At 37.7% G+C, this 133,327-nt stretch overlaps 6 protein-coding genes across 6 annotated transcripts in view; 2 read left to right on the forward strand and 4 right to left on the reverse strand.

Moving 5' to 3' along the window:
- Positions 1-10,971, forward strand: part of LOC139142163 (probable E3 ubiquitin-protein ligase HECTD2) — a 23,004-nt gene extending 12,033 nt beyond the window's left edge. The window contains exons 10-21 of the mRNA XM_070712016.1: positions 392-588; positions 934-1,062; positions 1,502-1,625; positions 2,263-2,340; positions 2,950-3,156; positions 3,886-4,003; positions 4,729-4,964; positions 5,718-5,795; positions 6,684-6,752; positions 7,110-7,258; positions 10,077-10,173; positions 10,591-10,971. Coding sequence (XP_070568117.1) covers positions 392-588; positions 934-1,062; positions 1,502-1,625; positions 2,263-2,340; positions 2,950-3,156; positions 3,886-4,003; positions 4,729-4,964; positions 5,718-5,795; positions 6,684-6,752; positions 7,110-7,258; positions 10,077-10,173; positions 10,591-10,776 — 1,668 coding nt within the window. The 3' untranslated portion in view covers positions 10,777-10,971. The remainder of the gene's footprint in view (positions 1-391; positions 589-933; positions 1,063-1,501; positions 1,626-2,262; positions 2,341-2,949; positions 3,157-3,885; positions 4,004-4,728; positions 4,965-5,717; positions 5,796-6,683; positions 6,753-7,109; positions 7,259-10,076; positions 10,174-10,590) is intronic.
- A 3,683-nt stretch (positions 10,972-14,654) lies between these two features.
- On the forward strand, positions 14,655-40,474 carry LOC139142164 (DNA helicase B-like). The gene is made up of 8 exons (XM_070712018.1): positions 14,655-14,923; positions 29,929-30,288; positions 30,694-30,863; positions 32,539-33,739; positions 34,311-34,398; positions 35,179-35,368; positions 38,646-38,792; positions 39,691-40,474. The coding sequence occupies exons 1-8, from the start codon at positions 14,722-14,724 to the stop codon at positions 40,123-40,125; spliced, it is 2,793 nt and encodes a 930-aa protein (XP_070568119.1). The 5' UTR covers positions 14,655-14,721; the 3' UTR covers positions 40,126-40,474.
- A 7,044-nt stretch (positions 40,475-47,518) lies between these two features.
- Positions 47,519-50,248, reverse strand: LOC139142165 (complement C1q subcomponent subunit C-like). The gene is made up of 2 exons (XM_070712019.1): positions 50,189-50,248; positions 47,519-49,268 (listed from the first exon to the last, which is right to left on the reverse strand). Exon 2 carries the CDS (start codon positions 49,259-49,261, stop codon positions 48,302-48,304), a length of 960 nt encoding a protein of 319 aa, XP_070568120.1. The 5' UTR covers positions 49,262-49,268; positions 50,189-50,248; the 3' UTR covers positions 47,519-48,301.
- Positions 50,249-58,162: 7,914 nt separating this feature from the next.
- LOC139142166 (complement C1q subcomponent subunit B-like) lies at positions 58,163-61,253 on the reverse strand. The gene is made up of 3 exons (XM_070712020.1): positions 61,198-61,253; positions 58,953-60,517; positions 58,163-58,260 (listed from the first exon to the last, which is right to left on the reverse strand). Exon 2 carries the CDS (start codon positions 60,508-60,510, stop codon positions 59,560-59,562), a length of 951 nt encoding a protein of 316 aa, XP_070568121.1. The 5' UTR covers positions 60,511-60,517; positions 61,198-61,253; the 3' UTR covers positions 58,163-58,260; positions 58,953-59,559.
- A 9,518-nt stretch (positions 61,254-70,771) lies between these two features.
- On the reverse strand, positions 70,772-73,397 carry LOC139142167 (complement C1q subcomponent subunit C-like). The gene is made up of 2 exons (XM_070712021.1): positions 73,291-73,397; positions 70,772-72,831 (listed from the first exon to the last, which is right to left on the reverse strand). The coding sequence occupies exon 2, from the start codon at positions 72,822-72,824 to the stop codon at positions 71,838-71,840; it is 987 nt and encodes a 328-aa protein (XP_070568122.1). The 5' UTR covers positions 72,825-72,831; positions 73,291-73,397; the 3' UTR covers positions 70,772-71,837.
- A 968-nt stretch (positions 73,398-74,365) lies between these two features.
- On the reverse strand, positions 74,366-77,389 carry LOC139141439 (complement C1q subcomponent subunit B-like). Its single transcript, XM_070711057.1, has 2 exons — positions 77,342-77,389; positions 74,366-75,839 (listed from the first exon to the last, which is right to left on the reverse strand). Exon 2 carries the CDS (start codon positions 75,827-75,829, stop codon positions 74,897-74,899), a length of 933 nt encoding a protein of 310 aa, XP_070567158.1. The 5' UTR covers positions 75,830-75,839; positions 77,342-77,389; the 3' UTR covers positions 74,366-74,896.
- Positions 77,390-133,327: the final 55,938 nt, after the last annotated feature.

Here is a 133,327-nt window from a genome sequence, read left to right on the forward strand (position 1 = left end):
GCTTGTCCATTGGTTCAAAAAGATATATTTCCTTCCAGACAAGTAATAGCTTGTTGAACACCTGTTTTCTGTTTTAGGCACATGAATAGATGTTATAAATTCAAGATGAAAACCACACACAATATAAGTGTAGTTTGATATTTCAGAACTAACCATCTGCATTCAGACTAACTAGTAGGCATTGAATGGAATCAATTTAAATTTGGATGAGACAGTTTGACTTTAAGTTGATTATGTAGCTGATTATGAACTAAAATTTGAATAGGTGCCGGCAGCTGTTACCACCAGCAATAGTTACCACTTGAGGAAAAGAAGATAAAATTCACTTTCAATAGAGTGAGCAACAGCCAACATTTTCACAATAAAAGTGTTTCTATGTTTTCACATACAGCTGATCATCCTCCTGGAAAACCCACTTGTACAAAGCAACAGTAAGTTGCTGCAGAAACTTTGCCGAGTGCTTGCCCAGCTGACAGACAGTAAGAAGGTACTCGTGAAAATACTTGCCGAATACAGTACTGATGATTTTGAGAAACTGGTCAGGGTGTTTGTGAGACATTTGAGTACAGCTCTCAAACCAAAACAAGGGTAAGTTTCCTAATAAAATCATAACAATTCCTACAGGGCTTCCACACTGGTAATTATGCAGTGCATATTGTGTATTGGCTAGATCATTTTTCTGTGCAGTACACTTTGTATTCTCTGTGGCTTAAACACAAATCAGCCGAAGGAAAAACATATTTTTGTCTGTTTGTCAACATCTTCAAATACATTTTGCAGTCCACATTGCAACATTCTTGATATCTAAATTCTAATGTAAGAAAATAAAACCAAACAAGTAAACAAAAAATAAACCAAGGAACACAAATAAGTTCTGAACATGTGAATATTTATGGTTATAATTACTCAACCAACTTCCTGTCTTTCTTCTAGGACTCAACCAAATCTGATGGACGTTTGCAGAGCACTTTCTGTTTTACATGAAGCCAACAACCATGCATATCTTCAGAGAGGTGAAGGGATTGTGCCAATGGAAGAATTCTATTCCAAAGATTTATCAAGGTACTTATGTATGTTAGTACATACAAGGTACTTATGTGTGTATGTTAGCTCTGTATATTGGTACAGTGGTGATGACACTTGTACAGTGTTCAACAAAAGGTGATATTCTGTTTCAACCCTTTCACAACCATGGTTTGATCCAAACACAGTCAGTGATGTTGAGTGTGGGTGGATCTATTTACAGGCAAATAGGGGTGAATAGCTTTTACATGTACATGTAACCCCGCATCTCCAGACTTTGGTACATTCCTAATGTTTGCAATTGGGCAGGTGAGCCAACGTGGAGGGCAGTTGTGGTTTGAACTTAAATTACAGAAATACATTTCATGGATGTTCTTGAAAATAACCTCACCAATATAGACAGCAGTTAGGGTTGGTGAGTTAAATAATACAAATATGCTGCATGCATGTACTTGAACTTTGAACTCTGATTTTGCAGGAGATTAGACTACAGAGCAGAGTTTGAAATATGGCGGGAGAAGGAAACCACTCCATCACTTCAAAATGGACACAAGGAACGTAACACATCACTTTTGGAATTCCCATTCCTTCTTGACCCAGCAGTAAGTAGACATTTGTCATCACAAGACTGGTCACGGTTCTGTGTCAGTGAAGTGGAGAATGAAAAAATAATATACAGAATAATTTAGTAATTATTATTTGAAATTGATATGTGTGAAATTATACAAAAGACCATCCATTTATTTCCTTAGGATATAGTACATGTACATACAATTTTTTGCAGGAATTGCAAAAAAAAAGTTAAATTGAAAAAATCAATTCCCAATGCTCTTGATGAGGAATTTGCTCTGTTTTCCATGAGACATCCAATTTAACATCATCAGCAGGTTAGTCTTGTTCACACAAGAGAGATTATGCTTTAACAAGAATTTTCCATTTAAATAATCAACTTTGGTTAACAATTTTATTATGTAAAGTTAGCATACTAAACCAAAACAGGATCAACCTTACCTAAGGTTGTACACTGTGTTACTGAATGTTATACATTTCAGAAAAAAAGTGAAAGTACTCCTGTATGATTTAACACCATAATATTATATTGGATTATGTGAAAGATCTAAAGGAAAAGTAAAACAAGTTTTGTTCTTCATCAAGAATTCTTTCTCTTTGATCACAATGAAAGAGGGTCAGATTTGCTTTGAAATAATATGATAAAATTTCACTTCTTTCTGCTTTCAGTCAAAAGTTCACATTTTGCATCTTGAGTCAGTGGTCCAGATGAGACAAGAATATCAAGACGCCATTCTACACCAAGCAGTGAGTGTTACTTCAATCTATCTTACCCTGTAGCACAAGGGATATCCCATTGAGGAGACGGAAAGAGCGCCCTCAAGAACTGAATCTTACAGTCAACTCTCCATTAATACGGGCTCCAAATAGATATTTTTCTGGCTTGTTGCCAATACATAGTGCATGTTGTGTTTTATGTCATTGTGCAGCAGCTTCCTGATACATGCACATTGACAGAGACACAGTTTATCAAGATATAGTTTATCAGTAACATATTCCTTGTCATCTCCCTCAAACATCCCATGCAATTTTATCATTTCCCATTCTTGAACAATATGGCTTTAATTTTGGTCTGCTCTTTGTATTACCATCTCGGCTTAGCTTTACTTGCAGAGCTGTAGCTAGCTTCACACATATATCCAACTTCCGCGGTTTGGACTTCATATCGTCAGTAAATTTAAGTGACGTTTCACAATATACTTAAAATATTCAATAATATACTTAAAATGTGAGTTGAAAAGACCAAAAGTATGACCTGTTTGCATATTCAGGTAAAGATCAGAATTGATATGAAATGCAGGTAATTTTTGCTTTTGGAGCATTTGAAAATTTGCTGTTCCTCTTATTGTTTGATAGAGAGTAAACCAAGCACAGAAATACTACAGAGAAGCCCTGGACAAGAGTGCTGACCTGGAAGATGCCATCAAGTCTGCCATGTGTCCATTCTTGGTGTTTGAGGTAACCAGGGAAGATCTGATTAAAGACACCCTAGCCCAGATCAGATTAAAACAATCTGATCTGAAGAAACCACTGAAGATTAAATTTGTTGGTGGTGGTGAACAGGTGAGCGATGACGTACTGGCAGATTTTCATTACAGTATTTTCTTCTTTTGTTTAATCCAATGGGGAAATGCCCATTGACAGTGTGCGGTACCCATAACCTACAACCCAATCAAGAGATGTGGAGTAAAGTGCCTTACTCAAGGGCACAGCACTGTGCAAACTCACCATCTTCAGTCTCAGTCTGGTACCCTAACCATTGCTGCACTGTGCTTCCTTGAGTGTTACAGTGTATATAGTTGACAGAGACCCATCCACCTTAGAAATGTTACTTTCATGCATGAAAACTTTATATTTCACATTGTATTGTTATGGGGATAAAGCAAAGAAATCTGCGGAAAGTCCTAATTCACAAGAATTGTGAAATGTAGTAAGTCAGAGGGTGGATGATGTAAGTGTTGCAAGCCCATTAATAATATGATCTGAACTTGATCTTAAAGTGAAATATCAAGCCAAAAATTGGAAGTTTAGCTCACAAAAATTAAAAAATCTTGACCCAGTTGTACATGCATAGTATCAAAAATTTGAACTGCTCAATGACACCTGTTATCTATTGTTTGCCTTTGTCCGACCTTCACTTTTGTCTTGCATTTGTATGAATCAGGATGCAAGAACACATTCACTAGAGTTCACTTGCAAAATGTCAGTATGTTGACTTCAAGACTTTATTTCCTTCTCCATAGGTGCCAGTACTGTAATGACTTATTCATCTGTCATCTGTTCTGTCCATAGGGTCTGGATCTTGGTGGTCTACAGAAGGAATTCTTTCAGCTAATCACGGAATCTATCTTTGATCCCAACTATGGAATGTTCACATACCTTGAAGAAAGCAGGATGTTATGGATCAATGGTATGGCATCCTTTCCTTGGCGTCCTTTCCTTCCCAATGCACTTTACTCCTTACAAAAGTATCTGTAGGATTCCTACAGGATTTCATAGTAGAATTGAAAACTAACACAGTATGTGATTTCTACAAGACAAGAAGATACATGATGAACCAAGTTCTCCACACTTCCAAGAGGAATTCCAGTGGATTCTTGATGGACAGGCTGTTCTTAGGAAGTCCTTCATTGTTGACCATCAACGTATTCTATAGTGACTCCACTTTTATTCGCAGTTTACTGCTTTCAATCCCTAATCACACCTAATCATATTTACCAGCAGTAAAACAGAGTCTGGAAATTGCTGAATGTAGTATGTATGCATCAGGACTCACACTGCACAAGAGATACTGCTGTACTGCTGTTAATTAGAATTACATAACTTTCAAAAATAGAACACTTTGAATCTAAAAAGCATTACATTTTTTAAAACTAAATCTCACAAAGGAGTGATATTATCGGACTCATACTATTCAAATAATCACACAGACTTATGTTGTGTGCCAAGGTTTATGAATTCATAACAGTCTTTAGTCAATTTAATCAGAAATTCAAAATCAAACACAAGTTGAAAGTTGAAAAGATATTGATATCATTACTTGTACATGAAATTCAACTTACACCCTTAACTGTGATTCTCCTTTTGCAAGATATTGAAATTTTTCAAACGGTCACAAATTTCTTTCTTTTTCAGGTGCTTCTTTTGAAAGCCAAGAAGAGTTTGAACTCGTAGGCATTATCCTAGGATTGGCAATTTACAATGGCATTATATTGGACATTCATTTTCCGACTACAATTTACAAGAAACTACAAGGAGAAGACCTTGACCTTCAGGACTTAATGGAGTTCCAACCATCGCTGGGAAGGGGACTCAAGGAACTGCTGGAGTATGAAGATGAGGTGGAATTCACATTCTGCCAAACTTTTCAGGTTAGTGATAGATGTCACCCCTTTTACTGCCTGTCTGTGGTATAGCCCCCATGTTTTCAGTGGTTAATGGATGGACTTAATATTTTGAAATAGGGATAACAGGGTTTTGGTATGCAGTTTTGATGCTTGAGAGATAGTACAAAGGTGTGGTTAAAAAATTTAAGCAAGATTGATCATTGAACAGGCAGTTCATCCCTTTTGACAAAATAACAACGTGCAAGCAGACGGATTTTAGAAACTGCATTTTTGTCAACACATGGTATGTCAGTTCCAAGATGTCCTTGCATTGTTTGACAATTATCCTGCATCAGCGTCATCAACAATAGACATGCAACCAGTTTATAATATTGTCAACTTTCTCACAGATATCCGAATTTCTGATACATGTATTTGTATGTCTTTGCATAGAATCGACAATAGTGGTACATGGTCTTTTTGAGATTGAGCTTCGCAAGTATTTTCAATCAAGATATTTTAGTTTACAGATGGCATTAACATTCAGACATTTCTTTCCTCAAATTTACAAAACACGCTGAGTAAAACAGGTTGTTTAATTCCCTGATGAAGCATATTAAACATTTCAAAAGATCAGGGGAACAATTAACTTATTAAACATAGCTTGATCGCTACAAGAAAAAATAACTACAGCCAAGGCAATTGATGTCTTTCACTGGGAATTAAAATACACTATAGTAGACTACATGTACATACCGGTATGTTTAGTAAAGATTGATTTTTTTCCATGTTTATTAGATTTCTTACCAATCCATGGGTGAGATGGTTACAGTTGATCTTGTACCCAATGGATCAGAAGTCCCTGTCACTAACCAGGCAAGTATCTGGGAAACTATAGATCTGTCTCTATCATGATTCACCGTATCACAATAGTGATAAAGTCTTGTCATTCTGGTCATGTTCTGAAAGCCCCCTATATTAACTTTTTTTATGTACTTTCATCTAATTTGTTCTATTTGTGAAATACCGTAAATACGGTGACTTGTTCCACTCCTGAAATCTTTTCAAATGCCTAAGAGTTCAACATAAAAACCCAGCCTGTATTTGAGCAGTGTTCAACGTTGTTGACCATTGAATCTTATTCTGGATAAGAATTCATGTATTGGCAATCACACTGCAAATTGTACTCAATGTTTTATGTTTACAAGGCCACGGACAGTTCTGCCCCACTGTCTATGACATGGCTAAAACTTTGAATTTCAATGTACTTAAGGAGAAAGAAGAAAATGTGTATGTTTTTCTGTTACAAAGCTGATGAAATGTTGTCAAAAATTACGTTATATTTTCCATTGAATTGTTCAAAGTTTATTCTCTCAGTCCGTACGCTCCTTGAAAGTGCTTGAAAGGTCCTTAAAATTCTTTCAAAGTCTCATCGAAAGTCCTGGAAAAGCCCTAAAAAATGAAACTGAGTTCTGTGGAACATTCAGGAAGATTGGAAATCCAGCCATAATATAAAAAAATGACAAGATGATCAGTTGAACTATCATAAAAATGATATATAAAATGATATATAAAATGATATATAAAAATGACATATTGTATAAACTATACCTAAAAATGGTATTTTGTACCTCTAAAGTCCTGGAAAATTGCTGAAAAGTCCTTGAATTTTAAGTGATTTTGTTTGGTCCCTGTTAACACTTCACATTTAACAAATCACTATTGTAATTACCATATGACTAATTCGTTGAATTTCTCTTTCAGAATCGTACACACTTTGTTGATCTGTATCTGAAACATTTACTTGAAGACAATATTGCAACCCAGTTTGAGGTAAGTTGTTTTTATCAATTTAAAGTTTTTCAATTTTCTGGATTATTTGAGATTTGTGTCAGACTTGAGTAATAATGTGTGGTGAAATAGAAAAAGTTTTTGCCATAATTAAGGATCGTTTTGGTTGTAATAAGTGGGAATATTTGAGAAAAAAAAACTTTCTATCATAGACTGTGTATCATGAAACAAGGCATGCTGACACATGATGTGAGATGCAAAAAAAAACAAAAGATTTAAGTTCTTTCAATGTAGAGGGCACACATAGGTGCTCTTCAGGTGATGAAGAAAGTAATGAACTGTTCTCAGATTGAAAGATATGCATTAATTTCGATTTTCATCTTTCTGTTTCAAATACAGGCCTTTGCAAGAGGATTCCATCTTGTCTGCGGCGGTGAAGCCTTGAAACTGTTCTGTGGACAAGAAATTGAGTTACTGATCTGTGGTAGTCCAGATTTAGACTTCAAAGCATTGGAATTATCAACAACTTACGATGATGGCTTCACAAAGTGAGTCTCTTCCAAATGAATTGTCTCTTTTCCTGACCCACACATGACTTGACATCCTGCCTCACATGTTTGATAGTATTCAAACATTTGCACCAAAAAATGCTAATTTTTACCTGAAAATGAGTTGGAATAGCAGTTCAGTAAAGAATAAATTTGATTATTTAGTCATACCAGTGAAAATGCCAGGATATAAAGTTAATAAAGGTGTTGTGAAAATGGCCAATCATTGATCCAAAGGCTGTGACCCTTTAACTTACTTGTTTCATTCTATGTTACACAGTACAATTACTCAGAGTTTCCTCCATTTAAATTATCAATCATTGCGTGGCTCAAGTTTAAAACATAACATTAGCCAGAGAGCACTGTCATGTTGTTTACAAAGCAATTCCATTCCGTTAAAACAGTCTGAGTCAAATTTGCCGCTCAATGTATTCAATGGATAGTTTACATCAGCATGTAACAGAAGATGCTGTATCAGTATTTACAAGTGTTTCAGCATACTATCCTTTTATCCAGGTCTAACAACATCACATGAGACAATGGAATTAAAACTAGACAGTGTTTTTTTTAATTTTTTTTTTATTTCCATAAGAAACAAAGCAACAAAAGAAAAAACAAGAGAGTGCACACGAATCTAGTGAAGCTTACTTAATTTACAAGAAGTGAGAATCTTTACATATCAATCAATGGGTTTAAGCTATCCCATTTTCTGTAGTGAAAATTGAGTTTGTTTTTCTTTTCAGCAATATAGAGCTCTATCTGCCGGTTTTGTTTTACATAGAACTTCATACCGGCAAAGGAGGGTTGTTTATTCTGAACCTTACATATGTAGATATATCGTTTAAATAGCAAAATCAAATGATTCAGTGGCTGATTACAATTATCTAAAAAGCCAATAATGATATTTTTCTCGTTACATGGTACGTCTTTAAGGAGGTACGCTACCATTCAAAAAAATGTTGGGACATTCTTGAAGTTGACTTTTCTGAAATAATCTTTATGTGTACATTGCAAAGATATGAAAAAAATATGGGGTACCCATGCAAAATTTTTGAAAAAACACATGCCAAAATTGACAGAAAACCACTAAATCTCCCATTTTGCGAAATTTGCACTAACCATCAGAATCTTTATTTTATCGCAAACGATTAACAGATCCCAGTGTGCATACCACATTTTTGCATTGCCAGGACAGCTGAATTAGGACAATCAACTAAAATTTGTGATGTCTTGTCTTAAAAATTAAATATTAGACCCTAAATTTATCATTTAACTGTAAAATTAGTCTTTTTTAAAAATATAAACTTCATATAAATGCACAAAATAATTTTCAAAATGTTAAAAAGTACAGCAATATCTATCAAACAGACAGTGTTCTTTGATTTAGAAGCAAAAAAAGTTGGGGTCACCACGCAAATTTTCTTACTAAACAGCAAAAAGTGACGAAAAAAGGTGAATTTTGTTAGACCTGAGATTTGACCCTCTAGCTTACTGATATTATGTCAGAGCTACAATTGTTAATTATTCTCTACTGATCTTTCAAAATAAAAATAACTGTCGATTTTTCAGTGCAAAAACATAATTTCGGTTCTTTTGATTCATAAAAACTTCTGAAAGAAATATTATGAGGTCACTAGCATGATTTTTTACCATTTTGTCCTGTTATTCACGCTCACCAGGTTAGGTAGTCTAAAAGGAACATGTACATCTTCTGGACAAAAGAGGGCGCTCTCCTATATAGAATGGTAGCGTACTACCTTAAATAGCTCGCAGTGAGTTTGCAGACTTGTCCAAATATCCTGAGCCTTCACACAATAACGAAAAGATGAGAAATTGTCTCTTCGTGCTCGCCACAAAAGGAACAATTTGGGGAATCTGCTATTTTCCACTTGAAGAGTTTGTCATTTGTGGCCAAATAGTTGTGGAGGATTTTAAACTGGAAAGCACGCAGATCTGAAGAGAGTGAACATCTAAAGGCCAATGAATAGACCAATTTGCAGTCTTCCTCTGTCAAATTATATTTAGCCATAATTTTGGGTTTGGAAGAAGGTGGCCGAGATATTTTATTGACAAGCCTGCAGTACAATTTTTTAGACGTTAAAGAATCCAGAGACACACTTGTGTTATCTATATATACCTTGTCCCTCTCTAACTTCTCAAAATCCCCAGTATTTAGCATTGAACGCCAAGATAAAGGGATAGCGCTAATAATTCCATAAATCTTGAAGATTTGTAAACTTGTTAAATCTTTGTTTTTCCAGTAATCCCAAGTATGGAAATTTCCTTGGTTATCTAATAAATCTATAACTCTGTGAATTCCTTTGTCAACAAGTGCTTTACAGTATATGGGTTTTTGACCAATAAGAATGTGCCGGTTGTTCCAAATAACCTGGTTGGCAATTTGATCAGGAGACTGCTCAGCATTGGTGAGATTTGACCATTGTAGAAAGATCTCCCTGTAAAAAGGGTGTATCTTAAGAGTATTGATACAACACGCATCAAAATTACAATACATTAGGTAATTCCCTCCTACTTCACTCATAAAATGTGACAATATCTCCTTCCAACCGGAAGTTTGAATAGAGCAAAATCTTTTGATCCATTTGAATTTCTGGGCCAAAATAAATGACTCAATGTGGATCATATTTAGTCCACCACTGTCTATGTCTAAGATGAGAGCATCCCGTTTAACCCTATCTTTACCTTTCCAAATAAAATTAAATACAATCTCTTTTATTTCTAGACAGTGTTGATGAAAAGTCTGACTATCATGTACGGCTTTCACTTGACATTTTCTGTATGTCTTTGCATTTGACAGGCAACACCCAACCATCAAAGCATTTTGGTCAGTTATTCATTCACTGGATGAAGACCAGAAGAAGAAACTACTCAATTTTATCACTGGAAGTGACAGAGTAAGTATATGAACTTGTAAAGTTGTGTCATTCAAACCAAACTCTTTAATTCTATATTGGTAACCTGTTTTAGAAGACTTTAAAAGCCAAATATCCCCAGTTACCAAGTTATTTGAAGGGCAATTTAACATAGCTTTTAGATTTTATTTTCACATCTGGTTGAGTGCAAACTTCATACAGATGCTCAATGAAGCAGATATATATACATAGATACATCTGATTCAACACTCATGCAAGATATACTGTTCCTGTAGACGTGGTTAGAAATAAATGCCCATGTATCAAAGATCTTTTTAGTTTTTATAGTCATATAGACACGGCATACAAAATATAACACGCATACTTCAACTTATGTATAACATACAAAAAATGCTATAAGTAGGGACTAACAGCAGAATCATTATGCTCTTCTTGCAGGTACCCCTGAAAGGTTTATCCAGCCTCCCAGTTGTCATCCAGAGAAATGGACCAGACTCCGACCGTTTACCAACTGCCATGACTTGCTTCAACAGACTTCTCCTACCCTCCTATGCAACAAGAGACAAACTGAAAGAAAGACTTCTGACTGCCATAGAGAATGGAAAAGGATTTGGACTCACATGATTGTCACATGACACTCACATGACACCTTCCTGATACTCACATGTGGCCTTATGTTTTATGAGATATAATAGTAAATATATTCAGTCACAGTTTAAAAAACTGTTAAAGTGAAAGGGCATGCTGCTCACATTCCTGTCACATGACATCCATTTGTACTTGCCATTAATGTCATGATTACCCATGTGAAGATCACATGTCAGCATTCAATCAAAACGGCATTGCAAATAACCATTAAAACAATGTCATTAAACATGGCACAAGATCAAATAAAGAACGATTGCAGTATATTTATTATGGCAACATTCACAGCCAATGAAATTAAATATGCAAATTGTATGGTACTTTTCCATTCACAAATTAGTCAGAGCTCAGTTGCTATTTCTTAATTTCACAATACCGACAAACTTCACGGTACGAACCGTTTCTACCGAATAATTTATTTTTTTGCTATTGATTGGATAAACCCTGACCAACCAGGCAGCTGCAAATATATCAGGGTAGTATAGCTGTGAGTGACTCACATCTTTGTAAAGATACCATAGGTACTAAACTTGTTTAAATCACTTCATCATGTGTCAACCTTCAGTCAAACAGCATTTGTGACATAACCCCATTCACTCAAGGCATTGACCTAGTGACCTCAAACCAAACATATCCATAACTGCCACCCATTTGCACATTTGACCCAAAGCATAGAAACCAAGTTATTGACTTCAAATTTTCAGAGATGTTTCATAATATTTTTCAATAGATGATAAGAAGCAGTGTCAAACTACCGGTACTTCAACATTGCTTGTCTTTCCACATACAAGTTACAGGACTCTTGCCACGCCAACTTTCATTACACTAGTTATTGTGCTGTGTATGACAGGTGTCACCGGTGTAAAGTAACTTTAATTCAAGTGAACTGTCTTCCACAATTGTTTTCCAAAAAGACAGTACTGCAATGAAATTTAACAGTATTCCTGGTTGTTATGCTTAAGTTTACTTTACTAAACATGTTTGCACTGCTAGTAGAAGTATAGACAGGAGGGTTCATCTTATGGTGATTTTCCCGCACTGATACAGAGGACGGGGATGTGGAAGCGCCCTCTTGAGATGGACCTTCTGGTCTACTGTAGCTGATGTATTACTGGTAGCTTGGATCCTAAATAATGTCTGTGTACCATTGAAACCAAAAACCTTGTTCGTATATGTCTACATGGTTTCATTGTCTACTATGTGCATGATAGACTGGAAGATCCGTTGCTCCAGGGCGCTCTCCACGCTCCCCCCCCCCAAACCTTTACGAGTAAGAGGAGGGGAGCATAGGGAGCGTCCTCCAGCGACGGATCTTTCAGTCCAGATGCATGACTCCTTGATGACTCTTTGTGAATTTCTGTCAGTTTATGCAATCAGATCCAGGTTAGACAAACTACTGTCAAGACCACACATTGCTTATGCACAGGAAATGACACATACATTTCGACATCTTCATTGGTTTAGACTCAGCACATCACAAGAATTCTTTATACAACCTTTTATGCATAATTAATGCAAATGTTTGAAGACAGCTACCAGCGAACGTGGTGCTATGTATTTATTTGTATATTTATCAAAAAATATATTTCCCCCTATGAATTTATAGTCTATAACAGTTACTTCACAAAAATTGTAATTTATGAAATCTCATTTCTGGATTACTTTTACTTGTAGTAGTTGTACTTGCATTACCTATTTATTTCTTTATGGCCCAGTTAGTTGTCCATCACTTTGCATAGAGACGATGGTGAAAGAAGGATGTAGCCTGAGTATTGCTCCCAGTACTATTAACCCTTTGAGCGCCAAAGTCAGTTTTTGTCGCATTTATGAAATGTGCACCAGTCGATTTTTTGAGAGTTTTGCCAATATTTTGATAGAAGACTGTAGGCAATGAAATTTGATGTCCATTTGGTCCAAAATTATCAAATAATTTACAAAAGAATTTTAAAAAATTGATAAAATGTTGAACTGAACTTTTGGTGGGAAAAATTACAGCATTCAAAGCGTTACACATAAATTGTGTTTCTCACTTTGACTACAGTGGTCAGGAATATTCCATGATAGACCATTACTGTGCCTTACAAACGTAGTACTGAGAATTGGTCAATACTTAAAAACTTTGCTGAACGCTGCACTGCTTACTTGCCATTTCACGAGCAAATATTGATTAATGGTAGTTTTCTAGGCAGCTTTACTTAGATTTTCTTTTCAATGGTAAGTTCTCGTGTTGTATAAAATACCCATGTTTATTTAAAAGGAATCTTTTCTCATTATAAAGTTTCTAATGAGTAGGTAGCACTATTTTTCAGCACTATTGTTATTTCAAACAGCTTTCTTCAGGGAGTTAAGGTGCCATTTTTGAAGGATGAACAGCTACTCTGGCTGAAACTATGTCCTTTGTAAATGCTAGGAATTCATCTGTTTCTTTTGAAAATACTGTAAGGCCTGATGGGATAGTTTTAAGGATGTTTGGACAAGTTATGCAGGTATAATTTTGTACCAGGATGTGCAAATAGAATAAGGGATGAGGAAGCTACCTTTTTGCAAGTGATGCTTTTCAAAGTCAGCCATAATTTTCATCCAATATCACAGTACTACTTGCTAACAGTCATAATTAGATATTTGGCTTTATTCCTTAGCATTTATGTACTAGTGTGTTCAAAAAGAAGCATGTGCATTTACATGTGAAAGACATCCTGCAGGATATGCACCTCAAGATTTTGTAAAATATCCAGCAAGTAGCTTGCAAATCCACAGACATCTGATCCTCCCAACAGGACATATAATATCATAGTCATCACATATAAACACAGTGCAAAGGATTTCTGAATCTAGGAGTATGACATCATTAAAATTGGGATCAATCAGTACTGTATGTGTTTGTACTTTTTACTCAAAATTGTTAGCACTCATTTGTGAATACATATTCATTTCCTCTTCAGCTTGCCTGCTTCCATTGTAAAGTTATACAATCCTATGGATACAGAGTTTTAATAGATTTATATTCTAAAGCAGATATCTTTCTTTCCATTGGCAAACCTTCCGTATCACTTGCAAACTAGATTTGAATTGTTAGGCAAATGTACTTTATGACAATGTAATGGCTATTTTGAGTTATTGCTATTGAATCACAGACATTTTGTACAATATTATAGTCTTGAAAATCTTTCATATGTAATTATTACAATGAGGTTTGTAACAATGTAACTACTTTTAGAAATTTTGTAACAATGTAATTACTGTCAGAAATTTGATCAATTGATATTGATTTATTTATTTGTATGTGAAAAGAGCACCAAGACTTTTCTGTATATTTTTGAGACTTAAATTTCTAATTATATTGAATAAACCAGTGACACCATTACCTTTTCATTCTCTTGTTTACTTGAACTATGTTGAAGCAGGCAATGAACACACGTCAATTTGTTGCATTCCTACGGTGGAGGGGACGGAATGCGAGTTGTACAGAAGACAAAAGGACCACATCGTTTCACAATTGTGTTAGACAACTTTTACTCCATGTTTGTATGTGAGAAATTGAGAAATAAAATTGCCAACCTTTAAGTTGATGAAGTCTAAGCTTAGCTATTTTTCACAGTCGCTTGTGAACCGATCTATTAGTGCAATATTGGGGCATATTAATATTAATTCATGCAAAGTATGTTAATGGACATTGTTTGGGTATTGACATTTTATGCTAGTGATTCTTTATCAACATAGAATAGCCATGTGCCCCGAATTGTGCAATTTATACCGCAACCCATTGTGCTATTATTTGTATCGGAGATCGATTGGCAGCAGTCGCATGGAGTTTAGTATAGAGGGCGCTTTTCTTAAAGACTGTGACGTCATGGCCTGACGTAGCAGAAGGGTTTTCCCGGGGCACTTTTGCCTCGCAGTTTGAATCAGTCGTTCAGTTCCACAATGTCGAGAGGCAAGGGAAGCTCATACGAAACCATAACCGGACGGTTAATCCTTAACCCTCAAGCCAAAGACGATGAGGATTTCGATGAGGATGAAGACGACGAAGGAGATGACGAAATCCAGTGGTTGGACAGTCGTGAAATGGAAGGTTTAGCCCGGGGAGCGTCTTTGATCAAGGCATCTGGCCTTCCAACGAAAAACGGTAAGCAGTCCACTTGGTGCAGTCCTGCACACTGATGAATGAAATTTTGCTTGGGTTGCACACTGTCTCATTACACAGGTATATTTTACGGAAATTGCCTTGAAAAACTGCATATGCCCGTGTGATGTGTGCCTCGACGATTTATATACAAGTAAATGTATGGAGGTAGAAAGACATCTTTCCTTTCTACTACCTCCACACATTAGTACAATTATGTACATGTACAAGCTTATTATTCGAGTCTTTGATTTGCTCCAAGTTTGTGGGCATATAGCTTATTTAAATGTTAAAACAGAGTAAGTGAAGGAATAAAGTCACAGGTCCAGTAGGCATAATTTGTGATGATTTTTTCCTATTATTATCATAAAAAATAATTATGAATATTAATAAATTATTAATAAGCTTATGAATGTTACAGAATATTAAAACTTTTATACACACAATGTCGTATACTTTGTGTAAATGCCACCTGGAAACTCCATTGTTTTGATAATTATGATTATTAATAAATTATGATTATGATAATTAAAGTCATATTTTACACATTGTAATGTGCTTATGTGAACAACCCTCTTGAAACCCTCATACAGTTTCACAATCTATGCCAAAATATACAAGTGACACCATTGCCCAGGTTCAGTCTCCGGCGAGAGTTACCATTGCCCAGGTTCAGTCTACGGCGAGAGTTACTACACAGTGTGTTTAAAGCCATCGCTTGCGATCCCTGGTTCCGGGAGTGGCAATGAATAATGAAGGAAAACCCATGTTGACTTCGTGTTTAATCCATTATTGGGTTAGATAAGAACCCACTTCTTCGGAAATCCTAATCCAGACAGTTTTGTTTGAATACAAATACTATAAGCTAACATAACAGACGATGTTACAAAAACGGTAGTTAGTTTTTGCTGTCTATTCCTTATACGCTCAGTATTCATGTACAATACCGAGTGAAGCAAGAAAAACCGAGTACATAGCTCTGCGTACGATGCTGAGTGTTCCCGGCGTTATACGGCCTCCCACCACAGTGACTGCATGCCACAGACAAAGCCGGCCACTGCGGTCCCAATTTGGACCGCGCACGAAACACTACTTTCGGTCGAAATCAACTCAATTCCGATCTATGCCTACCTGACTCACTCAACCGCTCACAGACTGGAAAAAATCATGTTAAAAGTTTCTGTCTTTTGTCTTTCATATAAATACAGTTGGAATTTTGCAGCCCAGGCCAGGTTTTCCTAGCAATTGAATGCGTTACCTTTGTGTCTATTCAGTAGTGGGTTAGTTTCTGCCGTGGTTCCGGAAAAAACTCACCTGTATCACGTACATCCGACCTCAATCGCGTACACCCCACTCATCAAGTTCACCCAACTCTAACATTCACAAATCACATACTTGAACCAAGTATTGGGACAAGATTTTTTTATGAGAATAAAACGTCTCCTTGATACGTAATTGGTTTTCATGTGGCACTATTATTTCCCGATTTTTTGCTGTCGTTAGGTAATTGTCAAAAGAGAGCATAGTGAGTATCGTTGTCTAAAGCAATTCACACCTATCGTGGGAATCAATCGAGAAGACGTTCACAATGTGACAACATATGGAAGTAGACAATACGTTCATACAAGCATGCGGGTAGTAAACACCTGTGTTCTAAAATTCCATGATTAGGATGATTGGCGACAGGACTCCACGTAGAACAGATTCATTTTCACCTCGACTACCGTGGTTTCAGTGACATGGGTCTTGTGCAATGATTGGAACGCTTACGCGATCGATATTCCGAAACTTTTCCAAGACTAATGCTAACACTGTAATATCATTGAGGTAGAAGGAGAGAAGCCTTCTCTCCTTCTACCTCCGTGGTAATATTGTCCCACAAACCGTAAAAGCAACAACAATCCGTCGAAATTCTTCATTACTGCTCCTTCGTATCGTAAAGAGGAAACAAATTCTTCCCTAGCATAAGGCCATGGCATAGAATATGTACATGAAATTAATTACGGCACCCAACAAGTAACCCAGAAAGCGAGGCCACGTTTTTTTTTCAGTATTCATATTTTTGGGACAATAATATGTAAGCGGAACAAGTTATACAACTGAACATAAGACGAAAGGTGACGTTGACGTAAAACGACTCGAAATAAAACACTGAGGATCAAGTGGGTTAGTTTCTGCCGTGGTTCCGGAAGAAACTCCCCTGTATCACGTACATCCGACTCATCGCGTACACCCCACTCATCAAGTTCACCCCACTCTAACATTCGCAAATCACAGACTTGAACCAAGTACTGGGACAAGATTTTTTTACAACAGTAAAACGTCTCTTTGATACGTAATTGGTTTTTCATGTGGCACTATTATTTCCCGATTTTTTTTGCTGTCGTTAGGTAATTGTCAAAACAGAGCATAGTGAGTATCGTTGTCTAAAGCAATTCACACCTATCGTGGGAATCAATCGAGAAGACGTTCACCGTGACAACATATGGAAATAGACAACACCTTCATACAAGCATGCGGGTAGTAAACACCTGTGTGCTAAAATTCCATGATTAGGATGATTGGCGACAGGACTTCACGTAGAACAGATTTATTTTCACCTTGACTACCGTGGTTTCAGTGACATGGGTCTTTTGCAATGATTGGAACGCTTACGCAATCGATAGTCCGAAACCTTTCCAAGACTAATGCACGGTCCCGTGACTAATGCTAACACTGTAATATTGTCCCACAAACCGTAAAAGCAACATCAATATGTCGAAATTCTTCGTTACTGCTCCTTCATATCGTAAGGAGGAAACAAATTCTTCCATGGAATCGAATATGTACATGAAATTAATTACGGTACCAACAAGTAACCCAGAAAGCGAGGCCACGTTTTTTTTTCAGTATTCATATTTTTGCGACAATAATATGTTAGCGGAACAAGCTTTTTTTTTTTTTTAACGTTTTTATTGGAGTTATCAAAAATTTTCAAATTGTCAACTGAACATAAGACGAAAGGTGACGTTGACGTAAAACGACTCGAAACTAAAACGCTGAGGATCAACACGTGAGACAAAATAACGATACAAAACGGGCAGGGTGGGGTGGGGTGGGGTGGTCACAAGTGTAAATCATAAGTCATTTTTACCATTCCGTAATTGGTATGTATGATAGGTGCATTCAGCGATTGAAAACATAGCATATTTAATAAATATAAAAGACACATTGAAATTGATAAAGTGGAAGCAACATATATTTTTAGTATTATTAGATATTAAAAATAACTTTTGTCAATTGTTTCAAATATATATCGAACCGAATAAAATTGCCATTAATAATTACTTTTTTCTGTATGTTGATAATGTTAGGATTTTGTCAAAAGTTTTGGGTAAATGTAAATGATATCTTTTTAGGGTCACGTGGTTTCCTTACAAAAACCAACCAGCTTATTGGTCGATAACCAAAGGTAAGCGTCATCAACACTTATGTATTTGCATATTTAGTGACGCATCAAATGATCTCGTGACAGTAATTTTCACATCATTACAGTTCGCGAACAGACATGAGTAGGCAATTGTCTCTCTCTCTCTGAATCACGAGCAAGAGGCTGTCATACGTGGCATTATAACCCATTTTGGATGGGAGATCGATCTGGAAGAAACGCATTGACGTCGAAGAGAAGCGGAGGTAGATTCTATGCCCCAGGAAAACCGAAGACTGTCCACCGATATCCATATGCAGAGAGATCAGAATGCAGAAGAATGTCGGCACTGCTTTTGTCAGCCCTGTGTAACAACAGTACGGCAGAAATGGTTGGGAACTGGACTGCATGAGGCATGTGACCTGAACACTGGCATCAGAAGAAATTTGTACAGAAATACTGGACTCTTCTGTGCAGGAGAGGTACCTGGCTAGATGCCAGGTACATTGATCGCAAGGCACGTCTGGTGCGGGCCGAAGGGGCAGTTGTCACAAAGAGGGAAATTATGACCGATTGTGTTTTGCAGCTCAAACGGTCCCTGTACCCAAATCCTCCGAATCGCTCGTAAATTGGTCACCGTTGGCAATAAGTCGTGTCTTCGACACAAACCAAACGGCCCTTTTGAGGGCACCAACACATCTTCCAAAAGAGAACTACCATAAATACTACACTGGCTTTTGCCGTACACACATACCTAAAATATGCGCATTGTCACAAGCAAAGTCTTATGAAATATTGAATGAAAACGTTCTTAGCTAAACTGCGGCAGTATGTCTTCGGCCGATTTCGGGATTTTATTGATTGAATGCTATTTATTTGGGGATTTTTTCATTGTGTATTTCGTAAGTGATCCGGTGTACACAGCAAATGTTTGATCGTTAGCACGTTCTGCGCGTCACTTCGTGATTGACAGCCGTTTGAAATGGTCAACGGCTATGTTGTCGACGCCACTGACCGTGTACTATGGTGTCCAATCCATGCCAAAATTACTACTTTGATTTTACAACACAACATGCCATTCCGAATTCTATTTTACAATTCAACATGCTATTTCACAACACATCATGCCATTCCAAATCCTATTTTACAACTCAACATGCTCTTGCCAATTTCATTTGACAACACATCATGCACTTCCAAATCCTATTTTACAACTCAACATGCTCTTGCCAATTTCATTTGACAACACATCATGCACTTACAAATCCTATTTTACAACTCAACATGCTCTTGCCAATTTCATTTGACAACACATCATGCACTTACAAATCCTATTTTACAACTCAACATGCTCTTGCCAATTTCATTTGACAACACATCATGCACTTACAAATCCTATTTTACAACTCAACATGCTCTTGCCAATTTCATTTGACAACACATCATGCACTTCCAAATCCTATTTTACAACTCAACATGCTCTTGCCAATTTCATTTGACAACACATCATGCACTTACAAATCCTATTTTACAACTCAACATGCTCTTGCCAATTTCATTTGACAACACATCATGCACTTACAAATCCTATTTTACAACTCAACATGCTCTTGCCAATTTCATTTGACAACACATCATGCACTTACAAATCCTATTTTACAACTCAACATGCTCTTGCCAATTTCATTTGACAACACATCATGCACTTACAAATCCTATTTCACAATTCAACATCCCATTCTAAAGCTAGCTCTGCGGAGCAGGGCAGTGTTACTGGCTATCGAACAAGATTCAAAATGGCGGACGCGAAATGGTCCCCTCGCACAAAGAGAGAAATGCGAACTTTGCACAAGTCTAAAACGCAGCTTAGCACATTGTGTATCTAAACAAGATGAGCGTGCTCGAAAACTAGGATCGATCACGATTTTAAATTAAAAATTGGCTGTTTTTGGAAAAGAAACTGCGCGTTAAAATCAGCAGTTTTGTCTATTGTGCACCGTGGGAGGCTTTTCGTGTGCGCGGCTCATGTGAAAGACCGGGCAAGATTCACCCTCAATCATTAAAGTATCCGCTGACCTCCCTTCGAGCTCAGACATTATCTCCGTTCTGTGACGGAGCAGGTCGTACAATTTTCATAGTTCATTGCGCATGCTAAGTAGACATTGCCAATATAATCTACAAGATTTTTTCGCTTTACCTTGTAAAAGAACCTTGTTTTACGGGGTACCAGTCAACTCGCACTTTTTCCAACCCGCCCAGAACCAATTCGCCCGATTCCAACTCGCCCGATACCAACTCGCCCGATTCCAACTCGCCCGATACCAACTCGCCCGATATTATTTTGCAATTTTATGAGTACCTGGTACGCTAGGTCTGCATGGCAGGGCTACTGGTACGCTTGCTGCGAATCGGTAGCCTTTGCCACTCGGGTAGCTTGGTCATTGGAGTGGAAGAACATATCAAAGAGTGGCAGGGCTCGTTTTCGCAGCAACTGGTACGCATAAAACGTTTTATTTCTAACAACAAATATTTCTAACATAGAGAACCACAGGTGCGGCTTGAAATATGTGCCAACACGGAAAACTTTTTATTTGCGAATTTCACGTTTTGCAAATCTCTTGAAAGAATAAATTTCGTTCGGCTTCTTTACGTATAGGGATAGTTACTGCGAACTGGCTCACTTCTTTAGGAACAGCAGGACCGTCTTTCACGAGTTACTGGCCTGGCATGACATGAAAATAGCTGGCCTCGGGCCATCGGGTTAGCGTACATGGAATCTACAAAACCCTATCTCAAAACAACGGGCGAGTTGGTATCGGGCGAGTTTGAATCGGCGAGTTGGTTCTGGGCGGGTTGGAAAAAGTGCGAGTTGACTGTAATTCTGTTTTACTTTACCAACCCTTGGAAGCTGAGGAAAAACCCTGTCGCCAAATAGAAAACTTTCCCTGAAAGGAATTTATTTAATTTCCTACCTTAACCAAATACCTAATCAGTGATATTTTAAAAGTTGTACGTTACAGTCAAAAAGCAGAGAGGAAATTCTTCCGTACTGATTTCCTGCATTATTATTATTATTATTATTTTGTGGTTTCCAAAGCTTACATAAAACGAAAAAGACTAACATTTTGACAGGACGGAAACGCCAGCTGAAAGCCATATAAAAGGTGTTGCTAAACACATATTTTCCGCTGCAAAAAGTTTTAATATTTTATTAAAGCTCGGCAGACAGACACTTTATGAAGTTCACAAGCTTAATTTTCAATTTTGATAAGGGGGTCAAAATTATCTCAATGGCAATTAAGCAAATATTTACAACGAAAACATCACGAGATTTCTAAAAGTTAACAGTATTTGCCAATAGAGGTCAATTTCGCAATTTCAAAGTTATTTTGTGAACACTTGTCAAGGAAGTGTTCGAAGATTAAAGAAAACTCCTCCACGGCTTTCATTTCATTCTCTCCATTGTACAACATACATTGTGATGCAAATAGATACCAACTTTTCGATGCTGCTCGTCGAATTATGACATAAAAAAGTTGACACAAGAATACCTTGAAAAGATTACAGTAGCGTGTAGTTGTGACACGAAATTAGTTTGCAGCAATCTGTACTATCTGACCGCACCAGCTATGCGTGTAACAAAATTATTTAATTATCTCAGAACTGAGTAACCTGCACTATAGCGTTAAACTCCTATTTTGTTAAGAAACGACGAAATCATCTCAATTCCAAGCATTCTTCAATATGCTCACGGCTATCTATTGTCTTCAGTTTCACTTTGCTGCAATCTGCATAGCTGTGATATCGCAGCGGTACTTGTGGAGTGTATCGAACGCGCTCGGGTCATTGAGGTCATCGCAACTGTGGCGATGACCTCAATGACCCGAGCGCGTTCGATACACGCCATACCGCTGCGATATCACAGCTATACAATCTGCAATATCCGACAATCTATGACTCGGCTCCGAGTAAGCTTAACCTTCACTAACGTTAAAACTCCGTCTAGGCTAAAAAAATTACCAATCCGTCTCAGTCTGCAGCATCCTCCAATACACTCAGGACTCTATGAAAGTCCACACATAAGAAAAGTCAATCACTTTGCAGCTATCTGCAAAGGTACAAAAATTATTAGTCTCAGCTCGGAGCAAACTGCACTGACGTTAAACTCCGTCAAGGATGAGAAATTACTGATCTATCTCAGGCCGTAGCATTCTCCAATACACTTAGGACTCTGGGATCAAAGTCCACAGATATGAAAAGTCAATCACTTTGCAGCCATCTGCAATATCTGACAAGCTTTGTATAGTACAAAATAAAATAATGTCTCAGCTCAGAGCAAACTGCACCAAGGTTAAAACTCCGACAATGAAAACAAATTTCAAATCGCAGTCTGTTGCATCTACGATACTCTCAAAACTGTATCTACAGTCCATACATACGAAAATTCAATAGTTTGAAGCCATCTGCAATATCTGACACGCTATGTATAGTACAGAAATTATAAAATGTCTCAGCTCGGAGCAAACCGCACCAAGGTAACAATCCCGACCATGTAAAGAAATTTCAAATCTATGTCAGTCCGTTGCATCAACAATAAACTCAGAACTCTATCAGTGACGTCTGGCGGTTCGCCTGCAATGAGTCGAGAGCCTGTGGGCAAAACCACTGGTTGCAACGCGGTTACTCCACCGAAAACAATCGTTTTTTTTTCACCCAAAATTGTGATCGATCTCCTATTTTGAGCACGCTCAACTTGTCTAGATGCACGATGAGCTAAGCTGTGCTTTTGAACTTACACAAAGCCCACTTTCATCTCTCTATGCGATGGGACCATATCCGTATCAGATGCGCCATATAGTAAATCTCGGTCTTTCACGATAAGGGGTGGACCATTTGATATCCTGGGGGGGCTTGGAAGATTGGTGGAGAGCCATTATTTTTTTTCCACGTGCTTCACCATGAATTATTTTTTTTTACAGGGCATATGCTGGGAACTTTTTTTTTCACTTTCCTTTTTCGAGATATATTTTTTTTTTACCAAATTTCGGTGCAATGTTTGTTTGCTTGGTTTTTCACACCCAGTAACAAGATGCTGTTCTATCGCACATAGACTATATTCAAGAAACTAAATAAAGATATGTAAATACATGTACATTTTGATTCACTTTACAAAAACGTATATTGTAAAATCATGTACATTTATGGTATTTACTTGTCAGTGTTGTCCTTACATTGAAAGTAGCTGGGTAATTTAAGAAAGTAGACGGGTGGACTGCGAGGGAGCGAAGCGACTGAGTGGCGAGTGAGCGTAGCGAACGAGGGGGGGAGAGTGCGAGAGGGGGGGGTCCCCCCTCTCGTCCCCCCTCTCGCAAGGCGAAAAATGAAATTTTGGAGTGGAAATGGTTTTCTCTGGTGGCATCTGAGGTGACAATTACGGACTGAAACAGTACTTTTGTTGTGTGTCTTAGACGTGGCTCACATACAACAAAACAAACAAACATGATTTTGTTTTGTTTGTATTATTTATGACACACTTATGGTTTTATTTGCAGTGAAGATGTAACATTTAATCTTAAATCACCTGCTGTCTGCTCATTTCATTGCCCATTTCCCATTCTTCATTACCACATAGTAGTTTCCCCAAAACCATCAAACTCATTCAATTCTAATCAAAACACATTCGCTTTTGTTAAGAAAAACATTGGTAAGATAATTCACTATAACAGTGTTCGCATTTACGAATAAAACATGCGTATATAGAAAACTCATAACAATGAAAAAATGTGTAGAGAGTCGATCCAATGCGTAGTAATATTACGCATTGGATTGAGTCTCTACGCATTTTTCATTGTTATGAGTTTTCTATACGCAAACGATAATAGTAAAATGTTTGCAGGCTGTCTCTCTTCTTGTGGTATTTTGACAAAATCCATACATTCAGATTTACACATTTCTGGAAAACACTGGTGAGCAATTTCAATTTCAGCATACTTCCTCTAATCAGAAGGTCATGTATACTGTACAATTGTTCATATTCAGTTATTGTTCCTCAAGCTTGAAATGGTTTATGCTTTATAAAACTCCAGAGCTACTGCTTGATTTTTATTGATGCTGCAGTGTGCATCGAACAATTGCCAAGATTTTTTTTTCCGAGTCGCAACGGTCCATAATTGTTTTTCCATCAGCCACCTAAAGCCAGATTTTTTTTTCGAGCAACTCCACCTGGCATCTTTTTTTTTCCCCAAATCTTCCAAGCCCCCCAGGATATCAAATGGTCCACCCCTAAGCCTCCCACGGAGCACAATAGACAAAACTGCTGATTTTAACGCGCAGTTTCTTTTCCAAAAACAGCCAATTTTTAATTTAAAATCGTGATCGATCCTAGTTTTCGAGCACGCTCATCTTGTTTAGATACACAATGTGCTAAGCTGCGTTTTTAGACTTGTGCAAAGTTCGCATTTCTCTCTTTGTGCGAGGGGACCATTTCGCGTCCGCCATTTTGAATCTTGTTCGATAGCCAGTAACACTGCCCTGCTCCGCAGAGCTAGCTTTAGAATGGGATGTTGAATTGTGAAATAGGATTTGTAAGTGCATGATGTGTTGTCAAATGAAATTGGCAAGAGCATGTTGAGTTGTAAAATAGGATTTGTAAGTGCATGATGTGTTGTCAAATGAAATTGGCAAGAGCATGTTGAGTTGTAAAATAGGATTTGTAAGTGCATGATGTGTTGTCAAATGAAATTGGCAAGAGCATGTTGAGTTGTAAAATAGGATTTGGAATGGCATGTTGTGTTGTGAAATAGCATGTTGAATTGTAATTGGAAGTGCATGATGTGTTGTCAAATGAAATTGGGAAGAGCATGTTGAGTCGTAAAATAGGATTTGAAATGGCATGTTGTGTTGTGAAATAGCATGTTGAATTGTAAAATAGAATTCGGAATGGCATGTTGTGTTGTGAAATAGCATGTTGAATTGTAAAATAGAATTCGGAAAGGCATGTTGTGTTGTAAAATCAAAGTAGTAATTTTGGCATGGATTGGACACCATAAACGTGCGCAGAAATAGATTTTTCATCAATAAGCCGCTTGAAACTGTAAAACAGACAGTATTTGGCTCACAACCTTATGTCAAAAGTATTCACAAAAGGTACTATGGTGGCACAGCGCTATATTTATCTCCGTGGATAAGATTTTTGCCAGTTTTCTGGAGCAGTTGCTCGCGTTGCTTCCATGTGTCAGTCATTCGAAACAATGAACCCACTGAAGTTAAGCTGCCTTTTATACCCAAGTAAGGCTTTAAAGAGAAGGTAGCCAGCTCCACTCGACAGTAAACTGACATACCCATGAATTACCTCCGTTTTCTTCACTTCTGCATGTTGATTCTCAAAATTTCTCCCGGTGTTGGCAAGTCCATAAATCAGCCATCAAATCTACCCAGTTTTGACCACTTAGACGGAAAATTTGTGAAGTTTGGGGCTGCGAGAAGGTGTATATCGCCAACGAAATGATGCTGTCTTAGCGGAATCGACAGCATCCGGGATCTTTTAGGGCCGTTTGCGAAATTTGAATGTAGCCGCCAAGCGGGGCCGAGGGCGGAGCCATGATTTAACGTTATTAGATATGCTGACATAATTGATCGTACGGCCAATGAACGCTCATAACCTCTTTTACACATGAAAGTTACACTTACACTGTACGATTACTTCATGGTCTGTCCTAGCCCTGCGTACGATGCTGTGTGTTCCGCTACAGCTAATCGCCCTGCTCACCACAATTGACCGGGCGATTAGCTGTAGCGGAACACAGAGCATCGTACGCAGGGCTAGGTCTGTCCAAGGATGGAGGTGCCTCAAGTCAACGGTCCAAGCTATGTATGTGTGATTACAAACGGATGACGGGTTGCAGATGCGTTTGTTTATGATAGATACCCGGTTGACATTGTGAAAATATGTCAAGTTCAGCGACTTGGCGAGGAGACCTCAAAACAGCGTACGGACGTACAAACACGCAGTCACCTTCCAATTGAACTTGTGATTTTCACAGATTTATAATGAAAATACAGGCAGCATTGACTGTCGTCTATTTTGCTGCCCAACAAAATATTAAAAACGCAGTCACGGACGTGTTTTACAGACAAAGCACAGACAATGTACCTTGAAATCGATATCTTTTTATTGAAAAGGCGTACGCGTGCTAGCGTTACGAGGACCTGTTACTTTTTTATGAATATATCCATGTCTTGCAAAAAATACTGAGAAAAAGTTAAATTTTAATAATATTATCAATAGTTTTATTACAGAGCTTCCGTTAACGCAAAATCCTGCGTATTTCAAGCATGTTATTACTTTGAAGTACGCAAAGTAAAATGACGTCTGCGTAATCCGATACGCATTAAAAAGCGCAGTCTCTGTAACAAAGACATGAGCACACGTAGTTTCCCTCCAATGTGAAGTTCATCCAGGACTAAAAATACATTGTTTGCTGATAAAAATGTTCATAATTTAGCGATATTTTGTCCTACATCCTGTCAATCACGTTTTCCTTCAAGTCTGTACCAATAAAAATGTAACAAGTTCAATAGAGTTCGTCGTTATTGCAAAAAAATGTTTTTTTTCCGCTGCGCCCAATGCATACTTGTAAACCCTGAAGATCTCCTGGTCGAATATCAAGTTTAAGTTAATGCTACGCGGACTTAAAAATAATAGTTTTATGCCGGTCTGCAAACTTATTCCAGAATATTGCAAAATTGGCCATAATTGCAGCCGTGATTCCAGTCTCATCTGTCCCGTGTGAGCGCGTGGGTTCAGTACCCAAAATAGGATTACAACATCGAAACGTAGCTGTCTGAGTGACGATGCCATAAATGATCTGATGGTGATAACCATGGAAGGCCCGAGACTAAGTGAATTTGACTTCAGAGCAGCGATGATAGGTCAGGCAGCGAAGGCAATAGTGGGAAGTTGTAGTCTAAATAATTAGTAAGAAATGAAAATCGTCGACAGAAAATAGAACAGAACAAATTAATATCAAAGAAAAAACATTGTCACTGATGTTGTTTATTGAACACTTTAGGCCTATTCATTGACTTTTGAACCGGTTTTCGATATCGCGTAGACAGCTGTTATATATAGGTACTTATACATGTAGTCATGTTGTACGCATTTTTGTACATTTTACGCAAATAGAAAAACAATTTGCGAACAGCCTTACGCAGATTTGGAAATCCTAACCGAAGCTCTGCAGTTTTATCACACTCAGAAACTGAAGCGAGGACTTTCTGTCTTTTGGGAAAAACAATTGACGCTACACACGGATGCAGTAGGGTCTATGGGAAAAACACACTAAAATTTTGAAACGAGAACGGGCAAGAAAATGTGAGCACGTTAAAGTAAGCCTGGAAGTGCTAGTCGTGTTCCTTGCTATTCAAGGTATTTGTGGGTACGATGTGAACATGGCGGAGGTTCTTCGGGAATAGGTGGATACCGTGGAAATCTAGCTGTGATATCGCAGCGGCGAACGCGTTCAAATCAAAGGTCACCGCCACGGCGAAATATCACAGCTAGTGGAAACATTCATTGCTACGGATTAGTCGCTGATATGTTTGGCGGAGGAGGGGCAGAGGAGTCGGTCACAGTCGATGACGGTGTGCTCACTGTCGTCGGAATTTCATCTGGACGTTTGTAATGGACGTACGTGATGACGGTGTCATCGAATAATATGGATAAGGTGTATAATGCTGGCAAACACGATCGCAGTAATCTATATGAGCTGCCTGCCGTTTGTTCAGTTGATGCTTCGCTGAAGCTACACCTCCATTGATCGCATTGAAGCTGCTTTGGAGCAACCTTACAACTGCTATAAAGTTCGAAAAATACATCGTCCAACTAGAGAAATGAAACTCATTCCACGTTTTGATGTTGATCAGAGACATGTACATTCGCATGATTTGGGTAAACTGATGAGAGGTCTTATCAAAGGTCACGAGCGTTCATTGGCCGTACGATCAATTATGTCAGCATATCTAATAACGTTAAATCATGGCTCCGCCCTCGGCCCCGCTTGGCGGCTACATTCAAATTTCGCAAACGGCCCTAAAAGATCCCGGATGCTGTCGATTCCGCTAAGACAGCATCATTTCGTTGGCGATATACACCTTCTCGCAGCCCCAAACTTCACAAATTTTCGTCTAAGTGGTAAAACTGGGTAGATTTGATGGCTGATTTATGGACTTGCCAACACCGGGAGAAATTTTGAGAATCAACATGCAGAAGTGAAGAAAACGGAGGTAATTCATGGGTATGTCAGTTTACTGTCGAGTGGAGCTGGCTACCTTCTCTTTATATACACTGTGTAGTAACTCTCGCCGTAGACTGAACCTGGGCAATGGTAACTCTCGCCGTAGACTGAACCTGGGCAATTGTGTCACTTGTATAATTTGGCATACATTGTGAAACTATATAAGGGTTTCCAGAGGGTTGTTCACATAAGCACATTACAATGTGTAAAATATGATTTATTAACCATAATCATAATTTATTAATAATCATAATTATCAAAACAATGGAGTTTCCAGACGGTATTTACACAAAGTAGACGACATGGTTTGTAAAAAAAGTTTTAATATTCTGTAACATTCATATTAATAATTTATTAATATTCATAATTATTTTTTATGATAATAATAGGAAAAAATCATCACAAATATAATGCCTAATCGACCTGTGTAAAGTTCAGCAGACTGTCGCGTTTCGTGGTAGGCTGCGGACTGTTGCGTTGATCGATGGCCAAACTGCTGCAGGAAAAGCCAAGCGACGGGGAGCCAGTGTATTTGAATCTCTTCTTAGCTATTGTTTTTATGAATTCAGCCCGTCTACGGTACCTCCATGCAAGACTTGAACTGTTACATTCACAAGACTATCATGAGATGTGAGATGATCGCATGATTTCTTCAAAAGAAAGAGTATCTTTTATAATGAAATATTGCACCAGCTGTTCGATAAACATATGAGATGCTACTCGCCATGTGTGGCATGTCTATATTTTGCTTCAATTTTAAATCACGGTATTGTGAATCCATTGATTGGCAATCATTTGTAGTGTTATTCCTAGCCGGGGTATATTTGCCTTCGGAAGAGGTAAAACTCTCTGAAGGCAAAAGTACTGCGGCTAGGGAATTACTAAAGGGAATTACTAAAGTCATTTGTAGATTAAGATAAATTCAATCTATGGTGAAAGGAAACGACAGTGCTTCTCGACCCCCGACTGCAATAATTTCCTGGCTGGTGATTGATCTCCATTCTACTACGCCGCCATATAAAAAACTAGGATGAAAATATAATCTGAGATAGTCAAGTTCATTATGCTGTCAATGGTTGGGGCTAATAAATGTGAATTATCTCTGCAGGATTTATCTCAGACAGTAAGATGAGAACACCAAGTTTTTATAATTCTTCCCTTTTCACTATTATCTCCAATATGATTGTTCAATTTTAAGATAATGTCAGTATTTTACTATCACAAAGTCACCCGTATCATGGAGGTAGCTACTTTCCTACCTTCTTGCCCACATTAACAGAATCATGGATTATTTTGTTGCTTTGCAGTGTCAGTAAAACCACATGGAACAGACCGGAAAGTTACTGTACAGGGAAGATTTCCCCTCTGTGGTCCATGGTGGGAGGCAGAAATCAAAGTCAGCAAGACTAAGGGGCCTGTCAGGTTCATGGTGAAACTTCCATTTTACAAGCTGTGTCAGGATTCAGATGTCAGCACAGTGTCCCTGTTTCTCACCCAGGGATGCGACATTGACAATATCAATGTGAAGACGTTCATCGATACAATGTACCAGAATGGGGTAAAATTGAATTTCAGAAATCTGGAGGATGCTCTTGATCAGTATGGAGGACTGAAGGAGGAGTATCAAGAATCAGCTCAAGAAATCAAAAGCAGAATACACAAAACTGGTAAGGTTATTATCAAAAGATTTATGTTAGAAATTTCTATGTCAGCACAGTGTAAGACAATTCTAGCATATTAACACCAATGTTGTATGAAAGTCTTGTCCATATTTTTTTGGCCAATGATGAATGGTAAAGTTCAGCTTCAAGTGTTTCTTGCCGGTACATTTAAAATCACTGACAAGCTCTTCTACAAGCTTTTGCCATCTTTGCTGACAAATACAGGTATTATAGGGTGAACATTTGTCGAGCTGTGTGAGGACTGTAAAAATTAGCCCTCCCAAAGCCTAGTGTGTTATCTAACCAAGACAAGATGATATCACTTTGTAAAAATGCATGAATGTCATCAGTGATTCAGAGAAGTATGAATGTTATGTGCAATGCTGTAACTTCTGTCTTCACATACCGTAGGTGAGGGGAGATGTATGTTGAGAGCTCTGAAATTCCCCAACCTGGTATGGTACTTGCCAAATTTACTACCAAAGAAGGCATACAACTTACTTACTGGACTCAAAGATGAAAAGTTGGAGTTATTAGAAGAGGCTATTAGAGAAACACCATGGGTGTTTGGATTCAGCCCGGTAAGTGAAATATGAACACTACAATAAAGCGCTTTAAATAAAATTGTTTGTTTGCCATCTGCATGCTGATAGTTTTGCAGAGAAAATTAAGAAAACAAACACAGTGTTAACACTATTACAAATATAAAATATTTCCAAAGGAAACCAATTAAAAAATTAGCTGACGTTACATGTAATTACGTTTTTGTCTGTGTTTATTGTTTTCCCCGGCTGGCTGGTAGGTTTTTCAAAAATTCAAGGATGGCAAACAAAGAATTTTCTTTAAATGGCCTAAGATGGAAAACACATGCAAGTGGATATGTGAATTGTAAGAATATTTGAACCTTTGGTAAAAACTTGCTTTTGTTACCATAGATAATATTTGTTGAAGACAAATCATAGATAGAAGTTTTCTATATCAAAGCATAGTGTATTAAAGCATAGCCTCGACTACATGTAATGTTGTGGGTAAAAGTTTGTGTTAGCCCTAATTTTCCATGTAAAGGTCCAACTTTACAATAGAAAAAAAATGACGTTAGGCCAAACCATAGTGGTGAAAAGGCAAAATCAGCGAATACATAGAAGTTTGCTTTATAGCGTGAACATCTTCTATGCCAATTTGGCCATTTCAGATCACTGTGAGTGGCTTCAAATTAACTCAACATTTAAATCATACCATGCATCCATTTATAATGATGAAATTTCTGGTGTATAGAAATTACATGAAAAATTTTGCCTGTTGGGTAATTCAACATACTACATGTATCAGAATATAGGATGCCAGAAAAGATTACTGACCAGTTATAATGTTTAGTCAGCAGTGTAAAATGAATTTTCTTGTTTAACTCTTTCATTACAAGCTTTTGGTACATCTCCATTGTTTTCAATAGGTTGGTTTTTAGCTATGTACAGGGGAATAAAAAGGAATAAATATGTCAAAAAGTTATCATTGATTTCAGAAATATTGTGCTTTTGACTCCCATTGTTGTGGACAGGTGCAATTACAGGCTTGAACATAATGTCTATGTGAATGTGTGCATGTATGTAAAAATATACCCGGTAGATCTGTCCCTCCGCTGCAAAAAGCCGAGAACCACTGCATGCATCACTTTGGTATTTGGTGCGTGGATATACCCATGTTACTTTCTTCAAATAAAAGTTTCAGCTCAAAAAATATGCAAGTGAGATTAAAGCTCCATAAGCTGTATCTTTTGGCGATTTTTTCAGAACTTTTGTTTTGTGGTTTCACTACACTTTCTGCATTGAATCCCTAAACTGTAATTTAATGCCAAGTATTTAGCATATCAACACAACCTATATAAGTATAATCTCCATTGTTATTGTTGAAAATTGTATTCAAGTCCGGACTACCGTAGAATTCATTTGTAAACAATAAACAATGATCACTACACACATAAAGCTGTGTTGACAAAAAGAATACTCAAAATTTCAGCATGACAAACGGATTACGGTCAGACACGGTTACGGGTAGTTGATATACAGAAGCAGAATACTGAAAAACTTAATTGCCACAAGTTACAGCTTATATCCCTTTAAAAAGTGCAAATAATTTTCCAAACAAACCTCATAAACTGGTCTCTGATTTTTAACTTGTAGTTACCGTATGTTGAATTAGGTTAACGCTAATCATGTCATGATATTATGGTCTATTTTATGTTTTATCTTTGCTGTATAGACTCTATGGTGGGAGTATAATCTGGTTGGATGTGAGGCGTCTGTTGATGCACTGAACTACTGTAACCTGCTCAGTAAAATGCCTTCCTACATTCAAGATGCTCTCTACATCTATCATGTAATGAAATCCGACTGTCGACGTTTCGGCCACACATTCCTGTATGAGAATTCCATGAAGAAGAGTCAAGCATTCCAGGGATACCATGTCAAGGAATGGGAAGAGGCCTATAAGTTCCTGGAAGAGAAGTACATCATTGTCAGAGACAGGGGGAATAGAATTTACTTGCGAAAGTACTGGAAATATGAACAACAGATCACTGACAACTTGGCAAGTCTTCAATCTCTGGAAGGTTGGAGGATCAACTTTGATTGGCAGAATCATCCAGACTTTAAAAGTGACGCAGCGCAAAAGGAAGCCGCAAGAATGATATGTGAAAATCCAATCACGGTTATTTCTGGCAAAGGAGGCTGCGGCAAAACACATGTTGTCAGTACAGTGTTTGAAGAAGCAGCTAAGGAGTTTCTTCACATTAAGAATGATGCAGAACAAAAGGGTGAAGGTAACGATGGACTTGATGGTGATGAAGAAGCTGGACAGGGCAGCGGTGAAGGAGATAAAAAAAAGAATAAGAAGAAAGGGACAATTTTGTCAAAGCCATATATTCTACTCACCGCCCCCACTGGTAAGGCGGCATCATTACTTGGCAGACGTTCAAGGTTACCATCTTTCACCTTGCATCAAGTTATGTTCAGCTTCTATAGCTACATTCGCAGGAAAAATGACCCAACTTTCACAGAGGAATGGAAATTCAAGGTAGTTCGTGCTTTGATAGTTGATGAATGCAGCTTGGTGTCCATAGAGGTGTTCACTTCTGTGCTTGACATTCTGATGAGAGAATCAGAACTCTGCAAGATTGTTTTCCTCGGCGACATCAAACAGCTGCCGTCCATCGATCCTGGCAACTTTCTCTCTGATCTATACAGATCCTACAGTACTATTGGATGGAGCATTTCCCTCCTCACCAATCACAGAGCAGAGTCTGCCTTGATCGTTGACAACGCCACAAGGATTGCCAAGCAACAGCAGCCTCACTTTGATTCTGCCAGTGGGTTCCATGATGTGAGAATCAGGGGTTGTGATATGGATGAAACTTATGATGCAACTGTCCTGTCAACCACTTTAGAGGAAGAGGAATCATTCGGTACGTTTTGCTGCAACTGTGTTTTATCTAGAAATTCCTGCATGAGTGGATAGATATTAAAAAACCATCCCCAAATTGAAAATAACTTTTTTTGTAATAATTATATTTCATTGGACACACTTATTGTTCAAGTCCGAACAAGTACATCTATCATCCTAGGTGTGGAATATTTCTTTTTAATGGAGTGTTTTGACAATGATTGTGTGTTTTAACCTTTTTCCATAAAAACCGGCCCGGATGTACAATTTTATTAGAGATTGGGCAAATTTTTCTTGTAAGCTGTTGATAATGTTTTTCATAAGTAATATAGTCCATAAATTGCTTCAGTTATCTATGTACCCATGTCTTTCTATGTAGGGGCCGCTCTTCATTAGTAAAGAATTGCAGTGGGTCTGATCATTGAAGTGAAATATTTTTTTTAAAGAAATTTTCTTGTGTACCAGTAAATGTCTCAGAAAATTTTAAACTATTTAGGAAGGCAAGTAGTTTTTGCAGTATCTAAGAAACTTTACCACTTGAATGCAGCAGTTCATTCATACAAGACTGAAATCCATTCATATTGTTTTTGCAGAAGTTGATGATGCCATCAGAGCATTACTGAAGCAAGAAGACCCAAGTCTCAAAGATCACGAAAGGTCACAGTTCATAGCTTTCAAGAGGTAAGCACATGATATTTCTTGCACTATACCATTTTTAGGGATTTATTTTACCCATAACAATTCTGTTTACATACTTTTCAAATTAATTCTATTTTAATATACTATAAATTCTATCAACATACCATCAGAATTTTGATCATTTTGTGGCAAAACATGTATCTCAATTCAATGGCTAATCAGTTTCCTGGTGCCATGCTGAAATACATGCGCCTTGGTATATAATACCATTATTCAATTTGTGTCCTGTTGACATATGTCATTTGATAACCTAATTCACAATTTGTATTGGAGATAAAATTATTTGAAGGGATAGCAACACAATTTAATACAATTTAACATTCCTTTAGGGGGTATGTTTGTGTTTATTCACGGTCATAGGTACCCTCAGACAATCATTGATTTCAAATACACAGTAGACATGGCCTATTGTAAAACCCAGTACTTGATTTCTCACCACTGCTAGTGTCAGTATGGCGGTGTGTTTTCTATAGTTCCCAGTTGAATCATTTATCTTTATTTTCTGACCATGCTATCTCCAAAATTGGTACAAATTCTAGTGTTTGACAAGAAGATATAGTGACTAATTTTGGTATCTGATAATAAACATCAGCATTTAGACTGTTTATGATAGGCAGTAAACAGATTATGCATTCAGGCAAATTCAACAAAACCTGATAACACAATTGTCAATTTAACCCCTGGGGAAGTAAGGATTATCCAAATACGAGCAATATTGTTGTTTGGATAACTATCACTTGATTAATTTTTTTAATGTTCCAGGAAAGATTGTGAAAGAATTAATGAAATTTGTTGTATGCATTACTCTGGACATCCAACAAGAAACAGCAAGAAGAGACTTGATTTCCGGAAGGGAGATAAAGTCTGTATGACACGGAATGCTGAAGTGTTTAATATGATCATAAAAAAGGACGTCAGACTCTGCAATGGGGAGATATTCTTTATTGAAGATGTAAGCAATTAGTTTATACTCTCATATGTCTCTGTTAAGTATGCCTTAGGGACAGATAATTTTTGTAAAAGTTTGCTGACTTTGCTCGCTCTCATTTTGAAGTCTTTGGAGGAAATCAGTTTTCACTTTGTTGCTTTTGTAGCAGCCATTTTGAATTTCACATATAAGTAAGGTATATGTAATTTGTTTCTCTGTCACCAAAAGCTGCAAGGTGACCTCTTATTTTAAAAGAGAATGGTATGTTTCATCAGCAGTCTAAATTTTTGTATGAAAGTTTTCAACATAAATTATATACAGAATGTCATTGTAGATTGCATCTACATGTAGTGTGTACTTAAATTATTATTATTATTAGCTCCCATAGCCATATGTATATATGGCAATGGAAGCTATTCTTATAGGCTAGGGAAATGTCTGTATGTATGTATGTCTGTATGTCTGTATGTCTGTGTGTCTGTATGTCTGTATGTCTGTATGTCTGTATGTCTGTCCGTCAACATCAAAAACTCCAAAACCGCTGTACATTTCATCTTGATATTTGGTGTGTACATGGATGATGGGCTGTAGATGAGATTTTGTTCAAATGAAGTTGTCATTGCCAAAAATATGCAAATTAAGTGAAAAAATGTAAAAACAGTCAAAATTGAAAAAACTCAATAACCACTGAGCAGATTACATGAAAAATTAGCATGTAAGTACTTTGGGCTGACATGAAATGATTGTGCACATCTTGGGTCAGTATCTTGGACTTGCTATTTTTCATGAATTTTTTTTGTAATTTTCTCCCATTTTTGGTCAAAAAATCTCCTGCTCTGAAACCACAAGTCCGATTGATTTGAAACTTGGTATGGAAGTGCATAGGAGTGACCTTTCCCAAATTTGGACAAATCGTGGTGAAATTTGCATATTTTTAGTTTACACGTCCATAGACTCCCATGTATAAGGCAGATCTCCATAGACTCCCATGTATAAGGCCACGAAAAATAAAATTTAGTTTCTCATCGTATTCATATTGCAAAACGGATGCAGTGACACAATTTTTGTCCCCACGGCTGAAGTCCAGTGAGCTTATAGATTGGGTCATGTCCATCTGTTCGTCCATCCGTGAGTCCATCCCTTCACGCATATATCTCGGATATTTTGACAAAATGTCATGTGACCTTGATGACCTTTGATCTCAAATATACATATTTGTCCATACTCAGTAACCACAAGTGCTACAGCCTTCATGTATGGTATGATGGGACACCTTATGACGCCACATATTGTACCTCATTAATTATGCACATATCTAATTTGAGCGAGCCAATAGAGCTAGAGGTCTGATTTTTGGTATATAGGGATAACTTAGCAAAACAATTTTTTTGACAAAATGTCATGTGACCTCGGTGACCTTTGACCTCAAATATACATATTTGTCCATAACTCAGTAACCACAAGTGCTACAGCCTTCATGTATGTTATGATGGGACAGCTTATGACGCCACATATTGTACCTCATTAATTATGTGCATATCTAATTTTGAGCGAGCCAATAGAGCTAGAGGTCTGATTTTTGGTATATAGGGATAACTTAGCAATACAATTTTTTTGACAAAATGTCACGTGACCTCGGTGACCTTTGACCTCAAATATACATATTTGTCCATAACTCAGTAACCACAAGTGCTACAGCCTTCATGTATGGTATGATGAAACACCTTATGACGCCACATATTGTACCTCATTAATTATGTGCATATCTAATTTTGAGCCAGCCAATAGAGCTAGAGGTCTGATTTTGGTATATAGGGATAACTTAGCAATACAATTTTTTTGACAAAATGTCACGTGACCTCGGTGACCTTTGACCTCAAATATACATATTTTCCATAACTCAGTAACCACAAGTGCTACACCCTTCATGTTTGGTATGATGGGACACCTTATGACGCCACATACTGTACCTCAATAATTATGCGCATATCTCAGTCTGAGCGAGCCAATAGAGCTGGATGTCTGATTTTTGGTATATAGGGATAACTATAGGAGAGAAATTTTTTGACCAAATGTCATGTGACCTCGATGACCTTTTACCTAAAATATATGTTTATGTCAATAAATAAGTAACCACAAGTGCTATGTCCTTTGTATTTAGTAGGATGGGAGACCTTATGACAACACACGCTTTACCTCATTAATTATGTACACATCTAATTCTGGGCAAGCGAATAGAGCTAGAGATCTGATTTTTTGGCATATAGGGATTCATTAGGAATATAATTTTTTTTTTCAAAATGTCATGTGACCTGATGACCTTTGACCTTGATTATACATATATATGCATATTTCAGTAACCACAAGTTCTATACCCTCCAATTTTGATAGGATATTAGACCTTAAGATGTCACATCTTGTACCTCATTTATAATGCGCATATGTATTTCTTGGCTGGCCAATACTGCTAGAGGTCTGATCTTTTTTCCCGATTTAGAACCGTAACTTAGACATGCCTCATGTGTTTCAAATTGGGAACAACGACATAGACCTATGTGCCCATAGATCTCAACATATACACTCCAGTGATACTTCTTAATGACCACATTTTCCTGCCTCATCAAGACTAGTACTCCTATTACAAGTGGGGACTATGTCATTGTAAATGACTTGTTGAGTTAATGGTTGTATCACAGTATTCGATATATCTAATTCTGTATTTTTTCCATTTTATATTCTGAATAATTACATTAAACATATTTCACTGTCTCCAGTACATTTTATTTAAGTATTTTCACATCATGCACTTTATCCCTTTCACATATGTTCAAATATCTGACCAGAGAACAAACACTAAATAGTCCAGGATGGGAGCTACAGTGTCATTGACGCTATTTTTATTTATGGGTTAATGTTAGTCTTGACATATATTTGCACGTTGTCTAGCGCATGGGCTGTGATGTCAGGATAAATGGATTTCTCTGGTAATATGGTGAAAAAGACCAAATCATTTACAATTGCAGCTACTGCACCCTAACCTGATCACCCCCATGTCCCTGTATATAGATCCACCTATTCTAATTGAAACTACAGGGATGTACTAAAGTCTGGTGATGGAAAGGTAAAGCAGAAGTGTTAGATTTCTACTCACCATTGGAATGAAACCTGTTCACCCCTAACTCCCTGTAAACAAGTCCACACTGGCCATTGGTAAGACTGGGTGCTGGGTTAAACCATGGTGATTTTAGGGTTTGCCCCGGTTCAGTGCATGTTCTAATCAAACTTTTCTCTCTTTTCTCAGTATGTTGACAAGATAAATGAAAGAAACCAAAAGACAGCTGAGGTGACACTAAGGGAAGGTGAACGAACTTTGCGTGTGGATTTCCGAGAGGTTCGTAAGAAGTGTAAAGTGAAACACTCGTGGGCAAGAACCATACACACATACCAGGTGAGTATATCATACATACAATTGAAAACCAACCTTTACCTTCATACCTCTAATTCCAATTATATAGGTTTGACAATAAGCATAACAGCAATCATAATATTGACCACTGCAGACAGAAATTTGTTGTAGCTTTTAGTGTCAAGTTTGGGGAACATTGGAAAATGATTTGGGAGCATCCATAACATTTTTGCTGTCCCGTAATTCGAAATTAAAATTCATACAGGCTATCAGATAGGCAATTATGGCACTTATAAGTTTATGAACTGCACTTCAGTGCATATGCCATTATCAGTGTCTGTGTCTGTTTGTATGTTAATCTGTTCATCTATGAGCATTCACAGAAAATTGTGCAGTGTATAATTCAAAAGCAACTGTCAGTTTGTCACAAAATTTCAGATGTATAATGGTATGGCTGTTATCATTTGAGGGTTTTAAACTTTGCAAATAGTACTAACAGTTCAAAAATGCAGCATAAATTAGCCTAAAATGTTTTTGTTGATTTATAACTCTATCTCCTGCTGATTTGGTAAATACACTTTCAACAATGGAAAGAAATGCGGTGCGGAAAGGTGTTCATATCAGAACTGCTGTGAGTGGATGAAATTCCAATTTTAGTGGGGAGAAATGTCATTGTAGTCTGTCTGAATTGTCTTTACATTTTTCATTATCTTTGAATAAGAGACATTTTCTGTTGCAATGTTACTGGAAGCAAGCTATTTGAGTTGCATTGTTTGGTACAAAATTTCACTGAAAATGAAAGTTGAATCAATTTAATAATCATTTCAGTAACTTTAAATTTCATTCTAAACATACAATGCTGTGTTCATCCAGGAAGAAAAGTCATCAAGGTATTTTCTCTAACTTTAAAGGATTTACATCTTGTGCTATCGTATTTCAGGGTTCAGAATCGGAAACGGTTGTCTACGTGGTTGGACGTTCCATTCTCCAAAACTGGCAGCATGTCTACACAGCAGTCACGAGGGGTAAAAACCAGGTGTACATCGTGAGTTCTCCATGGCAACTGAGCAAAGCCATTGATAAGAAACCCCACATGAGGAACACTAGACTCTATGAACTCTTGGCTGCAAAATTACGAGGAAGAGGCGGTGTCAAAGTGTCAAGAGGTCAGAGTTCAAGTGATGTGATCAAAGGTCATAGTTCAATGCTTGTGCAATCTGCTATGCCTCAGAATGGTACAAGTAGCTATGGCAAGCCGTATTTCACTGACAATGGTGAGAGATCTGACACAAATAACAAAGCTATATGTAAGAACACATTGGTCAGAAGATTGGTGCAAAGATTCATCATTTGGGTCAAGTCAGGTCAAAGGTGAAGTACCACGCATTGGTCAAGATGGTGCGAGTATAACACAGGATATCACTGAGGGAGAGAGTCAGAAATCTCAAGAAGATTGGGATGAGTGGGACGATAGTTTCATTGCAGAAGTTTTCAGACTTGAGGATGAAATTCATGCTTCAAATAAGAAGGAGTGCAGGGACACAGTACATCTCCAAGGTGACAACTCGCTGACCGATCAAAACAGAGATCCAAACTCTGTGTTACCCAATGTCCATCAAGTACAGCCAGCTGGACATTGTCAGCCAAACAGAAATGAACATTTCAAACACGCAAGTCCCAGTAAGTCTGTCTCAAAAGTCCTATTTGATGGTGTATCGAATAACGGAATAAACATGTCTTCCAAGTCGGATTTGCCATCATCATCAAATGCAGCACGTCAGGAACTCTTACCCTTAATTTCAGACTCAGAATCAGAGTCAGAAGATGTTGTCTCAGAGAATGACCTGTCAACTTTGACCTCACCAATGGGATTGGTTGGACGTGACAAAGGTGAAAGTTCACCAGGATCTCACCAGCATGGTTTGTCTCCAATTGATCAGCTACAGTCTCAGCTATCAGAGACTAAGATTGTCTCTCCTTCAAGAACACCAAAGCGGTCCTGCAGTGACTCTGCGATGTCATCACCCTGCAAACTGAAAAAAACATGAATTTCAGAAAATTATTAAAGGGCCAGTTAAATGCTAATTTTGATGATTTTTTCCACTATTTTTATAATGTCAACAGAAATTTCTTATCCTTGTCCTTAAAGCATGTTGAGATACACAGTATTCGGCTTGTCAACTCAGTGTGTACGTGCGTAGACTGCACTGTTATTGTTGACAAGTGAATTCTGGTCTGGAGTAGAATTCAAATTTAAACAATAGCAGTGCAATCTACCCACATAGATGCCATGTTGACAAACTGAATAGTGGGTGTTTCAACATTGTTTTTGGAGTAAAATAAGAATGTGCAATTGACATACAAAATAAAAATAATGAAAAAATCAACAAAAAATAGCATTAATGGCCCTTTAACGAGGGTAATAAGGGCAATCAAATTAGCTGTCATAACAAATGTCTGTTGCACAGCTGTGATCTGCAATTTGTCCCTTGATTTATAGCTGCAGAAATTCAAATCACTGCCATGATTCACAGCATTGTTATGATCTATATCAGTGCCATGATTTATTTCACTTCCATAATTCGTATCATTGCCATGATTCATATTGCCGTGAATCATATCATTGCCATGATTCAGATCACTTCCATGATTTATATCACTGCCATGATTCATATCACTGCCATGATTCGCATCATGGTCACGTATATAATTCTGTAGTATAGCAGAGATAATAAAACAATGACATTTTGATCTTTACATTCTATATTGAACAGGTTTTGTATTGTAATAACAGCTGGTATTTTTTTACAATTTATTATGACCACAGTAGTAAGAATTGTAATTGAATGGAATAAACAAGCTAGTATAGGACTTTGAAAAGATTTTAAGCGTGTTTCTATTTTTGTGATCATTTACATACTGCTGCTTGTCTTTTTCCATATCAAGTATCTATTCAGACCCCTAACTGCAAGACTGTACCGTACATGTACATCGATTTTAATGGCCAAACTGTCATGTTTCGTCTATCCTATACCTGGGGACAGGGAGATTTTGCCCCACTCCGTACCACAGGCAAGGTATCTAGGATATCGATATATATCTTACAGGGTATCCTAGGGTGAAATGATTAAGTCAGGTGACCAACTGTCAGTTTTAGTGTTTCATACATCATGCTGTTACTAACTGTGTCTGTCTTCTTGCGTTGTGAATACCGGTACATGGGAATCAGGCTTCGGTTTTGTCAATACAGTAATCTCATCTCATAACATGCTATTTTTCAAAGGTACCAATATACGACCAAAGATGCCTTTTTTGCAGCAATTTTGATGTAACTGTTTACCCTTCTGTCTGTAATGTTTTCAAGCAAGACAGAAACAACTTATAGCGCAATGAATTTACAAAAAAATATTTACAACATTAGACTGTCAAATTAGAAAATAAGTATCGGCTACCAAACTTAATATTTTTATAACAATTAAGACATAAGTGCCCATATTTTCATGGAAAAGGCAGTGTAGTTTTTGACGCTTTTGGTTTTTTTTACTATGACATGTACATGGGTAGTACAGTGAACTTGAACCCCTAAAGACAGATCTTTTAATACTGTCACATTGCTCATGTTAAAGAGTTAAGTGAGTTAAAGCTGATGTTATACTGCACGTACTCCTGTATAGAAGATTTACTACAGTTATTTTATATATTTGATTTGGCAAATAAATCCTTTCACAATGTATATGTGTTGACGATTGTCTTTTTTTAGTTGAGTTGCACATTATAATGTTCGTCAAAATACCAACACTGCAGTATTTGGTAACTTGGGCAGCTGCCGGTAGGCTCAATCTCAAGTGCTTACATGTAAGAATAAGTTGAAACCACTGTACACTTTCCTTTATATTTAGAATTCTAAAAAAAATAGTATGACTCACCAAATGGCTCTAATCGCTACTCTTTGAAGATATACATGTAGAGAAGTAAAATATTTGCAGTTTTATTACAACAAAAATGAAAGACCTAACAGAATTTTCAAGGTCACAGAAATTACGGTATACTGCCCTCTTTAGAGCAGAATCGGACAAGTGAGACATGTTCACATACGTGTAAGAGTAGTGCGCCGTGAACGTCAAAAGCTGAATATCATTTAAAAATTTTTAGGATCATTGAAAGATGGCATACAAGACCGTCACCGTAAAGAAGAATGATGGATTTACACTGAGATTATTAAACAGTAAGTTTTACTTTAGTGATATTGGCTAAAAGGAAAAAAATCTCGAATCAGGATTCAACCAAAACAATTCGTATATTGCATAAAGTGACATCTTTTTCCTAAACCGATATTAAGTTCAATAAAACACAGGGCTGAATCCACATCTCGTGAAGGGTGGCTACGCGTATTTTGTCGGCTGAATACACAGAGTCTATGCAGTGCGATTGTGCAAATATTTCACATTAACATACATCCTGATCAGAGTCCCCTACAAGCGGCTTTCGTGCTCCTATCTCAAAGAAAATCCATAGACATACCGAGCATGTAATCGTTTTCACCGTCTACATCGGACAAAATCGCGGCATGTCTGATTATGTACAGATTTTGACTTTCGAAAATATTTCTCGGATATCATGAAACATTCTCGCTGCCTTTGTTTTTCTTCCAAAGAACATGTACATATCTGTTAATTTTCTCTGTGACCGTCAAAGAAAATTTGAATCTAGTCCTACCTTTGATGGTTCAAGAATCCTGGGATGACATCATTCTCGTGCTCAAACTGGCATGTGAAGAAACATGGGGATTTATGTTGGTGTAGCTAATGTGACTCTACTAGCGAAGAATTTTTCCAAAGTAAATTGTACAGTATAGAACGCTAAAATTGCAAATCCCATGAACTTCAGATATAAGGTTTTTCCCACTTCGAATGCAAACGAGACATTCTTGCTTTCATAAGTTCTTCATGATGGCACCATGCACACACTATGCATATGTCAACGATGCAGGTATTCAAGTGTTGATGTTAACAGTCCGAGTTAACCAGTTTCTAGCTCTAGCTATCCACGCCTTTTGCATTAGCTAAAATTTTGTCAAATAGTTAAAACTTTGCACGCAATCATTTTAATAATTAAAATCACTGGTTTTCCTCACGATGAATATTTCACTGAATTTTCTCCTTAGGTTTAAAACCAAGCCAAAAGACACCACTATTTATAAACCAAGTAGACACTTTGTACCGGTCACAGACACGGTCTTGATTGTCCGACGTAGAGTATGAGAAATAGTATAGCCAACATCGAAATCTACTCCGTTACACTGAGTGACAAAAGGACAGGTAAGTGACCGACACTTAATGCATGAGGAATCCGTATTTTTTAACCTCAAAAATGGAAACAATGGAAAACAATGTTCGCGAAGTAAAGTTCAACTATTGAAGTATACCATCATTGCTTGGACCAATTTACTTGATTGACAATTCCAAAATAAAACCTCAAGCTGGTAACAAGGCGGCAGATATTATCATTTCTCAAATTGTAGGTGGATAAAACTGAATTTTTGATTGTCCGTCGGGGGGGGGGGGGACGGTTAAAATGTTCGTTCGCGCGACAACATTCAACTCAATATCGATCAAAGGTTGCAGATGTGACGATTTTTTGCGTGGTTGATTCTGCCATCGACTTCAAAAGGCGAAAATAAAAACATTGAAGAATGCATATTTACTCCTTGCGTAAATTGTACGTCCGGCTAAAAAGAGAGCTCCTTTGTTTCAAGCTATTGTTATCTCTCAGTTACTTCCAGATACGATGCCGAGCATTCAATTTGTAACTCTGGTTCTGTGTTCCCTGTGCGCTGTGCATGGCGCAATACGGTCTGCAGACGGGGGTCAACGCCAAAAATCTGAGTTCCCCGGCAGATTGGCGCTCCATGGCGATAACAGTCACGAAGAGCTGGCCCCTATTCAAACGCATGTTCCTGAAGTGGAGGGTGGCAGGGGATACAAACACGAGAAGCTTATAAACTATGCGAAGGATGAAACCGTTGACAAACAGTTACGTCACAGAGACAAGATTGAAAATGACGACAAGGGTGTCGGCGATAGAAAAAATCCAATTGTAGGTGAGGTGGAGTGGGATGAAGTCTTAATTTCCCCCAGTAACAGTGTGGAGAAAGAAGATCTGAAGAGCAAGACTGCAAAGATACAATCACATCCCGATAACAGGAAACTACAGAGTGACGGACCCCAGCCGAGTGTTATCGAGGAAGATCGGTATATGAAGGCCGACTGTGAGAAAGTACAGCAACACGAGAAGATTTGGAAACGAAGCGAAGAGATTTTTGATATACGCACACACATAGTTGACAAGCTGAAAGAAATGGCTAAGAATAAACTACAGGAACACACTAGCAGTCAGTCTGGAAGAGAAGATGAAGGTCATGGACGAGCCCATGGCGAGTCTCATTCATTCGAACTGGAGGGCGCTATCAACAATGAGAAGGATGGAGGATAGAAGAGAAATAGGCACGCAGAGTGGACCCTGGATGATGGTGACGACCACGCCCTTGAAAATAAAGTTTATGCATAGTAAGCTCATAGTGTAACATTACATGTGTCGACAACTAGAAAGAGACGTGATACATGTGGATTGAACCGCCTCCTCGCGTTTATATTCCGTCTTTTTCGCTTTCATGCTTCAGTTTTATTGCTCTTTGCGTTTCCTTCATAATACGGTCAATGTTACATTATTCAGATATAGTTAACGATTTCCTTGAAATTGGTGTACAATGCTTTTGAAATCGTAACAGTGTATGAGCGTAAGGACAATCTGAATCATTTAAATGGACAAATTCACTTTATTTCAGCATTGTATATTAATTTTGTTTTGATTGAAGAAACAATCGAACATTTCGACAGTTAATATACTTGACATTGAGAGGATCATTTTGCCATGGTAAAGTCACGTGATGGAAATATAACCTTAATATCGTTTAGTAATAAATGATGTTCATTGATTTCAAAACCTCAAACTTTAGTATGCGGGTTTGTGACTTAGTATGTTTTAACATGATATTTACATCACACGTTATCAACCAAATCGCAGTTATTCGTTCAATTTGGTACTTCATTACACCGAAAACACGTCAATAGCAGAACGTGCGCTTTGAATCCGCCTAGTTATTTTGCGAAATTGTTTTCGAGTTACTCTATTGATTCCCTACTGCAGTCAAAGGTATTGATTTGTAACGAGTTGCTTTTTACTGTACATCTTACTACTTTGAAGAGAACATACCTTCTGCTTTGACCTATTAGCTACGGATTTTTAACACGCACGGATTAACTTCGGACGTTTTAAATGTGCGGATTAAGGAGCAGTGATGTGAAGTAGGCCGATAGTTACTACTAGCACTTCCTTGCCGCCCGAGGGCACAATTTTTTATTTGCTTCCATAATATGCCTATCTATGAATATTATTAATATTTGTTGGTGGATATGCACCTTTACTTCATTTGCAGTGTTAGAGGTACGTGATTGGACAATGACACGCATGCTCGTTCTGAACAATCATTTCAGAATGAGGGTACGGTGACTCGCCTACACACAACAATATGGTTTAATTTGCTCATGCCTCAAAACGCCTGTCTAAATAGCCTTAACAGGAGTATGTACACTTCATATACAAACACAACCTATGAATGTATTGGTATTCTATCTCGATCCCTCCCAATGTTTACAAAATAAATACATCTGCAAACATATTGTAGATATGTCAAGAATTTTTTGAAAACTGCTTCCGAGTATACCCTCCAAGAAAACTTAACTACCAGTACATTTGGAAAGTACACCACTTGACATCTCGGAATTTGACTGGTATCCATATCATACATCATTCCTCTCTGAAGTTCCTGGTGTCTGTTGGCATGCTTGTCGATAGTGAAGGAAATTATATCCATTTCAGTAATGTGAATATGAGTCTTGTGAACCTGGACAATCTGAATGAACATTGTTGTAAACTACATAAAGGTAATTTCTGAAAAGCTTGTAGGCTCAATGTACTTCAAGGGTCATTTCTCATAGTCTTTCAAACATGCGAAATCTGTTGACGATGAGACTTTCATATTTTGGCAAAGCACACCTTGTGGCATGATGATTCGTTCAATTCTTACTTTTATAAAATGAGAGACTTGCGTAGCAACATTTACAGGTCACATTGCACGACTTTACAAATATCAACGACTGAGCCTTAGCTTGGAGGAAACCCTGAGCGCCAGTCTTCAGCCTGTATAGTTGCAGAGAAATGAATAGCGTGAGACCTCAGGTCATTATCTCACACAACGTTCATTCAGCGAACAGTGAGTATTGGCTGTTACTGAATTAAATCATCAAAACACTCACTGCTGTCGATGGAGCCCATCCTCAATGGAGGGATATAACGAATATATCAGCAATCGGCATTAACAGAATTATGTATATAATCAATCGACCAGAGCCGTCAAAAGCTGTCGGACAACCGAAAGCTACTATAAATATTTTGGACACAGTACTTGTTTCACAACTTTTTTCTGTCTCTGTGTCAGTAACTCCGTCAAACTTAAATTTTCCAAGACTCTGCTGTCAGTCTCCATGAAATAATTAACGAACTAATTCGAGAATTTGCTATACATGTCATTTATTATTCGTCGTACCATCAGACTATTCATGTCGCAAATATAATAAGTTTAACTAATGAGCTCAAATAAAGCAATTGTAGAGGACATAAAAGCATATTGACACAATCATAGCAGTTATTTTTGCTATTTGAAGGAGTTTCATTCGGTAAATTCTCGATCGGATTCGAACTCATAACATACGGCACCAAGTCATCTAGCGAAGACGTCGCAGTCAAATGTAGGAATAAGTAAAATCGCCGTAAGTATCATAAAGAGCAACAGGTGTTAACGACTATCACCGGCATCGTATTAGTAACAAACTTTATGCATATTTGGACATATTGAGGCATACGTAGAATAAGTTCCTGGAACAATTGGTATTCTCCATTCAAAAAAGATTAGGTCTCAAATTTCTAAAGAACAGCCACGGCACTTTTGTAATTTTTCATTACTTCCGGGATTATTGTACATAAAAACTGATGGCTATATGTGACCCGCAGACAACACCAAAAACATTGAACTATCACAGACAGCAAGATAGACCTTGATACACTTATCTCATTTTTTACATTTTTCTTTAACACGAAAGGTTGTAGGGACTTATCCGACGAAAGTCGAGTCCTCTTCACAGTGTTAAATCAATAAATACACTCGGTATGAGGTTTTCGCAAAATGATAGCAAAAACAGCAAACGATACAATACAATTTTGATTCTGTCTTTTCGGGAAATGATATGACGCCGCCGTGACACTCAATGCTTTTCTTTATACAGACATTTTTGTAAAAGTGGGACTTATTCGTAGTTTTGTAACACTTTTTGGTTTTATTGTTCTGAGATTAATAAACATAACCGATGATATTATAAGACTGCTCAATTGGTTGTCCGACATTAAGTTGCTGTTGTCACGTTATGGAAAGCTTACTAATTCTCGTACAACAGGAATCCAGAGAAAGCGATTGGTCTATCGGTTCCCACTTCAAGGGAGTTTCCTTTCACCAATCTCAGGTAAACTTGGTCGTTCTTCTTCAAAGTCAGCACACAGCTGACACTTCCGGTGTCACCATGTTGCTTTAAAGTATCAGTCTCATGGATCGATACCTGGACCACGTTGTTCAGCTCCAAATCGACTTGAACTGTTGCTTGGGACTTTGGTTTCCGGGCGTTGAAGGTGAAGAAGTAGGTACCCGGATGCTTGCACTTGAAGATTCCTGTTCTATGGTCGAAATCACCGCCGATGTTGGTGAGAGACTTGCTGAAGTGGATGATGTCACCATTCTTAAAAGCACAGGCGTTGCAAGTGCGCAGTCCGGTGAATGAAGATTTTTTCCGGTTACAGTCGCATGGAGAGCCTGGTGCACCGGGAGCTCCCTTTGGACCGCAAGGGCCTCTCTGTCCCCTATCGCCCTTTGGTCCACTCGGTCCTTTTGGCCCTTTCGGACCACAAGGACCCCTCGATCCTTTAGGACCTGCCGGTCCTCTATCTCCTTTCTGTCCCTTTTGACCCTTCTGACCTGCGCATCCTTTCTGTCCTGGTGGACCAGGAGGACCAGGGGGTCCTGGTGGACCAGCTGGGCAGCCCTTGCCCTTGGACTTACCGCCCCGTGATTTTGATTTCGACTTTGATTTGCCCTTTTTGCATTTGCGTTTGACAAACTGATCAAATATGCTGCGGGTTTCCTCGTCTTCGTCGGCTTCTTCTACATCCCTCTGTCCGTCAATTTCAAAGGCATTTTCGCCAGCGTCAAGTTCTTCTTCTTCATCCACTTCTCTTACAGCAAGTTCATTGTCTTCATCTATGGCTGGTCCTTGTGGCTCCACAATTGCTGAATACGCACAACAGGTTAAACCAGCGAAAACGATTATTGCGAAGATCCTCCTCATCTTGAATCTGAAAAATACAAGGATTTTGTTCAGATGAATGCTGTAAGCTGCCGAACGAGTCTGTACTCAGTGGGACAGACCACAGTCACCTGTGGTCGGTCTATTCCGCTCGGCGTCTATGCCCCCATAGACGGTAGAAGTAGAAGTCTACTTTTCAGGCATATGTACACACGTCTATGGGGCATAGACGCCGAGCGGAATAGACCGACCACAGGTGACTGTGGACAGACTCATATTTTGAACGTCTCTCTTAAATGTCGATATTTTGCGGAACAAATCCGAGTGTTTTCCCATTCTCTAACATCATTGATGTTTACTGCTTGAGAAGATGGTTACTATCATGTGATGATTAACGGTAAAACTCTTATATAGATAAGTAAATTGTTTAAGTGATAGCGCATAAGTTGTAACCGCTTTAACAGTTGCATTTTAAATCATATTGTTATATTGTAAAACGGGGTGTCCTTTCGTAATCCACTAGTCACCTCGTAATGATCAATTTGTTCGCACATCCTATGTGTGAGTAACGTCCAATCCAGTATAATTGTAGGCAACTGAATGTAAGTCCGGTCAAGAAGTTATTCCTCGCGAAAAAATTATGTGTTGAATATGACCAACTCTGAGAAAGCAGTCGGGAGACGAAGTCATCTGAATTTAGAAGACTACTTTATAAACTAATAATTTTGAGCTTAGCACGTTGCACAAATTGTGTTGTGCAAGCAGATTAACACATTTTTGTTTAAACACAATTCACGTTTAAAGTATTTAGAGTGAAACGGGCGACAACAGGTGACCATGGTGACGAAAACCTTATCAAAACTTGCATCCATTATTACTGTAGACAATATACATGTAGTTGGACAACCAAATATAGGCTGATATGGGCATTTCAGAAGGGCTAGCACCGGCTATGAGACGATTACCTACCTCAACGACGATACGCAAAATGCAAATGCAGGTATTCGATCACAGTCTGAGAGTCAATGCAGGTAAACTTCTCTGTACTTGGTATTTTATACCTTCTCCTTATTTGAACATCATAAGACAGAGCTATTGATTTAAACTCTAGGAGAGGAAAGACAACGTTTAGTGATAAACATTGAAAGCAAACAATCAAGCTTAGGCGAGATTTATTGGACAATAACTCAGTTATTCATGTCATTTTGTCAGTTTTATTGCTCGATATATTTGCAAGCAATCATATTGAGCTGTCTTTCACATATGCTGATTTAAACCATAGTTTTAACCACACACCTATTATCTGAGCCTCAATGCTTCCGAAATGTGCTTTCATACATATTATCAACACAGATTGGTGCCATTTTTTGTGTATATCATTTTGATATTGTAATGCGTCACCTTTACCTAGGACCAGAGAAATTTGTCATCACCTGACTACTTATTATACTTAATTTAGTGCAAATCACAATAATATGGACAACTTCAAAAATAAAATGATGCGCAACATTAAATGGTATTTCGCAGTGAGTATATGACAATTGTTTTTCCTTATTTGATCCAAATGTATCATATACCAGCTATAATTAAATTTCAATATAAACACACCTACGTACGTATGTACGTACCTACGTACCTACCCACCTTCCTAACTGCGTACGTACGTACATACATACTTACGTACATACATCCACGTACATACATACTTACGGACATCCATCCATCCATCCATCCATCCATCCATCCATCCATCCATCCATCCATCCATCCATCCATCCATCCATCCATACATACATACATACATACATACATACATACATACATACATACATACATACATACATACATACATACATACATACATACATACATACATACATACATACATACATACATACATACATACATACATACATACATACATACATACATACATACATACATACATACATACATACATACATACATACATACATACATACATACATACATACATACATACATACATACATACATACATACATACATACATACATACATACATACATACATACATACATACATACATACATACACACACACATACACACACACACACATACACACATACATACATACATACATACATACATACATACATACATACATACATACATACATACATACATACATACATACATACATACAGACAGGTGACGTTAGGATGTTAATGATTCGCTAATTCTGTGTGTGCATTTTATTCTCTTCTATTCACACTGGTTCCCAACCATAAAATGAGACTAGCAATATCATACTTCTCAGAAATAATACACGTTTAAAAATATTCCAACAGTATCGGGCAACCATTGCAAATTCTTTCCGTCATTTCTTAGTTCATATTCCCTTAGATGGGGAGACTGTGTTTAGTTTCACTGCATGGACGTTTGCGTCAAAACGACATGAAGCAAAGTAGGTGTTTATTTCAGATTGCCTCATAACTGTGCTCATGTTGTTTCTGATGTGCCGATGTCGGAAAGTTTGGGTTGGTCAAGGAGCCCTTAGTCTTGTGAGCCTAGGTTACGTCATGGGCGTTATTTTTTTTAAATTTCTCGGAGCCTTATTTTTTTACAGAGGAAGAATGAAACGTTTTCGAAATAACTCCGATGATATTTCCCCGGTATTTCGACCTCGCATTGTTGACTGTATGGGACACTCGACTAGACTATCGTCTTTAAACATATCATGACGAGTACACTGGAAACGGTATGGCTCTGTCGTTTTGATTGCTTTTCTGTGTTATGAATGTCGCAAAAGTCCGCACACCTGGAATATAATGGCGCTACGCTGACGTCATCGGTAAATACAGCCTAAGAATTAATGCCAGCGTTACCCTCCAAACTATACCAGCATTTTTACAATATGACAAACAAAAGACAAAGTGGATTCACACGAATGTATTTCCGAGCAAACACTAGAAACAACGAAATCACCTTACGTTTGTGAAGTTACCCAAGTCGTATCGTTGTGTTACAAAGACCAGGTCACCTGATATCCCATCGTTTCGATTTAACAAAAAACCTTGCAAATTTCGTGTAATTGGATAAGAAATCTCTGATCACAGGTTCACCCAAAGGGTAGAACAAGCGATATTTTTGTGTAGAAGTTATAATAGATAAATGTCAGGTATTTTAAATATGTTATTATAGACGGCTTATCCGAGTCAACTGTGTGCCAATAGCGTAACCCTGGTCATTTCTGAATAGTACATTTAATGGTGCGCTGCACCCAACATAGTGTATTTTACTCAAAAATTACTTTTTTTGCAAATATTCATTAAACATTAATTAATTTGTTAACCAGAGATACAAATATTAGCTGGTCCACCGTTTAGCTTGTCAAGCAATCATAAGTTGCGTGATAAAAATGAAAAAGAAATGTTAATTAATGCAAATGTGTGCAAATCACCGATTTTCTGGCTTTTCTTTTCTCCCAATTTAAAGATTTCCAAAGAATTTAACTCCACTCTGGCAGGGTCAAATTTTCTGAAATTTTCACATTATGTTCTTTAAATGCTACATAACAAAACAACTATGTTGTTTGGTAATAAAGTTCTTACATTTTGAATAAGAGGCATTTTAATTTTGCTTATGATGATTTTAATCATTTTTTTAGTGTCAGGCTTTCAACCTATGCCATTTTAGAATGAGGATAGATAACAAAATAGTCGTTTTTCTACATATACTCCTCTTTCAAGTGAAATATTACATTCAGTAATTAATACCAAAATTTAGGATTTTACCCCAAATATACACCCTTGTCATCCTTCGAATAAACGTTTGCTACCATACTAAACTTTTGATTTTCTGCTTTCTGAAAATATATAGTATGAGGGGGTTTCCTTGTCATCTTTGATGGGAAATATAGCTTTGAAAAACTGTGTTGGCAACATGCAGCTCCACCTTAAAGTAAAAAGCTCACACCTCTTGGGTGATTGCCCACCCTAATCCCTTCATGAGTTTTTTCTACAGATCACCAACGCGGAGGATTATCGCATTTACAGTTTTTGCTTTATTTCTCACAGAGTTGTACAGAAAGCTGACAGTATCAACGTGCTTATGCAGTACTGAAAAAAGTCTTAGCATATTGAAGGCGTCCCTCTGAATGATGATAAAATGATTGAAAGTTGCACATGCTATCTCTGCGAAATAGCTGACCAAAACAATGTGTTTGCTCTATTGAAATGAAATTGCACCTTTACATGAAGTTATCCGAAGTAGACCTATTATAATAATGAAACATGTACTACAATGCAATAGTCTCTTTCTGTATGGGATACAAACATACTTAAGTTTTAAAGAGATCACACATATGCAACCAGAATGTAATATTGAATCGAATGTAATACTTCTTTTATATAAAAAAGCAACGTTGTTGTTTTTGTCCTGGAGTAAGGAAAGTAAATAGTGTTACTGGTATAAACATTTCTCTGCTGTTGTATATCGCTGCTATTGCACTTTTTATTTATTCAATGCAACACAAGAGAACATCAACGCTAGATTTAGTGATGCAGTTTAGCCTTAAGACAAGAAACCTTAATCCCTCTCAGAATAATTCACGCCACTTTACAGCATGATTGCGTTCAGCTTCAGTGTAGAAATATCAATCACTCCGACGAAAGCACAGCTCAATGTGCCGGGGTTAACGCCGAATCACAAAAATTACAAAACAAGTCCGAAAAAAAATGTTGACAGCCCTTGGTATCACAACACGTTTGGCATGGGGCTGACTTGACTAGACCGCTTGGGAGCATCAGTATAGGTAAAAGGTAAGAAGCAGTGCAGTCAACTTGAACCATGGGCTGTAACAGAGTCTATCACCGCCTTGAGATCTGCCAAAACGTAAAAATATCTTTGACTTTGATGAAGTTTTCCCTTTCGATCCTCTCGATTTCTTCGACCTGTACCCTGCAAATATCTTCACAATATCCCGGGGTTCCACGACTTCGTCAGTATCTCCTACATTCCTCTCTACAACGTTTTGAAGTAAATCCTTGCCTGCATCAAGCTCCTTTTCGTCGCTCCCTTTTCTTACTCCAGATCCAGACTCGTGATCTTCATCAACGGCTGTTTCCTGCACGGCAAGATTTGCGGCCAATGCATAACTGGCGAAGCCGACCAAAAGGACGATGACAATGACGTTCCTCATACCGAACCTGGAATAATAATATTAATAATGATAGTAGTAGTAAATAATAAGAAGAAGAAGAAAAAAGAGAAGGAGAAGGAGAAGCAGCAGAAGAAGCAGCAGCAGTAGATTTTTTGAATTTTCAAATGAACTTTTATTACTAAAATTAAACTCCTGTACAGAAAAGCATGTCAAATCAATTCAAATTTGAATCGATGAAATCAGACAAATAGGTAAAGCAAATGATGATCAATTACTGAAAAAACTAAGCAAAGTTGGACACTATAAAAAAAACAGCAAAACTTTAAAATAGCTGTGACACTGAAGCTGAAGCGAGACAGAGAGAACTGGTGAAAAGGCAAACAGGTAGCTATATCGCCACATGGGGAAGATACCAAGTAAATCTGAAAAAGCAAAATTTTGTCATTGACAGAAGGTAAGATGCGAGGTGCATGAAAAATCTCCACTGAATAGGAGAAACTTCCGAAACAAGAAGAAGAAGGAGGAGGAAGAGGAGGAGGAGAACAATACTAGGTTTATCGTCAAATCCTTTTGAGTAATGTTGCTCATTGAAACAAGTTTATATCTTTTGCGATGCAGGTATGGCACATTTCCTGTTTGGCCATTAATGATTTCAAATAAACACCCAACCATTAAATCTTGTTATTTCGGTAACACCGTGTAAACTACTGGCTTAGCTTCGGCATGTGAAGAAATGAGACGGGATTTCTTCATATAAAATATGGTTAACGAGATTAAGTGAAAACAAACTAGAGTAAAAACTGTAAATACCAAAAAAGCGATGAGAATTCCCAGCCTCAAAGTTACCGTAAATGCAAATGGATTGCACAAACAAACCTCTCATGGAGTTAGAGAAGTGTTTCAAAATTAAATATGAATCTGGCGATTGTATATTTAACTACTCACTGTCGAGGAATAAAATTGAATGGGCATCTCTACTTACTCTGGTACTCTTGACACTGGTATCGTCACAGCAGTGTGAAAGGCTCTGTTGGTCAGTTTCCCTCTACCCTGCACTGTATACTTTCTCTTGTTTAAACAATTTTCGCAGATCTGTTGTTTCGAGAAAAAATGAATTATTGGCCACAAATAGTAAATGTTGTCCCATATGAAGCTAACTTATTGAATTAAGGGAAAGGGCCTAAAGCGCTTTTTTATAACATTTGCTGTCTGTTTTCACACTTTCAATTGTAAATTAAAACATATGTGACCTCTACTTTGAATAATCTCAGTAGTTATCCATCAAAATACTAGTAAACAAAATTACATGTTTCTGTCTGATATTGCATCACTGTTCTCAGATAAGTTAAACTTTACCTGTTTGTGCAGCCATCGGCTGTGACCTTTGCCAGTATTGTCATAGCTCTCACCCAGCCTCCCATTAATTAACGACATAGTGCCCCTGGCTTCATGTTGTCAAACGTTAGTTAACATGGGTGCAGCGACTGAGGAAGTAATTCTTACTCATTAGGGACTGGACAGACATTACCGTGGAGGTGTCAAAAGGACGCTGCACCAAAAATAGTGACCCTTCAATAGTGTTTGCAGGAAATACAGAATTGTCTTTCACGTTCACACCAGCCTGTGCGTATTTGCATAACTATCGTTTATCTTATGCAAATACGCGCAATCTGGCGTGAACACGAGTGGACAATGCCTTACCCATCAGAAGATGGTCCCTGCCGTATCATGTGATGAAAGCGCCAGGCTTGGTGCTTCTTTTGCCATGATTCAAAATACATTAAATTGATGACGCCCTAAACTGCAAACTTTCGCCACTGATTTGTCCGTTTTTATAAAAAAATCGCGCGAGTTATAAATGTCGAAAATGACTCCTCCGGAATAAGCGATGCCCAAGCTAGCACCTATGAACTTCGCCTGTAACATTTTCATGTCAGCTTATCAGTAATTTTCATATTTTAGGGGTAATTTTCATACTTTGCACTTTAGGGGTGCGTTCGCTGTTGACTTTGCGAAAGTTAATCCGATGATAATCCGGTGATAAGCGTCCTAGGATTAGTAACTTACCCATGCTTACTATGGCCACAGTGGGTGAAGGGACTGTGCTATATCACATTAGGTAATCAAACGCATCAGATAATAGAAAGCAAAAATAGTGATAAAACTTGGCGTAAGATTATCACATGATAAGTACTTAAAGGCATGTGTTGGCACCAGAAGGATATAAAAGAAATCTTTAGTTTAAAATTCCAGTGCTGAGATAAGACCATGACGCCCAAGGTTGATAGTATTAATCTTTATGTGGGCCTATATTGGGAATATCATAGTCAAATTATTAAAATAAGATAAAGAAAAGCAACAAGAAACCCGTGCTGAGACCAAGACGCCCCTGCCCCCACCACTAGGGGTTGACATTTTAGTTGGCCCCTGTGAATATGTTGATGAATAAATTTACCAAGAGGAGTGATGTAAATATTATGTACAGGAGTTGCCAAGCACTGACCCTCAGTCGAACGCCCTACTCACGTATCAACTTTAAATGTATGGTCAGAAATTTTGAGGCTTTTACATTCTTTATTCACACAAAGGAAAATATATATCTAAACACAATTGTCATTGACTCAATTATTTGGTTTGTCACATTGATAATTATGACCTACATACTGTCATCTCAAGGGTGCGACCTGCCTTGAAGGTGAGACACTGGGCAGAGATAATCTCCAGAGACTATCCACTTTATTGTTCCAGACTGGCGATTAAGAGAAACGTTTTCAAATATACATGGAAGACATACCAATGTCCATGAAAATATAACACAGTATAAGTTGTCCATTTTATAAGAACAAGAATTGATTTTTAAAAACACGAATCTGGTTGAATAGACAGTGCGGTAACCGTTGCCGTCAAATGATTGCAAAGCGATTTTTCATAGATTTAACACTTTGAGAAAATTCGACAAAGCAGTCGATTTTACGCATCATCATACTTCCCGGTCATACTTGGGCAAGCAAATGTAACACGTCACGTCGAAGAAACAGTAACAACATCAAATCCCGTTAAGAACAAACTAGACAACCTTATAACGATTTTATGATCTGTTTCTAGAACTTCTTACTCATGTCTGTGTTGACATGTTCTCGGTTCCTCAAATCTGTGTCAATCCAGTACCATATGCTGTAGTAAGTGCACAGAACACACAGCGCCATTCCAGTAACCTTGAAGCGATCTTTATGTAACTGGGGTGCGTATTTTGATGACTTTGATCTCACAGTAATACATTTTGACTGTGGGCTAGACGCTTACAGTCCAAGGAAAAATCACAACGATTTCAACTCATCGATTACGGATTGAAATTTAAGATAAATTTAATCTATCGACCGATCTTTGGAGAGTGCATCCGGAAAACCGGGGCTATAACACCGAGGGATGGACGGAACACACCAACTATCAAAAACGACAAAAATGTATAAATCATCAGTCGATCAGAGTCGTCGAAAGCTACCGGGCTATCGAAATCAACTAGAAATATTTTCGACACAATGCACGTGTCTCAAGTTTTTCGTACTCGTTAATATATATGCAACAGTAACTCCACAAAACCAAAGTCAAGACTTTGCTGTACAGCAAGTCTTCATTAAATAAAAACCAACAAGTTTCGAGAATGTGCTGCTTCAATTTTGTTTATTCTTCATGCAATAAGTTATTTATTTCGTTAAAATAATAGGTTACATTCGACAGCCGCATTATAGAAGTGCATATATTGATATGGTGATAACCGATTTCTTTTCGAAGCGGTGCTAAGTACTGCATTTAGACACGCATAATTAAAGCCACCGCACGTATCATACTTAGAAATACACGTTAACAACAGCCTTTCTTCTGATATTCTTTCAATCCTTATCAATTTAAGGTTCCAAGACAAGAAATTTGACCTTTTTAATCTAACAATTCTCTAACGGTTAATAAGCTCAGAACCCCTGTAAAGTATACATTTTCTGAAAGCCTAGATATACGGAACATTTTGGTAACCACAGTGTCTCCATTGTTTACATAACTATCACGTGACACGGTAATTTGCATAACTTTCAAAAAACGGTTTTCTCTATGTTTTGTCTCAATACTTCAAAATATCTGACTCAAACTTGCTGGAATGCAAGCTGTTACAACGCTCTTCAAAAGTGTGTCTCAGATTTTTTATATCTTGCCTAGTTTTTTTGGAGCACAATTTTAAAGAAATCAACTACGCTTAAATTCACTGCTCTGGAAGTTTTTCTGGCATAAAAACTGTTTGAGAAGGTTTAAAAAAATTCTGAGACACACTTTTCAAGACCCTTAGAACAGCTTGCACTCACACAAATTTCAGCCACATATCTCAAATCATTGAAACAAAACATAGGGAAAACCGATTTTTGAAAGGTTATGCAAATTACCTGTCACATGATAGTTATGTAAACAATGGTGACACTATGGTAACCAAAATGTTCCCCAATATCTATGCTTTCCGAAAATATACAGTTTACGGGGGTTCTGAGCTTCGTAAACACTAGAGAATTGTTGGTTTAAAATGGTAAATTTCTTGTCTTGGAACCTTAAGGAATACAACATTTTAGGCATATTTGCACATAAAGACAGACGTATCGTACATGAACATTATTTTTTCAGTCCAGAATGACCTAGTCTCCAGTTTTTTGAGAAAACCCACCCTACCTCTCTCATTTGTCATCTGACAAGGAAATGGCGTTCGGCATTATTGTTCCTGTTAGAAAATTGGTGGCAGAGAGAATGTGGACAATACCAAAAACTTGTATCAAGAGCTGCAACCAATACCATATATCCTAAGTCCTACCATTTTTTCTAAATAAGTACTTGTTCGATGGAAGTGGAGTTCTGGTCACAATGTAGAAACAATAAATTTCTACTATAGCCACCCAGATTAGAGGTATTGCAAAATGATTGAAAAAAGGAAAAACAAAATTACTAAATTTAAAGTTATGCCTTGAATTACGAATTTTCCAGTACTTAGTTTGCAACGCCTCTTCGCAAAACGTACAAGGCCACCGCGAATCTCCGTAGATTATTTCTTCATGTAGACGTTTGAATAATGGTAGGACAGACGTCTATGTGTAGTCCGGAGATTCATAAACGTGACAAATTAATGCATAAAATGTGCAGTCGGAGAACGGATGGTGTGCTTACTAATTCTCATACAACAGGAATCCAGAGAAAGCAATTGGTCTATCGGTTCCCACTTCGAGGGAGTTTCCTTTCACCAATCTCAGGTAAACTTGGTCGTTTTTCTTCAAAGTCAGCACACAGCTGACACTTCCAGTGTCGCCATGCTGCTTTAAAGTATCAGTCTCATGGATCGATACCTGGACCACGTTGTTCAGCTCCAAATCGACTTGAACAGTTGCTTGGGACTTGGGTTTTCTGGCGTTGAAGGTGAAGAAGTAGGTACCCGGATGCTCGCATTTGAAAACCCCGGTGCTGTAGTCGAAATCACCGCCAATGTTGGTGAGGGCCTTGCTGAAGCGGATGACTTGGCCGTTACTGAAGGCACAGGCGTTGCAAGTACGAAGACCAGTGAAAGCGGATTTTTTCTGGCTACAGTCGCATGGAGAGCCTGGTGTACCGGGAGCTCCCTTTGGACCGGAAGGGCCTCTCAGTCCTTTATCGCCCTTTGGTCCTTTAGGTCCTTTTGGACCTTTTGGTCCCCCTGGGCCTGGTGATCCTTTGGGTCCTGCCGGTCCTCTATCTCCTTTCTGTCCCTTTTGACCCTTCTGACCAGCGCATCCTTTCTGTCCTGGTGGACCAGGAGGACCAGGGGGTCCTGGTGGACCAGCTGGGCCGCCCTTGCCCTTGGACTTACCGCCCCGTGATTTTGATTTGCCCTTTTTACACTTGCGTTTGAAAAACGGATCAAAGAAAAAGCTACGGGTTTCCTTGTCGTCATCTGCTTCTTCTGCATCCCTTTGTCCGTCAATTTCAAAGGCATTTTCACCAGCGTCAAGTTCTTCTTCTTCGTCCACTTCTCTTACTGCAAGCTCTTGATCATCATCTACAGCTGGTCCTTGCACGTCCAGAATTGCTGAATACGCACAACAGGCTAAACCAGCTAAAACGATTACTGCAAAGATCTTCCTCATTTTGTGTCTGGAAAATAAGATAATTTGATTCACATGAATACTGTATGTTACAGAACAGACTTTGTGTACAGTGAAACAGATGCTCAATATCTGCCTTCATTTTTCATAGATTTCGACTTTTTGCGACACAAACGTTCCATGCAGCAACAATTGCACACATTCCCGACTCTAACTGTGCAGGAACAATCTTGTATCTTGGACTTGACAAGGAAGGCAATATTACCATGTGACTAATGGTCAAACCTTGAACTTGTTCCACGTACTTATTGATAATGAACAAGCGAAACTCAAAGATTTAAAAGCCGCGTATTGCTCGATTTTCCATCATTTTCCCTTTACAGTTCATTGTCAAATTCCTACATCAAAATGCACAATCTTCAATTCTGAGTTTATGCTCGTAACGTGTTACGTTAGCGGTTTTCAGTAGAAATATAGGCATGTCAAGAATTATTTTAAATCAGCAATGAATTGCATATGGTTCACATTGCGTTGTCTTTGTGAAAGCAAAAGGTATCTTTTCGTCTGGAAGACTGGGAAAACCAACTGCTTTGCTGGACAAAAGTAATAAAATTATTCTCAACAGTTACAACCATTGTCCCTTTAGCCATGTCAAGGGACAACAAACAATAATATACGGGTATAAACATTGATAAGAAGTTTTCCAAAGATTCAAAGACGATTACCTACCTCGACTTAGAAATGTAGAAATGTAAAAGCCCAGGGTATTCTACCACAGCCTGAAAGTCACTGGAAGCAACTTTCAGTATGCTCTGTGTTTTATACCTTCTTCTTATTTGAATATTATGAGACACACTTGTTGGTTTAAACTCTAGGCGAGGAAAACAACGTTTAGCGACAAATATTGAACAAAACTCTAGGAGAGGAAATACAACGTGTAGCGGCAAATATTGAACATTGAACAAGCTGAACTTAATTGGGCAATATCTCAATAATATGTCATTTTGTCGGTTTTGTTGTTTGAATAGTCTGAAGGTAATTACACTGAAACTGCCATCAAAAATTAAAATTTTCAACCATATTTTATTATCACAGAGTCAGACTATTGTAGTAGCCTTCATTCTCCCTAGATTATTGTAGGTAGGCACGATCGACATAGACTGGAAAAATGTTTCAATATCGTTATGTGTCATCTATAACCTTAAACCTTTGACTACTGTAATTTTTCCCACCGAAGCTTTAATGCAATATTTTACCAATTTTTATTTTCTGTAACTTTTTTCATAATTTTGGACCGAATGGATATCTGATTTCATCGGCTACAATTTTTTATCAAAATTTTGGCAAAAAATCAGAAAAAATTGACTTTAGTATATTCTATAAAGGTGACAAAAATTGACTTTCGCGCTCAAAGGGTTAAAACTGGAAATATGTAATCAACCGACCACTCACCATAATTGTAAATTAAGGCAAAAGCACAAAGACACGAGCAACTTCTAGGGGTAGTGTAAAAAGTTAATGTACAATGGTGTATCTTAAAGATTATTACTTAGCTTTATCTAAATTCATTTTGGTGACTAAGTGGAATGATTTGTGGTTTGTGTTTCAATATAATAAGAACATGATAAACTGTTGCATGACTTCCATTTTTATGAATAATTATATTATGCACATCGTAGTCTTATGCGTATAATTCCGTCTGGGGTGTAAATTGAGGACTTGGCTTTCTTTCACTCCACGTTAGCTCATACCCATTGCCGCAAACTATCATGTCGAATCGTGCAATACGCTATATTTTCACAATAGTAAAGCAAACAAAGACCCGGATTCAATACATAAGCAAACATAATGATGACATGGCGGCAGTTTTAACCATCCGAAAGGAAATCAACATCTATGCACATTTCTTTGGAATAGAAATGTTGTACTTTGGATTAGAAAAACGATTGATCGTCATATAAAAGAAATAATTCCCTTTATCACTCGGCGATAAACATTGCAGTACACTTTGAAAGTATTGCCTTATTACATACCAATTTATATTTGCTCTGAATATTGTTTTGTAATTCCTAATTTAGTGAATGATACGAGAACTCTCCAACTTGATATCTGTGTAAAGGTTAATGAACGATACATATTTATCTTCACCTTGAGTAAAACTTCGTTGTCAGCGACACTGGATATGTTTCCTTTATTAATACCAATTACCAAGGTTATAGAAAGGGCATTTTCTTCAGTGACATCGAAGTGTCAAAAATTTGTCTTGAGTTAAACTTCCTTGTCAGAAGCATTGAATGCATTTATGTCATTGACACCTCGTTCTCAAGCAAGTACAAAGTCAATTTGTGTCACTAGTACCTAAATCCAAGACAGGACCCTGGGATGATTACATAAGAAAATATTATGTAAAAATTATGTAATGGATGCAGATTATGTAAAATTTCATATGGTTGGTCCATATGGTTGATGCCCAATGGCAGGAAGTCAGTAATGCATTTTCCAGTGGGAGAATATTCGAATCACTCTAGCCAATCATGGATTACTTCTTCATAAGTGATTGGAGAGTTAACCAAATCAATCTACATACGATGCAACAATTTTTTTTAAAAAGAGAAGATCACCAACTATCTCTGATGTGTAACTTTGCACTTCAGCAATAAATCCAACCCACTTGATATTCACATACTTTGTGATTATCTACTCTGTTCAAGATCTCGACTTACCTCTCAGCCGCGGGTAAAATTTCCCCAGGCCGACTACAAGACTACAGCCAGAGTTAATAGCATGTTGTCCTCGAAATCATATACATACTCCCATGCACTGTATACATATATTTATCATATACCCATGCCCATATTGCTACATCCTAGTGACGTTCAACGTAAAATATCAGCCGTGATATTTCACGGTAAACGTCGAGATATGCACGATGAACGTCATCAGTTTTAGAGTTTTCCCGAACTACATTAGCAGTTTGTTGGTAAACAACGTAAACAACAAAATGGCTGCCGCTCCCCGCCTGCGAAGCGATGTCGCCGACGTAAAAACTTGAAGGGCTTCGAGGAACACGGGTATTTCTGGTTGCAAAATACGGAAATATCACGTTGAGTCTTGAAATGTTTTCCCATGGTATTTTTTTTGGCCAAGTTCTACTGCCGTTCGCACGGCGCCGGCACTGTGCACGGTCTCCTCCGAACAGGTAGTGAGCGCGTGGCGTGACAGCGATGTCGCGCGCGCGACGACTGTTGACATGGCAACTCTAAAGGTAAACTAACAAAATGGCGTCCCCTCTCCGCGCGAGCTCCGTGCCGTACGACGATCGAAATCAGGATAGATTTACAATGTAAAGCTGAGCGTTTTTGATCGGTTACAGTTGTAATAGCATATTGCACCTTAAAATGTTCCTTCTGTATGACGATTTTTGTATCCCGGTGTCTTTCTTCTTGGGTTTCATTGAGATATGGACGACTTGCAGCGATGTCGCGCGGATGTTGACATCTTTGTCGTATACTTTATGAATGAAGCCTGTTCACATAAACATTCTGATATTTATGCGCAAGGCGTAATAAAGTAAAGCCTCAAAATTTAAGGTTTTTCGTTCTATTAGTAAAAATTCCCTAAAATTATGGGCATGGGTATATGATAAATCGGTTATTACCCAATATCGCCTGTTCCTTGTGTCGTATCAGCATTCGTGTCATTTGTGCTGCGTCAGACACTCGACTTCGTCTCGTGTCTGACGCAGCACAAATGACACTCATGCTGATACGACACAGGAACAGGCGATATTGGGTAATAACCTCTAAACATACATTCGTACATGACGCAAACACATACATCCATTCGTATGTGACTACGTACATACATATATACATAGATACTAGATAGATAGATAGATAGATAGATAGATATGCGTCTCTCTCTCTCTCTCTCTCTCTCTCTCTCTCTCTCTCTCTCTCTCTCTCTCTCTCTCCTCAGAAGGGCCAAACTCCTACTGAGAGATGACGGTAGGGTATCTTAATGCTTCGCGAATTCCGTGCGTGCATTTTATTCTCATATAATACGTACGAGTCTATGTCTGTGCGCGTACGCCTGTGCGGGCTTGTTTGTGCGTTCAAAACATCAATCCTAAATCGCAACCCGGTTGTGAAAACCAAAAGACTCTAAATGTATCTTTAATATTGCTCTGAGAATCCCATGTGTACACCCATTCTCTTCTACTCACATTGGTTCCTAGCATAGTGTCAGAGTTATCTGTCATTATCACAGTATCGCATTATTCTGAGAAATGATACACACATTTAGGGACTGGACACAAATTACAGGGGGGGGGGGGTGGGCCGGTGTTTTTTGGGGGTGGGTCGCCATTTTTCGCGCAAGCATTTTTGAAGGGTCATAAAATTTTGTGCAAGCCTATGGGGGAGGGTCACCTTTTTTCATGCATCAAAGCTGAAATTGCATGTGCACGTATGATGGATAGGAATACTGAAAAAAAGAAAAAATACCTCCTGGCACTTTCATTTTCTGCCATTACCATTTTCGGCGCGCCCTTCGGGCGCAAATTTCAGGTATAATAAACAATGTGTTGATGATCCAAGCAGCCACATTGATTTAAGTTGTCATGATTTCTACTTATTCAACACTATTGTGCATAACTGTCCCCTATAATGACTCTTTCAATAACAATTTGGGAGATTACTTATTTGACATCATTCTCCCATTGACAATACATTGGGTATAGGTCGGTGTCAAACGTTCATGTCGCTGTATGTACATTTTTTAATTTTTGAGGACATTGACAGAATACAAACTGTTCAGAATAGTGCATAGTGTCATCAATAACAACTGGAAGCTTCAGGTCGAACAACTTTTGAATAACAATTTAGGATCAGATAACCTATGAGTTATTTGTAGTTTCCTCATAGCCTACAATGTATAGTGAATCAACATTTTGGTGAAATTCCAAAATCAAATTTCTTGCACAACCATTGACTTGAAACCACTCTAGTCTAATCATGAATATTAATACTAATGATTGGGTGTACATAAATGCACAGGTTTACCAAGTTTTGTATTGGAAAAAAATTATTCATAGTTTCATCATAGACTGCCATGTATAGTGAATGGACATTTCAGTGAAATTCCAAAATCAAATTTCTTGCACACCCATTGACTTGAAACTACTCTAGTCTAATCATGAACATTAATACCAATAATCAAGTGTACATAAATGCACAGATTTTCCTATTTTTGTATTGGAAAAAAATTATTCATAGTTTCATCATAGACTGCCATGTATAGTGAATCAACATTTCGGGTGAAATTCCAAAATCAAATTTCTTGCACACACATGGACTTGTAACCACTCTAGTCTAATCAAGAACATAAATATCAATAATCAAGCATACATAAATACACAGATTTGCCAAGTTTTGTATTTAAAAAAAATTTTCATAGTTTCTTCATAGACTAAAATGCAGGAGCAATGGATCCACATTCATGCGAAATTCCAAAAACAAAGTTATTGTACACAGATGCACGTGTTACCACCCTCTTCTAATCAAGCACAATTATGTCAATTATTCAGGGTCATATATACACAAATAGTGCATATTTTTAATTCTGAAAATTTTTTTTTACAGTTTTGTCATAGACTCCCACGTATAGTGGATCAACATTTTATGCGAAATTCCAAAAACAAGGTTATTGTACACAGATGCACATTTTACCACCCTCTTCTAATCAAGCACAATTATGTCAATTATTCAGGGTCCATATATGCACAAATAGTGCAAATTTTAATTCTGAAAATTTTTGACAGTTTTGTCATAGACTCCCATGTATAGTTTTGTCATAGACTCCCATGTATAGTGGATCAACATTTTGAGAGAAATTCCAAAATCAAATATCTTGTTCACATGTGCACTTGTAAACAACCCATGCTAATCAAGTATATCTATATCAGTTATTAAACATCTGTATATGAACAGATATAGCTAGTTTTATACTGGAAAATACACGTTCGTAGTTTTCTTATAGTCGACTACATGTATAGTGAATCAACATTATCGATAAAATCTAAAAATTACATTTTTTGTACAGGCATGCACTTTTTACCTGCCACTTCAAGCAAAGTACATTTACATGAATTATCACACACATATGATTTGATATTTTTTTGGACAACGCGTTATATCGACCACATTTGCCTTCCTTTTGGGAGGGCGACTTAAAAAGTATAGCAAGTCAGAAGGGGGTCTTTAACACATTGCGGGTTTTTTGGGGGGTATTGAGTAACAGGGGAGGGTCACTTATTTTCATGCACGGATAAGGGGGAGGGTCACTAATTTTTGTGCATGAACTTTGAAGGGTCACTATTTTTTACGCAGCGGTTTTTCGAAAAACACCGGCCCACCCCCCCTGTAATTTATGTCCAGTCCCTTAAGACTCGCTATTGGACAGCTATTTCGACTTTATCAGCTAAGGGACTGGTCAGTTTCTTCGGCCTGGGGGGGGGGCGGTGGATTATTTTTTGCCGACGTCAAAAAGTGACTGACCCCCCCTATTCCAAATTTTGAAAACAGGGTGACCCCCCCTATTCCAAATTTCGAAAACAGGGTGACACCCCCCCCGCGCGCGCGACATAAATTATATATATATATATATATATATATATATATATATATATATATATATATATATATATTATATATATATATTATATTTTACATTTTACATATATATTTATATTTAAATAGTCATTCTATGTTTTAATGAAATTGTTAACATGTCAGTTGTAAGATAGGAATTTCAAAGTGTCAATCTTAAAGTTTGAATACAGTACATTTGAATGAGCTGTGAATGTATTTCACACTTTCTATGCTTAACCAGATGTCCTGAACTGTTGTACAGAAATGGATGTCAATCATTAATATCAAAGAGGAAAAAGCAGTGAATCAAAAACTTTGATGGGTGTTAAGACTTGCCAACCATCCAATTAAATCTCGTGAGGAGCCATAGAGAGCTTTTTTAGCCAAATCTGATGTGTACAGTGTCTGAGAGGACCTTTTCTTGTAACATTGAAACCATAAAAACAAAGCTAATAATGACAAAAACTGCCATTTTTAACTGTTATTTTGTTCATAAAAAAGCATATTTCTGCAGAAAACCTGTGACATAAAGGAAAATAATTGCATCAATGAGAAGGAAAGATATCTTGTCATTTTTCTATCTCTAAAATAAGTCACTGTATCAAATATATATTGTGAAATATTTGTGCATGTTGCTTTCTCATACTGAATTCTCATAGAGAGAACAGAAAAGTATCAGGAATTTGTCATCCTTTTCATATGAAATGCAGATTTCATAATGTACACTTTCACTTTGCAAACATCAAGATATCTCTGATTTATTAAAGTATGGCGCCCGAAGGGCGCGCCGAAAAATATGAAACATTCTGATATCTTTGATATATGCCTGTATATTAAAGTCATGCACCTGAAGGGCATGCTGAAAAATGTCTGATATATTAAAGTAATGAGCTTGAAGAGCACGCTGAAAAATATTGAACATACAGATATCTCTGATGTATGTATGCTTGATATGTTAAAGTTGGGCGTGCTGAAAAATATGACTGATTATTAAAGTTACGCGCCCGAAGGGCGCGCCGAAAAATACAACTGAATGATGAAATTTGTGGCTGACACTAGCATTTTAGGCCGCCTATGTCAAAATTCAAAAAACACAACTGACCCCCCCTATTGGGTATTTCAAAAACATGGTGACCCCCCTATCACCAAAGTCAAAAACAGAGTGACCCCCCCCCCATGAATCCACCGGCCCCCCAGGCTGAAGAAACTGACCAGTCCCCTAAGGTTTGACTGGATGCTTTCGTACATTTGACGTCTAAACTGCAGTGAACAATTGAGGACATTGCTTTGAGACAGCATCACCTACCCGCGCTTATGCTGTGATATGGAACGTTTCTAGTCTACTGATCGAGGAAGCTTGAAGTGGATTAATCAAGTTGTTCTGTAAGGGTCAGATTATATCCTTTGTGTTGTTTTTTGGATTTCACATATTTTACAGAGGAACCACGGAGCGTTTTCGTAATCCAACTCCCATTACACTATCACATCATTAACTACTGTAGAATTACGCTGACGACCTTGTTTTGTTGATTGTTCGGGACACTCGACAAGACGGTCATCTCATACGTTACGTTGAGTGCGCTGGAAACAATATGGTTCCACCGTTTTCAATTGCTCTTCGGTATTTGACTTGTCATAAAAGTATGCAAACTTTGAATATATTGACAAAAATATGGTGCTCCGCCCACGTCATCGGTAAATACAAACAGTGTGACCTTTCAAAATGTACCAGCAACTTTACGGTATACCAAACAAACACAACTTAGAACCATATCAAATGTGCTTCCGAGCAAATATTGAAAATAACTAATTTGCCTTTTGGTTTGCGAAGTTTACAAACTGGTATTTGTTGTTTTACAAACGGCATAGGTAAACCCGATATCGCACTCGAATTATCATGACCTGCCAATACCATAACAACTAAATATTGGATCGTTTACTGAATCAACGTTTGAGTCTTTGATGAATGTCCAATCACACATCTCATACCAGATTATACAGTACATTAACGATTTAACGGGTTGCAAAATTCCGTTGTTTCCGTGATGTATCTTTTTTAAAACTAAAGACGGTAAATTCCAAGGGAAGAGAAGATTCTAAAGAGATATAGCTAAAACTTTCTGCACTGACGCAGTATTTGTATATCGAGACAGTCTCTCTAAATTAGTGGGAAGGAAATGTGTTCAATCTCTCTTCTAACCCACTGATTTTATGACAAAATCGAAATAGGTTTTGATGAGGTCTAAGCCATAGGCTGAATCTGAGAGAGTTCCGACATCTCGATTGTATTTCTGTGTTAACTTTTGGTTTTAACTATGAGTCAAATTATCAAAGGGGTTACGGGATAGTCACGAAGGCTTTGCTGTCTGTTGTTGTCGACTGAGAATGTAACACATGTTGTACAAGTGACCGAGCATTAAAAGAAATGGTGCTTTGATTTTTACTGACAAGACTTTGTCCTGATCCCTTCTCGTTTTTTGAAAAACTCTATGACAATAACATCAAGTATCTTTTCTTTCAAGCTTTCACTCCTTGTTGTAGCGTTTCGTTAAAATTATTACAGGTTTGATTTAGCCCTCCATTGAAAATGCCACAACTTTTGTGTAGCATTTTGCTTTTAGTGTCAAAGCGTTAAGCTCAAGGCCTCACAACCCCAAATGTACGTATAAACGTGATGTCCTCACGGACAAGCTCCTCAAAATAAACCACAACAGTACAATACTGTTATGATCTCATGATAATAGCTAAACGATGGGCAGTTTTTGAAAAGTGCAAGAGCTTGTCTTCCGTCATTCAATGCATTCTCTCCACAATATCTCAGGAACCCCGTTCTTCCTCACAGACTTTTCACTCATTGGATAAATACCTTCGGCCAATACTTAGATGGAATTTGACTTCCTGCGGTCGCCGTCGCCGCTCATTCTCCCAGCAGCTCCTGTCCTTTGGAACTCTTTACCTTTGGATATAAAGACCTCACCCAATGTGGAAAGTTTCAAAAGACGTTTAAAAACGTATACTTTTCGGAGAGCATTTTCATCATCACCCAAAGCACCGCTGAACATCGTTTAACTTTGGATATTAGGCGCATATAAATTTATGAGATAGGCTGATAGATTCTTCACACCTGTACAGTGTTTTCTCTGCATGTTCACTGAAGGGGGCAATTTCTGCCCCATTTATCAAAATTAGGGGGCAGACTTGACATTTTAGAGGGCTGAAACAACGTCAAATTTACAGGTCACTACACTATACGCTTGGGTCACCATCATATGGGCGTATTTGCTTGCCGTGTTTTACGCGCGATTTCCTCGCTGTCAGTAACTTTTAAGGGGCGCAGAAAATGCCTCGAAATGCGCAATTTTCGCAATTGCGCTGTCGAGCGAAAACCCCGTTGTACACTATGATAGAAAGCACGGACCCTAACTGAAGGAGACAAGTGGAGAACTCAAAGCGAAGTCCCTACTTATAACATGTTACACACCACTCAGTCTTGCAGTTGAGCTGCACCACTGTGTCGTGTTCATTCAATAATACAAAGGCAAAGACGTCATCATCCACTAAGAAAATACAAATTTTGAACAAACCCGCGACAACACGTCCTTGTGTCAGCCTGTCTGTCGGCCTGTTGCTATGAATGATAATTAAGCAAGTCCTTGACTGTGCGCAACGTCTGTTTTATTCTCCTTGCAAGCAAAAAAACCCAAACACCCGCTACAAATATGAAAAAAACGCACAAAATAAACAAAGAATCAAAGCAAGAACAGTAAGTATGATGAATTAAATGAAAGTCAAAAAAGTACAGCAAATACGCTTGACCGTGATATTTATTCGCGAGTAATGTATATGGACAGAATACTTCAAAACGTTACAAATAGACTGCAATAATATACATGATTATTTTTCTAATCCTTTAAGTTTATTGCCTTTATTATCCGTTTCGTTACATCGGAAGGCATGCCTTGGAGAGTGAGTTGAGAGAAATCGGATTTGGATTTATACAATGATTTAATCGTCCGTGGTTGATGTCTTCATTAAACGACGTTCTAGTCCTGTATGACCAGTTGCTCGTCTATATTTTAACCAAATATGACCAACGCTTCACACTAGATATGACTGATTATATGGGACAGAGCTGCCTGGGGAAACTGTAACAACTTATTTTGCTTTGTCTTATGAAATGACGGTACTGACAACCGTTGAGTTTTAGTCTACTGTGTTTTTCTTACATGTTAGATTAAATTTTACTGTTTATGGGTTAAACGATAAAATTTGAAAAAAAGGTGATTTCAACAATTCAAGTGAGAACCAGCCCGGTTCCCCATCTTATACGGTGAACATTTTGGCGCAAACACTTGCACACTGAGCAATACACTATGTTTCGTATCTTTCCTGTTGTGTTTGCGCACATTTCCAATTGAAATCTGAAACTAGAATTATAGAAATGACCATGATTTTGAAGATCGCATAAAGAAATACGAAATCAAATTACGGCTTTCCAAAGAAAAACATTTGACACAAAAAAGATTACTTTTTCTCTTATCTGATCTATAAGTACTAATTATTTTGCATTGTTTCAAAAGTGATATTCTGTATGAGACAATCGAATAAAAGGCTCGCGTAATCGTAAGTTGGAACTATTTGACGACACACTATAGACAGACAGTTACTCATAGATTACGAATTTTTACGTTGCATGGTTATCAAATACAGCTTGACTCTCTAATTCTCGTATAGCAGGAAGCCCGAAAAGGCAATCGGTTTATCGGTGCCCACTTCCAGGGAGCTTCCTTTCACCAATCTCAGATGAACTTGGTCGTTTTTCTTCAGATTCAGCACACAGCTGACGCTGCCGGTGTCGCCATGTTGATTCATCGTGTCAGTCTCGTGGATGGACACTTGGGCGACGTTGTTCAGCTCCAAATCGACTTGAACTGTGTCTTGAGACTTGGGTTTCCGGGCGTTGAAGGTGAAGAAGTAGGTACCCGGATGCTCGCATTTGAAGACACCTGTGCTGTAGTCGAAATCACCGCCAATGTTGGTGAGGGCCTTGCTGAATCTGATGACTTGGCCGTTACTGAAGGCACAGGCGTTGCAAGTACGAAGACCAGTGAAAGCGGATTTTTTCTGGCTACAGTCGCATGGAGAGCCTGGTGTACCGGGAGCTCCCTTTGGACCGCAAGGGCCTCTCTGTCCCTTATCGCCTTTTGGTCCACCCGGTCCTTTGGGACCTGGTGGCCCACCAGGGCCTGGCGATCCTTTGGGTCCTGCTGGACCTTTAACTCCTTTCTGTCCCTTTTGACCCTTCTGACCCCTGCATCCTTTCTGTCCTGGAGAACCAGGAGGACCAGGGGGTCCTGGAGGACCAGCTTTGCAGCCACCGCCACCAGATTTACCTCCACTTGAATTTGAACTTGACCTTCGCTTCGACTTTTTCGACTTACACTTTTTCGATTTCCCCCGCTTTTCTCTGTCAAACAGCTCTAAGATATCAAGGGTTTCCTTGTCATCATCGGCTTCTTCTACATCTCTCTGCACATCAATTTCCAGAGCATTTTCGCCGGCGTCAAGTTCTCCTTCTTCGTCATCCACTTCTCTTACTTCAAGCTCGTGATCTTCATCTACGGCTGCTTCCGGCACGGCAAGATTTGCGGCCAATGCACAACTGGCGAAGCCGGCCAAAAGGAGGATAACAATGACGTTCCTCATACCGGACCTGGAATAAAAGAAACAATAATTGTTTATTAACCAAATTCCTTGAGTAATGTCGGTCAGTGAATCGAATTTGCGCTAATTAAAACATGAATATTTTCTTAATTATATTGTATGGTATATATTAATCGAACGTCAATTTTCTCACGTCATATTTTCTGTGTGGCCAGTGTGCAGATGCATAAACGTTAACTTAACTAAATGTCAACTAAAACTAAACTATTTAGTAAATTTCTGTACCTTGTTTTGCTCAGCAAAGCGTTGGCTGAAGATCAGTGAATGAGTGAGAATTGATAACCTCAACATTAGTCGGTGGAAATTTAAATCGAAGTCACGAACTACTAAAACAAATTTCGAAGCGCGAGAGAAATTTTCAAATATCCGCATAAAGTATGAAACTGGCGACGACAGTTTAAACTTAGTCCATATCAAGAAATTAATCTGAATGGTCATATGTACTTACACTGTTGTCACTGGTATCTCCACCACAGTCTAAAGGACACAGTTGGTAACTTTCTCCGCGTCCCGCATTTTATACTCTCTCTTGTTCAAACACCTTTTGGCAATTCTGTTGGTTCGGACTCGTAGAGAGGAAAGGAAATATTGGCGACAAATATTAAATGTTGTCCTTGGGTAAATATATCAAGCTGACTTGTTGAATCATTGGGTAGGGTCTTATTTGATTTGAAGCGCTTTATCATAACATTTGCTGTCTGCCATGTTTTCTTATTTGCTTTTATCAATTAAAACATGTGTTACCTCTTGTTTGAATTGTCACAGTTTTCATCCGTCCGAATTATACTCATTTGTGCCCGAAAATAAAACAAAAATAAAGTTTGCTGTCTCATTGTTGTTTCAAAGGTTAAAACATTAAACTTTGTCGTTCCGGGTATTGGTTGTGCCCTTGCCAGTATGGTTTCAGAACAGCACTCAGCTGAGTGATTGCCGTGTATCGGTAAACCAACTGTTTTGCTTAATCATTCCCCATAGTTTTAAATAGCGTGAGCGTATCCAGAACAGTAATAAATGAAGTAATTAAGCAATAGCCAACTTGGCTATTGCCACGCGCGTGGCAATAGACACTCCGATTATTTGAACATTCCTAAAGTTTGACGGAGTGGGGCTGCACTTGAGTAGCGCTGAAACCGGCGGTCGGTCATTGTACTGTACCATGCATGATTCGTATTGCCTTTTTGAATCATAGCGTCTTTTAGGCAGCAACTCAAACAAGCTCGAAGGCGGTGAAGGATTCTTTGGTTTTGTAATATTTTTGCAAAATGATAACAAAAATTAACAAATGAGACCGCTTAAAACTTCGCTGTATTTCTATATATCATTTTGGTACGTAGCATGAAACCTATTTTTGCCTGGAGAACACACTCCGCATTCAATAGCTTACAATAGAATTGATTCAAAAGAGTCTATTGCATGTATAAAACATATCAGGCATGCACACTTCATACTTACACACATCACTTTTCCCACATTCAAATGACCACGACTCCAGGTAAGCTGATAAACCACTTTTCACACAAAGTCAATCATTGCATATATGAAAGTTTAATTCTAACAATTCTAAAAAGTGTAGTGCAAGTGCGATTTAGGTAACAAGTATGAGAAGCTCAAATATTACGTATATAGGAATTCTTTAAAAACTGATAAACAAGGTGGAATATGGAATCAACAGTATCCAAAAGAAAGTGTCCTCTAATGCGCATGCCCACGCATATATTTGCCGTAATGATTTTACTCATCTCCCCGCACAAACGATCCAATAAAACTAACTTTCTGGCATATTCGAATCGACTGGTAACATTAAACTTATTTAAGTCGACAGATATTTTGAGATGGACGTGGACAATTTTTTATTCTAGTTGTTCACTCACACGATGTTATATTGATGAATTAACTACGATTTAACAATGCTAAAATTATTCCCATGTAAAGTATTATTGAAACTAAATTGAAAAGGTTAGTACGATTCAATAGAATGTTGTTGAGGTGGAACGCGTTTTAAACGTTCGATATTACGTATGAGATTGGCTTTTTGCGTTCTTAGGGCATCGGAATCAATCATACAGCAGGAAACCCGAGAAAACGATCGGTCTTTCGGGTGCTACTTCTAGAGAACAACCCTGGACAAGTCGCAGATAAACTCGATCGCCCTTCTTGAGATTCAACACACAGCTTACGCTTCCGGTATCTCCGTGCTGTTTGTGGGTATCTGTCTCGTGGATGGAAACCTGTACGACATTATTCTTCTCCAAGTCAACCCTTACGGTTGACTCTGTCTTCGGCTTCCTGGCATTGAAGGTGAAGAAGTAGGTGCCCGGATGTTCGCAGGTGAACACCCCGGTCTGGTAGCTGAAATCTCCCCCGATGTTGGTCAGGGTCTTGCTAAATCGGATGATGTCACCGTTCTTGAAGGCACAGGCGTTGCAGGTACGCAGACCAGTGAAAGCTGACTCTTTGCGGTAGCAAGCACACGGGCCGCCTTTCGGTCCACGGTTGCCCTTACCTCCCTTTGGACCAGTCGCACCTTTACAACCCTTTTGCCCTTTCGGACCTGCCGGACCCCTCCATCCTTTCGGTCCAGTGGCTCCCTTTGGTCCAGCAGGCCCTTTCCAGCCTCTGTCTCCCTTCACTCCAGCGGGTCCCTTCCATCCCCTTTGACCTTTCTGACCTTTTTGACCTTTCGGACCTGGAGGACAGCTTGGGTGTCCCTTGCTTCCTTTACAGCTGGTACAACCTTTGTAATGAATGTAACCTCTCACATCTCTCTCTTCACCATCCACAGTCTCATACAGTTCGGCAATTTCTCTCTCAAACAACTCCTCGTCGGTCAAGTCATTCTCATCGTCTCCCATAGCTCTGATCCCAAGTTCTGTTTCTAGTTGTTCTACAGCCTGTTCGTCGTACATGTCAGGTCCATGTACTTGAACATTTGCAGCGAAGCAGCAGTAGAGGCCGAGCAGAGATACGAGTAGAACCACAGGATTCATTTTAATTACTCTAAGCAATTAAAAGAGTATAGAATAGACATATAAGTACGCAATACAATAACTGGCTTTGACAAAATAACGCGGCTCAAAATTGCCCATAATTACGTTCGATTAATTGTTTGTCTAGTAAAAAAAGCCGACCAAGCTTATTTCTGGATATAATATGGTAAAATTATAGCATTCCATGGGCTTTGCACTCATGTGGTTAGAATTTCACCCTAAGATAGAACGCGCCTCGGGGACAGATATTCGCACTTTCGAATTTCTACAATTTGTTTCTGATTGGCCACTTGTTGGGGCTCATTTCAAAGCTCTCGGAGAAAGAAAAACGTTGACTGTCTTACTTTTTTCAAAATCCAAAATTTTAGTTTTATCCCATAGAGTTAACACAGAGATGGCGGCCATTTTGAATGTCAAATATCGCAAAATGTTGAGCAGTTTGTCTCGCTGGTTCCAGATTTCTCACGGTGACCCCTGTTTTTATTGTCGATTTGGTAAGAGAATGGTTGAGAGTTTCATTTAGGAAAGTTTAAGCAAAAGTTTACTTTCGAGGCGCAAATTACTTTAACAAAATGCAGGTTTTTATAACCGTCTCATTTTCAACTTTTAGCCTTTCTATAATCACTTAAGTATCCTTCATGTCCAAATTAATGTAGCAAGCATAAGGATGCCATTGTCTTGAAAATGAAACTGGTCATTGTGACAAATGCCAGGCTTACAACTTGTCAGCCAACATACATGGATTTTGCACAGTAACACATTCATGAAATATACACCTATGTTTGTTCGGAAATGGGTAATTTTTTTTGCGTGTTCATGTGAAATAAGAACGTCGAGAAGATACCTTTTTGTCAGTTGCGTCATAGGGTTTATGGTTGCGAATACTTTTGTATAATTTCACAAATCATTGAACACATATATGCCAACAAATTTAATAACATGCAAACCTTACGCAGACAGCATATTTGCTACGGTTTCCAAATGTCTTTTAGTTCAACGCTTTCAATGTTAGACAATAAATAGCAAACTTGAATTGACGTACTATAACCATCAAATAACGCAAAAAATATATATATTAATATGACTTCGTCTACAGGCGTGCTTTTTATTTTAGTTGTATAACTTTGATTTGAACACAAGTAGTATTTAAATCGCAATTTAAAATCAAACAAACAAAAAACCATACGAGCGTACTTTCAGATTTCTTGTGAAAAGTACGATCAATAAAAGCGTGTTATCAGGATTTAGAGAACTGAAACAATTGACTCTCCCATCGTAATGGTCGTAAATGTGAAATGTTGATGGCAGTCACTTTTTCTCTGTTTGTTATGGTGAATCCGATTTTGTCGCTGAACTCTCCCTATATGTATCAATTTCAAAGCTAAAATTTCGTAATTAGTTTCACTAGCGTGCTCTATGAAGTATCCTCACAAATAGACACTCGGGTAATTGTTGGAAACGTTCCCGGATGATCGATAAATAAAGACAGGAAACGGATAATTCAACACTTACCAGCAATCCAATGGAACCAATGTATCCAGGGGCTGGGTTATAAAGGTGAGAACATCGCCTGGGGCTAAATATTTTTATAGTTTTTCGGTGTTTGGATAATTTTTATCACAGTTTGACCAAACCGGTCAGTCGTAAAGCAAAATATTTGATCCGAAATCATCAAATATGGATTGACACCTTTGATATTTGTTATCTGTATTCGATGCTGTATGAATCAACAGATGAGAGAGAATCATAAGTTTTGAAAGTCGAATGCAAGCAGCGTACAGGATGGTTGTAACTTGATTAAATTGACGATAGCGTCTCTGTGGATTTATCTTTTTATTTTCTTTATTTCCGTGATCATCAATATATCATATGCATTTTGCTAGCTCAGTGGAAGAGATGACATACGGCTGCGAGAAAGGCGCGAATCGAAGAAAAATAGTATTAAACCAGCACTTTTCGCGTATAGTGCTGTTTACATCTCCTAGTTTTCAGGTCCATTTTGTCAGTTTCTTGCAGATAGTACAGCCACTTGACGCGTCCTTTCTGACAATTTCATGAACTCATTTCAGCCAGAATCTTATTCAGGATTCTAAAACAAACACATTTTTGAAAACACTATTGTTTAGCGAAACAAAATCTCCATGAATTATGCTATAGAACGTTTGTATCGCCACACGTTTGAATCAAGACTTGTATGTACAAAATGTTACGATATTTCTGATGTTTTTTCTTCGTCAGTCAAATACACTGAAGTTACTGTGAGTTTGTCAACGGAAAGAATATAATGAGGAAATCGAAACACGCTACAGGTATTTTGTGTGTGAACTTATCTTCATTTTTAGGGTACGCGTTTAAATGTACTACACTCCCTTCAAAAGCGTTCGTCGATAATGTGAACGCGGATTATATACTCGTGAAGATTTGTAGACAAGTATATATACACTGACTGAAGTGAGAAAACTTTGCATGAATAATTTGTAAAAATATCTCAAAGATAGAACACAACGTGTCAACGAAAAGCTTTTTGATGGGCATCTTTTTGGTTGTGCATGTGAAATTCGCCGTATTGTCAGCTTTAAACCTCTATTCTTAGTCTCTGGAGAGTTTTAGTTCTGATTGGTATGACCAGTTTGTTTTTTCCGCTTGTCTGTCATTTTCTTTTGCCTTGTATTAAGTATAACAGGACTGAGTGTGTAGTATGAAGATATAGAGGCACAGATCTGAATTTGAAAAAATAATGAAAAAATCTGATTTAAATGAATTTCACTCAGTCCCAGGCTCATGTACAGCGCCAGCGAATACACCTAGTGACGAGAACGAGATACAAGAGTCGCAAGGAAACGATTGATCAGAAGGAATTGTACAAAGATAAGAACAAGAGTTAGTTAAAACATTTTTTCCAACGCGGGTTCGTATTGTTTGCTTTTCATAACATTGACCCAGAACAAGCTCACATAACGTAGGAAACACACATACAAGGGAAAGACTGTGAAAACGAGGGCAAACGGAAGTATACACACTGAAGACAGTCTGTTAACATCACATGCGGATTACAAGCATCAACAATTTTGGAATTTTTACCTCAAATAAAGTTTCGAACGTAAAATGCACCGTTTCATGCAAATTTCATAAAATTATTCTTAACGAAAGTTTTGAAAATGTTCATTTGTCTAACGACGCCAAACAATATGCTACAAATAGTATTCTAATGCACGTTCTTTATATCTCATATTTACGAGTACAGAAATGCGTTTTCTTTCTCTTTGACAAGACGAACAATTTTCTACAGAGCTCTGGCGCTACCTAAGCTGTATTCAGTTACAGATGTAGCCTAGAAAGAGTAACCAGGGGATCATGATACTATATTTCCTGTGTTGTCTGGGAATATGTGATAAGGAGAGTGCTGGTATTCAGAAACATTGCACATACAAATATTGATTTATTATGTTGAACCAGTGTATTCCTACACCTTAAATGAGTTGAACTTAACAGAAAGTTCAAAAGATGTTGGTTTCAGAGATCACTTTCTTTGTAGACTTGACCATTCTAAACAAGTCAGAGCAAACTACTAGCATGGCCTTGTAGGGAACGTAATCCGATTTTTCGTTCAGACGATCGGAAGGAAAGGGCAACGTTTGACCAAAACTTTCAGAGACACCGGTGAGTCGCTCATGTTGACTAAAGAGAAATTTAACCATAAAATTGTCGCAATCTCTAGTTTATTTGTACGGGAATTTTATATATGTACTAACTTGGCGACAATTCAGGTGTTAAAACCGTTTGTGCGTGAGCGACAGTTTGTTTAATCAATTCTCTCTGTGATGATGATGGTGACGAACATGATGATGATAATGACCTTGATGATGGCCATGATTATGACTTAATTTGCAAAAAAAGGGCAAAAAATTATAGAAGTTTCGGCAGAGTAAGTTTGATGGACTTGGACTGTTTACATAAAGTCGTTTCAGATAAAGAGTTGTTGCTGAGGTGATATGCTGGCCTTCTAGAGTTGTTAAAGATGGACAACATTCTACTAATTACTTAACATGAATTTGCCGACCTTTATCCAATATAAACCTTTAAAAGAAATATCAGGATTGCGGTTTCTCATAGGTTATGCTCTAAATGTCATTTGAACTCTGTCAGATTTGCCTGTACAACGCTGTAAAGACTTAGAGTAACCGTTATCAGCGAATCGATCGTGCGCATGCTTGCACACTTTATAGTCTCTCACAATAATGAATGTGTGCACCGAATGTGTCAGTATGCTCATATTCTTTACAGCTGTCTATTGGTACACGGAGTGTTAATATTTATTCGTAAGGGAAAGTACCAGTAACTTCGATGAACAAACATATTACATCTACAGTTTTCGTTACTATGAATGGCATCGTTAAGTCATTTACACTCGATATTCATACTTAAGGTTGAAGCATATTACTGATAAGATTAAAATGAAATATTTATGTTTGATTGTCTACAACACAAAACTGAGTTTTTTCAATTTTTTTTTGCAGGTCAATTGGAGCGCGAGTGAAAACGTCACGTGAAACTACGCACTTAGAATGCTTATGGGGAGAATGTTGGACCAATGTCGTGATATTATTTTCGAAAAATAAAATGAAAAACTGCGAAACTAGGTGCTGGGTGTTTCTAGAAAAGTTACTATTTTTTGCTTAACCGAGTGACTTACCTTACATTGTCTTTTGCTGTGAACGCTTTCAACAGTGTCAATGAGAGAATAAGTAAAACTTAACCCGATTTCACATTCCTCCTCATCTTTCTCCTCTAAATTGTATACAATCACCTGTTATTCACCGGGTAGCCTTATGCAGACATTATGACAGCGTATGCAGAGAGAACGCATTGTGGAGTGATATGCCCTAAGTTTCCATACACGTTTCGTCATTGGGGAGATTTATGTTATTGTAAGGGGGGTGGGCCGGAGGAAATCGGGGAGGTCCATCATTCTAAGAAGCGACCTGTTATCAAATTTAAAGCAGGACCTTTCCCTACAATTCAAACTTCAAATGTCTGAAATATGTATACGGCCTTGTAATATATTATGCTAACTTTGCTACATGCGTGCATAGATACAGATATTAAGGTAGTATGCACCTCCAAAGTGACAGATTTAAACATTTAGTTAAAAATTCTTCAATGAAACTTTCAACAATTCTCCTTTCAAATCAAGAATAAAATTAAGGGGTCACCCTGCACAATTGAGTACTAGAGAAACGAGTAACCAAGCATATATTGATATTTAAAATTCAAAATGGCCGACATCCCTGTGTTAACTCTACGGGGGAAAATGAATTTTTCGACTTTAGAAAAATTATAAAACGATGAAAATATTTCTTTCCCCACGAGCTTTTAAATGAACCACAAGTGGTAGATCTAAAACGAATTGTAAAAATTTGAGAGTCCAAATATCTGTCCTCGAGGTGCATTCTACATAAGACTAATTACTTCACAAGCATTTATTTATTTATTTATTTATTTATTTATTTATTTATTTATTTATTTATTTATTTATATATTTATTTGAACATGTCTGCAGACAGAATATCAAAATCGTGAATCGAAAGTTCCATTAATAATTCAGGGGGAAATATGCAAATGTGACAAATTTCAAGTTCAATACACGGAAATGTGACGTTTAATTAATATTTACAGGAGAAAACTGCAAAGATAAAATCCGACATTTGAGGTTCGGGGAGAAAACCATTAGATTTTGGGGGCCTTGGGGGATTTTTTGAAAAAAATCTGTCGGTAGGTGAAGAAGAAGAAAAAAACCATCCAGTAATGTCTTGAGAAAGAATATCGATCATAGCACACCAAAGGAACAAAAAAATTGTCATATAATTTTGGAAATCTGACTCTCTCATTCTCTGGACGTGCGCCGCCGAAACTAACAGTTTGAAAATACATGAGGAAGCCCAGTGTCTTCAATGTTAGATTGCTGATTATTGTTACTCAAACACTGATCATGTAAAAATATGATAAAAATATAACTGTCCAATATCAAATTATGTCATTTTCAAACAGTCTTAAAAAGTGAAAAAAAACCTGAAACACCTAAAATTCACCATTGTACACATCAATTTCTCAAAATTTTCGATGCGAGACGGGAAAGCCCCCTCTCGTCTCTCTCCTCTAGTTTCAAATAGTTTTATCAAGTATACACAAACTGAAACACCTCCGAAATTGTACCAGATTGCATCATTGCTCATATCAAGGTTTCAACATTTTCGATGCGGGGGGGGGGGGGGCATCTCACGCTCTCTCCGCCCCCGCACCTGTTGCACTTCCACATGATGCTCTGATGGATTTTCCAGCTTTTTACTATTTAATTTCAATTAAGAATTCATAATACTTTATTTTACACAATTCATATCCACTAATTTAATGTCATCTGTTCTTTCTTTGCTCACATAGAACACTACTTGTTATTTTTAGATGTGAAATATTATAAACTGGTAATTACGAAAAAAGTTGCATTGCTTCCACCTGTGAAAAAAATTGATGCTGGACATACAATAGAAAAAAATTGCTGCCATTTCCTCGAGCCCCTCCCCGAAAATAAAATGGTTTTCCCAGTATCAGAAAACCCTCTGTGTCACTAGGTGTTGTCTGCTGTCAAACCGAGTAACAGATCGACAGAGTTTATATGATGAGTTCGAATTTACTATCACCAATTTTCCACTCATAGGTAGCAACATTTCCTCCATACCAGCAAATGAAGTGTACACATCTCAGCGTATTCATTGTGCGAGACCATGTAGTTCACATGGTGATTTTGGCGACAGACATGAAAACCTTTCTCGCAAACCTATTAATCAAGATTAAACAATATTCAAAGGCTTGTCTCTACATTCAAATGTTTATGGCAGGCTTGTTGATAAGTATGATTTGTCTCTAAGACAATCACTTATGGCATCTGCGACATCAGTCTGTAGACTGTGACCATCCACTTCCTATTTTGACTTTACCTTAGGTCCACATGTCTTTTTTCCTGACTTTGTCATGTGTTATGGGCCCCAACTGGTAATTGCTCATATTCTGCTCTGTGCTGTGCTGTACCGTGCTGTGCTAGTTATGTTTGTGGTATACAGTAGCTATGTACGATTTTTGGACTACGGATTGGTGTGATTGCTATTAATTCTTAAATCGTTTCTGGTACCCGAAAGATACCAACATCTGACAACTGCCATCAGAGACAAGTAAGACGATAACGACTTTTGTGTGAGCGAACAAAGGCAGCCTACGTAGAGTTCTTACGACAACAGGCTGCTGAAGAGTCAAATTGTGTTAACAATCCCCGGTCACGATAAACTTGATATGAAACACGAAGACCGAAGAGAGACTGAGACAGCAGGAAATTATCTTATTTTGTATAGCGGCACCTATGGTGAGAGGCCGGTGTATCTTTGTTTTTATGAAACACCAGCTTGGTTGTGGAACGTGTGTCTGATTTCTATAAACTTTTACAGAATTTTTCATTTTGCTCAATAGAAACTGCAGCAGTATAGGCCTACATATTGTTGCAGGACTGTAGCTGAAGGTACGGTGTTTCCAGACATTGCGGCAAGTCCTCGAGCTACGGTACTGCAGCCACATAAATCCGAGGCGCATTTCGGCCAACTAATATGCGAATTTGCACCTTAAAAGAGAAATTCGAAATGAAGCTTTCTTTCAATTTTCAAATGATTTTACCATCTTGATTATTAAATTTTAGGCTTATCTTTAAAATTGAAATCTTTGGTCTGAGATTGAAATATAGGAAATAGGTGTGTACTGAATCCGTGGCATTATTAGGCCAACCATATTTCGATGTGGAAATCAGAGAAAGACATGATAAATTATGTCTAAATTGCATTTTGTCACAGATTTCAGACCCAATGAAATGACGTTTACAAGCTAATTTTACATTAACCGCTGCGATTTTGTGAACCGAATTCGCAAATTAAATTGCGCGAGTTGCGCGATACATTTGGCGGCCAGGCGTCTTTCTAGTTTTGAAAGAGAAAAACATTTGTGTGGAATCGGCTTTAAATTGATGTTTACGAGTGTTGACTACAATATTGCGCATGAAGTAGTTGCTCTTGTGCGACGTGTTCTGTCTTATGCGTGAAACAAAATCGAATATTGCAATTTGACACTGCCCTTTATTTCGGATATGCGATTTTCGATATTGGTTTGGACCCGACAATGTTACATTTTTAGTGATAATCCCGTCTCACTGAGACTGATACATTTTAGACAAAACATCCATCCGCGCCTATACTGTCACGGTTTCCTCAATAGCTGGTGTCTACATGTAAAAAGCGCGCTCCTTTCTGCCCTTGTGATACTTTCTGATAAAACTGCAAAGTTAGTGTCTATGCTGAGCAGCTGTTAACTCAGCTGAGGCTGATCTGAAAGTATGGCACAAGGATAGCTATGGATCTAGAACGGCTGTCAGTCGATGATATTTACATAAGGGCACTTCTTCAAGTTGATCCCGGAAAAGTGAAAAAGAAAGTAAGAAAAGATATCGAGCTGTAGCGAACTGCAAATTAATTACTTGTTTATAAACCCCATCAATTATTTTATTCTGAATAAGGAACGCATCTAGCCGAAAGTAGTTACACTGAAACTTTGTCCACTCTGGCAAACGCAACTCAATAACAGCTCTATTGGGATGGGGGGGGGGGGGGGGGGGGGGGGGGAGGAGAGTATGGTTATTATGTTTTGGCATAGCCGTCCGACTTGTGACGCCAGGTCAAGGTCAACATTAAAGCCGCAATTTTCAATCCCAGGTTCTCGCATCAGTGGAGTTCTCCTCCCAGTCAAACACTTGGCCAGTACGATGTTTGATTTTTATACCATTAATTACACAAACTGATCTCAACCTTTTGGCTTCTTTTGCTAATCCTGCAAACAGAGTTTACACAAGGTTAGCGTTTGATTGACAGTCCGTTCAAATCGCCAATGGTCATTGATTCCCCAACACCAACGCTCGAATTTCCTAAAAATCATCTTCCAGTCGCGTTAGAATTTGAATATAACCACAGAGTTCGATCGGCAGCAGCTTCGCGCTGACTGCTTGGCAGTTTTCTGCCCTGGAAAAAAAACCTAAAAAGTGGCAGTTTCTGGAGCGTGTGCCCGCGTGTTGCCTATTTGGTGTCCACTTACACAGTGAACGCAACCATGGCTTCGCGCCTTTTAAAAGGAGGCTCCGCCTTTACAAATGAAATATTGACAAACGAATTAACTTCCTGTTCTACATCAAATTTCGATATTCGATTTATTCCTAGCATATTGCAAAGCGATGGTCTTACATCTTCTCACTTGTTTCGTGCGAACATTGCTTATGTGCTGGATTTCGAGCTAAACGCGTTTCGTTCTCTAATATTATCATCATATATAAGCTGGCCGCGTAATGTTCGGCGTTACATGTAAAATCCGATGTTGGAAATACCAACTCTAAAACGACAATCACAGAAAGAAATATGACGATATTTCAGAATTCCTTCTTCGATTTCGACATTCAAATTCGGTTGGCCTAATAATGCCACGGATTGTAATGCACTTTGCGGCCATTCAAATTTCCCTCTGACAAATTCGTTTATTGGGTGGCCGAAACTTGCCACAGATTCTTTTCGTCAAAGCAACTTTATTATTGTCATTTCACATCAAGCAAAAAGTAATCAGTTCCAAATATTCAAAAATTACATCTGTGTATCATTCATATTCAGATCAATCCACTCGGCGGTCATCGATTAATTTTATGTAGAGACACGCAATGCAGAAGTGCATGGTATGCAAAAGAGAAAAACACATCAGGCTTCTCATGGCAAAATTATTGCTCTAAGAGGTTTGAGACTTATCGGCAGTTTATGGTCTCCTTTCTTGTCCTTTTCGTTCACTCACAGTTCATACACTGCAACTTTCTTTGTATTTTTTCATTATCTTTGTGCCGTATGCTAGATGCAATTTCTTCATCTTCAGCTAAATCATGTCAAATGCAAACTATTCATGAGGACAATTAAATTTTAGTCAGGACTAAAAGCACATTTGTCAACAAAAGATTTCATGTTGTCTACAAAGGGCAATGTTTGCAGCATCAATACTTTGTACATCAGCATAAGATTGGGAGAACTTTGTTTTCTCAAACGTGACAGCTGTTTTCCCGGCTCAATTTAATTTTAGTCGTATCTCCATATTGTCCAAAATGCTTACGGTACGACGTCGAGTAACATTGGCGCAGCTCCGGAGAAAGTATTTTCGTACCTAATGATTTCAAGAGCGGGCACGGTCAAAGGAAATAGAGACTACTGTAAAGAAACAGACGACTTATATGAACTTGCAAAAGCATGACATCAACTCCTGTTTATTACATTAAACTATCATGAGAGAATCCAATTCATTCCGTGCAGATTTTAGTAGTAGTCATTTCCGTAAAATACGTCAAAATATTACACAATCACAAAAAAACAATTACAAAATTACCTAATTAGGATACATAAGTGAGCCGCTTAAAAAGGAAAACAAAAAAACATTGTTACTGTAAAAGTAACATGCCTGAAATAATCTATTATTACAACCTAGTAACAAATGTTACTTAAAATTGAAATTGAATTATGCATGGGTCCGGTCGGATCTCAATGAGAACATGAGCAACTTGTGCCTAAAAGGAAATAACAAATACAGGATGCTGCTATGATGTACAGTATTATTACCGAAGTGCTGATATCAGTATAATAATCAAGGATGAGCCAAACCTGAAAGGGGTTGGTGTTAGGATTTTTGACCAAGTTACATTTTACATCCTGCCTAGTTTGGTAGTCACATGTACAATTTTATTAGTGACTCTATGACTGCTAAGTAGTTTTCTTGGATACTCGATGAATTCATCATCGACCGGCGGAAAAGCAAATTATAAATGCAATCGCTTTTCCGGCACCTCTGAGCGCTGGCTTTGCTCACCCCTATTAACGGAACTTAAACCAATAAAATGTGTGATGTACATAGCAGAAATACGCAAGGGACTTACGAAATATTAATTTGTGAAAATGAAGCATCGCATTTAGTTCTTGTTGACTGTTAAACCTTTTCATGTATATAACACTCAAGTACAAGAAATGGAAATTGAAACAATCTCTAATTTTTAATTTGGAAAACACTACATACAGTCTAATAAAATGCATAATCACTGAGTATATATTTTTCACATCTATCAAAAATATACATTAAAACTTACAAACCTACAAATGTAATATCAAAAAAGAATATAAAGTTGATAACAGTATATTCGCCACCACCCACTTTAAAAGTCTACCAGTATACATCATCAGTAAACATTTAAGAATAACATTTACTTAAGCTACATACACCGTAATAATGCTTTCATTAAACTAAGATGAAATTAATCAGCATTCATTGTGTAAAGGTGTGATCCTAGAAATTCAATTCGTTTGCAATATGAAGATATCATTCGTCATTGGTAAAAGTTAATTCCCTTGAAGCAATGAAAAGATTATATACCTCATGATGTGCAATGTACCTGTGTGCAATTTGAACATTGGGTGCCATGTAGCCTACATTCACCAAATTCTACAAGCACACATCTACCATCGGGGATGAAGGTGATATAATCCCTCTATTCTATAATACCCTTTTCCTTTTTAATAGAGTTATCAGATGGAATTGTTTTCTTAATTGACAGAGAGGGTAGTGTGACATTGACTTAGTAGAATTATTCATTACTGTGTGCACCTTTAACAATTTACACGCAATTAGAACTGTGCTCGTTGTAAAGCTTCTTGAGAATATAGAGAACTGATCACTAAAATGTAATAATGAATTAAGAAAAGCTCTTTTGGCGCGTGATTAAAAAATGCGAAAACCGAAGTTATGCGGACAAGTCAAGGATGAGCAAAATCTAACAGTTTTCGGTTTTCAGATTACTTGTACTGTACTATTTGTACTATTTAAATTTATATATCCTGCCTAGTTTGGTAATTCTATGTACACTTTCATTAAGAACTCCATGAGAGCTAAGCGAATGGATGAAATTGGCCTGCAGCACTTCGGCTTTACTCATCCTTATTGATGTAACTTAAACCTGCAAAACCTGCGATTTGTATAGTACAAATACACGCACAAAAGACCTATGAAAATGTAACACTGCATGCATTTAGTTTTAGTTCAGCATTCAAACTACAATGTAGCAGAACTCTAAAAGTACAAGTAATTAAAAAAGACTCATTGTGAATGTTTGAATTTGAAAACACGATTATATAATTTCTTAAAATGGAATACATAATCACTGGTATTTCTTTTTCAAATCTATCATAAATTTATGAAAACTTAGATGCTATTGACCCTAAATCTTTCACAACAAAATTTTTCACGACTTAGGATAAACCTTGCGATATCTTGTTAAAATGTATGACTTAAAAATTCCTGACACTGACAGAAACATTCACAGAGTAGAAACCTCTCATATTCTTGGATAACAGTGACAGCTAGGAACCGAGATTTTATGCGATTCGTTCAAAAGTTTAAAAAATATTCTTACCATCTATATAGCAATATTCAAATTGAATGACTTAACAAACACCAAATACTAACAGCATCACATTCGCCACAGGGTGCAAGTCAACCATTTAGCATAATCAGTATACAGCATAAAAACTACCTAGGCTATGTTGTAACAAGGGAATCATTCTCTAAAGGTAAATATTACCATCTGTTTATTGTAAAACTGTGATCTCAGGAAAATAAGCCTAAAGTTTGATATAATGACAATTTCATTTAAGCGTTGTTCAGACTATCTCTCTCACGAAGTGAAAAACGTGTCCATTTAAACATTTACAGTTAGTCCCTAAAAGGTAACAACAAATAGGGGACGCTGATATGGTGTGATTACCAAAATGCTTGGATTCTAACATCGGAGAGAGCAAATCCATCAAGGTTCAGATTGTTTGAAGACTTGTGTCGTTCGACGTACATTAGCATCCGCTGAAAGTTTTGGTAACCCCATGTTGTTTCATCGAAGAAATCCATCACAGTAATCTAGGAACACTGACTTTACTCACTCCGTTTACTGTAATCTAAACCACGTTAATTTTGTATTGTGCTCATAATGTGACCGCACCCCCAAAAACCTGTGGTACACATAATACAACATACACAAGCCTTAGCAAACTACGTAAAATGTGACAATTCCTAGTTGTCGTTGACATTCAAATCTACAATATGAAGCTCAAAGGAAACGTAGCATTATATCTCAATAAAGAAAAACAAACACTATTTATACAAAATTGAAAAGTGACACATCTGTAATTTTGAAGTCGAAATATGGATTATTTAGTATCTTAAAGAATAAAATAGATTATCACACGTATTAATTTATCCACCTTACATTTATCAAAATATGCAAAAAGTGGCTAATTTAAATAGCCAACACGTTCATGCTATAAAGTTATTTTTCTCTAAAAGTCGTCAATTTTCCTTCAATGTTGAATAAAAAACATCAAAAACACCAAGAACAGATGTCTTTGATGTAGTGAACAGTTAACTACAGAATGTTTCATGTGAGGGTGCAGAAACAATAACGATTTAATTATCAAGATTCCTGTGTTTGCACCTTGCAGAATTGGTATCAAAAATGCCATTCCGCAAACCTTGGGCATGCATATGGTAATTAAAAGACTCATGATACTCAATACAAGTGAATATCATTCATAAATAATTCAATACATCAGTACAGAGCACATTGCTATTCAGCTCTGACCATAATGCACATGAAATCAATATTTATTGATCGTGCTTAAAATATTGTTGTTACAGAAGAACTTAATTACTACTTGTAGGAGTAAAATTAAAGCCCGAGGATAAATATCTCCAAGCTAACACGTGAGTAGAAACCAACTTTATTTTTAATAGTCTATTCAAAGGCAGTGAGTTTGCATTAAAGTGACAGAATTGCAAACTGATAAATTGATAAAATGGCTTCTGGTACGATGACTGAATCATTGACTATGGATTTCATCGAACAAGAACGAGAGAGTCTTCTTCAGTTCAATGTTGGAATACTTAACTTGTTAGTTTTGTCATCAGATTTCTGCTAAATGGACTCTTGAAACAAGGCAGCCGTTCACTTTACAATGAACAACGACAAGATATCCTATTTTCCTCTCACTCTTCATTCACAGCAGATTCTCTTGAACAACTCATGATTATCTTTGATGGCTTTACAATCTTTAAGATGCTTCTTCATTTCTTGTGCTCTTCTGAACCAGTTGTCGTAGTCAAGTAAAACCCTGTGAATAGAATCTTCCCACGTTTTGATGTCTTTCTCCAGCTCCACATCGTTGACGCCTACATCCACAATCATTTCTCTTGAGATGTCCGGAAAGTAATCGCTCAAAAACCTTGCCAAGCCTGAGTTGATGGTGACAAGGACTGGTATGCCGGCTGCAATTGCTTCCAAACCAACCATACCGTATGGCTCACTTCTGGAGGGCATAAGGCAGAGATGACTCTGTTGCAGATCGCTACAAATCTGATCCTGTGTACCGTACACACGGAGATTATATTTGAGGTGACCGGTCGTAATGTGTTTCTTGATGAACTCATCTGATGCTGTCTTCTCATTCTCTGGAATACCTCTGATTGTCCAAACAGGAGGGTCATTAGATGGCATGTTTTTCTTTCTGAACTCTACAACCTTACTCAGAGCAGTTGCAACTATATCATAGCCTTTCAAGTTGGATACTCCGACAACTCGGCCGAAAGTTAAAATCTCAACTTTGCATTCAGGAGTTGGTTCCTTCATCCGCACCTGAAAGAACTTATCATCTGGCATTGGCAAAAATAGTTCGTGCCATACATCTTTTGCTATCTTCCGATATTTGTTTTCAAAGTGGCTGAACATTCGTGGCCCAACAGAAAAGACTACATCGGACCTCTCAGCTGCTTGACAGAGAATTGTCTCCTTTTGCTCAACCGTCAACGGTGTTCCGGTATCCTTGTATACTTCTGTGTCTTCGGGTATGGTGTGGTTGAATTGTATGACTTTCGTTGTTGGAAGGGTTTTGTCTCGAATACGTAATGCTGCAGTTGATGTAATTGGTAAATGACCAATGATAAGCTTAACATCTTTGATATCTTTAACTTCAGGAAAGTGATTTTCATGGTCTTCATTTAACCAATCAAGGCTTGGTCTTTCGTTCGAACCTGCTGAAGTAGGAAGTAGTAACTTGACCATCTTAGCTCTTGCATCCGCCTTGTCTACCTCATTGGCTGTTAGGGCTGTTGCATATACGATGTGACCCGTTTCTAATGCCAAACGTACAACTTGTCTGTGTATAGTTGATATTCCACCTTTCTGAGTAGCCCACTCATCATTTATGGCAAGCATTGCTGTATTCCTGAATAAAGAGAATAACGTTTGAGATGAAATGTTTTGGAGACTTCTTTTCAAAAAATTCAGTAACCCCTTTCTATTCCGACGCGATATTTTAGTATTTATCAAACAAACATTCAAATGCACCAGTTTTTATTCTTTTAACTTTAATGGAAAAGAGCGCTAGGAGGTACCTGAAGATGTTTTGATAAAAAATGGACATTAACAACTACTTTGATCAGGGTAGTGAATACTATGGCTTCTACCATAAATATATCGATAATTACCCAATTTTCTTCTTGAACATGAATGCAACCTTAGCACTCAACATTTGTTCTTCATTTAATACGCCACATGTAAATGTAAAGCGATACGCTTTTATCCAAAAGTCGAATATGTTTTCTTCATTTTAAGAACAAAGTAGTCTCTAAATTTCTAGTCTACAAAGATGAGTTATACAGCAATCATTAAAATCAACTTACTGTTTCCTTGGCTGACTTACTGCTGTTCGTTCCCCTGTTGAACCAGCAACTGAAATCGATCAAATTGAAAGGGAGTCGTCAATTTTGAACAATGTTACGGATCATGATCTTGGGACTTCAAAGATGTCCATATTGCTGTGTAAATTCTCAGTTGATACAAGCTTAAGTAATCTATGAGTAATGGAACAATGAACATCAGTGATACATATGTAGTATAGTTTATGTATAATGTCCGATTCTCTTTAGTTTTGGTGATTTTGTAAGGGTCCCATGTCCATCATTCATTGTATTTCTTGTGCGCATGCTGTAAATCGAAAATGACTCATGAGAAAGACAAAAACGATAATTATGATTGAGAATTAGAAAACACAGATACACCTACATGTAGATGGAAACATAAAGATATGTTATCAATAAAATTAAATCTTTCATATGTTTATCTTAAAGTGACTGTCAAAAGAAAAGTTACCTATATTAATATCCTCATGTGGTTTGTGTGTATAAGTTACTTACATGTGTCAAACCACTCAGTTTCCGTGTTCCTGTCAAAGTATTGAGCACTCTTGTTGCAGTAGATTCTGATGTTACCATCCTTATTTGTATTATTTGTGTCAATGGGAAGACATAGGTCATCTGTATCTTTTGCTCCCGGTAATAATTTTCCTTGTGTATGGCTTTTACATGGACACTTAATACAGAGTTTCATTTGGTTAGATAAATTAGGGTAGATGTTTTAGTGATATCTTCCAAGGCTTCTACCACTATCTCGCGGTATTTGCTGAAAGAAGCAGACGTACTGTTCGCCCCATTTGCTGGTATCGATATCGTCAGCCCTCTCAGCTGTATGTCTGACCCTTCTTTACAAAGTGTGATATGAAGATCTTCTTTAGACTTTACCACTATACGAACACGGTGTCTCCTTAGTTCTGTAGACTTTGGCCACCGCTTCAGGCACCGAACGACTAATCTGTAGAAGATTCCTTCTGGCAGAAAATTTCCCTTGAAGTGAAAGTAGATAGGGCTAGATTGCTTGCTTTCTAAAGGGTAAATGTTGTCTCCATTCTGGTCATCACTTCTTTTCAGTAGCCATGGTAGGTAGTATTTACTGCGATTTTCTCCATCGGCTTCGGTTGGCATTGGGCAAAGAATGTCATATTGCTCCATGGTCTTGAGAAGAACCTCCTTGTCAGATAAGCGATTTTTTTCCTCCAGTAAATAATTCACCAACTCTTCATGCAATCTTCCATGATGATACAACTCGTCAGTAATCGGTTTAAGCCGTGCTGGTAGACCAAGTTCATGTGTAATGATTATATTGAATAACGAAACTAACCAGCCATTTCGAGGATGACAGTGTCCTTTAGTTTCAGATACTGCTCCAAAATGCAGCATTTCGCCAACACTGTGAAAGAAAGTCACTGCATCCTTGATATCACGCTCAGCAATGTTTAGCTCCTTCCCTATTACATAGACTTCACTTAATTGTATTGTAGGCTTCTTCTTTTTCCGAAGAGCTAGTTCAAGTTGTAGCCATTTCACTGGGACATTATCGAGGAAGAATTCTTTAACTGCTGTTTCTTTAATCATTTTTTTAGGGATTCGACTGCTTTGTCACTTGCTCTGCCCTTCTTTCTTGATTTGTTGTCAACTGCAAACGTACCAACTATATGCTTGCTTGCAGCTGGAACATTTTCCGTTAGGTATTTCTCAATATTGTCCAAATGCTTCTTTGCTTCTTCTTCGATATTTACTTGTTGTCGAAAAGGGAAAAAAATATCCGTCCAATGTTTCTATGATGCGGCAAAGGAATAAATATAAAAAGGAATATAGCAATATGTTGATTAAACGACACTAATAGATAACATTGTGGATTGATGGCTATAAAAATATAAGGAAAAACATTTGACCATAAAGCTATTCAGAGGAATAGTAAATTGTATTATTATACATCTACCATCAAGAACAATAGAATTTTGCATGCACTAAAAAGCCGTAAGGAAAGCCAGTTCTGTAACACGTACGGTTTCAAGGCACCCCATCCCCAGTGGCTGTATCTGCGCGTTCACTGTTCAGTTGAACGGTTTCAAGGGACTCATTGGACGAGTGCCAGCACATTTTTTGTGCGTGTTCTGTAATTAATGTGTGTAGTGCACACACACTATCAAGAACTTGCAGAAGCACATCCGAGATAGCTTTCCACACTTGGGCTATAATCGGAAGAAAAATTGTTGACATTGCACGAAAACGGTCATTACTCTGACACTTTGATGCACCAGTCACGTATGTAAGATGTATAATAATAAGGTTATTACAAAATACCGCGAGGATGCACGAGAACATTGGTGCAGCATATCGTCCGACGTGAAGTGGAGGGCGATGCACGGCGTCAGTGTCCTCGTGCATCCTTTGGGGTATTTTCGTAATAACCTCATATTATCACATACCAAATTCTCGTGCCTGTGTAAAGCAAAGGGAGAAAGCGCACTTAGATCCGTGCATTATTTTAAGTAACACGCCCCGGCCGGGTACCTAAATATGGGCAATTACGTGCATTTCTGAGCTACCTTGACTCTGGTTACTACGTGCGGCTATCCGCAAATGTTCAAGTCGTATACAAGACCAGCGCGAGATTGGCAAAACATTTGCTCGCTCAGATCATAGTTGCTCATGGCGACAGTGGAGCCGTGACAGATACATCGGCTTATATTTCTGATTCCTAGTAAAATCGTGTGTATACTAAGTGCCTGCCTGTGAATATAATACAATAAATTGACATCACACTTAAATTATCCTTCTTACACCTTGGTTTCAGCCGGGATCATTGTTGTTCTCAAAGTTGTACACGTAATAAATATGAGACAGGTTTGGCTACACATTTTCTGTGAACACGAACGCGTAACGTCAGGAATTTCTGCCATGATGTCATTTACTTGTGCTTTCGTTCTTCACTTCCACGGAGCCGACGTCACGTATTTTCGTGGAGACAGCTGTTTTCACGTAGTTTGTAAAAGCATAAATTTATTCTCATCCTTTATAGGTATCAAAACATGACATAAACTGTGAATCATTCATGCACGTTGTTAGTGGGATATATGATAATGACATCCTCAAAGATATTCATTTATAGTAATCGCTATAGTAATCGTTCTTTTAGGGTTTCGAGACCACGGGTCTGAAAACCTCTAGTAATCATTCTGATTTCTACTATTATTCGGGTTGCGAGACCATGTGTCAGAAACCCTCTAGAAATCTTTCTGTTTTTTAGGGTTTCGAGACCATGGGTCCAAAACCCTCTAGTAATCGTTCTGCTGTTAGGGTTTCGAGACAAAGGGTCCGAAACCCTCTGGTAACCTCTGGTAATCGTTCTGTTTAGGGTTTCGAGACCGTCGTCTCAAACCCTCTTGTAATTGTTGTGTTTTTTATTAGGGTTTTGACACCATGGGTACGAAACCCTATTGTAATCGTTCTGTTTTATTATTAGGGTTTCAAGGCCACGGGTCAGAAACACTCTAGTAATCATTCTGTTTTTTATTATTATTATTATTGTTATTATTTTTCTTCTTCTTCTGTCCTCTAAATGCAAATGCCACGCAAACACTGTTGTACCTAGAGACTTCAAATTTGGCACATAGGTAAAACTCCTCACAAGTAATTTTTGATCACATGACCATAACAATGGGTCACGTGACCTGGCAGCAATATTGAATTTCAACTTTCAAAAAATTCCGTCCTATATTTTTGTAGACCATAGGGCTAGGCTCCTTCATGCCAAATATCAAGGTCATAGGCCGTGCCGATTTTGAGAAGAAGATTTTTAAAGTATTACTTTTCACATTTTTAAGTGACCTTTGATCTCCCCTATACATATGCAGCTAAGCTATGGCAATGGTTTATTCTGGCCTATGTGAAAGTCCAAGAAAGCCAGCGTCTATTGGACAATGACCAGTAGGGGACCAAATTGCACTCCACAATTTTGGGGGATTCCACTTGACCTTTGACCTTGGTATCTTCCTGCAACTTATTAATTATGCACATATCTAATTCTTAGCAAGCTAGTAAAGCCAGAGGTTTGATTTTTGGTATACAGTGACAACTATAGGATACAATTTCTTTGACAAAATTTCACGTGACCTCGATGACCTTTTCCTCAAATATACATATATGGCCATAATTAAGTAACCCCAAGTGCTACACCCTTCATATTTGGTATGATGGGAGACCTTATGACACCACATCCTGTACCTCATTAATTATGCACACACATAATTCTGAGCAAGCCGATAGAGGTAGTCTGATTTTTTGTATATAGGGATAATTATGAGATACAATTGTGCTGACAAAATGACATGTGATCTCAATGACCATTGACCTCAAATATACATATTTATCCATAACTCAGTAGCCGCAAGGGCTATATCCTTCATATTTGATGTGATGGGAGACCTTATGGTGCCATATCCAGTACCCAATTAGTTATGCACATATCTAATTTTGTGGCAAGCCAATAGAGCTGAAGGACTGATATTTGTATATAGGGATAACTATGACATTTAATTCTTTTGACAAAATGTCACATCACCTCGATGACCTTTGACCTGGATTTCAAAAAAACTACCATAGCTGTCCATCGTTTGCATTTCTGTTTCTCTACTGCCCCTCTGCACCCAGATGTCTCGAAAACCCGGTCATCACTGCTTTGCATGCAGCTTATTTATTTATTTATTTATTGGCTGGGAACAACGGGCTTTTGCCCAATCATAGCTCCAGCAAAAGACACAAAGAAACTAACAAGGAGCACAACAAAGAAACAGAGACAGTAACAACACAGTTAAAAAGGACAATCATAGGTAAAAATACAGATCTAAAAAGAATAAACATATTTAAATAAAAATCTGCGAATTGCCCATAAGTACAATGCAAAATATCAAAAGTCTCATTTTTTAAAATACTATTCAAATTTTTCATAGTCCTTTGTAAAAATGCTGAAGAATGAGCAATGACTCTTGATACATTCGGTTTAAAATGTTGTTTTGAGCGCAGAGTGCGAGAAGGCACATGAAAACAGATACGCACTAGAATTTTGGAGCTGTTATAAAAAGAAAACATACATTTGTAAAAGAAGGTTGCATCCAGAAAACTCCTACGCTCTCGTAGAGATGGGATTTTGAAAAAGGTACAGAGTTTTGCGTAGTAGCTAGATAAGTAGGTTATGCCAGTAATATCACACAAGTATTTGAGAAAGTTACACCGGAAATTTACACTAAACTCTTTCAATACGGTGAATGAGCTATAGCTTGTGTGGAGACAATACTTGACTGGCATACTCAAGCTGGCTCCAGTCAAGTGTTATATACAGGGTTTTGAGAGTGTTGACATTGCTAAAATTAGATGAGTTACGTTTTATAAAACCTAGCAGCTTCAAATCTTGAACAGGAATTGTATTAATGTGTCGCAGAGTAGTTTAGATTTTGGGTGAGAAGAACACCCAGGTCTTTAACTGATGTTACTCTGCATAAATTGTCACCATTAATACTATAATCATACAGAATGTGTTTTCGTGTTCGTACAGGAAATAACCATACATGTTTTAAAATTCAGTTTTAGTTTCCATGTCGTGCACCATCTCGCCATTTGGTTAAGGTCTTGTTGAAGAGAACTGCAATCCGAGATGTAAGAAATCTGCCTATACAGTTTTGAGTAATCTGCATACAATATCATGAAACTTGAAACTGAAGAACTAATATCATTAACATAGAGAACAAATAGAAGCGGATCTAACTGAGACCCTTGAGGAACACCAGAAGTAACTTTACTCCATGATGAGAAGTGCCAATTAAGGACCACACGCTGCACTCTATTACTAATTCAAAACGTTACTATGAATGCCAAAGTGGGAGAGTTTATGCAGTAGAAGGCTATGATTGACTAAGTCAAAGGCTTTGCTAAAAACTATGGGGTGAGATCACCGCTAGAATTATCTTGAAATCATTCTTTAAACTTATTTCATTATTATTATTCCATTATTTGGTGATTTGGTCATAATTTATTCAGCATTTGGCAAGTATTATGCCATTACTTGATCATTATTTGGACATTATTATGACATGATTATGACATGATTATGAATTTATTTTATAATTCGTTTGTTTTGCCATCATTCAGCATTGATGTCTTAATTTTGAACTTATCTGATTATGATTATGCCATTATTTGGTGATTGTGTCATTTTATTATGCCATTATTTGGTCATGATTACGACATCATCTTGACATTATTATGCAATTATTTAATAATATCGGGTTCTCTGGTCAATATTCTGCATTGATACCTTGATTTGCAACTTATCTCGCCGGGATTATACCATTATTTGGTGATTTGGTCAATAGTTTGTCATTATTTGGTCATTATTATGCAATTATTTTGTCAGGATTACGACATTGTCTTGACATATTATGAAATAATTTGGTCAATTTGGTTGTTTTGCCATTATTCAGCATTTATGTTTTGATTTGGAAATTATCTGATCATTATTATACCATAATTAGGTGATTTGTGTCATTTTTATGTCATTATTTGGTCTTTATTATGCGATTACTTGGTCATGATTACGACATTATCTTGATATTATCTTGACATTATTATGTTAGTTCGGTTTTTTTGCCATAATTCGGCATTGATCTCTTGATTTTGAACTTATTTCATCAATATTATTCCATTATTTGGTGATTTGGTCATTTTTGTGTCATTATTAGCCATTATTATGCGATTATTTGGTCATGATTACGACATTATCTTGACATTAGCTTCGCTTGCAATTATTTGACCTCCTTTATTATCTGAACTCATTATTTGACCTGCATTTGAACCCTACCCAGAAATCATTGCACATGGAGATTAACAATGGCGGCTGATACGGTCGGTCCCCTCGCATAGAGAGAGAAAAGCGGGCTTTGCGTAAGTTTAAAAGCGCAGCTTAGCACATCACGTATCTAGACAAGTTGGGCGTGCTCGAAAACTGAGATCAATCACGATTTTGGATTACAAATCGACTGTTTTCGGCGGCGAAACTGGGCGCTCCAAATCGGAAGCCAGCAGGCATGTCGACAGCCCAGCCCGTGGCAGGGTTGACCTTTTGATGACCCACTCACACAAACCTGCCCACAGATAGCTGCGTTTTCACAGCTATCGACAGCCCTGCCACGGAGAGGTAAAAGGTGTTATTAATACCTGAAATTTGTCATATAAATCTTCCCGTCACGGTTTAAATACTCATGAACTTGGGTTACGATGTATTAAAAGGCACAGCAAAACATGGTGGGGGCCTCGACCTCCACGCCTATCTGCCTTAGCCTATGAAACCCATGGCTATTACGCAGCGAGGCAGCACTAGGCTTACTCAATTTTCATAGAGCCGTCTTTTAAAATTCTGCCCTAAAAATTGTGTTTAGAAACTTCAAATTGGTTTCAAACGATTTCTTTTTGAAGAAAACGTCAAACCTTAGTAATTGAATTATATATTAAGCTTAAACCATGATTTATCAATGTGAAATATATTATGACATTAAATCCGAAATTATTTATAGGTGATTACACTTAATCACAGAAATCAATGGCAGGATGTAAACAGGGCGGAACATTCCGATTTCCACTGTACCCGATTATCAGAACTTACTTTTCATTTTCTTGGTATAGTTCAGAACGTTTTGAAAGAAATCCGTTTCTCATGACTGGCTTCAACAAATGTAGAAATTATTGCGGTTTTTCGATATGATTTGAGTTGGGCCGGTGATCTTTCATTTTCACTTGAGTACAACGCGTCTCTATAGGCGAGATATTGAGATATAAGGTTATGAAGTTCAAAATCTAGACTATATTATCCGTAAAATTCAATAAATTTAACAAACAGGAATCATGGACAGGGGATTCGGTTGCAAAAAGTCAACAATAAGCTGGGAGGAAATTTTAATTCCCGTTTCATATTTCAATAAAAAACTTTCGAAATGACGGTAAAATATATTCGTACTATACATTTCCAAGAATTTTCCACAACTGATGCATCTTTGAAGTTACGGATAAAGGTAAATAAATATTAAATTTTTTCCTATATGTCCGTGGTTAAAATTGAGTGTGTTTCAAGTCCTCGCATACTCCTCGACATTTTATTATGTTTATTTGTTTTAGTAATTGCCAGTGTCATACTGTACAAGACACGGCACAACAGCTGTGTGTATGGCGATGCTTCAGTGTAGGAATTATGTTTTATTTGCCTAATCAAAACAGCAAAAAATATGTAAAACGTGCAACTTGACTGCATGCTCGGCGGCCGTGTGGATTTGATAAAAACAATTGTTTCGCTATTAATATCGCGCTCTGCGGAAGAGAACAACATCGCACAATTGAAAGGGAAAACAAAAGAAAGAAACAAAATCGTGCATGGGGAGACGATACAGTTTAAAAGGTTGGAGTCCTCAAAACGAATCAACATACTTCTTTACGGCGGAAAAGTCATAACGTTCCATAACAAAGCAATAAAAAGTCGTTAGGTTAGCGACCCTATGAGTTTACAATAAGAATAGCCACGTTCGAGAATAGTTCCCGAGAAACCAAAAATATAATGTGGCCAACGTATGATCAGACATTTTCATTGAACGAATATTTCCTTGATACTTGCAACTGTAATTGCATGGCCGTAACGTAAGATAAAGGATAAAAGTAGTATGTCCTATTCTTTCTCATTTTTTTCATAATTCTCATCTGGACTCATCTGGACAGAGAAGGCTTCAATAATGGCACGAATATGTTGAGATGATTTCGATTCTAATATTGCAATACAACCAAATGCAGTGTGGTCTATATTTGGCAAATAAATACAACAATATAATCGACTACCTTATCGAATACTTTATCAAATCAAAGGAAGGAAATACAAAAAACCAGCGCAACTGATGAAGAAAAATATACTGGTGTCGAAACCCACGTGAAAAGACGAATCACAAAAATGTAATCTTTACATGTGACCAATGCAAATGGCCATCAAGGTCAAGTTAAAATCAAGGCGCTATTTTGCACAATGTTTAAATATCGGACATTTAGTTTCTAGTATCGAAGTTTGACGTTAAAAAATATTTCTGTCATACATAACAATCTATGTACCGTTCTAATATCAATACTGAACCATACAACAAGAATGACTTGCCTTCTGTTGTGGCACGCCGGGCTTGCGATAATGCCGATATTTTACTTCAGGCTGATACCTATCGGCGATTTTGGGACTCTAATAATCGATACTATACTAGACAATTCTAGAATGACTTGCCTCGATACGTGAAATCACATATATTTACCTGCTATTTATCGGCTGTGACTCTAATATCGTCTATACAATGATTTGCCTTGTATCTCTTGCACGTCTGTGATGGCGGGGTTAAAAACGTAAAGGCCAAAACTAGCCCGTAAAAGACAGAAATCCTGTCCGTAAACACCACAGCTATGGACCCACCCGATATCGATACTAGTCATCTCTAGACTTTTAAATTGCGGGTAAATATCCAATGTATTTCGGAGATTTTACGCCACCTCACAGATCTTGACAAGCCCGACTTCCTCAATCCGACCCTAACTTCAACACTTGACGATTCTATACTTGTCAAATCGCGGGTAAATATTCGATATATCGGGGGTTTCACATGTACCTGAGATCTGGCCCGGCGGTCTGACCAAGCCCGATTTTCGTGGTCCGACTCTACTTTACTTGTCTAAAACTGTGGGTAAATATCCTATATTGGAGATTTCATCACCTCATATATCTCACTAAACAATTCTAATTTCGATACCGTGTTGTCTAGTAGCTGTAAATATCCGATATCATATACAAGTGCAATGTCGCGGCGCGGTGTCCTCGAAATCCATTTTACCTCGACACGGTCGATACGCTGAACAGTGTCTCTTTAATTAATGACCAAAACGAGGGCCATTACTCTCGCCAGAAAAAAATGAGGTTAGGTCTTTCGCCTAGAAGCAGTACCGATCAGTCTGTTGAGCGTTTGCGATTTTCACGTTTTGCAAATCTCTTGAAAGAATAATTTTGTTTCTTTGAATAATTTTGTCAGGTATTAAGCCTAGCAAAACATTTGGGTAAACTTTCCATTAAGTGAAATTTACTGGCCCACGTTTTTTAGGAATAGCAGGACATCTTTCAAGAGTAAAGCTTACTGGTCCGGCATAAAAATAGCTGGTCTCGGGCCTTCGGGTAGCGTGAATTTCGCACGCTGATTAGAGTAAGCTTACATAATAAACTATAGATCATTAGGAATAAATCAAAGATTGCTTTCGGCGTGAACTTCTATTGAAGTCTTGCGTCTACAGTGACATGTAAAAATGTTTATTTATTACATTGAAAATATTACTTGACAACCTGAAAATTAGTTCCTGCAGAAGCATTAATAATATATAGGGGTGTCGAAAGACTCGAAACACAGGAATGTCGCTACATTGGGAGTTGGAGCTTTAGGGCGGTCACCATCCACTGCGACCGCATTGGCAAAACGCGAGAAACTTCAGAGACTTTAGCGTCTGATAACATAAACACATAATCTTGGTCACGCTTCGTTCAATGGAACTGGGGTATGATAACATATGATATACTCTCGGAACCAGAGTTCTTATCGCTGAATCGAACACATCAGGAATTGTGGGTAATATGCGATAAGATGACTCTGCCTGGAGATTGAGCTCTATATATACTGATTTCTGCGCGCGCGCGTGGCTAGTTTGGTGTAACCCAAAACCATAGTGGTAGCACAGACCACAGTAGGCCACAGACCCGTCCGGCTACCCACCACAGCCCAGTTCCGCTGCCGAAAACAATCGAATTTTAATTCAAAATCGTGGTTGATCTCGGTTTTCAAGCATGCCCAACTATTCTAGATACGCGCGCTATGTGCTTGGCTGCGCTTTAAAACTTACGCAAAGCCCGCTTTTCTCTCTCTATGCGAGGGGACCGACCGTATCAGCCGCCATTGTGAATCTCCATGTGCAATGATTTCTGGGTAGGGTTCAAATGCAGGTCAAATAATGAGTTCAGATAATAAAGGAGGTCAAATAATTGCAAGCGAAGCTAATGTCAAAATAATGTCGTAATCATGACCAAATAATCGCATAATAATGGCTAATAATGACACAAAAATGACCAAATCACCAAATAATGGAATAATAATGATGAAATAAGTTCCAAATCAAGACATCAATGCCGAATAATGGCAAAAGAACCGAATTAACATAATAAATTCATAATAATGTCAAGATAATATCAAGATAATGTCGTAATCATGACCAAATAATCGCATAATAAAGACCAAATAATGACATAAAAATGACCAAATCACCTAATTATGGTATAATAATGATCAGATAAGTTCAAAATCAAAACATTAATGCCGAATAATTGAAAAAGAACCAAATTAACATAATAAATTCATAATAATGTCAATTTAATGTCGTAATAAACACCAAATGATCGCATAATAAGGACAAATAATGACATAAAAATGACCAAATCACCAAATAATGGAATAATAAAGATAAGATAAGTTCCAAGTCAAGACATCAATACTAAATAATAGCAAAGCAACTGAATTAACATAATATATCATAATTATATCAAGATAATGTCAAGGTAATGTCGTTATAATGATCAAATAATCTCATAATAAAGACCAAATAATGGCATAAAAATGATCAAATCACCAAATAATGGCATAATAATGATGAAATAAGTTCCAAATCAAAACAACAATGCCGAATAATTGAAAAAGAGCCAAATTAACATAATAAATCATACAAATGTCAAGGTAATGTCGTAACTATCACCAAATTATCGTATTATAAGGACAAAACAATGACATAAAAGTGACCGAATCACACAATAATGGCATAATAATTATGAAATTAGTTCGAAATCCAGACATCAATGCCAAAAAATGGCAAAGAACCGAATTAACTTAATAAATTAAGTAAATAAGTCTTGTGTAATGTTATTCCATACTTTCCGAAACATAGAATAGAATACTTTGAGAACACTATCAGAAAACGCGAGGTACTGATCAAACCCTCAGATAATGGAAGCAGAACAGCAGTTCTAAACACCCATTAATACATAATGAAACGTCAAAACTCGTAACCAGTGATACCACACATAGACTCAGAGCAAATAACAGAGAATATACAACATTCTAACAGAAACTTCCGACACCAAACATGTTGACGAGAATATATATCTGTATTTCAATCTAGTAAAAACAATACGAACACTACCTTGAATACAGAAGAATAAAATTAGACATCCTAGCATCCGCAGTGAAGGAACAAACTTCAAGTGGGACAACTTAGAAATACAGACAATCTATCGATTATGCCTGACAATTTATCCACTGAAGACGAATTTGAGGCAACTGATTAAGAAAGTATGGCAAATTTTCGGAAAAAAAAAACCGCATTAAAGGATCGCAGTGTTTATAAGGCTCCTTCATTCTGGAGTAGAGACTGCACTGACAGAGATTACAGCCGTGTCTATAGCCATGGCCAATCAGTTCTATACAAAAAGGAGCGAAACGTAAAATGCACTTTCAAATACACAAAACACACTAAACGCAAACGATTAAGATATGAATAATGTGTGGACTTGCTTCCTTATTACATATTTAAGCGCTAATCCCTCAATTACAAAGACAAAATAGATTATTACATTTATGGTTGAGAAGTATTACATTTATGGGTGATTTTTTATTACATTCATGGCTACAATTTATTACAATTGCGGTTGGTGTTTTTATTACATTTATGGTTGATTTTTGTTACATTTATGGATGATATTACATTTAGGGACTGGTCTGTTCTTTGACCTGGGGGGGGGTGTGGATTATTTTTTGCCGACGTCAAAAAGTGGCTGACCCCCCCACTCCATATTTTGAAAACAGGGTGACCCCCATTCCAAGTTTCGAATACAGGGTGATCCCCCCGCGCGACAATGGTAAAAAGGTGTACATAAATTATATATATATATATATATATATATATATATATATATATATATATAATATATATATATATATATATATATATATATTATATATATATATATAACATATATTTTAAACAGTCATTCTGTGTTTTAATGAAATTGTTGACATGTCAGTTGTAAGATAGGAATTTCAAAGTGTCAATCTTAAAGTTTGAATACAGTATTTTGAATGAGCTGTGAATGTATTTCACACTTTCTATGCGTAACCAGATGTCCTGAACTGTTGTACAGAAATGGATGTCAATCATTAATATCAAAGAGGAAAAAGCAGTAAACCAAAACTTTGATGGGTGTTAAGACTTACAAGCAATCCAATTAAATCTCCTGAGGAGCCATAGAGAGGTATTTTAGCCAAATCTGATGTGTGCAGTGTCTGAGAGGACCTTTTCTTTTAACATTCAAACTATCAAAGCACAGCTAATAATGAGAAAACTGCTTTTTTAACATCATTTTAGTCATAAACAAAAGCATCTTTTTACAGAAAAAGCTGAGACACAAAGGAAAATAGTTGCATCAATGAGAACGAAAGATATCTTGCCATTTTTCTATCTCTAAAATAAGTCACTGTATCAATTGTTAAATATTTTGTGCATGTTGCTTTCTCATACTGAATTTTCACAGAGAAAACAGAAAAGTATCAGGAATTTGTCATGCTCTTCATTTGAACTGCAGATTTCATACTGGTACACTTTCACTTAGCAAACATCAAGATATCTCTGACATATACCTCTGATTTATGTATGGCGCCTGAAGGGCGTGCAGAAAAATATGACACATCCTGATATCTCTGATACATATGTCTTGTATATTAAAGTCATGCACCAGAAGGGCGTGCTGAAAAATGTCTGATATATTAAAGTAATGTGCTCAAAAAGCACGCTTAAAATTATTAAACATACAGATATCTCTGATATATGTATGTCTGATATGTTAAAGTCGGGTGTGCTGAAAAATATGTCTGATTATTAAACTTATGCGCCCGAAGGGCGCGCCGAAAAATGCAACTGAATGATGAAATTTGTGGCTGACACGATGCATTTTCGGCAATGATGAGCCTGTGTCAAAATTCAAAAAAACGATGACCCCCCTATTGGGCATTTCAAAAACATGGTGACCCCCTATCACCAAAGTCAAAAACAGGGTGACCCCCCCCTCATAATCCACCGCCCCCGCAGGCCGAAGAAACTGACCAGTCCCCTTATGGGTACATTTTATTACAATTATGGTTATGTAACATTTATGGAGATTATTACATTTATGGCGGTAACATCCTGTACCTCATTAATTATGCGCATATCTAATTCTGAGCCTGCCAATAGAGCTAGAATTCTGATTTTTGGCATATAGGGATAACTTAGCAATACAATGATTTTGACAAAATGTCATATGACCTTAATGACCTGTGATCTTGAATATACATATTGTTAATATATATATGCATAACTCAGTAACCATAAGTACTATACCCTTCGAATTTGATAGGATATTAGACCTAAAAATGTCACATTTTGTACCTCTTTATTATTCGCGTATGTACTTCTTGGCTGGCCAATGTAGCTAGAGGTCTGATCTTTGGTACAATACATAAGTATTTGATAGAATTTTTTTTGCAAAAATACCAGGTTTAAAGGATGACTTTTAGTACCATTTTAACAAATGCGTCCATGACTCATCAGGTAGGTGCATATCTAATTCTTGTTCTGCTCTAATGCTGTGACTTGTGTTGAAAACTGTAATTGCTGCTTGCAGCTATCTTTAGGGTTTCGACACCATGGGTGCGACACCCTCTTGTAATTGTTCTGTACGGTGAACGAAGCGGACATTTTTCAACACAGCGTGGTGCTTTTAACACAGCACGGACATTTTTTTTAACACAGCGCGGCGCTTTTAACACAGGGCATACATTTTTTTTAACACAGCGCGGCGATTGGCGTTTTCATCCATGGTAGTTCTGTTTTTTATAAGGGTTTCGAGACCATTCGGCTCGAAACCCTGTTGTAATCATTCTGTTTTTTATTCTTATTATTATTGTTCTGCCCACGGTTTTGCCTCCCATTCGAACACCATTCGACCATATATGAACTGATTTTTGGTATATAGGGATAACTATGGGATACATTTTTTTTACAAAATGTCATGTGACCTCAATGACCTTTGACCTCATATAACATATTTGTCCAAAACTCAGTAAAAACAGGGCCTCACCCTTCATATATGGTATGTTGGGAGACCTTATGACACCACATCCTGTACCTCATTAATTATGCACATATCTAATTCTCGACAAGCCAATACAGCTAGAGGTCTGATTTTTGGTATATAGGGATAACTATGGGATAAATTTTTTTTTCAAAATGTCACATGACGTCGATGACCTTTGACATCAAATATACACATTTGTCCATAACTCAGTAACCACAAGGGCTACACCCTTCATATTTGGTATGATGGGACACCTAATGACGCCACATCCTGTACTCATTAATTATGCACATATCTAAATCTGGGCAAGCCAATAGATCTAGAGCTCTGATTTTTGGTATATATGGATAACTACAGGATACAATTTTTTTTACCAAAATGTCACATGACCTCGAAGACCTTTGACCTTAAATATACGTATTTGTCCATAACTCAGTAACCACAAGGGCTACACCCTTCATATTTGGTATGATGGGACACCTAATGATGACACATCATGTATCTCATTAATTATGCACATATCTAATTCTGGGCAAGCAAACAGAACTAGAGGTCTGATCTTTGGTATATAAGTATAAGTATGGGATACAATTTATTTGGGCCAAATGTCACGTGACCTCGATGACCTTTGACCCCATATACACATTTATGTCCATAACTCAGTGATCACAAGTGCTACACCCTTCATATTTTGAATGCTTGGACACCTTATGACGACACATCCTGTACCTCATGAATTATGGGCATATCTTAGTTTGGGCTTGGAAATAAAAGTAGAGAGCTGATTTTTGGTACATAGGGAAAACTATGGAACAAAACTTTTTTGACAAAATGTCACATGTCCAGCCACTTCTTGTACCTCATTAATTATGCTCATATCTAATTCTGGGCAAGCAAACAGAGCTAGAGGTCTGATTTTTGGTATATAAGGATAACTATGGTATACAATTTTTTTGACATGTCACATGACCTGGATGACTTTTGACCTCGTTTTCAAAAATACTACCATAGCCTTTCATCTTTTTGCAATCTATTCCTCTATTGCCACTGTGCACAGAGATGTGTCGAAACCCGGTTATTGCTGCTGTGCAGCTATATTTATTATTATTATTATTGTTCTGCCCACGTTTTTGCTTCCCATTCGAACACCGTTCAACTAAATGAGTTGCAATTTGGCACATAGGTAAAACTCACTGGACAATTTTTTCTATTTCATACCATGCCAAGTGATCATGACCTAGCTGCTATTTTCATTTGAAATTTTAAATCAATCTCATTTGCATAACTATTCATCAATCAAAATTCCGCGAATGATTTGTAGACCATATACCCATGCTTATATGTGCCAAATGTCAATGTCACAGGCCTTGCCAATTTTGAGAAGAAGATTTTTAAAACAATGACCATCTCTATACCTGTGCAGCTTGGCTATCACAATATCTCATTCAGGGCATTATAAGAAGCCAAAACGATAGGTGTTTACTGAACAATGGCAAATTTGGGACCACATTGATAACCTTGATATTAAGGTTGCACTAGACCCTTGACCTCGTACCATTCTGTGTCTCATTAATTATGCACATATCTAATTCTGGGCTTCAAAATTCAGCTGGAGGTCCAATTTGTGGTATACAGGGATAACTGTAAGAACAAAGAATTTTTACCAAATGTCACATGACCGGGTACTTCCTGTACCTCATTAATTATGCACAGCCCTAACTAAGGGCTTGGAACTAAAGATAGTGGTCTGGTTTTTGGTATATGGGGATATCTACGGGAAACAATTTAAAAAAAAAATATCACGTGACCTCGATGACTTTAGACCTTTAATATAGATACTTGCCCATGACTCATTAGCCAGACAGGCTATACCCTTGATATTTGGTATGATGGGAGACCTTATGTCTATTAAAAACAGTAATTTCTTCACTTTAATTTTTTTCAATACTATGACAATCATCATCCATGAGGTTTTACAAACACAAGACCAGATAAGCGTTTTTCATCATTATCATAGGACTCTTCTGAAATTCGTTTAAAAAAAGTTAAAAGTGACTTAAATGTTCACTTGGTATACATTTAATTTACAGATGCCAGGTTGTGTATTTCACGTACACTCAGGTCAGCAGGGAAGTGCGTCATTACTATTTTGGACTGATAATTCTTATTTCTGAATTATGTAACTTTTTTTTTCCATATTGAACTATCTTTAGGCAGTTTATACTGTAGCTTAGAATTTTTTTTGATTGATATATTTAATCATCTTTTGGGTTTTTTGGGTCCATATCCCGCCTCATTCCCTACATCATCAACCATTTTCCAACAACTCCATGCCAACAACCAATACCTGACTTTTCCACACATTAGAGAAGGTACAGCGTCATTGACGTATTATTATTATTATTATTATTATATTATTATTATTATTATTATTTCTTCACCATTGGTGTGAAACCCTCTTGTAATCGTTCTGTTTTTTATTAGGGTTTCGACACCATGGGTGTGAAACCCTATTGTAATCATTCTGTTTTTTGTTATTATTAGGGATTTGATACCATAGGGTCTGAAACCCTCTTGTAATCATTCTGTTAAAGGGAAACCTAAGTCCAGCGACTTTGACCGTTTATCCCTTCCAAAATCACCCTTGAATAAAATGCAGCTCAAATTTGCAACATAATTGCACGCGCCGACGACTACGGAGCGACGAAAAGAGACGTTGAAGTAGACGACATTTATGGAAATGAGCTAGGAATCCCATGGGCGCGAAAGGGCTCATGGGAGGAGCGTGCGTGACGTCATCGGCGATACACGATTCGAACGTGTGTGACAGCCTACCAAAGCATTGGAGTCTATGACTGCAGGAGTGCAGTTCTGCACGTTACGACTCTTTAATGCTCAGTAGCATAAAAATAATTAACTGTTGTTCAGTTGAGTGCAAAAATCACTCAAGGAAGAACAAACGGAGTCAGCTTTCACCGTCTTCCCAAAGAACAGCTTTTTCAAAGACAATCAGTGCCTAAGAAAATCGGGCGAGTTTTAAAATCTGTAAAAGATACAACGTTATGTTCTGATTCTTTTAGGATGATTGTTTTATAAGGGATTTTTGGACTCTGATACCGATACAAGACGATACTACGCAATGTGGTTCGTATCTTGACATGCTTAGTCAGCCTACTATCGCCGGTTTTAACCAGATAAATATTAATATTATTGGCGATTTCGGGACTCTAAAATCCGAAGACGAAACTACACAAAGCGTCTCTTATCTTGACATGTCGAGTCGGCCAAATCTCCGATATATAACCAATAAATATAGGCAATTTCGGGACTATACCTGGTAATATTGATATTACAAGATACTGGAATGACTTCTTGCCTACTGTGTCTCGGCACGCCGGGTCTGAGAAATCGCCGATATTATATTTACCCGATAAATATCAATTGCGCCGGGACTCCTAGGCTAATATTGATACCAGACGATCCTAGATTTACTTGCACTGTGTGGTGTCGGCACGCCGGGTCTACGAAATCACGGATATTTATCCGATAAGGCAAAAAAAAGAAATGTTTCTGGTCAGGCCTTTCTTAAAAAAATGGTGCGGCGACGCGGATTTTTTTTTCTTTTCTTTTTTCTCCTCCTCAAGGGAGGGAGGAGGGTCAGTTAAAGCACCAAAGCGTAGCGGCTAATTTGCATAATCATTTGCATGTCATTAATTTATATTTGCATATGGATGTAAGCTTGCACATGCATCCACACATACATGTACACTCACAACAAAATGCAATGGTAACACAAGTGTGCAGTTTGAACATCATGGAAACTCTTTATTACACTTAAATAAATCATCACAGTATTGTAATTACAATTGCAATTAAAACAGAAGATTCAGATTGAAACTTTGAGAGCAAGAAATGGTTCGTCTGATTGGAGTTTCATTAATACATATTGCTAATAAATTGTCAAAACTTGCCAACAAAGAGGAAAATTCACAAGTTTAAGCTTTACACAATTCAAATGTAATTGAGTTTTATATCATTTTTGAACGACAAACACCGCGAATAATTTTTCATCACGGGGATAGATTTCAACCAGCGGCCCCCCCCCTAACTTCTACTGCCACTGGACATCGTCGTTCGATTCTTGATTTTAAAAATACCACCAAGATGATCACAAGACATGAACTAAGTACGACTAGAATCCCTCTGAAATCAGGAGTAAAATATTTCAAAGGACGTGTCAGAGTGGCACCACACGCGACGCCAGTATCAATGTCAACACGTTATAAACCCGTCGACCAACATGGCCGCCACCATATTGAAATTTATGGAATGTGAACTCGATCGCAATCGTGATCGTACTAGGACAAAACTCATCGTTGTACAATCATAATCAACCTCACCAGTGAACTCTTGTTTCTTTTGCGATCCATTTCGTTGATCAAAGCATGGGAATGTGATCAAAGGCCCTGCTAGTGCTACACCGCCTACCTCTGTGAACACTTGTCCGCGATGTGATGAGTATCAAAGGTCTTTGTGGTCGTAATAGTCGTTCTGGAATGAAAATTTGTGAACAACCCAGCCGATTCTTCTATTGTTTTAACGTTCCTCTCAACACTTACGGACAACTTATCTGATGCATACCATACTTCACACCTTCACCAGGTTGAAAGTTGCAGTGAGCGCTAATGTGTAGACAATGCATGCATCAGCTGGTAGCTACGCAGAGCGTGTGAACTAAAGGATGGCGGGACTATTTGAAAGCGTAACGGGGAGAATCAAAGCGTACGGGGAGAGGCGAAAGCTTAGCGGACCGCTATGGTCTGGGAGAACACTGAGTTTTACAGTTTTATCAATATAGTAACATTTAAATTGTTCATGCAGTCACTGATCATGTGCCCCAAAGATTTTCTCTTTCTCTTTAGCCGTTTTGGTTTGGTGTTATGGTAATCAGTCAGTATGTAGTTTGCCACAGACGCCGGCCACAAACCAGGAAAAAAAGGGTGACGCGCTGTTGTTCAAGTGACGCGCGCGCTGACCAGAAACATTTCTTTTCTTTTTTTTGGCCTAAATATCGGCGACTTAGGACTTTAACTCTGATACTGGACGATACTTTGTCAAATTGTGGTAAATATCCGATGTATATCGGAGATTTCACCACCTAACAGGTCTGACCACCCGACTACCTCTGTCCGACTCTTGGTTCAAAAATAGCATACATGGCCAGTAGTTTAGAATACTGTATGTTTTACATTATTAGATTTATTAATGCACGAAATACATTTTTAACATGTAAAGCCTTTTTTTCATTAAATGTCCACACGGGACTTCGTCGAGAGGGCAGATCGGATATCATCGGACTCGGAGGCCCTTGCACAAATTACATTCTTTACATGTAAACATTTTTACTTGGCGATCGGGACTTGAACAGAGGACATGTCGGAAATCATCGGGAGTTTGGGCTGGTCTTGTATGAAATACATTCCTTACAACAAGCTTTAAGACGATACTATTTTTTTTAAATAGCGGGCAAATATCCATTATATCGGCGATTTCATCACTTTGTAGATCTGAGTAAGCCCGACTTCCTAAGTTAGACACCAGCTTCGAAAAATAGACGACACTATAATAGATTTGTCAAATCGCGAATAAATATTTTCCGATACATATCGGAGATTTCGCAACCTTAAAGATCTGGCCAAGCTCGACTTACACGGTAACACATACAATCAGTCAATCATTCCGTATCATTCACGAACCAAAAATTAATTTTAAGCGACTGATATAGAAAACTCTGTTTTAGAAACGTAGCGTTGAAGGATCGCAGGGTCACTCAGTCTCTCCAATCCAGTTCGGGGTCTGTACAAGCACAGTGACTCCCCCCCGCTGAATCATACACAAAACGCAAGCAACCAAGATATGAACGATGTTTTGAGATGCTTTCCAATTATTACATATCTTGGTTCAATTAGTATGGCTTGACTTCAGTCAGGGAAAGTAATACTCGATGTCAGAAATATCGCTGTCCTAACTCTCCATAGTAGTCTTACGAACGCGCTGAACTGTTCACAGTACTCCTCCAGCTGCAAGCTGCAATCATCAGTATCGCCGATGACGTCACTTATGCTTCTCCCATGAGCCCTTTCGCGCCCATGGAATCCGGGCTCATTTCCATAAATGTCGTCTACTTCAACTCCTCTTTTCGTCGCGCCGTAGTCGTCAGCGCGTGCAATTATGTTGCAAATTTGAGCTGCATTTTACTCAAGGGTGATTTTGGAAGGGATAAACGGTCAAAGTCGCGGGACTTAGGTTTCCCTTTAATTATTATTAATCTTTTTCCTTCCCCTAGATGTCACTGCCACGGGACCACCGTTGCGCCTAGTAACTTCTAATTTTGAACACACGTAAAACTCAAAATGTGTATTTTTTAATTAAATTTTTGTGCAATTAGGTCACGTGGTCTGGCAGCCATCTTAGTTTTAGTCTTAAAAATGGACCTCATTCTGTGATTAACTTTTGTAGACCATGAGGCAAGACACCTACATGCAATTTTTGAAATATTATTTTCAATATTTTCTCATGACCTTTGACCGTTGCTAAGATTTACAAATGCCTTTACAGGCTAGCCAATAGAGCTAGAGGTTTGGTTCTTTTCCGACATAGACGACTTGGTTCATAATGTTCACTGAAATATTTTGGGTCAAGTCACGTGACCTTTACCTCTTTGGGTATGCACATATTTAATGCTAGGCTAACCAATAGGGCCAAAGAGCCGAATTTTAGTACACAGGTGTACTATGGGATAGAAATCTATTGTCCATATATCGCATGACCAGACCTCATTAATTATGCGCATATGTAATTCTGAGCAAGCTTATAGAGCTAGAGGTCTGATTTTTGGTATATAGGGATAACTATAGGATCGAAATGTTTTGACAAAATGTCATGAGTCCTCAATGACCTTTGACCTTAAATATACATATTTATCAATACTCAGTAACCACAAGAGCTACACCCTTCATATTTGGTATGATGGGAGATCTTCTAGTGCCATATCCTGTACCCTATTAATTATGCATAATATCTAATTTTGGGCAAGTTGATAGAGCTAGAGTTCTAATTTTTGGTATATAGGGATAAGTATGACATCCAATTCTTTAATAAATGCACATCGCCTTTGACTTCGATTTCACGAATACTACCATAGCCTTCCATCCTCTTGCACATGTTTTTGTCCATTGCCCCTGTTGACCGAGATGTCTCAAAACCCGGTTATTGCTTCTTTGCAGCTATATTTATTATCATTTTTTTACTTTTTCTTCTTCCGTCCTTTAAATGCAACTGCCACGCAAACACCGTTGCACATAGAGACTTCAAATTTTGCACATGGGTAAAACTTTTTATAAGTATTTTTGATCCCATGATCATAACAATGGATCACGTGACCTGGTGGCCATATTGAAATACAACTTTAAAATCGACTTCATTTGCATAAAAATTAATCAGTCAAAATTCTGTCCTAAATTTTAATTCTGTCCTAATTTTTTTGTAGACCATAGGGCTAGGCTCTTCATGCAAATATCAAGGTCATAGGCCCTACCGATTTTGACAAGATTTTTAAAGTATTATTTTTCACATTTTCAGTGACCTTTGAACTCCCCTATACCTATGCAGCTTAGCTATGGCAATGGCTTATTCTGGCCTATGTTTAAGTCCAAGACAGCCAGCGTCTATTGGAGAATGACCAGTATGGGACCAAATTGCACTCCACAATTTTGGGGAATGCCACTTGACCTTTGACGTCGACATTTTCGTGCAACTCATTTATTATGCAGATATCTAGTTCTTGGCGAGCCAAAAGAGCTAGAGGTCTGATTTTTGGTGTATTAGGAAAACTACTGGATACAATTTGTTTCACCTTAAAGCAAGTGACCTTGATGACCTTTGACCCAAAATATACATATATGTCCATAACTCAGTAGCCACAAATGCCTCAACCTTCATATTTGCTATGATTGGACACCATTTGTCAACATATCCTGCACCTAATTAATTATGCACATATCTAATTATTGGCTAGCCAGTAGAGCTAGATGTCTGATTTTTGGTAATAGGGATAACTACGGATACAATTTTTTGACAAAATCTCCATTGACCTTGATGACCTTTGACCCTAATATATATATATATATATAATATATATATATATATATATATATATATATATATATATATTATATATATATATATATATATATATATATATATATGTCAGTAATGCAGTAACCACAAGTGCTACGCCCTTCATATTCGGTATGATGGGACACCTTATGATGCCACATCCTTTATCTCATTAATTATGCACATATCTAATTCTGGGCAAGCCAATAGAGCTAGAGGTGTTATTTTTGGTATATAGGGATAATTATATGAGGAAATTTTTTGGACAAAATCTCATGTGACAAGGATGACCTTTAACCTCGATTTCACAAATATACCCATACGTCTTAAGACATGTATGCATCTGTTATTGCCCCTATGCACCGAGATGTCTAGAAACCCGGTCATTGCTGCTTTGCAGCTATACTTTTCCGTTATTTTTATGTGAGATTTTTCGTCGATTTGCTGCATACCGGACAACCATTGAGCTATTTCTGTGATGGGAAAAAAAAGCTCGGGGACCCAAGCCATTTCTTGTGCGTACCACACGAGCGGGTTACGTAAAACGTAGCCACACGGATTTTGCATCGAACGTGTATGCCAATGCCAAGGTGGATTCTATGCGTTCATGTTTACGTAAAATGTGTAGCCAAAGCTGTCTATTATTAATATTCACCTCGAACCACGTTCCTGTGAACTTTATTAGGAAAAACATAAAGTCTTACAAGTTTATCACACTTTGCTGGAACAAAAAAGTGGTCGTTCAATCAATGATATAACTACATCTTTTAATCCGATTTAATACTTTAAAAATCTTTTTTCATTCGGTATTGAGCATTGAAACTGCAAAATATTTCTGTTTGGCTGACTTCAGGAGTTTGTTAGGATGTTTCTATATATATATTATACTTGTGCTTTAATTCGGCACTTTGTGGGTTGTTTTTTACTTTTGTGAATATTTTGTGCTTTGTTCTTATTGCTTTCATTTGGCCAGAAGAAAGTCAGGGCTTGCTGATCGATTTAGAATTGTTCTTAGCTAATCTAATTTGGAAATGTTGATTAATAACTTTAACTCATTAGGATCGGAGTAATCATACAAAGGCAGCGTAGAAACATTATTTCAATGGTGTAAAAATTGCGTTTTAGTTATAACTCACTGAAGTCATATTATAATTATTTCAGCCACGGAATTAAAAGCGTGATTAAAGTGTTTAAGGATGCCCAAAATTCGATAATGATCGCTAATATCTGTCTGAATTGTACCACATTCAATGAAATAGTTTGTATATTGGAAAGAAAATGATCAATAATAGTACTGGCTTGGCTTTGACTCTCGTTGATGTGTTGATGATTTTGGAGAAATTATAAGAATTCACAAGTGTAAAGTAATTAGAAGATGTAGGAGCATCCAATAACATATCAATATTAAAATCACCAAGGATAACACAATCCTTGCCTATAGTTGACAGGTGGTGGAGTTAAATATGTGACATCTTTGTTATTAGATCAGTAACTTCATAAATGTTGCTTGTATTGGAAGTCCTGTGGGTAGAGGACATTTTGGGATCAGAAGTTTAATCAAGAAGCATGATGTTTATCCATCATGGCCACTGTTTTCTTTGAAAGGGTCAAATTTGCAATAAAGCCATTTAACAAAGCAAAGTGGAAATACCAATTTTTCTGCCGTTTTGTTTTCATTCTCATCCTTCCAGCTACAACAAATGCGATTCTTAGAAAAATCACTGCATTCTCGGTATTAGGTAGTCCCCTACCTTAGAGGGGCATTTGCTCAATGTTTTATTTTCTCTGTATCAACAATTATTTCTTATTCTATCAATACATCGAAAGCCGAATGCTCTATTTAGCAACATACTAGGATATACATACCGTACGGTAAAGGATTATCTGAAATTAGGTCTAAAATACCAACCTTTAGAGAACAAAAAGTTTTCTCTAATTAATGGTAGCGTAACCGTGGCACAGGTGAGCTTAGATGGCGATGAACCGAATCGTCACTAACCGTAGTTCGATATATTAACTGTGTGCACTACAGAACGTGCACTGAGATTTCGCTGGTAGTGCAAGTCACAAGGCCGACCGGCTTGCTCGAGCAACCCGGTGACCAACAACCATGATAACTCAAAATAGCACAACGAGTTTAACAACCAAGACAATGATACTTCACCGAGGCTAACAGGAGATGTTCGCACAAGTAATGGAACAGGCTTAAACCGAAATAAAGAGAAACAACGGTTAGATATAAGTTCTGCTCAGCATAGCTTTAAACACGATGTTCACTGCACGACAACAGGTCTAAAGTCCGTAAAAGTCAGGGTGTGTCAGGATATTACATGTTTTCTACGTAATAAAAGTCCCGCCCTGATGTAGAGACGACAGGTCTTATTGTGTTATCTCTAGTACAGCGCTTCAGAACCTTAGATTCAGAGAAAAGTTGCATTTTCTGAGCGATGTAACAGGTCACTGACCCCGAAATTGCGCAACAACGTCCCCCGATGATTCCTGCGCATGTCCTCATGCACAGAATGTTGATGATGTCAAACAACAACCAACAGAAAATGGCTGTAATGAACCGTCCTTCAACTTAAGTGAGAGTATGTAGCCTTCCTGTCATGTCAAAACAAGAAGTCTAAGAGAAAAGTGTCATGTAAAAGTAAACAGAATCATCTATCTCTGGATACCACATACTGGTTCAAGGGATAGTTGTCGTTCTGTCCGTCACATTGTCAAAGGAGTAGGCTAACAACTTAGAAGAGATATGTTATGCTCACAAGAAGTTAATTACCCTATTGCACTATCCAGTGACGAATTCTTCTCATCACCAAGGGAAAGGTTAGAGTAAATGACAGAGTCAATCATAGGTTCTGGTATTTTAACAGGTCTCTCTATCTCATATTTTATACCATCTACAACAACTCAAACACAAACAAGAAAGAAGCTACGCCTTCTGGCATTCAAGGTGCAGATCTCTTTACTCTGTAAATACTACTTAGTATTCAAAAAGATGCCCTGGTTAATCGCAAATATACAGCAATTCTGATCGACTCTGGAAAGAGTAAGAAGAAAATGCAGTCTTTACTAATCGCACTTGTCTATTTTCTTTTCGCACTTTTCATTTTAATATTGTCGTAGAACGAGGTGGTGTTTCTATGACGACAGATGCAGTGCGCATGAAATTTGATGCAGTATTTCTTGACATATCAGCCTAATTACGAAACTTCAATAATTGACATGATACTGGTACATTACGTGAAACAAATTGACGAGCATATGTATGAAATAGGTCAATATCCTTGTACCAACTTTGAATGATACTGGTGAAAATATGTCTGACTTATGGCTCTGTACATGAGAAAATCGTAACAAAATCGCAGCCACGCAGCGATATTTGATCTTAGTGACAATATCACTGTTCGCTCCCATATAGTTATCAAAACAAACCAACAATTGTATGAAACATGGACCTAAATACAAACAGACTGACATTCACAGACTGGCACAGAGTGATGACATTGACCCCAAGTGTGCCTTGGCCCATGGAGAGTATTAAAGATATAACAAAAGCTGAATGTAATGATAAAATAGTTATAAGTATAGGCCTACAGACACTGAGGGTGAATATGTTACAGCAATTTGATTAGTTTTCTTTTCGTTTTCTACTTCTGTGATAATTTTTAAGACAATCAAACTGCAAGGCTGTTTTAATATGTATTGACAAACATGTTATCTTCTACAAGCACACAGCAACTGTTCTTGATTTTTCATTTACAATATTTGACATAGACTGAAATACATAACATGCAACCAATATTTACATTTTGCCCATGAACCAGATACATGGAGAGATTTAAACATACAATCATTAACTCAGAAACCCTATAGGGAAAAGTAAACATTGTTTTCTTCCAGAACAGCTGGTACATCCACATCTGGAGCAACTTACAAACTTAATCAATTATACAAGGATGATGACACAAGAGATAAAGTTAAGAAATTTAACTGTGGTGAACTTGACTATTCCTTTCAAATCCTTACCTAACTTGATTGACATCTTAAACTAAAATACACTGCATGGTTAATTGCACACAAAAATGCATCAGGGGTGTACCATTTGATAAAAGGGGGTTGTCTGGAAGATTGATGAGGAACACCTTTTTTATCCGATACATTGTACATTCTTTTTTCCCCACTATCCAACCTTTTCTTTTTGACAAACCTTCTGTGGCTGATTTTTTTATTGACATTTGTTTGGATTTCTTCAAAATCTGCCAGGACCCCCCCCCCCCCCCTCCATCACTCTTTAACATTGAAAAAAACTTTGAATATATTTGTTGGAAACCAAACCTGCTGAAATCACCTCAGCTATGTTTTCTCATTATTTTTTACCGCATTTCAACACCAAATACAGTTTACCATTTCAAATGCTTACTGAATCACAACATTATCTTAAACATAGGGCCAATGTCCCTGAAGCTACTATAGACATGGATACAAAAGTAAGTATTTCCTGACTGTATGAAATCATCTCACTAAGGTCATCCTAGGGACCTGTTAACCAAATATTAAAGCTGTCTGACCAGCAGTTTTGAAAAAAACAAGCCACCCAAGAGTCGACAGAGCTCAGCTGTGTTATGTAGAGAGCAACTTTTTGTGACATATGTATTGATGAAGATGGTTGAGATCTTTGATAGCTCATTTCAGGATGGCCTGACCTACATTCCAGCCCCGCGCCCACACAAAATTGACCAATTTGGGATTATGGCTTATCAACCAATTTCATTGTTCCTGCTGTTTTTCCTTAAATGTTTGGTTAGTCCTATGTACTTGACACCTTTCGGGAAACTTGTACCTGGTTGGTCTAAAGGGCTCTTCCGATAATTTTTTATGACCCCTCGTGCTGGTGAGGTGTTAAACTTCTTTTTAACAGTAGTATAGTCTCAGCTATACACAAGTGATCAGTATTACAACATTAAACACAAAACTCGAAAGGTATCTAGAAGCGACAAAACTCGCACTTCTAGAGATACCCTTTCAAACAAGGAACAGAACATGTCACGTGCTAAAAGAATCGCGATAAACAAGCTTGCAAACAATAGACTAATTACGGGTCGAGGCATCGTCATCGTAAACACAAAAGATTACGTACACGAATGCGAAAGACAATTACGCAACACCCAGTATTATACACAACTAGACAATGACGACACAGAACAAACAGTAAACAAAGTACACGAACTATTAAACAAAATGTACGAGAAAAAACACATCGACCATGATACTTATAAGTATCTCGATCCAAAAAACATAAAAATCCGTACCCCGCAGTGGTACCTACTACTAAAATTCACAAACCGCCGCCCGAAAACTCAACGTTTGCAGGGAGACCAATAATTAGCGGCTGCTCTAGTCCACTAACAGAATCTCAGAATTCTTGGATTACTAACCATTGGTCCAGCAACAACCAACGTATTTAAAAGACACAACAAACTTCATACAAGAAATTGAAAAAACAAATGTCCCCCAACATGCATTTCTTGTAACACTCGACGTAGTGTCGATGTACACAAACACAATTCACGACGAAGCGATTCGGCTAGTCAGTGAAACATTAAACTCACAAACCTCGCTTCAAACAAATTACGGTATCAAAAACCACCAACGGAAGACTTAATAGAAATGCTTTCACTAATTCTAAAACACAAACAGTTTTGAATTTAACAAGCAATACTTCCGTCAAACCCGCGGTTGCAGCATGGGATCGAATGCGTCTCCAGAAATTGCTGACATTGCTTTTCATGAACTTGAAAAGAGAATAATCGTAAACAACAACAGCAACAACATTCATTTCTGGAAAGATTCAGAGATGATGTCTTTGCAATCTTTCTGGGAACACAAACCAAACTCACTAACTTCATTCAAAAAATCAACACAATGCACCAAACGTTTAAGTTTTCATACGAAAACTCAACACAAGAAATTACATTCCTAGATGTAGTAGTTTTCAAAGGTGCAAGATACCACAAAGAAAATATCCTCGACATCAAAACACATACTAAACCAACAGACACATTCCAATTTCTACATAGAGAATCGTGTCTCCCGACAGCAACATTTAATGGCTTTATCAAAGGTGAAATCCTTCGATACGCCCGCACTTGTACAACAATTACGACTTTACTAAAAAAGTCGCTTTCTTTAGAAACAAACTACTCGACAGAGAATACAAAAACAACGAAATCACGAATATAACAGCTGATGATGTCATGAATATGTAATTAGGTGAAAGTGGCCGTCGACGCGTCGCGACTGGCAGTGGCGCTGCACTTGATAAGTCTTAGTCGGGTGGTTACTGTATAACTGGAACAGCCGATCGTTTGCTGAGACGATCAAAAGGTGTCAAGTGCGCCTCCGATAAAGTAGTAAAGTAAACTATGCATAACTAATAGACGGGGCCCAGAACGTCGTTTCAGGCCCAAACGACACTCTGAGCCCCGTCAAGTTCTGTGTGGGCGCAGGGCTGTCATGTAAAATGGAAAAATTAGCAGCAAAAATTCAAAATTGATGATTTCATCATAATTATGTATAAACATGTATACCAAATATCAAAGCTATCACATGAGTAACTTTTGAGAAACAAATATTTTGACCAAAAACGGCAAAAATTGACCCAAAAATACAAAAATTGAAGATTTCATCAAATTTCACTATATCACACTAAGAGAACTCCCAGGAACCTGTATACCAAATATCAAAGGCATCAGACAAGTAGTTTTTGAGAAACACATTTTTCAACCAAAAATAGCACAAATTACACCAAAAATACAAAATTGCAGATTTCATCATATATTCAAGATATCATATTTAGTTCATCTGTAGGAACCTGTATACCAAATATCAAAGCTGTCAGACGAACGGTTTTGATGAAATATATTTTTGACCAAAAATGACAAATAAAATTCCTTAAAAATACAGATTTGCATATTTCATCACAATTTGAACAAATCCAAGTTCGGTTATCCCTAGGGACCTGTATACCAAATATCAAAGCTGTCTGACCAGCGGTTTTGAAGAAGAAGATTTTTTACCAAAAATGCCTTTTTTGGCACTAATTTGCATATTTCAACGATATCAAAAAATCAAAAAAGCACAATTATTTCAGGTCAGCCCAAAGTACTTACATGCTAATTTTTCATGTAATCTGCTCAGTGGTTATTGAGATTTTCAGTTTTGACTGTTTTTACATTTTTTCACTTAATTTGCATATTTTTGGCAATGACAACTTCATTTGAACAAAATCTCATCTACAGCCCATCATCCATGTACACACCAAATATCAAGATAAAATGTGCAGCGCTTTTGGAGTTTTTGATGTTGACGGACAGACATACAGACATACAGACATTTCCCTAGCCTATAAGAATAGCTTCCATTGCCATATATACATATGGCTATGGGAGCTAAAAATCAACACGTTTATGTATGACATAAGTCAATGTCCATGTACCAACTTTGAATAAAATCAGTTGAGACTTGCCAGAGTCATGGCTCTCGACATGAAACAACCATAACAAAATTGTCACCATGTGGCCATATTGGACCATATCGTGAAACCAATCAACGTACATATGTATAACATAGGTCAATGTCGTAGTACCAACTTTGAATGAATTTCCTTGATACATGTCTGAGTTATCATTCCGGACATGAAAACACAGGGCCAAAGTCCCTGAAGCTACTATAGACATGGATACAAAGTAAGTATTTCCTGACTGTATGAAATTATCTCACTAAGGTCATCCTAGGGACCTGTAAACCAAATATGAAAGCTGTCTGACCAGCAGTTTTGAAAAAAAAACAAGCGACCCAACAGTTGACGGAGCTCTGCTGTGTTATGTAAAGAATAATGTTTTGTGACACATGTATTGATGAAGAAGGTGGATATCTTTGATAGCTCTTTTCAGGATGGCCCGACCAAAAATGGCAAAATTAGCTGCAAAAATACAAAATTGATGATTTCATCATAATTTCAATATATTACATTAAGATAAAGCCTAGGAGCCTGTATACCAAATATCAAAGCTATCAGATGAGTAACTTTTGAGAAACAAATATTTTGACCAAAAATGGCAAAAATTGACCCGAAATACAAAAATTGAAGATTTCATCAAATTTCAATATATCACACTAAGACAACCCCTAGGAACCAGTATACCAAATATCAAAGGCATCAGACAAGTAGTTTTTGAGAAACACATTTTTTGACCAAAAATGGCAAAAATTGCACCAAAAATACAAAATTGCAGATTTCGTCATATATTCAATAAATCATATTTAGTTCATCTGTAGGAACCTGTATCCAAATATCAAAGCTGTAAGACAAGCGGTTTTGATGAAATAAAGTTTTGACCAAAAATGACAAAAAAATTCCTTAAAAATACAGATTTACATATTTCATCACAATTTGAACAATTCTAAGTTGGGTTATCCCTAGTGACCTGTATACCAAATAACAAAGCTGTCTGACCAGCGGTTATGAAGAAGAAGTTTTTTACCAAAAACACCTTTTTGGCACTAATTTGCATATTTTCAACAATATCAGAAATTTAAAAAACGAGTTTCTCAAAATCACATTTTTCATTTACACAACAAATATCAAATCAGTAAGTACTGCAGTTCTCAAGATATTTTAGTGGACGGACGCCTCACAAACGGACATACATACATACATACATACATACATACATACATACATACATACATACATACATACATACATACATACATACATACATACATACATACATACATACATACATACAGACTGACGACGGACGCCATCCAAAAGTTTTAACAGACTATAGTCTATAGTAGCTAAAAACCGGAAAAAAATGGCCACGCGGCGGCCATATTGGTTCGTATCACAAAAAAGTCGATGTGCATATGTATGACATAGGTCACTGTCCTTGTACTAAGTTTGAATAAAATCGGAGAATAAAATCGGTTTAGACGTGCCCGAGTTTTGGCTAAGGACATGAAAAAATTGTAACAAAATGGCTGCCATGCAGCCATATTGGATAATATCATGAAACAAATTGACGTACATATCTATGACATCGGTTATTGTCCTTGTACCAACTTTGAATAAAATCGGTCGATACATTTCTGAGTTACGGCCCAGGACATGAAAAAATGGCAACAAAATGGCTGCACGGCAGCCATATCGGATCGTTTCACAAAACAAATTGACGTGCATATCTATGACATTGGTCAATGTCCTTGTACCAATTTGAATAAAATCGGTTGAGACATGTCTGAGTTATGGCTCTGTACATGAAAAAATCTTAACAAAATAGCCTCACGGAAGCCATATTGGATCGTATCACAAAACAATTTTACGAGCATATCTATGACATTGGTCAATGTCCTTATCCAACTTTGAATACAATTGGTTGAAACATGTCTGAGTTACAGTATCGTTATTTTGTGGGTCGACGTGTCAAATTGCGGGTCGATTTGCGGGTCGATTTGTTGGTGGCCCGACGACGATAGAAATGGGACTTGTCTTCGTGTACAATTGTTTCTTGAAATGAAATGAACCATAAAAACACCTAGTTCCTTTAAGGTCACATTTCCTTTCGTGGATACCACGAAAAATACGACATCTTTGCCGATAAATTACAATTCCGGGTTTTCACCTATTGATCGAGGATGCAGATATGAGTGCGCCACCAACAACCTCATGCTTTCCCGCCATCCGCCATATCCAGTCAAGATGTCCAATATGAGGTTGGTATGCCATCGAGCGATCCTATTCGTTACTAGTGTAGTTCATATGCAAAGTAGAACGATTGTTATTTAAAAAAGAATTGTGATTGCATTTTTGACCCGAGCCGAGCTGCATGCCATGCACTCATCTAAACCTCTGACGCTCATGTAATATGCTTTCCGTGTAAGTACTGACGTGGTACCCAGCAGTACTTCTTCAGGCCGTCAGCTGTCATAGTAGTGTTAATACGTAGCACTGGTGCACGCAATGGAAATCGATATTGATTTGTTATCATAGTAATTTATCTGTAACATGTAGATTTTTTCGCTAAGCTGCCATCGATTGTTAAAATACCGGTACATCGTTTCCCTATAGGCTAGTTGGGGACTTATAGAGAGGGTCATGTCCGTCCGTGCGTGCTTGCATCCGTGCGTGCGTGCGTCCGTCCGTTTGTTCACGCAGATATCTCAGACATGCCCTGGTCAATTTCTTTCAAACTTTGCACAAGGATAGTACCCTACCCCACGTCGATTTGTTTCACAATGCGATCAAATTTGGCCGTGTTAGAGGACTTTTTAGTTTCCACCTCCATAGACTCTCATGTATAAGGCAGCTGTCCATAGACTCTCATGTATAGGCAGTCCATAGACTCCCATGTATAAGGCAGTCAATAGACTCCCATGTATAAGGCAGTCCATAGACTCCCATGTATAAGGCAGCTCTGCATAGAATCCCATGTATAATGCCAAGTAAAATAAAAATTTAGTTTCTCATCATATTCATATAGCAATAAGGATGCGGTGACACAGTTTTTAGCCCCACGGATGAAGTCCAGGGGGCTTATAGATTGGGTCGTAGTTAGTAAAGGGAAAAGTAACTCCACACATCGTTCATATATTAGTGATTTGCGTTTAATGTATAGTAGTGTGTATTTTTGTTTCACTGTCTTGTGTATAGAAACCGATTAGGCACGGCGAAACACAGCTGTAATCTGCGTGTCAGTGCAGAATGTACTCCAGAGTGGAGAGACTGCGTACGACACTGCGATCCTTTAACGCTATGTTTCGAAAGTTTGCCAGACTTTCTTCATCAGTCGCCTCAAGTTCATCTTCAGTGGATAAAATGTGTGGTATATTGGAAGATTGTATGTATTCCTATATTGTCCCACTGGAAGTACGTTCTTTCTATTCTGGAAGCTAGGATGTCTAATTTTGTTCAGTTTTGTTCAAGGTCGTGTTCGTATTGTGTTTACCAGATTGAGAAATAGATAGATATATGTGGTCGTCAACATGTTTAATGTTGTGCTGTCAAAATGTTGTATTTTTTCTGTGTTATAAGTTGTCGGTTGTAAACTTTGTTTGAAATCATTGGTTGACGAGTTATTTTTGACGCTTCCTTATTATGTTATCATTAGTGTGTACAATGTCATGACCTCAACGTGACCTTGGTGACCTTTGACCTCAAATATACATATTTGTCCATGACTCAGTAACCACAAGTGCTACAACCTTCATAAATGGTATGATGGGACACCTTATGACGCCACATATTGTACTTCATTAATTATGCGCATATCTAATTTTGAGCAAGCCAATAGAGCTAGAGGTCTGATTTTTGGTATATAGGGATAACTTAGTAAAACAATTTTTTTGACAAAACGTCACATGACCTTGGTGACCTTTGAGCTCAAATATACATATTTGTCCATGACTCAGTAACAACAAGGCTACAACCTTCATAAATGGTATGATGGGACACCTTATGACGCCACATATTGTACTTCATTAATTATGCGCATATCTAATTTTGAGCAAGCCAATAGAGCTGGAGGTCTGATTTTTGGTATTTAGGGATAACTTACAGCTTGAGCGGACGTATAGAAATTTGCATAATTCAATAGGCTGCAGAGCCTCGTTCTGAATGTAAACAAGCAATATGCCGGAATACACGTCGTTCGAGTGACTTGGTCGTGAAAATGGGCTCGAAAGCTCACAATTATGATTATTTAATGCGAAATTGAACATGCTATGAGGTAATGTACACTTTTGAGAGTAATTTCATCGTATCTATGTATGATAGAAATAAATACTAATGATAATTGACAACTGAATTCGTACGTTGCCATGACGGTTTATACCTCTCAGCTGTGTGCTATTTTAGACTGTGACCCGAAACACACTGATACAGGTCTTGAACAAAAATAATACTTGTTGTGTCAAACCACTGGCTATTGAACAATGCTTGTGACAAGTTTCGTGATTTCTGACTGTGCGCCTATATTTGCGGCATGATTTCACGATGGCATGTATTCGCTGTTACCGTACAAGGCCGATCGTGTAGCCCAGTGTACGCGTGTACAGCGTATGTAACGCGAAACTCGCCTTTACGCTATCGGACTTCAGTCAACATTGACGAGTTGAAACATGATCACTGGACAGTGATATACTACCCGTTACCAGTGAAAAGGAAAACTGTGACAAATCACGGTCACTCAAATCCACTCTCACAACGATATTATTATCTTGAAAGGCTGAGGGGTCAGTAAAATCAGACGTGGGAATGTCCGACCACCACATCCTGCATCGACTCCAAACAGACAGACACTGACAGTTGACAATGACCGAATACAAGAGAAGTCGGCCAGTACAGTATGCACCCAATTAGAATATATGCTCCATATTAGTGTTTATTTTGAAGTCTCACTTAAGTTATATACGAAAGCGATCTAAATGTCATTCATAAGATGAGCGTAATGTTTGCAAACTTCACAGATCACAGTTCAACGCACGTATGATATACACACATTGGGTAAAATTAAAGATGGCGGTGTATCGCGATCGTGGTAGCGAGTTTTGCAGTCTTCGTCATAGTTACACTTGAAGTTCGTTCAAAAGTCATAGGAGATGGTGAAGCAACTTAGTTAAGAGTCATCAAGCCATGAATTTTACTGAAGAAATGGCATAATGTTTGCATGGAGGCAGATGTTTTGCAGGGTGGACGTGGCAGCTCTTCGACTTTGAGTTGTTTTCTGAATGTTCGTAGTAGTATTAAACCGACAAAATAACAAAAACTATGGTAGTAAAAAGTTAAAATTGTTTGGCATATTCAACTGTGAAGAGAATGCGTATGCAATCATATTGCTTTGTTGCGAGTGGCAGACTTCTCCTGGCCGAGTCCCACTGGCCGAGTTGGTCGGCACCACCGGCGCTGGCGATGGCCGAGTTCGCAACTGCCCGACTTCTCCGGTTACCCAATGGAATATCGGGAGCCAATGCCTACGAGGACTACCGCGAAATAGTAACCCAAGCATCAAATATAAATATAACATAAGTTGGATTGACAACAATAAAATATGTGATATTGTTGCAATCTTTGGGCCTAAACAATTTGTAAACGTGAGCAAGGCGTCAGCGGAGTGCAACACGTTCCTCACTCTAAGCGGCCATCTTGTCTTCTCTGATGGCGGGACGGTGTACAACCTACGAGGCCAAAGCAGTGATTTGCAGGGCATGAACAAGAATAAAACTAAGTTAGGGGGCTTCAATAATGATTAGACTGTCTAACTATGTAAAAATATTCACAAGAATCAGCTGGGCATGTAGTTGCGGCAGCCCAAAAGTAGGCCTATGTTTAGCGAGCCATAGATCGACAATACACACATAGCACCAAAAGTAAGCCGTAGAAGTCGATAAAAATTCATAGGCACAAACTTAACTGCTTTATATGACCATATAAACGTCTCTGACATCATTTGTTGGGAAAAAAGGGCTGAAATTGCCCCCCAAAAAACAGGAAAAATCACACTAACGGTCAAGTAGAACAGCGCCCTCATCACTTCCATTTGAACGAAATTCTAATATAAATATGCAAATCAGGGTATCTCCGCTCAAGCTGTTAGCAATACAATTTTTTTTTACAAATTGTCATGTGACCGATTTAGAACCATAACTTAGACATGCCTCATGTGTTTCAAATAGGGAAAAACAACATAGACCTATGTGCCCATAGATCTTAACATATACACTCCAGTGATACTTCTTAAAGACCACATTTACCTGCACCATCAAGACTAATACTCCCCTATTTCAAATGGGGACTATGTCATATGTCAATGACTTGTTCCATAATTTGTTGACATATGAACTTTTATAATGGAAGATTTGATTTTCATAATGTCTCCCACGAGCGTTTTGTAAAGTTTTATGTTATTATATATTGTCAAAATAAAAATAGAATTAAAAAGGAGCAGTATATGAAAGCAGTAATAAAATGATGCAACTTATTGAACTTATGAAAGCGCCGAGCTTGGCGCCTATTCCCATGAAGCAAGATCCATGAAGTTGATGAAGCCCTGGAATGTTAAACCTCTGGCATTATTTTCTGTCGTTTTTGTTAAAAGTCAGGCGTGTTATAAAAGGCGAAAGTGGCATGTCTTGAATAAACGACCCCAAAGCTAGCACATACAGCTGTATGTAAAAATCAGCTTCGGCGAACTTCTCCTTCAAAGATATTTATTATTTCTTGTTAGTGATAGTTATTGTTATCTTTGTTAATGATATTTATTGTTATTTTCCTGTTACTGTTAGTTGTTCAAATCAACTAAACCAGGACTGTGGAAAACAGTTATTTTTGAAATAAATATTTATATACATTGTTTTTAAAAACTTGTGTTTATTTGTGTATAATACAGTGTGTGTTGTATACAGGATATATTTTTCAAAACATTGCTATGACATGTCATATTGACAGCAGGTCAGCAGCAGGTTGTGACAAAATTGGAGTAAAGAATTTGTTCCCATTGCAGTTATCCGCATTGCATCAAATATCGCATCTATACTTTACAGGCTGAGATATTGAAAATGTAAGTCAAAGATCATCCCAAAGGGAAACAGTAGTCCCTATAGTTACTATATTCCTCCAATATCAGGTATTCATGATGTGCAAGCAATCCAACAATTACAAAAAGCTTCACCTGTAGTACATACTGACATTTTAAAGAAGAGGTCAAAGGCCATCCAAAATTTTGCAAAAGAAAACTGGTCCTGTTGCATGTTGTAGTCCATATCTTCAAAACCAGTTCTGCTAGCCTGGCTAGTTAGCCCACAATATGACAGGAGCAAGCCCTTTGTTTTCATTACTCACAGTCCTGTATACTACCTACATTTTCTCTTGATTTATGCTTGAATGTTTCCTATGCCAGCCTGTTTTCTCTTCAACGTATTTGTAATATTTTAAACTAGTGTAAATTATCAGTTTGTGTACAGATGACATGCAACATTTCTGTTTGAATTACATCAGAACTCAAATTACAGAGGTGCTGAAAATACTCTGATTTTTGATGCAAAATAATCACTAACTGAGGTGGCCTACACCTGTTAACAGTCTAAAGTGAAAATGTTCTTTAAAAACAAGAATAATATCACTTTTCAGGAAAGACAGGTGCAACTGGTTTCCCTATTTTTATTGAGATATTAGATAAGGCATTTGAAAATATGTCAGAAATTATACAAAAATTTAATGCAGTGGCAGCAACCAGCACTTTGCAACCTCCAGTACCCCAAAGCAACCTGAAAACCCGTAAGAAAATAATGGCCGACAGTGATCCACAACTTGTAAACTGCTCAGAAAGTTGTGACCCGCAGTGTCCCGCAACCTGAAAATTGGCCAGAACAAAGGAGTGGCCCGCACTTGCCCACAGCAACCCGCACTGGCCCGCAGTGACCTGCAACCTAAAAATTGATCGGAAAGGAGTGACCCGCATTTGCCCGCAGCGACTCACAGCCCGCATGACCTGCACAATAGTTACACTCTCTGAGTTATGGCTCTGTACATGAAAAAATCGTACAAAAATGGTCGCCTGGCGGTCATATTGGATCGTATCACAAAACAAATCAAAGTGCATATGTATGACATATGAGGTAATACTTGTGCAAGTTTGAATGAAATCGCTCCAGGCGATATTAAAAGTATGCTACAGTATAACACTGCTTCAATTTGTGCATGTTAAAGCATGCACATATGCTAATAACATGCACAAATACTTACATGCATTGCAGACGGACAAAATATCATCATATTCCTTGTTTTGGAGATTAATAAAATGTGTCAATAAAAGTAACAAAATTAGCAGTAAAAGTCTGTTCCATTTCAGTGTTGAATGGTCCTCCTCAATATTTGTGAGCATGACATCACCGGAAAAAAGCTTGCTTCCAAGAGCCTGCTCGACGTCCTGATCGGGTGTACACTGTATGTAAGGTTTCAGTAACTTCGTCTTCCTCACTGCTGCCTATTTCCTGTACAATAGTGTCATCATCATCTTCATCAGAGAATAATTCAACTTCTGATGTATCACTGTCATTAGTTCCATCCACTCTCTCTATGTGCTTTTGTATACAGTCTGTTTTCTCTTTACTTTGCTCTTCCTTCCGCAAAACATCACATGTGATAGCCTTCACTTTGTCTCCTTTGTTGCCTTTTACTGACGAGTCAGGTATTTATTTAGCTCTCTTACTGTAAGTTTCTTCCATGTCCCGTTCAAAACAAGAATCATCCAATCATATTCATGGTATTATTTTTCTTTCTTTTTCCTGTTGTCGTTTCTTTCTTTCGCCTTCTCTGATCACCCATGTCTGTTTCAGAGTTGTCAGATGCTGGAGACATGATATCATGATATCACATAATATATTTTAAGGCAGTCTCTCTTATGCTCTCACTGTTATCAAGGGACAGTTGGCCGCTTCTGAAAAGCTTAGTAATGTTGACTCGAGGCTGCCAATCATCTGCTTGTCTGGGCTGACCAGTTTCATTCATGTTGGTGGTGTCAAACACATTCCTAAAATATTATGACCTATCATGCCAAGATTCCCCGGCACAAACGCTGTAGGTTCGAAATCATTTCCAGATGAAAAGATACCTTACTTGAGGTGTGAACTGACTGTCAATCGGTGATTGCTCTACAAATATCACGGGTGATGTCATGTTCATAAACATTGTGATCTTTGTTCTACTTGATTGGTAGTTTATTTACTCTCGGGGAGTCATAAGCCATTAATTCGGTAATTTGGAATTTTACCGCGTTCAGGGGATTATGACTTTATTTGCGTACCGTCTATTTACTGTCTGTTCTGTGCTGTTTAGTGTCTATGTTTACAATTATTGTCTTACGAATTCCGACCTATTGTCATTGGATTATGGATTGGTATGATTGCGATTATTAGTCTAGATACATGGTTTGAGCCGGCCAATCCCCTCATGTTTGGATCAGAAACGGGTTGAGGGATTCTCACCACTTGTGGTCCAGTAAGGGGGTGATCACTACTAAATGTGCACATGCTCCCCTTTTCAAGGCACCCTTGCTTCAAATATTCCATTAAAAGTTCCCCCTACATGAAAGTGGTTTTCTATGAAGGAAAACACCTTTTCCATGTAAGCTGATCCTGGAACTGCCCTCCTGGATTGAAAACTTGTTCGCTTGGCATATTCATATATGTAGACAGGTCTCCCTCTGTCCCTAAAACATGTGCCTTGATTAATTCACGTAAAACAGGTGCACCATCAATTCTTCTGCAGACTTCATCAGCAACTATCCATGCATTTCTTTGCATTCTGTCCTTCTCATGGCTTTCATAGTCGCCAACACTCAGATTTGCTATTTCTCTACACTCATACCTTCAAATATCTTTATCTTTTCTCATTGGATAGTGCTTCCATCCACAACAGCATCTCCGATAGCTGAATTTGTCCGTTCAGTTCTCCCTGGCCACTGTCACCTCTTGATCTATGACACCTGATGCGGTAATTGGAATAATGGAGCATAGCCAGCTTTGCTTCTCGAAATCTAACGTCCAGATAGGATACTCCAACTCCTGGGCCGACATCTGTGAGGTCTGCCTAGTTGGGTTTCACGTTTGGCAAACAAAGATCATCTGGAAGTTATGAAAATTTGTACAAAGTTTGACTATTTCGAGAAAAGCTGCCAGAAGTTATTCTGTCTTGATAGGAAGCTGGAATTAACTTTAATAATATATCAGCTGCACTACTATAGATTTGATTGATGACCGGTAAAACACGTGTTGCTAACAATTGTTTTTCATCGTATGCATATCACTGTGAATTTCAACTTCTGCTATGGCAGTTTCCAGTCTATGTTGAAGATGTTTGAGTCGTTCAACTTCATATTTCTATGCTACAGTGTTCATTACTGGTCACTCTTTTCACATCTTCCTCCTCTGTCATTTGACTGTACAAAGCTACATCATCATGCAAACGTGCAACCCTTGACTATTTTGGTGAAATGGCTTGCTGCACTTCAAATATATATATCAGTATAAGTGTGATGCAGTCTTCGTGTTTCAGAGGCCCAAACAGTCCTGATGATCCAATAATAGCTTTGGGTCTA

Source organism: Ptychodera flava, chromosome 10 (assembly GCF_041260155.1).
Source record: "Ptychodera flava strain L36383 chromosome 10, AS_Pfla_20210202, whole genome shotgun sequence".
In the NCBI taxonomy this organism is placed as follows: Eukaryota; Metazoa; Hemichordata; class Enteropneusta; family Ptychoderidae; genus Ptychodera; species Ptychodera flava.

What these genes read in the sequence shown, in the direction of transcription:
- LOC139142164 (XM_070712018.1), top strand. Translation starts at nt 14,722, where the DNA reads ATGTCGAGAGGCAAGGGAAGCTCATACGAAACCATAACCGGACGGTTA. An exon ending in CAGTTCATAGCTTTCAAGAG is followed by an intron (nt 34,399 to 35,178) that starts GTAAGCACATGA and finishes TTAATGTTCCAG; the next exon opens with GAAAGATTGTGAAAGAATTA. An exon ending in GAACCATACACACATACCAG is followed by an intron (nt 38,793 to 39,690) that starts GTGAGTATATCA and finishes ATCGTATTTCAG; the next exon opens with GGTTCAGAATCGGAAACGGT.
- LOC139142165 (XM_070712019.1), bottom strand. Translation starts at nt 49,261, where the DNA reads ATGAGGAGGATCTTCGCAATAATCGTTTTCGCTGGTTTAACCTGTTGT.
- LOC139142166 (XM_070712020.1), bottom strand. Translation starts at nt 60,510, where the DNA reads ATGAGGAAGATCTTTGCAGTAATCGTTTTAGCTGGTTTAGCCTGTTGT.
- LOC139142167 (XM_070712021.1), bottom strand. Translation starts at nt 72,824, where the DNA reads ATGAGGAACGTCATTGTTATCCTCCTTTTGGCCGGCTTCGCCAGTTGT.
- LOC139141439 (XM_070711057.1), bottom strand. Translation starts at nt 75,829, where the DNA reads ATGAATCCTGTGGTTCTACTCGTATCTCTGCTCGGCCTCTACTGCTGC.